The sequence below is a fragment of the Peromyscus leucopus genome, chromosome 1 (genome assembly GCF_004664715.2).
Source record: "Peromyscus leucopus breed LL Stock chromosome 1, UCI_PerLeu_2.1, whole genome shotgun sequence".
Classification (NCBI taxonomy): domain Eukaryota; kingdom Metazoa; phylum Chordata; class Mammalia; order Rodentia; family Cricetidae; genus Peromyscus; species Peromyscus leucopus.
Window position 1 is genome coordinate 164,291,031 of NC_051063.1, and position 136,577 is coordinate 164,427,607.

Here is a 136,577-nt window from a genome sequence, read left to right on the forward strand (position 1 = left end):
AAGTGAGTACCAGGACAGCCAGGGCTACACAGAGAAACCCTGTCTTGGGGAAAACAAACAAATAAACAAAAACAAGGCTGAGGGGTCCTGAGGAATACCACCAAAGGTGGAGGCACACATGCAGACATTCAGACAAAACCCAAAGTAAAATTAAAATGGAAATTAAAAAGTAAAGAGAGGACTGGAGCTGGAGCTCAGAGGTGGGACCCTTGTCTGGTAGTGTGGGGCCCTGGGTTCCAACCCCAGCCACACAAGGAGGAAGAAAGTGAGGGGAGGGGCTAAGTTAATAAATGCCTATAACGTGACTCGGCACACAGAAGACAGAGTAAATGTTTAGCCTTACACTCATTCCAAACATAATTGCAGAAGGCCAAGATTATTCATGGATAAGAAAACCCAAAGTTTAAAAAAAATGCAACTGGGCAGATGTGCTAATGCACACCTGTAATGGGAGTGCAAGGTCATTCTCAACTACACAGTGAGTTCCCAGCCAGACTTGTCCACAGGACACTGTGTCTAAAAATAAAATAAAATAAAAAGCCTGCGAGGTTGGCTCAGCAGGTAAAGGCACTGGCCATCATGTTCAATTCATGGACCCATGTGGTGGAAACAGAGAACCAACTTCCTTACAAATACACATACAAGTAAATAACAAAAGCAACATTTAAAAAAAGATGTTTAGGGGTTGGGGATTTAGCTCAGTGGCAGAGCGCTTGCCTAGCAAGCACAAAGCCCTGGGTTCGATCCTCAGCTCAGGAAAAAAAAAAGAAAAAAAAAGATGTTTATTCATGTATTTATACACACACACACACACACACACACACACACACACACACACACACACACACACACACGCTGTCTCCTTGTACACCAGAAGAAGGAATCTGATCTCAATACAGATGGTTGGGAGCCACCATGTGGTTGCTGGGAATTGAACTCAGGACCTCTGGAAGAACAGCCAGTGCTCTTAACCTCTGAGCCACCTCTCCAAGCCCCAAATCAATATTTTTTTAAAGGGACGGAGAGATGGCTCAGTAGTTAAGAGCATCTGCTGCCAAGAAAGAAAAAGAAAGGAGAAAGAAATGAGGCTGAGGACTGTAACCAGGAGCTCAGGCCAACAACACCAGGTCTACTGTGCTGTGCCACACCTGACTGGGGGCAGGCACAGGGAACAGGTGTGGCCTCAGCCTTCTGCGGCCCCAGTTCCCGGCACACTTCCTCTTGGCCCAGTCAGATCCACCTCCCAACCTTCCCAATTGCCCTCAATTGGGCATCTGAGGCCCCACCCACTGCAGTAAAGACACGGAGCTGTGTTTAAATTTTATTGTTCACAGTGAAGATAAGGCCTGGGACTGAAAAACTAAGTCATAAAGTTCTACACTGGGAGACCCCATGGAGGAAGGCACTGAGGGAACCATCCCGACTCTCCATGGAACCTTCCTCTCTCAGGATCAGGAAGGTGCTCAGAGCTTGGAGAAGGTGACACTTTTTGTGTCCTTCTTCTCCATGGCTGCCTGGACCGACTTGATGATGTCCTGGGTCTGCAGCATGCTCATGTTCCAGGTGGCCTGAATCAGGGTGTGGGAGAGACCGGCAGGGCACCAATCAGAGGAGGGCATGCCTGTGCAGATTCCCTAGCTGATGGCTCTGGACCAGGGAGGGCCATGATTGGTGTAGGCAGGCCTTACCATGTAGTCAAGGCTCTCGTCCACAGAATGGTCTCGGGAGTAGATTAGGTTGATTTTTGACCCCTGCACAGCCACGGGGCTCTTGCTGGAAATCTCAGCTGCCAGGGCAAAGGCTGCATTCAACATGACGTCCTTATCTGGGAACACGCGGCTGCCAGGGAAGGAACAGGTAAGAGGGACCTTCTCCCTCTCCCCTGTGGACGGCCAGGTGGCCTCAGAGAAAAGGGGAAACCCCAAACCATGGGCTCAGCCACAGGGTGATGCTCAGAGGAAGAAACAGCCGCTCTGAGAAAGGCCATTTGGACTCTGTGGTGAGGATACAGGAGACCATGGAGCCCCACCCTGGCCTGGACGGCCCTGTGTCCCTCCCTGCCACCAGCCAGTCGGGGGCCTACCTGACCAGTCCACTGTCCAGCGCCTCGTCAGCCATCATCTTCCGGGCGGTGAAGGTCAGCTCATTGACCAGGCTGCATAAGGGGGAGGGAGATCAGGAGCCGCTGTCATCCCGGCTCTGACCCCTCCTCTCCGGGTCACTGTCACCCCTCTCACCTCTGGTTCCCGATGACCTTGGGCAGCCGCTGCAGGGTTCCCACATCGGCAGCCAGACCGATATCCACCTCCTAGAGGGAAAGAGTTATCAGTGTTTGCTCTGCGTCTGCTACTGTTTCCACACAAGCTCAGTGCACCACCATCCACTGCCTGCAGAGGACTCAGCACCCTCCAGCTCAGACACTCTCAAGATGCCATTGCTACCTGGCCCCCCAGCTTGCTCACAAGGCCCTTTCCAGAACCCTGGGCTCTAGCCCGCCTCCTCCCCTCCCGGCACAGACGGTCATACTGCCGTCTGTGCATAGACCGCTAGCTCACTGATGGAAGTGCCCAGGATGACATCCTCTACAGCCGAGCCTGCGTCCGCTTTCAGTGCTGGGCAGTGCCAACTCAGAGCTTTTTTTCCACTCGCGCCCTCTACCACTGAGCTACATACACCCACGGCACCCCCACCCCCACCCCCAACCTTCTGACACGGTCTCCCTGGGTAGCTCAGGTTGGTCTGTGTGACGGCTGGGCTCGTGTTTACTGTCAACCTGACAGAACCTAGAGATCAGCTCTGACGTGCTATCTTTTTTTGTTGTTGTTTTGTTTTTAGAGACAGGGTTTCTCTGTGTAGCCCTGGCTGTCCCGGAACTCCCTCTGTAGACCAGGCTGGCCTCAAACTCCGGCCTCTGCCTTCAGTGCTGGGATTAAAGGCGTGTGCCATACATACATACATACATACATACATACATACATACACACACACACACACACACACACACACACACACACACACACACACCCAGCATGAGGGCGGTGAGGGCGGTGCATTAATTGACTGCATTAACTGATGCAGTCACTGTGGGCGGGACCCTGGCCTGGGGGGTCTGGGCACCAGCATGCACTGCTCTCTTTTGACGGCACTGGTAATGTGACAGCTGTGGCAAGCTCTCGTTGCCTTGACTTCCCCGCCACGATGGACTGTACCTGGAACTGTGGGCTAAGATAAACCCCTTCTCTGTGAACTGCTTTTCCATTTTATTGCAGCAACAGGAAAAGAAAGCATGGCAACCCTCCACTCACTCTACAGCCCAGGCTGCCTCAGTCTCTGAGGCTGAGGCTTACAGGTGTGCCTCTCCATGCCCCGCCTCATAAGGTGTGGTTCTTACACCTTCTTCCAGGAAGCCCTCAGGACCAGCTGCCTTGTGCACTGTCCCTGCTTGGGGGGGGGGGGGTGGCATTCTGTGGCTACCCTAGCACCACAAGGGTTCCGGGAGGGAAGAGCTCAGGAAGTGCCTCACCTTGACCTGGAAGAAAGCATCCTGGGCACAGTAGCGAATGTCACAGGCAGAGATGAGGTCCACACCTGGAAGGAAAAGGCCAGGGACAGTGAATAATGACAGGAACCAAGTCCTCCTCCCCAAACACGGGAACACAGCTGGGGACCAGGTCTACTGGCAACAGCTGGCTGAGGTCACTGGGTGGGGGTGGGGGTGGGGGGTGCAGAGGGTTAGCAGCCTCACCTAGTGGTGGCCAGCCGCTACAGACTCACCCGCACCAACGCAGCCTCCGTGAATGGCAGCAATCACTGGCTTGGGGCACTAGAATGGAAAACGAGGGTTGGCGCCAACTCTGGCAGAGGCAGGGTAGGCAGGAGGGATGCCACCCAACCCTGAGTCACCTTCTCAATGACGGTGAAGGTCTTCTGGTATCTGCTGATGAGGTCACGGAGGTACCAGGCCATGCGCGCCACATCATCTCCTGGGGGCTGCAGGAGGCTTGCCATGTCCACGACGTCAATGCCTGGTGAGAAGGCATGAGGGGTTACTTAGCTTCCACGGCCCCGCTTACTACCCCGGCCAGGGCTCAGAACCCAGGAGCTGTGGGTCCAGACACAAACATCTCCACAACAGAGAAAGAAGCTCACGAAGGTCTGGGGTACCAGGGAGTTCCTGTAGGACACCAGAAATCTACTTGTTGGTTTGTTTTGCTTAAGACAAGGTTTCTCTGTGCAGCTCAGGCTGACCTCGATTTAGAGTCTCCAAGTTTCAGCTTCCCCACTGCTGGGAATGTTGGTGTTCCCAAGAAAGACATTGTCCATGACCAGTAAACTATTCCTACACAGCTAGGGGGAGCCTGGGAGCCCCGTCTTCCAGCCCACGCAGAAAAAATAAGCAGTCCTTGCTGGTTTGTGGTCGTGGAAGAGCACTTGCCTATTACTCGCCAGTGAGGTGGAGGGCATGGCCCTGTGCTAAAGTATTGGCTAAGAATTCACAAGTGAAGACCTGGGGGTGTGGCTCAGTGCTGGAGCACCGGCCTAGAATGCAGAAGTCTTGGGTTCATCCTCAATGTTTTAAAAACCAATCCAAAAGCCGGGGCGGTGGTGGTGCACGCCTTTAATCCCAGCACTCAGGAGGCAGAGCCAGGCATTCTCTGAGAGTTCCAGGCCAGCCTGGGCTACAGAGCGAGATCCAGGACAGGCTCCAAAGCTACACAGAGAAACCCTGTCTCGGGGGGAAAAAGTCCAAATAAAGACAAAATCCTTCAACCGCATGCCTGAAGCCCAGCACTTGGGAAGCAGAGGTAGAAGGGATTGCTTTAAGTTCGAGGCCAGCCTGGTCTACATACTGAGTTCCAGGACAGCCTGGGCTACAGAGTGCAAAACAGTCTCAAAATAAATAAACTAAATAAACCAGAGAGCGGCAGAGATTCCTCAGGGTTAAGAACGCTTGTCACAGACATCGCAGCAAGGCCGCCTCCTCGGTCACGGCCACTCCGAGCTGCATCATGCCACCCAAGGAGGAGAAGAAAGATGCCAGAAAGTGGCCAAAGGAAGACGAAGAAGACACAGCAAACAAGTCTGGTGGCAAGGCCAAAACGAAGTGGTCCAAAGGCAGCGGTCAAGATAGGCTCAACAACCTAATCCTGTTGGATGAAGCTCCATACGGCAAAGTCTGTGCTCTCAAGAGACTGAAGAGCGGCCGTTCCTTGGCCAGCGCAGCCCTCCAGGAGCTACTCGGTGAAAGACTTAGCAAGCTGGTCTCAGAGCACAGAGTCCAAGTCATTTCTACCCAAAACACAAAGGTGGAGATGCCCGGCTGCTGGCGAAGATGCAGGTACAGGTTCAAACAGCTGTACATTTGGAAAATAAAACTTTATTAAAAAACAAAGAAAAAAGAGCACCTGTTGCTCTTTTGGGGGTGGGCTTTGGGAGGTCCAGTTCCCAGCATTGATGTAGTCGCTCACAACCATCTGTAACTTCTTTTGGGGGGAGGGAAGCTCGAGACAGGGTTTCTCTGTGTAACAGCTCTGGCTGTCCTGGATCTCGCTCTGTAGACCAGGCTGGCCTCGAACTCAGAGATCCGCCTGGCTCTGCCTCCCGAGTGCTGGGATTAAAGGCGTGCACCACCGCCCGGCACCCCCAGCTATTTTATTTTATGTGTATGGGTGTTTTGCCTGCATGTGTGTCTGTGCACCAGGCACATGCCTGAGGCCAATGGAGGGCAGAATGGGGTATCAGATCCTGGAACTGGAGTTAAGGGTGGTTCTGAGCCACCACAGGGGCTCTGGGAGTCAAACCCCAGGACCCTGCAGGAGCAGCCGCTGCTCTTCACCACTGAACGGTGCGGCCCGTGCTGTCAGTTCCTTTGTTTTTATCTTTTTCGCCACCAGTGTATCCAGGCGCTTGGGGCAGGGCTAGGTATGCAGTAGGTGCTCAGTTACTGGATAATTCAGACATCACCACAATCCTTGGTCTCATGTGGAGACAGACAAGTAAATAAGAAAGTGCATTTTCAATTCAGACATGACTACACAAGCCTGTAATCCCAGTACTCCATGAGGGTGAAGCTGGGGCAGTCTCGGGTTTAAGGTCGTTTGAGCTGCTAATGAAACCCTGTCTGAAAAAGGGCCGGGCAGGAGTGATAGCTCCTTGGGTAAAGTGCTAGCTACAAAAGCATGAGTAAGGGGGTTGCTCCCCAGAACCCCTGTGAAAACCGGGTGGGCACAGCAGCCACCTGTAATTGTATAATTTGTTTTTAAGATTTATTTATTATTCTGCCAGCATGTGTCCCTGCAGGCCAGAAGAGGGCACCAGATCTCATTATGGATGGTTGGGAGCCACCATGTGGTTACTGGGAATTGAACTCAGGACCTCTGGAAGGGCAGCCAGTGCTCTTAACCACTGAACCATCTCTCCAGCTCCTATTGTTTAATATTTTGTTTGTGTTCTGACAGTTAAAGCTTGCCTGAAGATCAGAGGGTAGAGCTAGCCACTAGTTAACCATAGAGGCCAGGCCGTGTTGATACAAACCTTTAATCCTTGCACTTGGGAGTAAGAAACAGGAGGATCAGGAGTTCAAGGCCACCATGGGCTACACGAGATTGAACCAATCTAAAAGAGAAACAGAGCCTGGAGGTGGTAGTGCATGCCTTTGATCCCAGCACCTGAGAGGTGGAGACAGTCATATAAGGTGGGTAGAGACAGGAACGAGTGCCCATTCAGTCTGAGGATTCATAGAGACAGGAGGGCTCCCCATTCAGCTTCAGGATTTGCAGAGGTAAGAAGTTACTGGTGGCTGCTCGGCTGCTCGGCTGCTCTGATCTTTCAGCTTTCACTCTAATATCTCACTCTGGGTTTTTATTTAATAAGACTAAGTAGGATCACAATTCAACCTGTAATCTCAGCTTGGGCTCAAGAGTAAGGGGACCCCTGGAGCAAGCTGGCTAGTCAGACTAGCTTGCCTGCCAAACTCCAGACTCAGGGAGACACAAGCGCAATGTATAAGGTTGAGAGCAATCAAGAGGGACATTGGACATCAACCTCATGCTAGTGCCTTCATACATGTACACACACATGCAAAAATATAAAAAATCCCCCCCCAAAAAAAATAATAAATAAGAGGTGGGCGGGACAGCAGGTTAAAGGCAGGAGGATCAGAAATTCAAGGTCAGCCTGGCCTATACAGTGAGACCTCATCACAAAGAACCAACTAGAAATTTAAGGAATGGAAAAAAAAAAACAAAAACCCAAAAACCTGAAGTTAAAAAAATCACTGGGTGTGTTTCACAGCAGAACGGAGATGCCAGAAAAAGCCATGGTAATAAATGGAGAAGGATCCAAAGAGGAGAAAGGTCAGTAGAGTGACTTCTATATCAGTACTGTGTGCTCAGTTATTGCAAAAGCCTGTGACTATGATAACACACTTGGCTGACACCAATATAGGCTCTCAGAGGTCCACAGCCTTGTTCAAGGTCACAGGTCCACTATGGGAATTCTGTCATGTTCTGTTGTACTAATTTCTATATTTGAATTTGTGGGGAGGGAATTCTGGGTTTTATGCCAGCCCCTGAGTACATTCACATGTGAATATTTTAAAATAGACTTTAAAAAAATAGCTGGTCATGCCGGGCGGTGGTGGCGCATGCCTTTAATCCCAGCACTCGGGAGGCAGAGCCAGGCGGATCTCTGTGAGTTCGAGGCCAGCCTGGGCTACCAAGTGAGTTCCAGGAAAGGCGCAAAGCTACACAGAGAAACCCTGTCTCGAAAAACAAAAAACAAAAAACAAAAAAAAAAAAAAAAATCAAAACCCTAGTTGAGAACCACAGCAGGGCCAGCAAGACGGCTCAGTGAGTAAAGGTGTTTGCAAGCAAGCCTGACCAGTGACCAGCTGAGTTCCATCCTGGGGAAGGAGAGAATCAGCTCCCCAAAGCTGTCATCTGACTTGTTTAGTCACAAGTCTCACACACACACACACACACACACACACACACACACACGTGTTTTTTTTCCCCTAGACAGGGTTTCTCTGTGTAGCTCTGGCTGTCCTGGAACTCTCTCCGTAGACCAGGCTGGTCTCGAACTCTGAGATCCGCCAGCCTCTACAGAGTGCTGATACTAATGGTGTGCGCCACCAGCTGATTTTTTTTTTTTTTTTTGGTTTTTCGAGACAGGGTTTCTTTGTGTGTAGCTTTGCGCCTTTCCTGGAACTCGCTTTGGAGACCAGGCTGGCCTCGAACTCACAGAGATCCGCCTGCCTCTGCCTCCCTAGTGCTGGGATTAAAGGCGTGCACCACCACCGCCCGGCTGATTTTTTTTTTTAATTAAGCACTGCAGAAAAAAAGGAGTTCAAAGTACTGATCAGGTATGGTGTCATGCATGTTTATAATCCCAGCATTCAACATTCAGGAAGCTGAGGCAGGAGAATTACTTAAAGTTCTAGACCAGCCTAGTCTAAATAGAGAGTTCTAGGCCAGCCACAGCTACTTAGGGGGAGGGAAATAAAAAACGCAAAAAGCAAGGGTGAACAAACAAACTCAGCAAAGAAAGCAAAGGAAAAGGCAGCATGGCGGGCGGCTTTACCAGCAGCAGGCAGGAGGGCCAGCAGGGCGAGTCCTACCTGAAGTGAACATCTTTCCTGCACCAGAGATTACAACAGCCCGACAGTCGGAGTCTTCTGATATCTTCTGGAAGCATTCCACCATCTCCCTGCAGAGGAGCAAGAAGCGAAGGGCTGTATCTGGAGTGAGGCGCCCCTGCGCCCCTGCGCCCCTGCGCCTGCCCACCCCTGCCCACCCCTGCCTCCTCTCAGCCTGCATCTGCAGACCTCCAGAAAGCCCGGTTCATGGCATTCCTCTTCTCTGGCCGGCTGAGCTGTACGTGGAGAACATGCTTCTGGGCCGATGTCACTTGAATCGATTCATAATTGTGGTCTGAAGATACCTCAGGGGCTCTCTTGAGGGCCTCTTGTGCAGAAGAGCTCAGAGAGCGAAGGCTGACGTTGCCGTACAGCTGGGTAGTACCTCTCAGCTCTGGGGAGAGATCGGAAGGGCCTTGGAGATGCCAGGACGGGGACGCGTTAACAGCACACACCTAAGTGACGCCACACAAGTCCCTCAGCGACCCTGGCCTGACCAGACACAGCTTTTAAGGTCAGGGTGTGCTTCGGAGTGGCTTCGGTCTGAGACTAGAGTTAAGACCCAAGCTTGCGGACAGAGAATGCAGATCGGAAGACAGGCCTAAAAGTTATCATTTCATGCAACTACACCGGGGCTCCGGCCTCTATAACAGGACTACACAGCAACAGGTGCCCACAGATTAAGGGGTAACTCACGCTGCATCAGCAGGCTGCGCAGAGTGCTGGAAACAGTCATCATCCCTGCAGCCCTCTCACCCGACGCTCTGGAGCTGCAGCGACGCTCTACGGGAGAAAACAAAGGGGGCGGGCACAAATGTCCGCCATGTCGGTCAAGGGCATCAAAGCCACCGCAGCCGTCGCCCTCTAGTAGTGAGGCCCGCCTAGTTCGCCATCTTTAGTAAGGGCAACCGTAAACAGCACTCCCTCCTGGCTCATGTGCCGAGGACGTTACATAAAAGTCCGACCTTTGGCCCAGTGGGAAGCTGGCCTGAGAAAGTGTTTGGCTGCTGGAAAATTCTGTGTAAAGTTCATCGCAGCGCTGTGTTATAACAAGAAAACTGCAGACAACTGAGATAGTCAAAGACATAATGGCAGCAGCCTAGAAATCTACAGTCCTTGCCTGGATATGGTAACAAAAAAGTTGCTAGGATACAGGCAGGCTAGAATTAAGCAGTTTTAATTCCCTTACCGCCAGAAAGTGGTACAACTTCCCGCGGGCCTTGGGAAGCGGGCTCCTGGACCAAGGAAGTCACTGGTTCGTGGTTTCTGGACTCTTGCTGGTGCTTAGGCAGGAGTAAAGGGCTCTAAAGCCCACTTCCCTTTGTTCTGTGGTCCCAGGGGAGCATGGGCCAGCACTCCACCACTGGACAATCCCTAGCCTCTCCTTTTTATATATAGGGTCTATATACACCTGGGGCTGGCCTGGAACTTGCAAGGATCCTCCTTCTGCCTCCTGAAAAGGAGTGGTATGCACCAACATATCAGCAATTCGACTCTAAAAAGAACCCAAAAAAAGCTCAGTGTGGTGGCTTGCGTCTTTAATCCTAGCACTTAACGGGCAGAAGCAGGTGGATCTCTGTGAGTTCAAGGCCAGCCTAGTCTACATAGCAAGTTCCAGGACAGCTAGAACTACGTGGATAGACCCTGTCTCAAAATAAAATAAATGTCTTTTTTTTCTTTCTGTTTTTTTTTGTTGTTGTTGTTTTGTTTTGTTTTGTTTTTCTTTTCTTTCTTTCTTTGTTTTTGTTTTTGTTGAACTCACATAGATCTGCCTGCCTCTGCCTCCCATGTGCTGGGATTAAAGGTGTGAGCCACAACACCCTGCCTGCTATACTATTAAAACACACACACACACACACACACACACACACACACACACACACACACGAAAAAGTACTGAGAAAGCATTACCCAAGAGCATAAACTACTGTGTAAGTGTGCTCCTTAGGGGGATGTTTACCAAGAGGGTGAACAGATGTCTCTGGGCCAGTGGGATATTTCCTTCTTCATGAATGTGTGCTACCCAGATTTACAATGAGATAGGCAGGCTTTTTTCAAGAGAAAGATGTAGCAGCTATCAGGAGTGATATGTTTTACTTTCTATTCAATAGAAAACTGAAAGTCCTATGCAGATACCAACATGGGAGAGAAAAGGACACCCTAATTTCAGCTAAGAAACAGCACAAAGAGATTGTTGTCTTTATCAAAAAAAAAAAAAAAAAAAAAAGACCAGAACTTTAGGTCCAGAAACCCTGGGAGAAATGGCTAACTGTGGTGCCTATTAGCATACCAAGGCACACACTGGTTAAGTCTGTACCTGTGACTCCTCAGCATCCCCTACCCCGAAGTCTTGGGTTTCTCTTCTCCCAGCTTCTCATTCCTATATAACCTTGCCATTTTGGCCATGTGACCTCTTTGCCCCACCCCCACCCCATTGCTGGCTCCAGTCTGCTGGCCATGTTCAGTCTACTGCTCTCTCTCTACTCTGGACTCTTCTAGATGCCTCTGGCTGTTCTCTCTCTCACATCTAGAATAAAAACCTCTTCAACCATACCATGGAGTGGTCATGTCCTCATTTCATTCGGTGAAATGTGTATCATTTAATGTAACCAGCATAAAAAGGAAATAATTGTGGAGTGTGTATACACCTATAGGTCAAATTGCCAACAGAAAATGAACTGGGATAGTAGATGGTGATAAAACTCATTAATTGCCTTGATTACCTACAGCAAACTCAGGTAGATTTAGTACTTCCCATCTGATACCATGTGGCTGTAGATGGCTATTTAGCTGGAGTGCCCAAATTATCAAGGACACATCCTTGTCACCTCTGCCACCAGTGTGGCCTGCTCCTCCTGAGGCCATCTTCAGAGGTTTCCGTCCGAGTCCCAGGACCATCCACCACACACTCAACAGTGGGCACCCCTTCTCTCCAGTGTTGTTTGCTTCAGGATGAAGGCCAGGTTAGTTAGCAAGAGGGGCCTGGAAACTACTTCCAGGACCAGGTTAAAGAAACCCTGACACCTCTGAACAATGATACTCTGCTCGGGCCAAGGTACCACTGTCACTTGTCAGAACTTTCTTCTTGCCAAACACTTGAGCAGGTTAAGGCACTTCCCACCAAGCCCAGTGACTTTTACTTGACCCCAAGGCTTACCTGACGTCTGAGCACTAGAAATGTAAAATACTTGCTTATGCAGGGAGAGAATCCATTTTTGCTTTCTTCTATTTTGTCTTCTCTCAACACAAATGCAGGTGTGTTTAGGTGTGGGTTAAACCCATTCTGTGGGTCTTCCTAAGAAATCCTGCAACACTGTTCTCATTGTGCCGGTATCATGTCCCAGACTAGCCTCAAGTCACCCTATTGGAGTCCTGGGTGGTTGCTCCATTTTTTTTAAAGACAGTGTTTCTTTGTGTATCCCTGGCTGTACTGGAACTCACCCTGTAGACCAGGTTGGCTTTGCTGGGCATTAATGGCCTGCACTGCCACAACCCACGTAAGTTTTTAATTACTGATTTCTCCTTCCACCTGAGATTGAACTGAGCTAGGTCAGGCTTGCCAGCAAGCATCTTTAGCCAGAGCCATCCACTCGTGTCTAATTTCATTTTTTGTTTTTGTTTTTCTCTCACAGAGAGACAGGGTTTCTCTGTGTAGCTTTGCGCCTTTCCTGGAACTCACTCTGTAGACCAGGCTGGCCTTGAACTCACAGAGATCCACCTGTCTCTGCCTCCCAGGAGTGCTGGGATTAAAGGTGTGAGCCACCACCGCCCGGTTCACTTTTTCAATGAATACCCACAACTAAAATGAACTTGCTTGGGCTTCAAGATTGTCACTGCTTTAATTCCAGTTTATTGTCCGTTCTGTTCTGTCCATCCTGAGCCCACCACTCTTCAGAAACTGGGTGGGATAGAGGAAAGCAGACACCCCACCCTGCAGCCCCAGCTGCACTTTTATTTTCCAAACCATTTTATTGAAATGTGCCAAGATACATGGGCAGCACAAATGTATGAACAGGGGAAAAAAAAATCACACATACAGTTATCTTAAAAAGTGAAGGTTAATCTTGGGAGATACCAGTTCCCCTCCCCCCCTCCAGAGTTCCAGAATTTCCATTGTGGTTAAGCGTCTACTGACCTAGCATTTAAAAAGGAAACAAAAACTGCAAAAATAAATCAAAACAGAACAAAACCAGAGAAAACCAACAGCATAAAGGAACGACGTTTCCCGCTCGGACGTGCTCTTGCCGGCATCTAATTAGGAGGCGTGCTGCGCGGTGGAGAAGCACAACTTCAGAGTGTACGGGTACGGGCCGTCTGCACAAGAGGACAGCGGTCAGCGGGGCTCGCCTCCCGGCCAGTTATCCCCGCCCATCCACCCGCCTGCACCCACACCCCCTCTTCTGCAGGTCAATTACAGGGATCTAAATCGTCACCATCGGGCAGGCCGACTAACTCCCAAGCTCTCAGGTGGGTGGAACCAAGCAGCCTGGCTGGCCTCCCAGGAGAATGTCATCAGACTGCTCTCCTGGTGACCAAATCCCATCTGCCTGTGTCTGCGACAAAGGCAGTCTCTAGGGTCCTATCTTGCGGGCAGGAAGGCTCAGGCACGCAGCCAGACAAGCCACCAGGGGTATTCTGTAGGACACACAGACACTCACTTGGGTTTTTCATCTGGTAATGGTTCAGGAAGCCCAAGGTCTCCAGGGCATCGCTCTTAGAGTCCCACTCCAGCAGCCCAGAGGAGCTGCGCTCACCTGGAAAAAAGCAGGAGACAGCCGCAAGTTTAGGCTGAGCCAGCAGAGCTAAGTCTCCTCCCACCACCACCCAGAGGCAGAGGCCGGGAAGAACGTGGCACAGGGACTCACTTTTGCCTGAAAATACTTTCACAGAGGTTGGCCGCTTCACTCCCAGCTCATCGCAGATCTGGGGCAGAAAGATAATAAAAGAATTCAGAAACCAAGGCCTGCCTATTCGAGCCTTCGCCAGAGCAGGTCCAGCAGTATGTGGTGTTCTCTGAAGACAGCGTGGGTCACAAACTGAGGCGCCCTACCGTCCTGTAACTTGAAGTTAGAAACCCCTCCCGTGAGGCAGCACAAGGGGGAAGTGCTTGCTTCTCCAACTCCCATCCTGGCAGCCCCCAGGCATGCGTGACATTAAATGAGTGGCCCCTCTTGCCCTACTTCCCTGACAAACTTCACCCTCTAGAGTCATCTAGACACCCCAGGCCTGATGACCCGTGTTGACTCCACTCTTGGTAAATCACCAGTCACCACTCTTGTTCAAGATGTCAAAGGGCACAGTGTACAGAACTGTACCGTGCATGCTTCTGCTCTCACCTGCCCCAGCTAGGAGCAGGGGACCCTGTCTGTTTTGGTCTTTTCTGTGTCCCCAAACCCAGGGACCAGTGAGTGGCATTGGGAGTCTGATGCTTACTTATAGAGCAGAATGAGCCCAACTCAAGGACAGGCAGTGCCACACCACCTACCTCAAAGAAGTTCTCCTCAGTCACCTCCAGTGGAGCATTGAAGAAGTGCAGTACATTGCTAGGGTGCTGGATGCGGTTCTTCGCTGCCTGCTCTGGGGTCGAGAACCGATTGTTCCTTGACTCGCTGAAGTCTTTGTAACTGCAGGACCCGTCTTCTAGCCCGTATGACTGGCCGGGCATGATGGCTGGTTGCTTGGAAACACTACGGAGAGAAAGGCACGTCTTTGCTCCACACTCAATTGTCCTCCAGGGCCTGCCCGACACTGCGGGTGCACAGCTGAGGTGGGGTACCCCACTTTTCCAGAGCTTCACAAGGAAGCAGAAAAGATGGTTCCTGCACCCACACCCATCCCTAGCTGTCCAACAAGCACCCTGAGCTCAGTCAGATCTTGGACTCCACCTCGTCCCCCCCCAACCTGCCCCCGCCTGGGGTACCAGCACCTACCAGACGTTCATCTTCTGCCCAAACATGAAGTTGTTATTAAGGTGAGTAATGGCTCGGTCCACAGCGTAGCCATCAGCCATCTCCACCATGGCGGCCCCCGGCTTGCTTTTCATGAATTTCACCTTAGGGAAAAACAGTGAGATTAGCACCAGTGTCCCGCTCCCAGAGTCCTCTCCCCTGTCAAGTCAGAAGCTAACTCCTGCTCTGGCCTCCCTTTCCTCACACGTGAATGGGAAACAACTACCCCAATGCAGGCCTAGTTTCGGCATGAGCTCGATCAAAGTAGGCAGCCGAGCACAGGTAGTGCTTTCCCACTCGAGAGCTGCCCCGAGGAAAACAGGATGCACAATGAGAACTCAAGCCATCTGCACGTCTTCACTATGGCATGTTATACATCCAGTCACAGTATCAAAAGAAAAAAATTTAAGTGCTGGGGATGGAATCCTGGGCCTCTTAAGCACTTTACTCTGAGCCCTAAGCCATCTTACAGAGACTACTACAGTACATACTGGACAGAAAGAAGGCAGGCTCTGAAGCCAGGCTATCTAGCCAAGTCTTGCTTCCATGTAGAGTATTTAACCTGTTCCTTTCTGATTTAAGAATTACAGTGGGGGGGGGGGAACCCCACACAAACAACTACATAGGAAGCAGCAATCCTCCAAGCTTTACTGTGTTTTTGAGATGGTCTCATCTGTGGCCCAGTCTCCTGAGTGCTAGGGTCCCAGTGTGCATCATCACAGCAGACTGCTATTACTCTTATTAGCTGGACCAAGCCCAGGACTACACTCTTGGACGAGGTTGACCAGCAAGAAAGAAGCCACGAGCTGCCAGGTGGTGTCACCTTTCAGCAGAGAATGCAGAAGGCCCAAGTGGTCAGTCCAGAGGCAATGTTGACCTCACCGTCTCTACCGTGTGTAGATTCTTAGGACTCCTGACTCCCTGGTGCCCCTGTGCACTAAGTCTTAGTACTTTAAGACACAGGTAACTCAAACTCGTGAAGCAGGCTGTCTGCACTGTAGGAGTCACTACACAGGATGCACCTCACTGTTCTTCCCTCTGCTCCCCTCCATCTGAGGCTTGAGGCCTCCTTCAGTTCTTCAAGGAAAGCAACTCACCTTCTCCACATTGCCATACAAGCAGAAGACATTGAAGACTCGATCACAGTTCATCTTAGATTGATCCAAGCCATAGACCATGAGCACAGGGCTGTCAGCGTGGGGGCCATAGTCGGGTGGTGGGGGAGGGGGTGGGGGATGACCATACTGGGGGCCATAGCGACTTGGGCCCCGACGGTGACCCCCCACAGGTGGGCCCATCCTTCTCCCTTCGTAGTGAGGTGGGGGGGGCCCGTAGCCCTCATCATGGTAATGGCTGTGGTACCCACCATGGGGCCCTCCTGGGGGGTGGGAAGGAAAGAGAGGGAGGACGGGTGAGAATTTTCGCGGCGGACGACGGGCAGGGGCACATGAGCCACGGGAGTCCACGGAGGGGAACCCCCTGCCCTCACCATATTCTGCGGGATGATCTCCCAGGAGAGGGGGCTGCCGCTGGCGTTTGTTGGGATTACTGCCAGGGTCACCTGTAGATGGAAACGAGAGTTAGGAATAGAACTCAAGAAAGACTCCCCCACTCCTAACTAGATGCCCACCCCAAGGCCTCGGAGCTCCTGTGAGCATGGCTGCAGAACCCTTTCCGTACAAGGGCTGTCAGGGCCTCTGTCCGATGACCTGGGGTCGGGGCATGAAGCCCAGGTTCTCAGGAGGTGGGACCCACTCCCCTGCCTCCTTTGGCTACTAAGGAGACCAGCTTCTGGGCTTACTTGCTTTCCCTTGCCCTGGTTTATAGACGGGAACAGGCAGGGACGAGACCAGCTCCCAGGCTGTCTAGGGGACTACAGTGTGGGTGTATTATGAAGGGAAGAGCAGTTTTATAAATTAATGCCCAATGAAGCGAGAAAGATTAAGGGCAACAAATAAGTAACCCAAGATGGACGGAAACGAAGTGACACAGCCCAGAAGCCCCTAAGTTCAGGGCGCACAAGGCCTCACTCCAGGCCTCATCTTCATCCCCCTGGCCCGCCCCCCTCCACATCCCCCCAGCCCGAGAGGGACAGTAGATCTGACAAGCAGGGCACCAGCACAATCAATTTCAAAGAGCAGTTAGGTACAAGGCATCAACATTCTCAGACCCAACGATGGCGCAGAGCCCTCCCTCCCGGCCCACCTGTAGTTCTTAACCATTAGTTCAGCGCTTAAGTGACAGACACTGGTAAGCACTTGACAGACATCACAGCTTCTCCAGTTCCTCACAACAACCCTATGAGGTAGGCACTCATTTCCCAGCCCCATCTTACAGTAAGAGATTAGAGCAGTTACTTGGTCACTGAGCAGTTAAGACACTCTTGCAGATCAGAGGCTGAGCTAGGACCTCAGCCCAGGTCTGGGTGGCACCAAGGCCCAGAGCATGAAACCGCTGCTCTTTCCTACCACCCTGCCTGGGTTTGTTTTTTAACAGTCATTACAAAGATGGAAAAAGGCTACTTACAGCAGAAGTACAGAGTACAATGTCCATTTGTCACAAAAAAACAAATCTGTATTTTTCTCTTACCAGTGGACGCTTCAACAGTGAGTTAGCACAGTTCTGAAAGATGGCGTCCCATCAAACATACACTGCGACCCTGCATCACATGGTTTCACAGTCATAAATACAAGTCACGGTACACATCCGCTACATTTTTCTTTAAGATCGTTTTAAAGTCAATGTTCTGATTAAATCAAAATTGGCTCACAGATGCTCTGTCCTCAGAAGATACCCGAAAATGGACATAAGGTGTATGGAGTGGGTAGTGTCCCTCCGTGTGGTCAGCTCCTCACTGTGTGCTGCAGTGCGGTGCTCCTGGCTGTGGAGCGCTCCATGTACGTGTCCTGGTATGCAGTGTGCCAGTGGCCCCACTATGCTCGCGTCTGGCCTTGGTTGCGCCCGGTTACCCACCAGCAGGTAACTGTGTGCCTCTGAGCTGTTTTTGATCTTAGGTCTGTTTTGGTTTTTTGATTTTTTTTGTTGTTGTGGTTAAATTTTTTTTTTATTTCTGATCTCCAGTTGGTGCAGACTGTGTTGGCAGCCGGTGACTGCAGGAAAAAAAATCAAAACACAAAAGAAAAAACAAGGCCCTCCCCAAATCAAAGGACTTAAAAACCAAAACCCACATGGCGAGGAATGGAGAGAGGATCCTATTGTCTTGGAGGCCCATGGAATCTACTTCAGTCTATGAATCGAATCGTTCTCCGAAAAGAGCACCGCTGGCTGGCTGGGTGAGCTCTGTTCTGTGTTTCCTACTTCTGTGTACATTCTTGGGTTCGAGTTTGCTTGGATTTTGACTTTTAATGTTTAATAAAAAGCAGTGTCTGCTGCCATGTTGCGTCTCTTTCTTTGTCTCTGTCTGCCTCTGTCTCTGTGCTTGTAGCTGTTCCTTGGAGCGCGGTGTGGTGTTCTTGATGTAGTGAGCTCAATCTGCGGCTGTTTCTGGGGACGTGGTGGAGGCTGCATGTTCTGTTCTCCAGGAAGAACTAGTGGTTTTGTGCCCTGTGTGTTGGTGCGCAATGTGCAGAGGCAGAGCCGCTGAAGTGTGGTTCCCGAGGGGGTGGCGAAGCACCGCCCTCACTCCAGGTTACCTCATCAGCCCTCGGTTTTTTGGGCCCCAGGCTTGGGGGCAGCCAAAGCTGAGAGGCATCAAAAGCAATGCACAGCCAGCCCCTGCTACTAGCCCCTGCCGGTCTGCACATCTTCTATTTGTGTTCCTTGGAGAAGCAATGGTTGGTTGCCATGTTCTGTCAGCAGTCATGTAATGCCATTGCTCGCTCTGGTACATTCACTTGGTCATAATTTGCCTCTGACCTTTGGAGGGAGCAGCCAGGCCCAGAGGGACAATTCTGAGGGTCCTTGGGAGAGTCTAGCCCACCCTGTTGCCCACTGGCTCTCAGCTGCAAAGCAAGCAAGACAGGCCCACCTACAAGTGTAGGGGTGAGTCTCTGGCCTCCCAGTCAGCCACCAGCCTCCTCCCACAGCCCAAGGCCTAGTTCGACGTATCAGACCAAGAGGTGGTTGATCTTGTTGATTTTCAGAGGGGTGATGCTGTTTTTCAAAGACAATCCTTCCCCTCTCCCACCTACCAAAGGTAAATCATTCTTGACAACACTAGAAAGGGGGTTGTCCCTGTGGATCCCTGAAGAGATGCCGAGTCCCCTCTACAGCGCAGATCAGTAATGTCTGTCCTGGTCTCATCCAAGTGTCTGACCTCTACAAGGTCTACTTGCTTGAAGGCTCTGCTCCAAACCCTTCCTCCTGAACCCTTACCATCAGCCCCTCAGACAGCAGAGAGGGTCTCTGCTCACCCTCCAGGGAACAGAGACACGAGCAACCCTAACCAGGCTCTAGAATGAAGGCAGCAAAATCCTATAGAGCTGCTACCGATCTCTGCCTCCTTGCCATGCCTCCTCCTCACAGACGCCCTGTCCCGACCCTGCCCAAGCCTCAGCCTCAATTCTGCCCCTTCAGCAGCCTCAGGAGGCAGAACTGACCCAAGGGCCTTCCCGTGCCCACAGGGAGCCCAATGGCATTACATAACCCTGAGCCCAGGTCTATGAAGTGCACTAGCCGAGTGAAGAGGCAAGGCGGTGTGTTTAGAACAAAGTAGCCATCAGGATTACCTTGTCCACTGAGGTTGGGGTTTGTGTAGTCCCAAGTATCTTGATCATTCTTGAACACATTTAAACGGGTAGGCTGCAAGAACAAGACAAAGTTTGAGACTGGCCATGCCTCATCTCACCAGGTAACTAACATCATCAGGTCGTCACTCCCGAGACTCACCTTTGCGTACTCAATCTTCAGAGTGCAACAGCCAGAATAGATGTCAGCCCCATTAAGTGAGGCCTTGGCCCGCTGGGCACTTTGCACAGAATCAAATGTGAGAGAACTTAAGGAAGCTATCAACGTGGAGCTTTGGAAAAGTCGTTACATTGCTGGATAGAGCAAAGACAGACAGCACTCAAGATGGTAAGCACCACCTAGAGCCTCAGGCACAGGCAAGAGCCAGAGACACACCAAGGACTACCTCAGAAAGCAGCCACTGGCCAGGGCTCTCTGGGGTCTGCACTCTCGTTTTTTTTTTCTTTCTCTGTGTAGCCCTGGCTGTCCTGGATCTTGCTCTCTAGACCAGGCCTGCCTCTGCCTCCCGAGTGCTGGGATTAAAGGCGTGCACCACCACCGCCCGGCTGTGATCTGCACTCTTATCCCAGCCACCAAGAGATGGCAGCAACAGCTTCTGAAGCTGTCCCATCTGATCTCGAAAATCTACACCTGCCTGCTTTAAAGGCAGCTTCTCACTGCATCCTAGCCAAGGGGGCCTAAAACCATCTTCATCAAAACCCCCTCTCCCCTCGTAAGGCATTCTGCAGGGCTTGAGCCTTCTGATTATCTAAGCCCCATCGACACAGAATACCAACCACCACCCACCTCACGGAAGACGACTAGATACAGCCGAGTGCTCCCACCTGTGCAGTATGCATGAAGCACTGGGCTCAATACTGGGGGTGGGGTCAACACACCACCTGAATAAAACAGAACCCTCTTGAGAGGGTTCCTTTAAGATTTGCAGTGGCCGGGCGGTGGTGGCGCACGCCTTTAATCCCAGCACTCAGGAGGCAGAGGCAGGCGGATCTCTGTGAGTTCGAGGCCAGCCTGGACTACCAAGTGAGTTCCAGGAAAAGGCGCAAAGCTACACAGAGAAACCCTGTCTCGAAAAACCAAAAAAAAAAAAAAAAAAAAGATTTGCAGTGTATGGCTCCCTGATCAGACCTCCACATAACTGTCTCTGCAAAGGCATTTGGTATGTGGCATGAATTCTCTCTGCCAAGCCCTAAGGGGTCCCCCAGATCAGAGAACACCAGTTTCCCAGAAAAGGATATTCCACCATAGCCTGGACTCCATTCTTCCGAAAAATGACAATTCTCTGGACAGGACCACAAGGATTACAGATAGTGTAAAGAACATCCTATAAAAGCAACAAGAGGCAAGATTAGGGGCCTTGGCATGTCATGCTAGCTCAGGGGTGGAATTGAGACTAGAGGGGAAAGGATCTCAGAGCAGCCTAGAGGAATGCCTTCAGCACACACCGTGGTTATGGAGTAGATGGGGTTCAGGATAGTAAACAGGAGCACACTGTTGACGCTCCGGGAGTCATCAGAGTCGCCAGGGCGAGAGATCTTCTGGCTGGTGGAGTAATTGACAAAAGCAGGGTGCCCAGCAATGTAGATCTGGTTGTCGGCTGCGTAGTTCACTGCATTACAAGCCCCCAGCACATCTTCAAACTCTACCAGCGCCTGTCTCTTCTTTGGCATCACCACCACATAGCTGCAGAGAAAAGGTAGATTTCAGTCTTCTTGCTCTCTGTGAACTGATTCCTGCTCTTCTGAACTCTAACCCCAATACATCAAGTGATAGACAGTCATCTCCTGACCCCTCTTCCTGTTTCAGAAGAGACCAGAGTGCTAATCACCGCTGCCCAGGCAACCCTGTGGGAGAAGGAATTAGACAGCTTCATCCACATTAGTTCACAGTAACGCTAAGGAGACCTAACCCCTGGCTTCAGAAGATGATGTTGTACCTGATGGGTCCAAATTCCTGCAGGGCTTCCACAAGGTCAGCTTCCACCACACCATCAATCAGGCCCCTGATGTGGACAACTGGGGAGGCAGGGGTTTTGTGGGGGTCATCGTAGTTCTCCTGAAAAGGATGGGCACACCGTGAGTGAGAAGAGGGACCTGATCCAAAGCCATCAATTGAGAAACGCCTTTGAGTGGCTAGCCATCTGCCCACTGGCTTTAGTTTCTTTTCTTTCTTTTTTTTGGTTTGGTTTTTCAAGACAGGGTTTCTCTGTGTAGCTTTGGTGTCTTTCCTAGAACTCACTCTGTAGACCAGGCTGGTCTTGAACTCAGAGATCCACTGCCTCACAGGTGCTGGGATTAAAGGCGTGCGCCACCGCTGCCTGGCTGGCTTTAGTTTCTAAGGAAGGCTGGAGACTCACATTTGGCCTTCTTCCTGGAATCTGTCTGTCTCTCCTCAATCACCGTACACCAGGAAGAGTGGCTTGGAAAGGGGCCACACCCTCGGTTAGAGCTCCAACAGCTGCCTGCTAGGCTCAAGAACACTCTGCATGTGCTCTAACTTCTCCGCGCTTTCTCTGGCCAGGCAAGCTGTGGTCATTTAGTGACTGTTCCCCACAAGTCACCTTCATGTCCAGTCAGGGTAAGACACATGGCTTCTAGGACAACATGCCCTTCCTTACACTGACTAGGCCAAACTAAAGAGAACAGGGCCAAGATCTTCCACACTGAACTGCTATCCCAACCTGTCAGATCTATCTACCACAGCTCCTCCTCAGGGGATGTATCTTTCCACACACACCCAAGCTTCCTTCTGGGGCTCTGGGCCCAGGTTCTTGTCTGAAGATCACTGGCCGAAGTCCATCAACACTAGTGGGTTCTTTTTCCAGTAGGGAACCACACAAGACACACTCGTCCTGGCAGTTTCAAGCTAAGGTTTGTCTCCCAGAGCCCCAAGTTTGTTTAATCCTAGCCTTCCTGTCTGTGAGGGAGTCTACAAAGCTACCCATCTCAGAGGAACAGCAACTAATGTGAGAGATCTTTCACTTTAAATTACTGGGGATGGGGACAAGATACCACACTGCCCATGAGATGCTCAGAGAACTCTCTGGAATCAATACTCCTTCAACCTCATGGGCTCCAGCAGTCTAACTAAAATGTCTTCCAAAACAGGAGGAAATCTAACATCCTAATGAGGCTAAGTGAGTAAACGCTCACAGCAGAACAGCAGCTGAACAAGAGGGCATTGTTTGTTCGAGAAGGAGTCTCACTATAAAGCTCTGTCAGGCCTGGAACTCACTATGCTGAACAGGCTGGCCTCAAACTCAAGAGATTCGCCCGTTTCTGCTTCTAGAGCACTGCGATTTAAGGCCAGCGCACCATGTCCGGTAGGAGGAGGACTTTTAGAACACTTTTTAAAAGAGTGCGGACTGCAGCCCCACAGAGATCAGAACTGTGACTTTTAGGAGAAGACTGAGTAGGCAAAAATGCCTTCGTGCATGGCCACAGGACCAAAGTATTTTAGTTTATGAATGCCCGTCTCCAGGAAACCGAAAGCAAACTGAATGATGAGTTCTAAGCTCCGCTCACCGCCAGTTAATCTACCTTTCACAAACTCCCTCCCGTCTTACAACGCACACAGCATCAGAGGTCAAATAGTCTAGTCTGGCGGGGCGTTGGAGTCTCAACAAGTCAACTTCTGTAAGACGCGACCGTGATTCGGACTTCGAAGGGGCAGAATTGGCGACCCCACCGCCCACCCAGTTCCCGCTCACAAGATCTGGTTGCAGAAGCGCGCTTGCGCATGGGGACACAGACTAAAAAAAAAAAAAAACGATAAAGGGAGAAAGGGAAAAAAAAAAGTCCCGGCCGCGTGCCTGGGCCCCCCACATGCCAGACCGCGGCGCCTGCGCACTGCGCCGCCCGCAGAGGCAGCCGCTTCCTCCGCCCCCTCAAGCCCCGCTACGGGTTGCGCGCACGCGCAAGCGACTGTCCTCGCGCAAACCCCGCCGTTTGCCCAACGCCTGCCCCTCCCCCACCCCGCCAAAAGCGCGAGGGCTGCAGCGCGTGCGCAGAGGTCCCCCGCAAAAATAAATAGCTTTAAAGTAAGAAATTTCCCCTTTCCTTCCGGGAGTCTAAAGCCCTGGCCTCACCCCGCCGCCGCCGCCCGCCGCCCCGGATCCGCCGCCGCCGCCGCCTCCGTGCTGGTCGCCGGCGTTTTCAGTCTTCATCCGTTTAGGGGCTCGGCCTCCCTCGTTGCCGCCGCCGTAATAGCGACCACCGCCGCCTCCGCCGCCCGCCGCCGCCATCTTCACCATCGCTCCCGCCCGCCTCAGCTGCTCGTCCGGCTGCTGCCTCTGCTCGAGCCGCCGACGCCGCTTCTCCGCCCGGGGCAGCAGCCTCCGCGACATGGCGGCGCAGAACCCGCCTCCCCCCGCCTCTCATTGGGGGAGGGACACGCCCGTCACTCGCCGCCCCCACCCGATAGGGGGAGCCACTGGCCCTGTCGTGGGGGGAGGGGAAGGCCCCACACGATTCCTGCCTATTGGATAGAGCCCATGCCGTTCTATTGGAAAGCCCGCCCTCGTCCGTCAATCGCACTTCTTATAGGTGAACGTTTCCTGCCAGTCACTCCGTTAAGCCCCGCCTTCTCAAAATAAAATTCGATTTGATAGGCCGGATTTTTGGCATCGCTCCGCCTTCCCACAGACAGCAAATGGAAGCGGCTCCCCGAAGGTCCGCCTCCTTCCCACTCTCATTGGTTTCCTCGCTTATCGATCACTCTGAAATCCTTGCGTCTCCCAGTCACAACGATTACCTTCCCGCGCCACTCCGCTGGGATACAAGAAAGGCCTTCCCTTCTGTGTTCCTGCAGTGGTTCCCGCAGGTGCCCATCTTGTACGTCACCACTCGATTGGTCAATGGAGAGTGGAAAGAAAACCCTCTTACCAGATGGTATGGGGCGACTGATAGTCTCTGATTGGTGAAAAAGGGGAGCCCGTAGGCGCTCTCTGGCGCAATCTAGGAACGGGCCGAGGACGCATGCGCTACCGTACTTTTCGGGGCCTCAGGAGGAGAGGTGACTCTATGGAAGCGACTGCTGGACTACCCGGACGATAGTTTGCTTGCCTGCTGTTTGCAAGCTCCGGAAATCTAGAGCAAGACAGCAATTTGCAGCTATCACCCCATTAGTACGTTTCCACTTCACCTTTATCCTATCCAAAGCTAGAGGGTTGTTATTCTTTGGAAAAGAACCTCCAAATCTGAGCACTTCTAACTATAAAAACTCGTTGCCAACTGACTTCGGACCCTGCCGAGCGGCATCATTCCACTTTAAATTCAGTCACAATAGATCTCTCAGTTTAACTCGATTCGCACGTGGCCACAGCACCGCGTCCTTGGCATTGCTTTGTAGCCCAGACTGGCTCCTTGGAGACTGCCCTGAAGGGATGGGTCTTCCTCCTAGGGTCCTGAGAAGCCCGAGAGCGGTAACGCGGCCCAGAGCCCACTGGGGAGCGGACAGGGAAGGTTACTGCCCGAGGATCCTGACCATGGTCTCGTCCACAGGCGTTATGGGGACAATAAAGAGTCAAACAGGCTGTGGAACGCTTGCCTAGCACAGACAAGGCGCAAGTTTACACACCACCACCACGACACACACACAAAATCTGAAGGTCGTGAAAGATTCACAGGACGCCCCAAACGTGCTGGGGCACCTTTCCACGAAAGTCTTACGGTCGTGGAAGATTCACAGGACGCCCCAAGCGTGCTGGGGTACCTTTCCACCAGGTCAGTGGGATCCCCAAAGCCGGGATCCTCCTAGGACTAAGTTTAAAATGTAAGGCCACACGGACTGGAACCCCGTTTGTTTGGAGAAGTGAAGTTTTGAGCACGGCGTGGTGGTTGCAAGCCTATGATTCCAGTGCTCTGGAGTCAGAGGCAGGATTGCCTTGAGTTCAGGGCTACCCTGGGCTCTAATTTAAAAAAGGAAAAGTTTGGAGGCATCAGATGATCTAAACGAACCTCCATCCTATTCACTGGACAGACACTCCGAAGCTGGCACTCCCAACGTGGGGTGCGCCGCGGCGCAGCAGGTGACGCGCGGCGGCGGGGCGGGCCGCTCCCGCGGAAGGGCGGGGTCCCGCGGCGACGTCAGAGGTGGCGGTGGGGGAGGGGAGCGGGCGGTCGCCTCCCCGCCCCCGCGCCCGGCCCGGACGCCCCTCGCCGGGGCGCGTCGACGGCACTCGACTAAGACCCTGTACCGTGCGGGCCGCTGGCGGACCTCGCGCGCCCGGGGCAGCGGCTGGCGCCCGTGCCGGCTGCTCCCGCAACCCGTCCCCCGCCCTCCCGCCGGCGCGGCGACGTGCGTCCCGCCGGTCCCCCCGCGGCCCTCCCCGACCCCGCGGCCCTGTCCCCTACCAGCTCGGCGGCGAGCCTGGCCGGCCGTCCGGGATCGAAAAGAGCAGACACTGGGAAGTTTTGGGGGAGGGAGGGGCGGGCCTTAAAGGGACCACGACCTCTTTTCACTGGGGGAGTGGGGGAACCGAGGAGCTACCGAAGCTGGAACGGAATGGGAAGAACGTTGGGCCGCTGCGTTCGTTCTGGCTCCGCGTTCCCGCTCACCCTCAGTCCCACTCTCCACCTTAACCAGGAAAAAAAAGTCCCCCAGTTGCTTGGGGTTCACGTGGCAGTTTTCCCCATTTGCTGAGTGTTTTGGAGGAAAATGTAGACGTGTATGTTGTACAAATGAGTAAGCAAGGCTCAGAGCACCCAAGGTGCCACAGCTAAGTGTCTGACATCGAAACTATTGCAGGGTGATGTCTGTGTGCTTATCAGAGAGCACTAGAGAATGGTGGAGAACAGCACAGGCTAGACCCACGGCCGGGTTCAGCTACCCAGCGGGAGACAGAGAATCTCGAGTTTAAGGACAACTTGGGCTATCTATCTAGACCACACCGACATACCAGCAGGTCATCTGACTCTCCCAGCCCTTGTAAAAATCCCCACCTACCCAAATCTGCCGATTCTCTGCCTGCCGAGATCAGAAGAGGGTTGTCTTCGGATTCCCGGGGACAGGAATAACTGACAGCTGTGAACGGACATGTGGGTGCTGGGAATTGAACCTCGGCTCCTCTTCAGAAGCAACCAGTGCTCTTAACGGCTGAGCCAACTCAACAGTCGTGTTCTACGTCTTTGCTCCTTTTCATCTAATGGCCTTTGACTCCATCTCAATCCATCCCGTAAGCCCACACACACAGTTTTAATCATGGCTCATGCATAATCCCTGAAAGAAACCGTTGTGTCGACAACAACCGTCCTGTCTCAGAGACTCCTCGTTTTCATTCCCAAGGTTATAGCCGAAGAAAGAAGTGATTAACGTGTGCCAGACAGGTGGAGACGGGAACACTGGAACATGTTGCTGCAAGGCTACCTGAAGCAGGAAGGGTTATGAAAGGAACCTGCTTGCTGCTGGCCTACTAAATTAGCTAATCCTCGCTAGGGGTACAAGGACAAAGCAAGCTAAGCTAATGAGGTCACTGCTAGATGTGGTCCAACCTTTAAACTCTCCCTCCTAGCCAGAAATTCAGTGGTGCCAACATCTACCTATAATCACAGTTCTAGGGAAACTGAGTACAAGGTCATCCTCTGCTCCTAGTGGATTGGGGACAAACCTGGGCTGCATGAGATCCTATCTTCTCAAGAAACAAGAACATTTTTTTTTTTAATTAAAGTAATTGCAGCCAGCCAGTCTGGCCAGATGGATTAGTAAAGCTGCTTTGGTGCACAAGCCAGATGACCTAAATTGATCCCCAGAACCCAGTAAAAGTGGAAGGACAGAACTGACTCACAAAGTTGTCCCCTGCCTGCCACACATGTACCATGGCAACCAACCCCCCACACACACACACACATCATGCACACACAATAGTAAATAAAAGTGATAACATAAAACCCCTCTTCCGGGGCTGGGGCTATAGCTCAGCAGTCGACAGCTTGCCAGAGTCCTCCAGGGAGAGGCCAGGAGGCACAGCTCAGGGCAGAGCTTCTGCCCAACAGATACAGCACAGTGAGCATGCTCCATACATAGGACTGCACTATACAAGTCAATAAATACTTCAGGAGTGAGAGATGGCTGAGCACATAAGAGCACTCACTGGCCGCCTTTCTAGAGGCCCCGGGTTCAGCTCCCAACACTCACGTGGTAACTCACAATCATCCATAACTCCAGTTCCAGGGGAGTCTGTGCACTCTTCCGGCCTCCTCGGGCACCAGGCACACATGTCATATGCAGACATTCGTGTAGACAAAACGCCCAAATGCATACAGTAATAAAACGTGAAAATACATTAAAATCCCTCTTCCTTCAGTAACGGGCAGAAGAGCCGCAAACAGATTCCACCTACCTTGCTCTCAAGTTTGTCTTCCCGTTATTTTTTGTTTTGTTTGTGTAAGGGTGTCTCATTATGTATGTTTCCATGGCTGACATAGAATTCTCTGTGTAGATAGACTGGTTTTGAACTTACTACCTCTGCCTCCTGAATTCTGGGAGCAAAGCCGTGTGCCACCATGTGCAGCTTCCCTGGGTTTTTTTTTTTTTTTTTTAATTATTGTTATTGATATAGGTGCTTTGCCTGCATGTCTGTGCACCACATGGATGCTTAGTGCCCTCAGAAGCCGGAAGAGGGCACTGAGTAGGTCCCTGGAACTGGAGTTAGCAGACAACTGGGGGCTGTCTTAGTGGGTGCTGGGAATCAAACCTGGGTCCTTTCGGTGAGCAGTCAGTGCTCTGTTTGTTTGGTTGGTTGGTTTGGTTTATTTCATGACAGAATCTCCCTATGTACCTCTGGCTGTCCTGGAACTCACTTGGTAGCCCAGGCTGGCCTCAAACTCAGAGATCCGCCTGGCTCTGCCTCCCCAGTGCTGGGATTAAAGGCGTGCGCCACCACCGCCCAGCTTGCAGCCAGTGCTCTTAACTTCAAAGTCATCTCTCCAGCTACTTCCCTTTTTGAAATGGTCTCATTTTAGTTTTGGCTGGCCTCGAGTTCTATAGCTAACTACGGTGGCCTCAACTCAGAGATCTTCTTGCCTCTGCCTCCCATGTGGATTAAAGCCATGGGCCACCATGCCCAGCTTCCCTGTTTATTTCCACGATGCCTTTGGGGAAAACACCCAATTGGTCTGTAGACCAGGGCTTCTTCTGGTTCCTTTTTATCCCCAAAGTTTTCCTTCTTTTTTTGTATTTAAATTTTTTCTTTATGTATTTGTTATGTACTGTGTGTATCTGTGTCGCTGCATGGTTTAGGTACAGCACATCTGTACAGCTGCCCTCAGACTCCAGAAGCTGTTGAATGCCCTGGAACTAGAGTTACAGGTGGCTGTGACAAGGTCTTACTGTAGAGCTCTTGCTGGGCTTGACCTCGTGTCAATCCTGACCTTGCCTCCTCCACCACGCCTAGCTTTCCCTAGGAAATTTCTATTTCTCTAACTCTAGGTAAATAGGTGTATAAAATATGTGACCATGACAGGCGTGGTGGTGCGTGCCTTTAATCGCAGAACTCGGGAGGCAGAGCCAGGCTGATCTCTATTCAAGATCCCTGGTCTATAGGGTGAATTCCAAGTTGGCCAGGGAAACAGAGAGAGAGAGACCCAGTCTCAGAAAACCAAAAAGAAAGGAAAAAGAAAAAAAGGAAGGAAGTTGCAGCCACCGCGTGTTCAGAAACTTTATTGTTGCCAACTTTGAGCCAACCCCACATTCAGTTCTGCACCCCCAATATGGGCTTGATAGGCATTTCTGCATATGCCAGCCACAGCCTTCCCAGCACAGCTAGCCTGAGGTGTCACAGGTCCTGCTCACCTACTGTCATGGTTAATATCGCCATCTTGACTGGATCTAGAATCTCCCAGGAAACAAACTCCGGCATGTCTTGAGGGATTGTGTTCATCCCAAAGATGGGAGGAGAAAGACCACTGACTTAAATCATCATGACCAAACTAATTAAAGCAAGTAATTACTTCAAGTCAGCTTTTTTATTCATGTACACAGGCTGCCTCTCTCCGTAAGGTGGGGTTTGAGAGGTCAGCCTTGGAGGTGAAGGAGACAAGGCTTTTATAACTCAGGGGAAGGGGGATTTGGCAAGCCAAATAGGTGGGGTTACAGGACTAGAACATCATAACAAGTTAGTCCTAACAACCTCCCGAAACAAAGACATGGTTGCTAGGTGGGCATGACAAGGTAGTCATAACAACAGGTAGTCACAGGGGTTCATATAGCCTTTTAAAACAAAGATAGGGTTGCAAGATGAAGATGGTTATAAACAACTTTTTGAAACAAACACATGGTTGGCATTCCTGGAGCAGGAGTGCAGAACCATTTGTAGTTAAGGTGGGGCACAGCCCAATCTTTGAGAAACAGACATTTAATCATAAATAGGAACAAACCTAGTTTGTCTTTACTATAAGGTAGCTCTTAAGCCTAAGATGGAGGCAGGCTGGTTCTTCAGTTACCTAGATCAGGGTAGCCTCTGGACGTGCCTGGGAAGGATTCTCCAAATTAGGTTAATTTAGGTGGGAAGAACCACTTTAATTTTTGGTGGCACCATTCATTCCATGACAGGTGTCTCGGACTTTATAAAAAGGAGAAAGTTCCTGAGCACAAGCACTCATGACTGTGCTCATCCCTGATTGGTGATGCGAGGGGACCAGTCAGCCTTCTGCCCGGGCTGCCAGGCCTTCCCCTCCCCATCAAATGATCCCCTCAAACTGAACTGTCAGGCAGAAGAAACCCTTCCTTCTTTAAATTACTTTTTATCATAGCAATGAGAAAAGTAACTAACACAACAAATAATTATTTCCTCCCACGTGGAGCAATTTGTTAATTTCTGACCCCTGTCTAGAACCTGGGCTGTTTGGGGGCTGGGTAAGCACAGTCATGCATTGTATAAAGACACAGTGTTCCACCGCAATGGATGACACATAACACCAGGGCCCCCTAAGATTATATTGCCTGAAATGTCTTGTTGAACCAGAAAACATAGATGTGTTCAGAAAACATCCAATCAGCATATGAGCAAACCTGAAAGATGCCTCCACTGGCCAGATCTTGAACAACCAGGGAATCAAACTAAACCAGGAGGAAGAAGAGATGGCTGTGGTGGTGTGTACCTGCAATCCCAGTACTGAGAGGCTGAGGCAGGAGAATCATGAGTCCCAGGTAACCCTGGGATACATAGTGAGACCTGGTCTAAAAAAACAAAGTAAAGTCTGGGGAGGTAGCTCAGCAATTAAGAGGACCTGAGTTCAATTCCTAGGACCCACAAGCATGTGTAACTCCAGTCTCAGAGAATTCAACACCCTCTTCTGGCTTCTGTGGACACTAGGCACACAAATGGTACACAGACATACATGCAGGCAAAACACCCATCCACCTAACATAATTTATTTCAAAATATAAATGTAAACATACATATATATATGAGTGTGTGCATGTGTGTGGGAGGCACAGAGGTTCTTGTGCTCACAGATAAGCACTAGGGGAACCAAGAATATTAAAGGTCTCTTCAAAAGGAGAGGGTTTCTATCTCAGCCCAGAAGGCTGGGAACAGATGTGGTTAATAGCCTGGTGACCCTGATGCTATCTGTGTGGCTGAGACCGCACCAGCTCCTCCTCTCAGACCCATGATAATCGTGAGCCTGTCAGTCTGTAGAACCCCATCTTCATGCTGTCACCTGTAGTCAGGCTACTGACCCCATCTTTAGGGAAGATGTCACATGTGCCTTACAAAGAGTTTTGTTGTGGTCACACCTTTTTAGGTTTTTGGTTTTGTTTTGTTTTGTTTTTCTGAGACAGGGTTTCTCTGTGTAGTTTTGGTGCCTGTCCTGAAACTCACTCTGTAGATCAGGCTGGCCTTGAACTCACAGAGATTCACCTGCCTCTGCCTCCCGAGTGCTGGGATTAAAGGTGTGCACCACCACCGCCCGGCTGTAGTCACATCTTAAACTTTATTATGCACACAGGATTGAGTTATTATCACCAAGAAAATTTTCACCAAATTGTGCTGTGCTTAAATATGCCTTTAAAGACTGACTTGGGGTCAGACATTCAAAGTTTGAACCAACACCAGCTGGCTACTTATTCATGCTGAACTGAACTACTTTCTTACCTGTCTCAGATCATTACTGTTGGTCATGGCGTGCACATGTCCATGTGTGTGTCCATGCGCCGCATCTGCGCGCACGTGTGCCCTCCCACCCCCCACCCATTTCTCCCCCTGTGGAGCAAGTAATTCTGTCTCAGACACCAGCTAGTTTCTGTCTAACTGGATTCAGTTCCGACACTACTCTGATACTGTCTACTTGGGTACAGTGTCAGGGCACAGAGATTAAGGGCTCAATCCCAAGACTGCTTCCCCACAGTCGGTGACAAGCCACACATGTGGCTTCTGGGCTTCTGGTGGATTACCTATGCTACCACTTCAACCTGCAATGGCCCCTATTAGTTCCTGTCCTAGAGCCCTTGAGCTCTGGCTGGTGGACGTTACTTGGGGAGGCTGTGGAGGCTGAGGCCTTCCTGAAGGAAATGGGCCCCTGGGGGCGGGCTTCTGAAAGTCAGACTTCGCCCAGGTTCCTATCTAGCTACCTGCTCCCTGGTCCAAGATGTGTGAGCAGCCTCCACTACACACTTGCCCCTCCAAGAACTGAGTGGCTCCTCCATGCCTTCTGGTCACGCTGGGGTGGACCGCTCCACAGTCCTGAGCCCAAATCCATCCTTCCTTCTTTAAGCCGGACCTGTTGGATATTTTAGCTAGAGCGACACAAAAATGGCGAGTACGGGCTAGAAACCAGGGGTCCCGTCTGTTCTCTTTCCCTCTCCGCTGCTGCGACAAAGCATTCCAGTAAAGCAACTAGGCGGAAAGGGTCCATTCACCAGGTCATCGTCCATCACGAGGGACGCCAGAGCAGGAACTCAGGCAGAGACCGTGGAAGATTACTGCCGCCTGGCTCGCTTGGGCTCTTGCTTAGCCGGCTTTGTTAGAGCGCCCTGGACCACCTGCCTAGGGAATGGTGGCCTCCTGACAAAATAATCCCGTAGTCGCTCCCACAGACTGATCTAATCTCACCTCAGGTGAGACCCCCTTCTCAGGGGATCTGGGTTGTGTCAAACTGACAGTTAAAGCTATCAGAATACTACCACCACCTTCCAAGCCGGTTAAATTTGCTAACCAACTGTGGCTTCCACACTCTCTGTGTGGTATAGTTGGCCATTTGGGGTGTGTGTGTATGTGTGTTGTGTGTGTTATTGATGATTGACCCTAATGCAAGGCACCCGCCAGGCAAGTGGACGGCCGCTGAGCCTCCGCCCCCCAGGAAGTTGGGCTGTTTGGAGGCTCTCCCAGCCCTGTCCTTTTGAGGTTTTATGGAGGCCACACAGGCAGGATTGCTAACAGATGGGGTGGGTAAACCCAGAAAAACCTGTTGGTTCAGATTCTCCCGGCCTCCCCAGCAGCATTCCTTTCTCCAGGGCAAAGGACAGGATGTGTGGGGGCGCAGGGTTAAGTTCTCCCAGTGAGAATTGACTCCAAACGCTCAGGGAATAAGGAAAAAAATTCTTTAGTAGTCCAAAACCAGCCACAAACAGACATTAGTAAGGAATTACATAAGATTTAGACTTTAACATTCCACACACACCACTGTTCATCTGTACATGTCCTTAAGGTCCCAGCCCCAAGTTACGCCGAACAATTATTATTATTATTTTTTTTAAAGATTTATTTACTTATTATGTATACAGCATGTATGACTGCAGGCCAAAAAAGGGCACCAGATCTCATTACAGATGGTTGTGAGCCACCATGTGGTTGCTGGGAATTGAACTCAGAACCTCTGGAAGAGCAGCAGTCAGTGCTCTTAACCTCTGAGCCGTCTCTCCAGCCCCCAACGCCGAACAATTAAACAGGGACAAGAGAGTGTAAACCTGGCCATTTTCAGCAATTGGGAAATTTACACAGCAAAGTTATGGTCACAATTACTTTCAAAATATACCAGTATCGTTCTTTTTGGGTTGGCTAATATTACCCAAGGCCATCCTGCCTACCCGGCAGAATCATTACCTCATCCTGATAAGAGAACCAGGACTTAATGGCAGACTAGAACTCAGTGGTGGCTGCTGGCCAGTGCCATCCCTTTGAACTGCCAGGTCGAGGTGTGTGCTTTGATGTGGGAATGGAGTCTAATAGAGAGCAATCTTAGAGGACAAATCTCAACAGGAACATTTTCTCAGCAAGCCCAAACTGCAATTATGTCCGAGGTATGACATCCCCTACAGTCTGACAAGTCTGATCAGTCAAAGGACTTATCTCCCAGCCATATTAGGGGCAGCCCTGCTGTGAGTCAATCCGACCTTGTGCGACTTAGAATTTCCTAAGCAAGTCTATTGGTGAGTCCTTTGTAACCTCAATTTATTCCTCTCAGTTTCTCCTGACCATCCTGACCTACTACCAGGAAGTAAGTCAGGGTCATGATTCAGGAATTGTGGAGAAAAACATAAACACGCATATTCATGTTTGCTTTGTTTTGTTTGTTTTTATTGAGTCAGGGTTTTACTATGTGACCCCAAACTGCCCCTGCCTCAGCCTTTCCAGGTCTGGGATTACAGGTTTGTACCACCATGGCCGTTCTTTACGTTGTGCTGTCTGTCTGTCTCTCTCTGGTGTACATCTGTGTGCACATGTGTGTGCTGTGCAGGTTCACATTGGTATGTTCTGCAATAGTTTCTCTCCTTTATTTACATTTGTGTGTGTGTGTGTTTATGTATGTTCACCTGCTAGCCTCATGTGTGGGCACAGATGTGAAGGCATGAGAACCAGGAGCTGAGTCTCTCCTTCCACCACGTGGGCTCCAGGCTTCACACACAAGTCAGGCATGGCAACAGAGACCTTTACCCACTGGTTTTTGCTAGCACCACATTTAATTAATTATTTTTTGTGAGAGTGTTTTGCTTCCATGTATAAATGTGTACCACGTGTGTGCCTGGTGCCCATGGAGGTCAGAAGAGGGTGTAAGACTCCCTGGAACTGGAGTTACAGTTGTGAGCTGCTATGTGGGTGCTGGGAATTGAACTCAGGTCCTCTGCAAGAGCAGCAGAATGCTCTTAACCACTGAGCCATCTCTCTAGTTTTCACGTTGTTTTTTTTTTTTTTTCATTATTATTTTTATTTCATGTGCATTGATGTTTTGCCTGCATGTATGTCTGTGAGGGTACCATATCCCTTGCAACTGGAGTTACAGACAGTTATGAGCTGCCATGTGGGGGCTGGGTCCTCTGGAAGAACAACCAGTGCTCTTAACCACCGAGTCATCTCCCCAGGCCCCACATTGTTTTTTTTTTTTTTAAGATTTATTTATTTATTATGTATACAGCATGTATGACTGCAGGCCAGAAGAGGGCACCAGATCTCATAGATGGTTGTGAGCCACCATGTGGTTGCTGGGAATTGAACTCAGGACCTCTGGAAGAGCAGGCAGTACTCTTAACCTCTGAGCCATCTCTCCAGCCCCGAGATCCTGTCTTAAAAAACAACGGAGGGGCGGGGGGGGGGGGGGCCTGGAGAGATGGCTCAGAGGTTAAGATCACTGCCTGCTCTTCCAGAGGTCCTGAGTTCAATTCCCAGCAACCACATGGTGGCTCACAACCATCTGTAATGAGATCTGGTGCCCTCTTCTGGCCTGCAGGGATACATGCAGGCAGAACATCGTATACAAAATAAATGAATAAATAAATCTTAAAAAAAAATAATAAAATAAAAAAAAAAAGACAGGATCTCTCACTGAACCTAAAGCTTGCTGTGTTGACTAGACTGGCAGGCCAGTGACAGTCTCAGCCCCCCAATGTCTGTCTGTCTCTACCTCAGCATGGGGTGGGGGGTTACAGCACCTGTTGCTATACCAAGGACCTGCACTCTATCCACTGGGCCATTTCCCCAGTCTAGTTTGGTTTTTAAGACATGGTTTTTACTATGTAGCCCAGGCTAGCTTAGAACTTGAGGGAATCCTCCTGCCTCAGCTTTCTAAATAATGCAGTGGATGATAGGCATGCATCTTTAGAATTTTTTGTTTGGTTGGTTGGTTTTGTAAGACAAGGTTTCTCCATATAACAGTCCTGGCTGTCCTGGAACTTGCTCTGTAGACCAGGCTGGCCTCGAACTCACGGAGATCCACCTTCCTCTGCCTCCTGAGAGCCGAGATTGAAGATGTGCACCACCACCGCCCTGTGCATCTTTAGAAGTTTTAAATATTGATGTCCTGGCGGTTTGATGAGAAATGTTTGCTGGTGGAAGAATTCCCACATAGCTACACCTGGTTTGACTCTGGCGTGTTAGCGCCTAGCTTTGATCTGCCTTTTTGTGATTGTTACACACACACACACACACACACACACACACACACACACACACACGTCTCTGTGCCTTCTGTTTGAAGTCTTAGCTGAGAGTTTTCCTAGGGGATCAAAGCCTTGCAGACTTAGTAACAACAACCCAGAAAACTGTGGTATTATTACTGAGAATTTGCATTTGGTTCTCTGGGGGGCTCAGATCAAAGACTTTGGTATATGGAATTGACTTGTTAAAGGTGTGATGTGCATAACAATAAAGGGGCCTTTTGCTCGGCGAAAGCTCATCCTTGAGGTGCCTCTGTACGTCTTTCCACAGACCCACGTGAGCCTGCACCTACCCCCGGTATACAACAGTCCCCGTAGGCTCAGGTCTTTGAACACTTGGCTCCTGGTTGGTGGCACTGTTTGGGAAGGTTTTGGACGCTCTAGAAGGCGGAGTCTTGCTGGGGGAAGGACCTGAGGCTTTACAGCCCGACCCCTGCTTCCAGTTCTCCGTGCCTTCTGTGGGTGTTTGAAGATGTGATCTCCCAGCCTCCTTCTCTGGCTGCCCTGACGCCATGCCTCCCCCGCCATTCTGGAATCATCTAGAACCTTCAACTAAAATAAGTTCTTTCTTCCTCACATCACTTTTGGCCATGGTGTGTTATCACAAGCATCAGTGACGAATCCAGGTGCGGTCCACTTGATTTCTCTTTGGCTGCCTTCTCTTCTGCTACCATTTCATACATCGTTGTCCAATCTGTCTGCATGAAGATGTTCTCATTTCTGTGTGAGACCTGAGAACCACCCATTTCCCACCCCCACACAGTTCGCACACTCTGACACCAGATGTGTGGAGGTTTCCCACACATACATCAAGAAATTCCACAGCCAATAAAGATGGGTGTCCTATAATTTAACTCCATCCTGACATTACCTGGAGATAGTCTCAGATCCCACAGGTAGCAGGCCTGCTTCTGCAGGATAGCGCCCAGCTCTGCTGCCTCAGGGCCAGTCTTGAGTTTCAGGTTATAAACGCCACTTCTGGCCAATGGGCTTTTCGATTCCTGTGGGCTCTCCCTGGTGTTAATTGATTTGTTAGGAAGGTTCACATAACTCGGGGAAACACACAGATATGTTTATCAACTTAGTGTGTACATTCCCTAATTTACGATGCCTTCACTTACATTTTAAAAATAGTTAAAACTTGTATGTGTATGGGTGGTTGGCCTGCATGCACCACATGTGTGTCTGATAGTGTGGAGCCAGAAGAGGGTCTTAGACCCACTAGAACTGGAGTTACAGAGGGTTTGGGGCTGCCATGTGGGTGCTGGGAATTGAATCCTGGTTCTCTGGAAGAGCAGGCAGGACTCTTAATTGCTGAGACATCTCCCCAGTCTTCAGTTAACAGTGTGTGTGTGTTGCTGGTGATAAAACCTAGAACCTTAAACAAGCAAGACAAACAGGCCAAGCCATAGCTCCACAACGGTGAACGCTCAGGGAGCTGCTGTGCTGAGCCGCACCCGCAGTCCGTCACTGGAAACTCTAGGTGCGCACACTATTACTGAGTCCAGAAGGGCCTCAGGTAGCCCAGGCTGGCCTCAATCTCCTGGTCCTCCTACTTCTCCCTCCCAAGTGGTGAGATTACAGGCCTGCACCACCATTCCCAGAAAATAAATTTTTTACAAAAGTTTTATTTATTTATTATGTATACAGTATTCTGTCTCCATGTGTACTTGCAGGCCAGAAGAGCACCAGATCTCATTACAGATGGTTGGGAGCCACCATGTGGTTGCTGAGAATTGAACTCAGGACCTCTGGAAGAGCAGCCAGTGCTCTTAACTGCTGAACCATCTCTCCAGCCTCCCAGGAAATGCATTTTAAAAATGTATTATTGGCTGGGCGGTGGTGGCGCACACCTGTAATCCCAGCACTCAGGAAGCAGAGGCAGGCGGATATCTGTGAGTTCGAGGCCAGCCTGGTCTACAGAGCTAGTCCAAGACAGGCTCCAAAGCTACAGAGAAACCCTGCCTCAAAAAAAAAAAAAAAAAAAAAAAAAAAAGTATTATTACCATTATCACCTTGGTGTCTTAAGATAGCAGGAATTTATTTGCTCATAGTTCTGGGGGTCAGAGTTCTGACATCACTATCTCAGCCAGAAACCAGGATGTCATCAGGGCCATATGACCTCTGGAGCTCTGAGGGGAGAAGCCTTTGCTGGAGTTGCACAAGCTTGTTCATGGGGGTGGTGCATGCCTTTAATCCCAGCACTTGGGAGGCAGAGTCGGGCGGATCTCTGTGAGTTGAGGCCAGTCTGGGCTACAGAGAGAGTTCCAGGACAGCCAGGGCTACACAGAGAAACTGTCTTGAAAAGACAAAACAAAGCAAAAAACTATAATAATAATAATAATAATAATAATAATAATAATAATGGCTGCACAAACACTTTTGCCAAATAAGGTAACATTGATGGGTCCCAGAGATTAGGGTTTTCAAGGCTGGTGGGGAGTCTATCCCATTGTTTCTACTATATTTCAGTGCCACGGTCCTGAACATCTAATATGTTTCAATACCACAGTGTCCTCATGGTCTCGGCCTCAAGTAATCTTCCCACCCTATTCTCCAGAGTAGCTGAGGGCATAGGCTCATGACACCCCCATACCTCTGCCACCCTCTTAACGACTTAGGGCACAGAAGTATCCAGAATAAGCTCCCACCTCAGGTCCAGACAGGCTATCATTTTTATAAAGATCTCTTGACCTGGTGAAGTATCATAGATGTAGACATCTTTGGGGGACCGTGCCTTTATTCTACCTGCCCCAAGGGGGTTCAGGTGAGAGGGTTGTAGTTTTAGCACTGTTTGGGGGGGTTGTGTTTGCTGGAGGAGAGCCTCCTTGAGGCAGACCAGAGGGGGGGAGGAAGGAAAGGGGGGGTGCTTTGGCTATTAGGGAAGGGTTCGTATGAAGTAGGAACAGCCAGGGCAATAAGCTTCCCTTTCCCTGCCCCACCCTCCGGCTGTCCCAGGTGCCTCCAGCATCTTGCTTAGCAGAGGAGTGAGCCAGAAGCCCAGAAGTGACCGGGGTTTGAGGACTCCAATCATCACTGGTCCTCTACTGCCCAGGGCTCCTCAAAGGGCAGGTTGGCCTGTGGGGAGAGACGGAAGGACGGCTGTGTCAGAGGGGCAACGGATCCCACCTTCCCTCCTACCTGGATCCCGCACAGGTGGTCACCTGGGCTGTGGGCAGGGCTTGCTGGTGCAGCGTCCGCCTTCGGTGCCACTGGCGCAGGGAATCCCGGGCCTCCGAGCTGAGCCCCTGGGGTGCACGGCCAGAGTCGGGCTGGTAGTGAGCAATGTGGTAAAGAGCCCCGAACCACGTGGTAAGATAATAGCCAGCTAGGGGAGAGAAGGCGAGATCTCTGAATGCCCATCTCCCCTTCTGAGGCACAGGAAGATGGGGCTCACCGAGGGTGCCCCCTTCTCAGTGTCTGGGCATATTGGAGGTGGGAGCTCACCTTCTCCCCGCAGCTCCTCTGGATCCAAGAGCTCCATAAGAAACTCCACGTCCAGCTGTGTCTCCCCTATGTGTGGACTCCAGATCAGCTCCTCGGTCAGGGCGGGCAAAAAGGCGTCGGCCCCTAGGGGCTCTAGGAAGTCCGAGGACCGGTCGTGAGCTTGGTAGGGGTAGGCACACAACACCTTCCTTCGGGTCCCCAGGCCTGAGTGGGCACTGGCCTCCAGAATGGGCTACCCTTCCCTTGGATATGGGTACCCACCATTAACCCACTCGACCTCCAGAGGTTAATCTTTACCTTGATTCTCGCCACCGGCCAGGCCCGCGTAGACGTCGCTGCATACCGCCAGCAGCAGCGCCACCTTGCGGCGCGGGACGCAGGCGGCGTGCAGGTGCGCGAGGCGCGCGTGGATCCGGCTCCGCAAGGCTGGGGCAGGGTGCTGTCCCTCGGGCCCTGCCCCCGCCCTCAAGACTATTTGGCGCCGGCGCAGTAGCCGCAGTTCCTGGGCTCTGAGAGTTCGGAGTTTGGTCCACAGGGCCGGCTTCAGGGGCTCCAGAACTGCCCGACAGAGGGCCACTTCCACAGCGGAGCCTGCGGGGTGTGTGGCATGTGAGGACAATGCCATCGTGACCCACTCTGATCCCTACTCACCCGGTCTCCTGCTCCGGGCCACCTACAAGTGTGGATGGAAGTAGGGGCGTGGGGGTGTGTGATTGCTCCAATGGGAGAGTCTAGCCGGCAATGCATGTGTTAAGTGGAGCTATGATGCAGTAGTTATATGAAGTAAGGGTGTGTTTGCCCGTGGGGAATGAGAAGTTGGATGTGAACACATACTGGACCGAGTCATGGCATCCCCAAACCCTTGGGAAGTTCCCCTCCAGTTCTCATTACCAAGATCTTCGTCCCCAGGGACCCTAGGTTCCCTGCTCCCAAAGACAGCTCTGACGTCGGGGTCCTTTGCCAGGTAATTCTGGAGATCAGTGAGGAGCTGGCGTATATCCTGAAGCAGCTCCGTGGCCGGGTCCCCGGGCCTGTAGGGATTTCCAGAATTTGAGGTGAGCCGTGCCCGAAGGCAACGGCACTGCCTGGCTACATAGCTGCTCCGGGCCCTGGCCAGAGCACGGATGTGGTCAGTGAGCAGGTCCTCGCGGCCTTCCTCTCCATCTTTGTGCTTGTCACTGCCCACTTCCTCCTGCTCTTCCACCACACTAACTAGAGCAGGCCTAGGAAAGGACACTTCCGCTCCAGGACGGTACTCTGCCACTTCAAGGTGGTGAGTGTCTGGTCCAAGATGGTGCACTTCCTGTCCAGTGTGGTGCACTTCCGGCTTCAGTGGGTCTTCCACCCAGGAGACCCGATGTGGGGTGGGCTTCCTAGGGTCTGAATGTGAGAAGTAGGTTGGGTCCCTTGTTACAGCGGCATCCATCCCCTCCTCCCTCAGGGTACCCAGGCCCCGCCCAGCTAACCTGGACTGTGTTTCTGGTCAGTCTCTGGCTCTGTTTGCTGTGGAGCTTGCTCTGTCCCCCAGCCTCCATGCGTCTCCAGGTAGAGCTGGTTTACTACAGACAGCACCCTCCCTGAGGTGTTGACCCGGATGCAGCCAAGTCGCACAGGATCTGAGAGCCAGCAGAAGAGACAAGGTGTCCCAGATGTGCAGGGGGGCAACCAGGAGGCGTCATCGCCAGCCTTGCTCACCCAGGACCAGGAATGCAGTCCCAGCTCCTCCCAGGTCCTCAAGCTCTGTCAGGACCCGGAGATGGTCTCATCCCTACTGCTAGAGAGGCTATTGCTTCTTCTTCCTCCTCCTCCTCCTCCTCCTCTTCCTCCTCCTCCATTTTCTTCTTCTTGTTTTCCAGACAGGGTTTCTCTGTGTAGCCCTGGCTGTCCTGGATCTCACTCTGTAGACCAGGCTGGCCTCGAACTCACAGAGACCCACTTGCCTCTGCCTCCCCAGCGAGCGCTGGGATTAAAGGTGTGCACCACCACCGCCCGGCCCACCACAGCTTCTTTTCATACTTGCCCCAAGCCCAGCTTCACCTCTCTCAAACCCAGTTATCTGATCCTAACTTAGATCCAGTCTCTCTGGACCAAAGAGACCAGCAAGTTGACCCCTCCCTCCCCTGGAGCAGTGTGCCTCACCTGTGTCCTTGTCTCCAGGCCCTACAGGTGGAGTGGGCAAGAGCAGTGTCCTTGGCAAAACGTCCCTGAGGAAAAAGGGAGACCTCAGTCTGGATGGGGTATCTCAGGGAAGGGCCCCCATTGCCACACCACCAGGGCACCTGTACCTGCTGGCTGACAGGAAGGCCAGGAGATGGGGAAAGTCTGGCATGCAGAGGTTGGAGGATTCCAGGGACACACCTGGGAAGAGACGAGAAAGCAAAGTTGCAGGGTGGCCACTGGCCTCCTCCACCCTAGCCCTGCGGCCCAGCCTCCCCCCACCCTCACCTCTCGGCATGGATCTCTATTCTTATACTCCTCCCTCACAGAAGGAAAGTTTTCCACCCCTGGGAGTTGACATCTCCTCTCCTGACGTTGCATCCCCGCTCTGACACCAAATGGAAGTCATCAAAAATTTCTTCACCATTTTTTGTTTTGTTGGAGCGGGGTCTCACTGTAGCCTTGGCTGGTTTGGAACTCACTGTATAGACCAGGTTGGCCTCAAAACTTGTAGCAATCTTTCTGCCTGAGATTATAGTCCTGAGCCACCATGCCGGGCTTACATTTCTTAATTTTGTTCTATTTTATTTTATTTTTAGACAGGGTCTTGATATGTAACCCAAGCCATTTCTGACCTTGATATTTAGCCAAAGCTAGACTTGAACTTTTTTTTTTTTTTTAATTTAAATTTCTGCCTGGCAGTGGTGGCGCACGCCTTTGATCCCAGCACTGGGGAGGCGGAGCCAGGCAGATCTCTGTGAGTTCGAGGCCAGCCTAGTCTACAGAGTAAGATCCAGGACAGGCACCAAAAACTGCAGGGAGAAACCCTGCCTCAGAAAAAAAAAAAAAAAAGAAAAGAAAGGGGGAAAAAAAGAAAATTTTAATTTCTATTTTTAAATTTATTTCTATATGTGGGTGTTTTGCACACACGTGTACTACATGCATGCAGTGCCCACAGAGGCCAGAAGAGGGCATTGGATTCCTGGGACTGGTGTTACAGGTGGGTTTGAAACGTCTGACATGAGAACCTCTGGAAGAGCAGGCAGTCCTCTTAACCAGGACCCATCTCTCCAGCCCCAGACCTTGCATTCTTGATACCTTTTTACAGAAGCTCTCACGGCTGCAGCCTGTGTCAACCAACCACTCAAGGAGGGAGGCTGATGCAGGAAGAACAAGAGCAACACGCTGCGGCTGGGTTAGCAGGAGCAGAGAAGAGAGCCCCAGGTCTGAGCAGGGAGGGAGGGAGGGCCAGAAGCAAGTGAGAGCAAGCTGCATCACACGGCACTCTGGCTCATGGTGACCTCCTAACTCTGTATCTGAGGATGTTACCAAGGCTCTCCAGGGGTTGGGGAAGGGATGGACAACATGTAGTCTATGTGTGAGAACACCTGTTGGCTGTGCTCAGCGTGGATTGTAAGGAAAGGGTAGCCACAAAGGCACCCGAGAGAAGGCCATTGCAACAGCCTTGGCAAGAAGAAATGGGCCAGCTCAGACTAAGTGATGGGTGCAGGTGGTACTGGGAGAGTCAAGAGATATTGTGGATCAAAGCTGAGAGTTCTTGATGCATTTGCAGTGTGGACTGGAAACCGAGGAATAGGTAGGTACCTCACCTCCAGCAAACTTGTGGATTGGATAGGTGTTGACGTCTCCTGATGAAGGCCCTGTCTTCAGCATCAGGACCTGGCTAGGATCTTGTCCTATGACCAGGAAGCTCTGGAGAGGGGGGGAGGGCAAGAATCAGCTTGAGGCAGGTATGTGCAATGCTTCCTTTTGCCTGCTTGGGGTCACTTCCCTTTAGAGCAGCGGTTCTCAGCCTTCCCAGTGCGGCGACCCTTAATACACTTCCTCACGTTGTGGTGACCCCAACCATGAAATTATTTTTGTTGCTACTTCATAACTGTAATTTTGCTACTGTTATGAATTATAAATATCTGATACACAGGATATCTGATATGGGTCCTCCTGAAGGGGACGTGACCCACATGTTGAGAACCATTGACTGCTTTAGGGAAACCTCTATTCCTAGTTCCTGTGGATGGGACCCTAGGGGGTGGGGCCAGATCTAGAACTAGCCAATAGGGTGGGCTACTGCCTGACCACTGTTTGGTTCAAGGATGGGCAACTGCCTAAGCGTGACTAATGAACATCTGCCATGGGATTTTTCCTGGAGATCTTTGAGTTTTGTTGTTTATTTATTTTGTCTGTGGGCTCTCTCTCTCTCTCTCTCTCTCTCTCTCTCTCTCTCACTCACTCACTCAGGATTGAACCAAGGTTCTTTGCTGAACTACACGCCCAGTATTGTTTTCTTTTCTTCCCTTTTTCCTCCAAAAGGGTCTCACTACATAGCCCAGGTTAGCCTCAAACTCATAACCCCCCTCCTTCAGTCTCCCCAGTACTGGGATTACAGGCTTATCCCACACACTTAGCTTGAGGGAATTCTTTGGAAAAAGTGGGGAGTTCTTGTGGGGGGGGTGCTTAAACCCAGGGACATTTGCTCACTATGCAAGGATGCTGCCAGCCACTGAGCCCCACCCCTGATGCCAAATGCGTTTGACCCGGGGTTTCTGAAGCGGGCAGGACATGGTGCTGACAGTCCTCTTTACCGTTACAGGGAGGGGCAGCTGTGGTCTGCCAAACCCTGTCAGCTGTCCTTTCCAAATTTATCCTGTATTCCCTGGAGAATTTATTTATTTATTCAGTTATATATTGACAAGGACCCAATGTCGTCCAGGCTGGCTTTGAACTCCTGATCCTCCTGCATCAGACTTCTTAATGGTAAGATGACAGGCACGTGCCACCAGGCACAAACCTGTGGAATGTCTCATCCAAGGCATTAGTATTCTGAGCTATAGGAAATAATAATGGTGGACATCTGGGCTTGGTGGTGCAGCACTCTGGAGGCTGAGGCAGGAGGATGGTGGGTTCAAGAGTAACCAGGTTCCATAGTGACATAGAGGTACTCAGTGCTGGCTTGGCTGTTTGGTATAACTCCTAGGTGATCTTTTTTTTTTAAAAAAAAAAAAAAGATTTATTTATTTATTATGTATACAGTGTTCCGCCTGCATGCCAGAAGAGGGCCCTGGATCTAATTATAGATGGTAAGAGGGCACTAGATCTCTTGTGGATCATTGGATCAGGCAAGATCTCTGAGCCAGATATAAAACAGAATTAAATTATTAGCCCTTGCCCTAGCTGGAGCAGCCTTGAGTCTTGTTTTCCTCTGTGCCAGAAGCCAGAGCATGGTTCACTGATGCCTGGCAACATGAGGATTGTCCAGCTGGGACCTGGCTAGGATCTTGTCCTATGACCAGGAAGCTCTGGAGAGGAGGGGTGAGGACAAGAATCAGCTTGATGCAGGTATGTGAGCCACCACGTGGTTGCTGGGAATTGAACTCAGGACCTCTGGAAGAGCAGCCGGTGCTCTTAACCTCTGAGTCTTCTCTCCAGCCCCCTCCCAGGTGATCTTTAAAGCTCGGCTGCCCGGCCCTTGCCATGTGTTCTGCGTCAGGTCAAAGGCACAAAAGCACCTGGCCCCTCTCTTCTTCCTGCCTGGGATGCACATAGCGTGGACCTGGGCCACACCCCAGGTAAGACGAGGAAAGCTCGGAGGGTTGTACAACAGCCAACCCTGATGTCACTGGGCTGCAAAACTCCGGCTGCCAGGTGCCTTGCTGTTGGAAAGACAAACAGCTGTTTGGTGACGCCTATAGGACAGGCCAGGAGATAAACTCAGTTGGTAGAGTGCCTGCCCTGAATGCATGAAGCACTGGGTTAAATCCCCAGCACTGCATATGCTGGGTGTGGTCTCTCTTACACACACACACACACACACACACACACACACACACACACACACACGCACACACACGCACACACACACACACACACACACCTGTAATCTTAGTATTCAGGGGATGAGAAGTCAAGAGGATCAGAAATTCAAGGTCAGCTAGTGCTACATAGTGAGTTGGGGACCAGCCTGGGCTACAGAAACCTTTTCCTAAGTTTTGGGTTAGTCCAGTTTGCATTGTGTCGGTCTCCTACCTGATACAAGTTGACAATAGGGATGGTCAGAAGTGACCCCCAGCCGTGAGTACTCACCCCCAGTGGCCACAGCTCCAAAAAGGCCTTGGCATGCTGAGCATCCAGCTCTGGGACCTGCCACACCCTCTGTGTCCTCTGCAGTCGAAGAAGTGGCTCTGGGGTACTGAGGACCCCAAGTGAGTTCTTGCCTGCTCCATCTGTTAGTGGCCAAGCCAACCTGGGATGTACAGGTTCCGGGAGGTCAAGGGTCATAGTAGAATCTGGCCATTGACATGGGGTCCAAGAGGGAGGAATAGCCCAGGGACAAAAAGTTAAAGATGGATCTGGGGACATTGGGTATCCTCACCTGTCCCTTTCAGTAGGGGCTGCAGACACCATGTCCTCCGGCTGGACAATCCTCATGTTGCCAGGTACCAGTAAGCCATGCTCTGGCCTCTGGCACGGAGGAAGAGAAGACTCAAGGCTGCTCCAGCTAGGGCAAGGGCTAATAATTTAATTCTATTATTTCTGGCTCAGAGACCTTGCCTGATCAGAATGGACCTCAGAGGTCCCCAGCTATGCCAAAAGCCATTCTTTGTTTTGTTTTTCAAGAAAAGGTTTCTTTGTTTTCTCTGTAAAGCCCCTCTGTCCCAGAACTAGCTCTGTAGACCAGGCTGGCCCCAAACTCATGGCAATCTTTGTACTTCAAGCTCTGAGATTATAGGCCTGAGCCACTATGCCTGGCTGGGGTGGCCATGCAATGCAATTCTTTAGTTGCTGGGTGGCAGGCAACTCTGGGGACCCCAGGAGAAAGGCCTGTGTATCTCGGGGGTGGAGGGCAGCATTCCCAACAGGAACTTACAGAACAGAAGGGGATATTCCAAGATCTTCACTGAGGTATTTGCAACCATACAAGTGCGTACGATCTGGATAACCGCCACAGTTAAACCCAGAGCCTAGAAAAGTTCTTGGCTCACAGCAGAGCACTCTATGCAGATGCAATGTGACACACATTTCCTCCTTTTCCAGCCTTCAGAGGAGGCCTAGCAGACCCTCCCCCACATTCAGTTTTTGGTTTTTTCTTTTTTGGAAACAGGGTTTCACTATGTAGCCCTGGCTGTCTCTATATAGACCAGGCTGGCCTCAGACTCATAGAGATCCACCTTCCTCTGCCTCCCGAGTGCTGGGATTAGAGGCATGCACCACCATACCCAGCCTTGATTAGGAAAAAAAAAAATTCTAAACATATAGAAAAGTTGAAAGAATATTCTAGAGCCTGCCATACGCCCAATATCTGGATTCTCCATGAAAATCTTGCTCTTATTTATCTCACATCTGAGCTATCCATTTATCTGTCAAACCTTAACTTTTTGTTTTGTTTTTCAAGATAGTTTCTCCGTGTAACCCTGGATGTCCTAGAACTCACTCTGTAGACCACCAGGATACCCTCGAACTCACAGAGATCTGTCCACCTCTGCCTCCCAAATGCTGGGATTAAAGGTGTGTGCCACCATTGCCTGGCCCAACCTTAATTTTTCTTTCCTCTTTTTGAGACACGGCCTCATGTAGCCCAGGCTTGTCTCATACTTGTGCATTGTAGTAGAGGCTAGCCTCTTACTCTTGATCTTCCCCACCTCCACTTCCCATGTTCTGGGATCACAGGCATGTGCCAACTATACCCAAGAAAGGAACCCTATAAGGGATTCTCAACTCAGGGTGATCCCTTTTGAATATTTCCCCCCAGCAGTCTCAGGAGTAGGGGGTAGCCCCATTCATCCATCTATCTTTCCATCATTCCTCCATCCCCATCCCCCCCATCTTTCCATCTGAATTATTCAGCCTGGGCCCAGCATTAGGTGACTGGCTTGGGAGGAGGGCTGGTAAGTGGGATAGCCCTTTTATGAAGTGGGCTAGCCCTTTTGAGAAGGTTCCATTTCTGTTAGGTTGTTGTATGCAAGCCAGATAATTAACAGCTATATAAATCAATTAGCTGCTGAGTGGCAGCTTCAGGTGTCAGGGGGCAGGGGCAGGCACACGTCAGGGATAAGCAGGGAAGAGAGGTGGAGAGGGAAGGCGGTGCTCCTCCCCTCCAGGACCCTTGGGAGGAGATCCAGACATGGCGGTGCTGGGCAGGGTTGGATGGAGGCAGCTGTGGGTGCAGAACCAGATGCTGGGTCCCTGGGGGCCCTACCTGTTCCGAGGGGAGCCTGAGCAGCAGGAAGCGAAAGTGCTCTCTGGAGAGGAAGCCCGCATGCAGGGGAAGAGGCGGGGCTGGGGGCATCTGAAATCACCTTCCTCTCTCTTTCCGGGGACCAGTCTTAAGGGCTCCTCTTTTGGAGGAGTGGACCTCTGACAGGCTGAGAGCCAGGGTGAAAAGTCACCAGGCCACCCTCTCCAGGGGGCATCCTCTGGCCCCACACACCATCCCTCCTAAGATCCTGGAGCCATAGGTCGTCAGGTGCTGTCTTTATGGCCCCCTTCCCCTCCCCCAGATACCGCAGGTACCCACTAAAAGAAGCAGAGGCCACACAGCTCATGGTTAGTTGCTTTGTTCTGGTTTTTAATTTGTTTCCAATAAGCAAGTCTCCTGCTCATCCCCCACTGGCTGGCAAGAGGGTCCCTAGGAAAGGGAGGCCAGCACCCACTTTGTCTGTTGGAGGCAGAGAATTGGGGGGCCTTCAGGCTTAGAGACCCCACAGATTCTAACCCCTGGGTGCAGTTCTACATCACCACAGAAGTCCAGCCCTTCTGTGGGGTAGGTTAATTTGATTTAGACACGGCCCCCTGAGAAGAATGGAGAAATGCCTTGTTCTGGCAGTTAGCAGTTTGGGGGTAACCTGATCTCTGGGAGTTGTTAGAAGTTAGGGGAGGTCTCTTCCTGCCCTCGGTGGTTAGAGGCTGTGGGATGGGCTGTGCAGCCCTCAGCCCTCAGGGATATTAGAATTTTCTGGGATTGAGTTGGGGCCCCTGGTTTGAAGAAAGTGGTTAAGAGAATGAAGGATCCACTGAACGAACCCACAGCAGCTCGTGTTAGAGGGGCCAGAGCTGGCTGGGGCTCCTCTGTCCTGCTCGGGAGGCAGTGGTCAGGGGCGCTTCTCTTTCTCTTCGGTCCTGGCCGCCTCCTTGGCTGGAGGTGGGGACTTTCTAGGGGAGGTGCCAGTGCTGGGGTTCGGGGCCTGTGACCCTGACTGAGCATCTATGCTGGCATGCTCCCTCCGGACAAGGTCTTCCAGTTCCTTCTGCAGGGGGCAAAGTTCATACAAGTCAGAGGTTACCATAACACCCTATAGGGCTGGGCTCAGGGTGGGCTGAGGTGACCTAGCTCCTCACCTTCCATCCGAGGAGGTCAGCGAGGGCCAGGCAGCCTTGGTCACAGTCACCTAGCCAGGCCACATCCCTGCAGTGTGAGCAGGAGTTAGAGAACAGGCTGAGGCCTGGCCAGGCTTCTGTCTTCTCTCCCTCCTCAGCTTGCTCTTCCCAAGCTCCTTCCGGCCCCCCAGGCCCAGACCTCACCTGTAAGCTTTCTTGGAGTCAAAATCCATGCCGCCTCCCAAGCCCATCATCATGCCCAGGAAGGGATCTGTCTGTGGGGAGAGAATGGCTAAGAGCCCAGCCCTGGAGCCACCAGACTGGCTTGTATTTATTTTCCAGACAGGGTCTCTCTGTGTAGCCCTGGCTGTCCCGGCACTCGCTTTGTAGCCCAGGCTGGCCTCGAACTGACAGAGATTTGCCTGCCTCTGCCTCCTGAGTGCTGGGATTAAAGGCGTGCGCCACCACCACCCGGCTTATTTTTATTTCTTAAGTGTATGTAGTAAGTATGTGTGTGTCTGTGTCTGTGGGGGTGTGTGTGTGTGAGATCCCCAGGAGCTGGAGTTAGAGGTAGTTGTGATATGGGTGCTGGGAGCTTCACTTGGGTTTCTGGAAGAACAGAAAGTGTTCTTAACCACTGAGCCATCTCTCCCGTCCAAAACCATTTTTTTTTCTGATAGTGCTGAGGCTTGAACCCAGGGCTCTGTGTATGCCAGGCAAACACTCTGCCACTGAGCCATATCCCCAACCCAAACATATTCCTTTTGAGACAAGGTTTCTCAGTTGGCCTGGAACTGGAAATTGGTGAGACTGTCTGTCCAGTGAGTCCAGGTATCCACCAATCGTGGCCTCTCCAGCATGGGACTGCAAACGCATGCCACCATGCATTCCTGTGTCATGTCACGTGTCCTGTCCCCAGTGTCTCCTGTCAGCTGAGATTTGTCACAGACGTGTAATCAGAGTCTGTTTGGGAGGGTGTTACCATTTTACCTGAGATTTTTTCCAGAGCCTTCCATCCACAGACACCCCCCCCCCACACTTTTAGTATTGTCAGCAGTGGCTGGTGAGGGGGACATGGTGACATTTAAACTTCTAAGCAGTTGCCAGGTGGGGGCGCACGCCTTTAATCCCAGCACTCGGGAGGCAGAGCCAGGTGGATCTCTGTAAGTCTGAGGCCAGCCTGGTCTACAGAGTGAGATCCAGGATAGCCAAGGCTACACAGAGAAATCCTGTCGTGAAAAACAAACAAACAAACCACAAACAACAACAAAAAGCTCCTCCAAACAAATAACACAGCCAGGTGTGGTGGCACAGGCCTGTAACCCCAGAATTTGAAAGGCAGAGGCAAGAAGATTAGGGGTTCAAGGCCATCTGTAATTACACAGTTTGAGAGGACAGGCCACACGAGAGTCTGTCTCACTGTTTCAATAACTATCTCCAGAGTTCACACTGTGTCGCACCACACGTCAAGTAGACACACTTAGCATCTCCAGGAGGATGTGTGTGCTCCATGCAATCTACCACTTCATATGAGGGACCGGAGCATCTCCAGGAGGATGTGTGTGCTCCATGCAATCTACCACTTCATATGAGGGACCGGAGCGTCTCCACGAGGATGTCCATGAGGATGTGTGTGCTCCATGCAAACTATCTGCCACTTCCTATGAGGACTGGAGAGTCCCCAGATTGTGAGAAGGTACTAGAATGGTAATGGCTGGAGCCCTGTGGCACAGTCAGCCCTACACTGGTCTCCTGGGTCCCAGGAAGACTCAGGCTTCAGCAGGTTCAAGGTGTGGTTCTGTCATTTGCTCAGAGGAATCCAGAGTGACAGAGAGGCCTGCACGGTCAGGTTGGCCCAGGCTCTGACGCCCCTATTCTCCAGCCTGAACTGGCAAGTCTAAAGCACGATGCTCTCTAGGTGGGACACACTGAGACCTGTCTCACCCTCCTGCGGGAGGGGTGAACCCCCCCCCCCAGTGAGCAGAGAGGGAGGGAAGTTGAGACAGACTCACCTGGCCCGTCTTCTCCTTGTTGATGAGCAGGCGTGGGGTAGACAGTGGTGCCCTGGGAATGGGGAGCTGGATTCAGGATCTGCCCTTGTTCCCTGTCCCCAGCCGACCCCCAGTCCTGCCCCTCAACCTACTTGCTGATGAGGGAGGCGAAGGGCTGCACCTGCAGGGAGGTGCCCATGATGATGAGGAGGTCCACCTTCGAGAAGTCCTGTGGGGAGTAGCCGCAGGGACTTGGACCCCACTGCTCTGCCTTTGTGCCCACCTCCCTCCAGCTCGCAGCCCATGTGGGCCAAGCCCAGGGTGGACACTTACTGACTGCATGCAGGAGAAGAAGCGTGGCGGAAGATTCTCACCGAAGAACACGATATCTGAGGTAGAATCAGGGACAGGAGAGAGGACAGAGGAGACAGAGCTAGAACAGGCAGGAATCAACTGAGGCCTGAGGGGGCAGACCAATACCCACCCTCTGTAGGACAGGAGGGGTGGGCCATGCAGCAGAGGTGGCCAGAGGTGGGGTGAGGAGGACAGTGGGGGAGAGGGCCCCAGCTCCAGTCCCCCCACCCCAGGCCCTGAGGCTCACCAGGCTTCACCACACTCTGACATTTCTCGCACTTGGGGGTTGCTTCTGAGAAGATCTTCTCTGGGTGGGAAGAGGGGGGGAGGAAGAGGCGTGAGGCCTCCCAAGGCTGCAGCAGCCATCTTTCTTCTGTCCCTCCCTACTGTCAACATAAATGCACCCCAGGCAGGTGGCAGAGGTGCACACCACTAAACCTGCTTTTGGGAGAATTCAGGAGGAGGACTGTGAGTTCATGGCCAGCCTTGGCTACACAGCAAGACCATGTCTCAAAACCAAGACCTGGGGCAAGGAAGCAACTCAGTGTGTAAACGCATATGCTGCTGCCAAGCCTGATGACCTGAGTTCGAGCCCCGGAACCCACACGCTAAAAGGAGAGGAACAAGTCCTGCAGACTGTCCTCTGACACCCACAGGCATGCTGTGGTGTATATACCCACACACATACACATGCAAACACACAAATCTGACTGGGGGCGTGGCTCAGTGGTGGAGCCCCTGCCTAGAATCCCCCAGTGAGGGGCTGGGGGTGTGGCTCAGTGGTAGAGCCCCAGCCTAGAGTCCCCCAGTGAGGGGCTGGGGGTGTGGCTCAGTGGTAGAGCCCCTGCCTAGAATCCCCCAGTGAGGGGCTGGGGTGTGGCTCTGTGGTGGAGCCCCTGTCTAGAATCCCCCAGTGAGGGGCTGGGGTGTGGCTCTGTGGTGGAGCCCCTGTCTAGAATCACCCAGTGAGGGTCTGGGGTGTGGCTCAGTGGTAGAGCACTTGAGTCCAAGTCCCATCACCACAAAACAAACAGCACACCTCACCACTAAGGAATCTCCTGGGGGTCCTTCCGGCTTATTAGAGAAGTGCTCCCTTCTTAGAGAGCTGCCCCTTCATCTCCAGGCTTCCAGGGGGTGGCTCCAGCACCACTGCCTACAGCTAGTGAAGGAGAGGGTAAACACAGGAGCAAATCCACCTACCCCTGGGCTCCACCAGACCCCCATCTGTGGAATGGGGGTCAAGCCCTTCCACTCGGTCTTGAGGACAGTCCTATTTGCCCTGGGTCAGGAGAGGACATACAGATAATCGTGGGATGGAGCCAACCTCAAGCCCATCTGCGCCCCCCGCCTCTGTGACAGACTCCTCTAATACTACCCGTAGGGCAGTCACACTCCTTATTGTTCACGGAGCAGGGGCTCGAAAGCACGCCTGTCACTTGCAGCCTGCAGAACTGGAACTCAGCTGTCAGCCGCTCATCTAGCCGCGCACAGAGTGCGGCTTTAACCACCACCATGCAGGGTACTTCTGCACAAACACCACGCTGTTCTGTGGGGGTCGATGCAGCTCCACAGAGACATAAGGACGGGGTGATGTCCATTGTCCGGAACCCCCAGCTGTGCACACTCGGGCTGCTCGGCACCCTCAGCCCGGGGGCAGCTGGCTGGCGTTCTGTCAGAAAGGCCACAGCTGTCCTGATCTCAGGGGACACGAGGGCTTTGTGAAGTCAGCATAAAGAATATAGCTTCCCAGCACAGCCACACGGCAGCCCCAGGCTCGGCACAATGGCTGCCAGAAGCAGGCTGGGGCTGGCACTGAGGGCGGGGGACTGGCCGTGTCCCTGTCCTTCCATGGACGGGGACAGCGGCAGTGGCGAGGCCGCCGTGAGTTCTTCCACACTCATCACTGACCGGCACTGCGCCCGGCTGCTCTCTACACATTCCTCTCGCACTGTCTACTATGGGAGTCCGGGCTACATGGAACTTAGAAAATTTATTGTTTTTTCTTATTTTTATTTTTTCTCATGTAGCCCAGCCTGCACTGGAACTTGCTATGTAGCCAAGGCTAGCCCTGAACTCCTGATCCTCCTGCCTCTATCTCCCAAACAATAGATATACCATGGCGCCTGGTATAGCACCTACAATTTAAATCAACAAAAATTTAATGAAATTAGAGACCCCGTCTTTAAAAAATAAAAAGAAAGAAAGAAAAGAAAAAGAAAAATTAAAATGTCCTGGGTCAGCAAGGTGGTTCAGAAGGTAAGGTGCCATCTTCAAGCCTGGCAGCTTGAGTTCGATTCCTGGGACCCACATGGTAGCAGAGAACTGGTTCTTTGGTTCACTAGGCTGGTTTCTAGTGCTCAGTGGACACTGGAGCATCGGGCACCATACTGGACACAGAGAGCCCCCTCGCTCCATGCTGACCTCAGAACACAGCGGTGTTTGCCTTCACGGAAGGACTCTCATGTAAAATGGTGAAACACCTCAGAGGTCACAGAGCCGGTGCTCATGACTTCAGTGGCTCTGTGGCCACTGTGAGTGAGTCGTAGTTCGTGTGTATGACAGCCTGGCAGAGAGGTGGTGAGGGAGCCATGACTTGTCACCACCTTGACTCCTTGGGGCGTCTACAGCTGCTGTAAAGAGCAAGAGAGCTGAGTGTGGTGGTACATGCCTGCAATCTCAGCACTAGGGAAACTGAGGCAGAAGTGCAAGTTCAAGGCTAGCCTGGGCTACACAGGGAAACCTAGTCTCAAAGGAAACCAACCAACTCACCGACTAACCAGCAAGAGTGAAAAAGTGAACAGGTCCACACTGGTGCCAAAGCACGTGGAGACCTGGCTATGGCACGGGCAAGGAGTGGGAGGCTTGGCCTCATGGTGATCCCAGGCTCACCTTTCATCCAGCTCAGCGTGTATTCTTGGCGGCAGCTGGAGCTGACGCAGTGGGAGGTGTAGAAGGTGCCGTGGGCCTCCACCAGGTCCTCGGGCTCCAGCCCCGCCACTCGCTCCAGAGTGTCTATGTTCTGGAGCGGGAGACAGAGGGAGGGCAGGACAGTCAGCCCTCGTGGGCTCCGAGGAGTGGGACTGCAGGGGACAGGGGTGCGGGGAGGATGTGTGTGCCAAGTGCCCACTCTTCCGGGGGCCACCGAAGGGTTAACAGCCAGGACTACAGGGCTGCCTAGGCTCAAAGGTCTATGCAGCCAGGTCCATGCCATCATCAGCCCCACGGGACATCATTCTGTAACCTGGGTCATTGTTTCTATTTTTCAGAGACAAAATAACTGTTCCTGGGGTGGGGGTGGGGGGCACCTGCACAGCTTGTGCCCAACAGCTCTGGCCAGGCATTAATATAATAAAATGAATCAAGCCGGGAGTGAAGGTGGCTGCTTGATCCCTGACTTGTAGACTGAGGCAGGAGGACTGCTGTAAGTTTAAACCAGCCAGGGCTACATGGGAAGACCCTGCCTCAAAAACTGAAATAAGGTCGGGCATAGTGGAGCACACCTTTAATCCCAGCACTCGGGAGGCAGAGGCAGGCGGATCTCTGAGTTCAAGGCCAGCCTGGTCTACAGAGCGAGTTCCAGGACAGCCAGGGCTGCACAGAGAAACCCTGTCTTGAAAAACAAAACAACAACAACAAAACTGAAATAAACAATAAATAAAGCCAGGCATGGTGGATCATGCCAATAATCCCAGATTGCTACAAGCTTGAGGCTAGCCTACACTACACAGTGAGTCCCAGCCTGGGCGGCAAGAGTGAGCCGCTTGAAAAACCCCAGTAAAGGGCTGACAAGATGCCTCAGCAGGTGATGGCACCCGCCACCAACCTGCCAACCTGATTCTGACCCCTGGAAACCACATGGTAGGAGGAAATACCTCCCCACGTTGTCCTCTGAACTCTACACACACACTAAGTAAATGTAATAATTTTTTAAATTAATAAATAAAAGAATGCCTTATTTATTTCTTTGGGAGGAGTTATGTTTTTTGAGACCCTTCCTCTAGAGTGCTGGGATTACAGGGATTCACCACGACACCCGGCCTCACGTCACAGACCCCGCCTCAGAGCTGTAAATGACTCAGTCTAGAGAGCCATTACACATATGCAGTCTAGAGAGCCATTACACATATGCAGTCTAGAGAGCCATTACACATATGCAAAGTCTAGAGAGCCATTACACATATGCAAAGTCTAGAGAGCCATTACACATATGCAAAGTCTAGAGAGCCATTACACATATGCAAAGTCTAGAGAGCCATTACACATATGCAAAGTCTAGAGAGCCATTACACATATGCAAAGTCTAGAGAGTCATTACACATATGCAAAGTCTAGAGAGTCATTACACATATGCAAAGTCTAGAGAGCCATTACACATATGCAAAGTCTAGAGAGCCATTACACATATGCAAAGTCTAGAGAGTCATTACACATATGCAAAGTCTAGAGAGTCATTACACATATTCACAGGGCTAAACAAGGGTCTAGGGAACTACCACATCCTGTATCTGCGGGAGACATGGTTCAGGATCATAGGAGATGCCTGAAACCTCAGACTGGGTTGGCTCCTATCCACACAGATGTGCCTATGTCCTGATGAACCGGTTGTGAGTTGAAGTTGCCTCAGATACATCTACCCTACTGCACATCACAGCTAAGTGACCCAGGACCTGCCTGGGTAAGTCTGCACGGTTTCCCCTCGTGATGACGTGGCAGGACAGCTGCCTCTACCCAATGCCAACAGAGCAAAGCTGGGCTGGCGCAAGTCTGTAACCTCAGCTACAGGCGGAGGTGAGGCGGAAGGATGGCAAGGTCAAGGCCTGCCTGGGCTCATGGCTCAGCAGTAAAACATTTGCCTAGAATCCCCCAGTGAGGGACTGGGGTGTGGCTCAGTGGTAGAGCCCCTGCCTAGAATCCCCCAGTGAGGGGCTGGGGTGTGGCTCAGTGGTAGAGCCCCTGCCTAGAATCCCCCAGTGAGGGACTGGGGCGTGGCTCAGTGGCAGAGCAATCCTCCCTGCCCCCCGGCCGGCCCCCCCCCCCCGCCCCCTTCCCCCATGCATGCAGGAAGCCCTGGGGCCTAGCATCACTGCACACACCACCCCCACCCCAGACCCATGGGGGAAAAAAAGGAAAAAAGATTAACCTTCAGCTTGTAAAAAGCATGGGGCTGCTGTGTAGTGTGCGTAGAAGGGGCCCAGAAAAGGGGCTGAGTGGGAAAAGGAGCTTGAAGAGAACCTCTGTATTGTGAATTTCAACATTCAATTAGAAAGATCTGCAGCCGTCACTCTGTGGGGACCACAGTGGCTTGAGTGATCACGACAACTGTCTGAATGTGTGAATGGGTTCCTGTGTCCTGAGCTGGAAATAGCAGCACACAGCATCAGAGATGCTGCGTTGGCACAACGCAGAAGCAAAGCTGCTGTGCTTGAGAAGGCGGGTCAGTGACTCAAAAAACAGTGACAGAGGAGGAGGAGGAGGAGGAGGGCCGAGTGCCCAAGAGAAAGACGGCACAGAGTGGGCAGGTGAACATTCTTTTCCACAGCGAGATGTTTTACATAAGTCACTCAAAAATCCCTGTGTGGGGGCTGGAGGGATGGCTCAGCAGTTGAGAGTGCTGCTTGTTCTCACGGAAGACCCAGGCTGGGTTCCCAGCACCTACACAGCAGCTCACACCACCTGTTAACGCCCTCTCCTGGCCACTGTGGGCACTGCATGCACATGATACACAGACACACATAAAATAAAAATAAACCCTCTTAAAAGTGTATGTGTGTTGCCGGGTGTTGGTGGCGCACGCCTTTAATCCCAGCACTTGGGAGGCAGAGCCAGGCAGATCTCTGTGAGTTTGAGGCCAGCCTGGGCTACCAAGTGAGCTCCAGGAAAGGCGCAAAGCTACACAGAGAAACCCTGTCTCGAAAAACCAAAAAAAAAAAAAAAAAAGTGTATGTGTGGTGGCCTGGGCAGGGGTCTCCACGACGGGTAAGGTGACCTGCTGACGTCCCACGCAACCCAAGTCAGAAGCTCATTTTTTAATAAAAGGGGGACCTGCAGGGCCCTTGCCCCCGTTTTGGGTAACTGTTGCTTGCTGACCTTGACCTTGATATCCTCCCAATGCTAATTCCCTGTCAGGTTCCACCCTCCTGAATGCTTAAGGGAAGTTCCTTGTCTGTGTATCCTGAATAATGGGCATTAAGAGCTTAGATGCAAGATTGTAAAACATCAGTAGTGAACTTCTGCCCTATGGGGTTCTCCCATTGTGCTGTAAGCCTGTATGTAAGACCTCCTACCCCCTTCAAGAAATGACATTTGACATTTAAAATTAAAAAATATATATATAATTGAATGAATACTGCAAATGTAATCTATGAATACCACAAATGTGATTAATATCATGAGTGTAAGTAATGAATATCATAAGTGTAATTTAAAAAATTAAAAAAAAAAGTGTATGTGTGGGGTCAGTGAGATGGGTCAGCAGATAATCTGATGATCTGAGTTCTACCCCTGGAACCCATGTGACAGAAGGAGAGAGTTGACTGCAAGTTGTCCTGGGACCTCCAAACTTTTTATGTGCCATGCCTGCACATGTGTGTGCATACTTGGAAACACACACACACCCACACACACACACACACACACACACACACCAACTAAATTAAAGCTTAAAAAAATACTGCAGGTAGTGGGGTGGTGGTGGCGCACGCCTTTAATCCCAGCACTCAGGAGGCAGAGCCAGGCGGATCTCTGAGTTCGAGGCCAGCCTGGGCTACAGAGAGAGTTCCAGGAAAGGCGCAAAGCTACACAGAGAAACCCGGTCTCAAAAAAAAAAACAAAACAAAATATATACAAATAAAATAAAAACTGCAGGTAGTTGTCAGATACCTGCACATTTCACACTGAGCACGCCTGTGCTGGCCTTCTGGTGAAATCTGAACATGCCAGCACTCAGGGCACTTGGCAGCTGTCACTCCCAGCTGGCTTTGTCGGAGGCCTCAGTTTTTCACTCCGTCTGCTGAGTCAATACCCATCTGCTGCTTCTCCAGCTATTGCCTCTCTGCTCAGCCCAGGTCCATGTCCAACCGCCCCCCACCCTCTACGTAGCTCTCTCCCAGGGTCTCAAGGCAGAATGCCATCTCCCAGACACCTCCCTTCCAACAGTCTCAGGAAAGCACAGGAGGTACTCAGACGAGGAACACCCCAGCATCCAGGCTTCATCTTCTAACGAGATGCCTAGTCTTCCTGCTGTTCTTCCTCAATGGCCCTCACCAAAGGTCCGTCTCCCATCCACTTTGGCTGGACAAACATGGCAGCTTCCTGTCTGCTCTCTGTGGCTCCCTGTCCCTGTCCCCACACACACCCATAGTGAGCTCTGCCTGAAGATTCCTTCCCTCTCAGTTCTCAGGGCTTTGCTTCAATGCCACCCTCTGGGTGAGGCTTCCATGCCTACTCTGTGCACACCAGCATCCGCTCACACAGACCTGACTGGCCTCCTGTGTAACTCAGAGGCCTGGTTCCATCTGACACCCGAGGTCTGTGACTCGCCCCTCCTTCATGTGTCACACATGAGAGTGTGACAGGGGGGCAGTGCTCAGCACCGGGTGGACATCTGCTGTCACCGAAGCTAGCAAACAAACGCATGCAGGGAGTGTGGGGCTTTAAGGAGGCTGTCAGCATCAGGCCTGGGCCCTGTTCTGTGTCAGCATCAGGCCTGGGCCCTGTTCTGTGTCAGCATCAGGCCTGGGCCTGTTCTGTGTCAGCATCAGGCCTGGGCCCTGTTCTGTGTCAGCATCAGGCCTGGGCCTGTTCTGTGTCAGCATCAGGCCTGGGCCCTGTTCTGTGTCAGCATCAGGCCTGGGCCCTGTTCTGTGTCAGCATCAGGCCTGGGCCCTGTTCTGTGTCAGCATCAGGCCTGGGCCCTGTTCTGTGTCAGCATCAGGCCTGGGCCCTGTTCTGTGTCAGCATCAGGCCTGGGCCCTGTTCTGTGTCAGCATCAGGCCTGGGCCCTGTTCTGTGTCAGCATCAGGCCTGGGCCCTGTTCTGTGTCAGCATCAGGCCTGGGCCCTGTTCTGTGAATGGGGCTGAATCGGGAGTGTCCTGGGCTTGGGCAGCACCTGAGGGCTGAGCTGTCCCTTCCCCAACTAGGGCCTCCAGCCATCTGGCCCCAAAAGAATTCATCCTCCCCCTGGTGGCCATTTCTGACTTTGCAGGTACCTCATCAGATTGCCTGAAGAAAACAATACCTCTTTGTATTCAAGCATTAACTCTTCTGTAAGTTTTGGAGTTCTGTTTTTCCTTTTTAATTTTTTTTGGCGGGGATGGGGGTAAGGTTTGGCTCTGGAACAAATCTGGCCTTGAATTCACTATGTAGCCTAGGCTGGCCTTGAACTCATGATGTTGGGCTTGAACTCAGCATGCCAAGTGCTGGAATTACAGGTGTGTGCTACCATGCTCAGCCAGCTTGTGTTCTGAGGTGTAATTTATAGCACATATGTAGACTGCCGCAGAGCAGTTTGAACGTCAACACATGGATGAGACAGAGGTAGAGGCACACACTTTTTCTTCCTTCTGGCTACCAGCAGCTTGAGCACCCTTCCGAATACTCCGGTGTGGCCACAGCGTCCTATTAGCCACTGTGTTCAAGGCCAGGCTCGGAACTATGCAAGTCATAAAAAGCACACCTTTTTTTTTTTTGCACGTTAGAAAACTGTCCCAGTTTGCGGACTTGGCATGGCTGGCTGTGGGATGGACGGTGTCCCCTCAGACAGAATCCTTTTGCAGTATGCATGGGGTGACCTGATGGGAATGGACTGTCACTTCACAATAGACCTCAGACGGCCTGAAGCTGTTTTGGCTTTTTTATTGAAAAATTCTTTTAAAAAATTCTTTTATGTATTAGTTTATATTTTAATGAATTAATTGACTGATCAATTAATTTAGAGACGAGGCCTCACATCCCGAAGGCTGGCCTCAAACTCACTTTGTAGCCAAGGATGACCTTGAATTTCTGCTCCTTCTGTCTCCATGTCCATAAGTACCAACTTGCCCAGTTTCTGGCCCATTTTTATAAAGGGGAAACTGAGGCTAAGAAGAGTGGCTCACTGAAGATGACTCACTACAGTTAGCTAAGCGCTGGCCCTGTGCCTGCCTGTGTGACCCCGGCTCTGACTGAGGGCTCCAAGACCCACCCAGCCGACGACGCACCAGCACACACACCCCCACCCCCCGGTCCACCCACCTGCGTGTAGCAGCGCAGCAGCATCCCTTTCTCCTTCAGCAGGCGGATGAAGTAGTGGCAGATGGTCGGCTGGAGGAGAGTAACAACACTGATGGCCATGTCCACGGGTCGTCCATGGGCCAGGGACGACGCCAATCACACACCTATTCTATCCCGGGGCCATCCCTGCCCAGTGAGGATGAGCACGGCACTCTCCCTGTCACCGATGACGAGGAGACCATCCGAGGCAGAGTGGTGGCTTGCTGGCATCGCCAATCGGAGAACTGCACAGTTAGGGTCATAGCCAGGCTCCGGCCTCAGCCCTCTCTGAGACTCTCAGCAGCTTTGTCTCACAGGTGGGGAAACTGAGGCTCAGAACCACAAAGTAAAGAGGTGAGGGCCAGAAAGGAGGCCGGGCCGGGCAGGCGGCAATCCATTCCTCCTCCTCTCCTTTAATTTCTTAAAATTGTTTAGTATTTATTCAGTTTGTTTTTCAAGACAGGTGTTTTGCTTTGTTTTGTATAGGCTTGGCTGTCCCAAAACCAGCTCTGTAGCCCAGGCTGCCCTCGAACTCAGAGATCCGCCTGCCTCTGTCTCCCGAGTGCTGGGATTAAAGGCGTGCAACACCACCAGCTGGCCCAGGGATTTAAAAAATCGATTTCTTTCTTTTATGTGCATTGATTGGTGTTTTGCCTGCATGTGTCGGTGGGAAGGTGTCGGACTTTCTGGAACTGGAGTTCCAGACAGCTGTAAATTGCCATGTGGATGCTCCAGGCCACCAAGCACTTGGACTAAGGGTGTGCACCACCACACCAGGCCTTCCTCTCTTTTAGGAAATATTTTATCATTTTTAGTTACTGGGGGGGGTCTGCGTGGGTATATGCAGGTGAGTCCCAGTGCCCACTGAGGGGTCGGACTCCCTGGAGCTGGGGTCCCACATGGGTGCTGGTTCTCTACAAGAGCACATGCTCTTAAACACATCTCTCCATCTCTCCCACCTTTTTAGGTTTTTAATCTTTTTTTTCTTTTACTTTTGAGACAAGGTCTATGTGGTCTAGGCTGACCTTGCATTTGAAAGTTTCCCATCTCTGCCTCCCAAATGCTACAGTTACAGGCATGCACTACCACATCTGGCCAGAATTTATGCCCCTCCCCCTAAATAGTATTTATTTATTTCCATATTTATATGGGAGGGGTGCACTTGCCACAATGCATATGTGGAAGTCAGAGAATAACATGTGGGAGTCAGTTCTCTCCTTCAGTCATGTCGGTTCCGGGGATTGAACTCAGGTCGTCAGGGTTGGTGGCAAGCACCTTTACCCACTGAGCCACCTTGCTGGTTCCAGAGCCTGGATTCTTAATAATCATACAACGCTGGTCTATAAGGATCCTCCTTCCCACATCTGCTTGTCCCAATCTCCCCTGCAGAAAAAGACCTCACCTTGAACTGCCCGGGGTAGAGCTCCTTGGCAAGGGCAAAGAAGGGTTCTGGATGTTTCTGTAGGAGATAGAAGCAGAGGGCCACATGCCAGGTAAGGTAAGGCCTGGAGGTAGGAACTGCCCCCTTATCTCATCTCAGCTGCGTACCTTGAAGTAACTGATCTCAAAGATGGCTTCCGGGTAAGGAAGGCGGTACTTCTCCAGGTTCGCATAGAGGCCAGTGGATGGGGAGCGGAAGTCAGGGATACCCGCAGCTAGGGAGGAGCACTCAGTTAGAGGTTCTAGCCCCATATAAGCACAAACCCTCCCAGGGCTCCCACACCCCGGAGTGGCTGGAAGGAGGGCACTTACATGTGGAGATTCCGGCTCCCACCAAACAGATGACCCTGCGACCTGGAAGAGAGAGTTTCTATCGTGTGACAGGGTTTCTCCTCCCACTCATATTGCAGGTGGGGAGGACCGTGTTGGCAGCCCCACATTACGGGGAACACAGCCAACCAGAAGGGACAGCAGAGGAGTGGAGGACAGTAGGTGAAGTCTGGGGAGAATGCTGCAGCCCGCTCAGCACTACAGAGCTGGCTAGTCTGAGGCTCCAGTTCCATCCTGAGAACTGAAAATCAACCCAAACCAAACCCTGGTGACAGCTTACCTTCAGGACACAATAGTGTGTGACTTAAAAATTATTTTTAAATAATTTTCTTTTTTTGAGACAAAGTCTCAATGTGTAGCCCTGACTGGCTTAGCACTGGCTATGTAGATCAGGCTGGCCCTGAACTTACAGAGATTTGCCTGCCTCTGCCTCCCAAACGCTGTGATTAAAACTGCATGCCATCATAGCTGGCTTTAAATCTCTCTCTCTCTTTAAAATCTGAGGTAAGGAGCCGGCATGTGGGTGCACACTGCCGTCCCAGCACCGGGGAGGCAGAGGCAGGCAGATCTCTGTGAGACCCTGGTTTACACAGTGAGTTCCAGCAGCCAGGGCCAGGAAGGGAGACCCTGTCTCCAGTACAAGACGAGCAACAGAAAGAGGAGGGCTGCACAGAAGGCTGAGGTTGGGAGCACCTGCTGCTTTCCCAGGGGACCCGAGTGCAGTGCCCCGCACCCAGGTCAGGCAGTGCCCCGCACCCACTAACTCCAGCTCCATGGCAGCCTCTGGCCCTTGAGGGCACCGTACACACATCCCTTGGGTGTTGGGGCTATGGTGTGTGCCAGCGCGCCTGCTGTTATTTTCTTTGGTTTTGAGACAGTGTCTCCCTATCTAGGCAGGTAGTCTGGAATCCTGAGCCTCCTGCTTCAGCCTCCCAGGCGCTGGGATGATAGGCTTCACTTTCAGATGACCCATTTCCAGCATGTTCTACTCTTTCCTTCACACTGCTGTGCTCACACAGAAGCCACCAGTGAGTCTGCCCCTTGGAGTCAGCTGCACTAAATAACCTCTTTTTTGTTTGTTTGCTTTTGGTTTTTGGACAGGATCTCATGTATTTCAGGCAAGCTTTAAATTCACTATGCAGCCAAGGATGACCTTGAACTTCTGATTCCCCTGCTTCCATCTCCAAGTGCTGGGATTACAGGCATGCACCACCATGCCCAGATTTTCTTTTCTCTCTCAGAGACAGGGTCTCACTATGAGCCTGGCTGTCTTTGAACACAGTGACCTACCTGCCTCTGCCTCCTGAGCATTAGGATGAAAGATGCATGCCACCATGTCTGGCCATGCCCCGTTTCTGTGTGCGGTGTAGGGGATCGAACCCAGGGCTCTGTGCATGCTAAACAAGCACTCTACCAACTCAGCCACATCTCTAGCCCCTCAACTGGATTAAACTTCCTCAGACCCATGGTTTGTATTCTTTTTTTGTTTTGGTTTTCAAGTGAGATTTTTCACTGTGTAGCCCTGACTGTCCTGGAACTCACTCTGTAGACCAGGCTGGCCTCGAACTCAGAGATCCGCCTGCCTCTACCTCTCAAGAGCTGGCATTAAAGGGGTGCACCACCACCACCCGGCTGGTTTGTATTCTTATGAGGGTTTTGCTCCCAGTTTTTAATAGTTCTTAGAAAAGAAGATGGCAATGGTGGTGCACGCCTTTAACCCCAGCACTCGGGAGGCAGAGCCAGGAGGATCTCTGTGAGTTCAAGGGCAGCCTGGGCTACAGAGTGAGTTCCAGGACAGCCAGGGCTACACAGAGAAATCCTGACTGGAAAAACAAAGAAGAAAGGAAGATGGGCCTGAAACGGTCGAATCCATTCACAAGCACACGGCTGGCCGGACATAGCCTTGTCGCTGCCTCAGCTGCTGGCTGGCAGGAAGCCCAGCGACACAGAGCCCTGGCATCTGTCTGTCAGCTGATGGACAGACACAAGTGTGCTGTCCCATGAATTGGGCCCCCCCTGGGGTGTTCTGTTTAAGGGACAACAAGTGTGAACAAAGGTCAAAGCCTGCCACAGGGGCTGGTGGGATGGCTCAAAGGGTAGAGGCACTTGCCTGCTGCAGGCCTGAGTTTGATTCTGAGAAACGTCATGGTGGAACGAGAACTCCTGAACACGGTCCTCTGCCAAGCACACACATGCACCTACACTAATACACACACCACACACACACACACACACACACACACACACACACATACACATACACATACACTTACAATGTTTAAACTGGGCGTGGTGGTGCACGCCTTTAATCCCAGCACTTGGGAGGCAGAGGCAGGTGGAACTCTGTGAGTTCGAGGACAGCCTGGTCTACAGAGTGAGTTCCAGGACAGCCAGGGCTACACAGAGAAACCCTGTCTCTAAAAACAACAAAACAAAACAAAAAAAAAAAAAGCCACAGCCTAGGCCTAGCCACAGCTTTTTTAGGACGTCACTGGCCCTGGTCTGGTTGGAGGTCATGGGCACTGAGATTCAAGGGGCCTGATACTCCTGTGTGTGGCAATACGTGTCTGTAATACCTGGGAGACTGAGATAGCCCCATGTCAAAGCTAGCCACAGCTATAGAGCAAACCCTTGCTTCAAGGGCCTTGGTATCAAGTCCTGACTGTGACACTCCCCAGATGTCACACCAAGTCACAACCTTTCTGTGCCTTGGTTTCCTCTTCAGTTCAGCTTACTTCTAGAAGGACCTCCTGGCTCTTCTGAGATAATCAGTACAAGGATGCTTGAGAAGTCCTCAGGCCAGAGCCTGGCACACAGCCAAGGCCTGGTTAATCACTATTTATCCTAAGTCCCTCTCCCTACAGGCCAGTGACGCTCAGACCTGAGTGGAAGAAGATGGAAGGACAAAGGGCCCCTAGCCACCTGCTGGGGTTCTCTCTGCAGGCGGCTGCCCAGCCTGTGGCAAGAGAGGGAGGCTCAGCCGCCAAGCCTGGCTGCCAAGGAGGGAGATGAGCAGCTGGTCGAAGGGGAAACCGGAGAAGGTGGCCTCAACAAAGGGCTGTTCAGGACCCTCAAAGCGCCATTGTTCCCACTGAGGACCGAGAGGGCCTGGTTTCCCAGACTTCGGTGACTCACCCTCAACAAGAAATACAAATTTCACAGTGACCCAGCTAGGTGGCTTCTAAACAGCACATCTGAGACAGGCTTCCTGTAATAATATCATAGCAAGCACATCCACAGCTCTCAAGGGATAGGGTCCTGTTCTAATCATTTACCTCTTTTGAGAGAGAGAGAGAGAGAGAGAGAGAGAGAGAGGGGTGTGTCTGTGGTATTTCTCAGGAGCCATTCTCCTGGTTTGTTTGTTTGTTTGGTTGGTTGGTTTTTCACACATTTATTTGCGTGTGTGCCCCAGCAAATGTGTGGAAATCAGAGCACACCCTCTGAGAGTCATTTCTCTTCTACCATGTGGGTCCCAGGGACCAGCTGAGGTTGTCAGCTTCGGTGGTAAGCGCCTTTCCTTGCAAGGCCATCTTGCAGATCCGATTATGCTTTTTAAGGCAAGGTCTCTCCCTGGGACCTGGGTTTGGCTTGGCTCCTCTTGCTTCTGTCTCCCCAGCCCTGGGCTTACAAGCACTGAGCTCCTATGTGGGTGCTGGGGATTACACCCAGGTCCTCATGCTGGTGTGGCTGCACTCTGTGGACTGAGGTATCTCTCTCCTAACTCTCTACTTCTCTCTTTTTTAGGAAGCCCAGGCTAACTTCGGATGCAGACCCTCCTGCCCCAGCTTCCTGAGTAGCTGGACTGCAGGTGTGCCAGCCCGTTGGGCACATTCACACCTGCTAACTTCCTTAGCCTCACCCTGGGTCACCCCAGAGGGATCATCACTTCTAGTCTCGGCCTGGTGGTGCTGGTCTACATTCGCAGCTAATCTGGGAGGCTGAGAGGGGAGGATCAACCTTCAGGGACTGTAGAGTGAATTCATACCCATTCAAACTTCAACGGTAAAAAGAGGCCTGGGCTGCAGCCCGATGGTAGAGCGCTTGCCTGGCATGTGGGAGCCCTGGGTTCCATCCTCAGTACCTACTTGTTCCACCCCTCAAAAAATAAGCAATGACTCAGGCCGCCAATCAGACAGGGAACTCAGAGGAGGCGGAGTTCAGGGCAGTCATTTGACTCAGCCTGGGCCAGTGTGGCCTGGCTCTCTGTGAAAAAGTGCCCTCTGGAGTAGCTCTGGTCTCCTGTGTGGACACACACACGGACACACACACACACAGGCACAGACAAACTTGTCAGACTTGTGGGGCTTGAGAACAACGTCCAAGCACCTCACTCCATCACATTTAATGCTTAGAGTCTGCGTGCTCCTTTTTGGGCTAGGCTCTTGTCTGTCTGTCTTTCCTTCCTTCCTTTTCTTCCTTTCTTCCTTCTCTTCTCCTCTCTCTCTCTCTCTCTCTCTCTCTCTCTCTCTCTCTCTCTCTCTCTCTCTCTCTCTTTCAGTCAACACTCTTATTATGTAGCTCAGGCTGCCCTCAAATTCATGATCCTCTTGCCTAAATTTCCTGAAGAGCTGAGTTTCTTTTTAAGTGTACGAGTGTTTGGCCTGCATGAGTGTTTGTGTACCAGGTACATAATCGACACCATGGTGGCTATAAGCAAATCCCCCGGAACTGGAGTTACAGATGGGTGGGAGCCACCAGGTGGGGCCTGAGAATCCACCCAGGTCTTTTGGGAAAGCAGCCAGTGCTCTTAACTAGTAAGCCATCTCTACATGTCAAGAGTTGGGCGTCCTCCAATTTTTTATTTTAGAAAAGCTGTCATGTAGCTCAGGTTAGCCTCAAATGCACAATATAGCCGGAGCTAACCTTGAAAAGCTGATCCTTTTATACCTGCTCAGAGTTGAGACCACAGGTGTGTATCTCCATACTCAGCAGCTTTTCTTGCTTCCCATACCTGACAAATCTGCAGTCCCTGTGGGCCAGGGGTGGGAGAAGTGGCCAGGCAGTGGGGGACTCACAGCGCTCGCTCTGCATGTAGCGGGTCACTCCTTCGAGGCTCAGCTCGTCCAGCAGGCGCTCCTTCTGGGAGCCCAGGCCCAGGGTCTGGGAGAATAAATTCCGCAGGAAGTCCACTGACCAACAACAAGAGAGAAGGTGCCAGGTGGGCATCGAGCCAGGGCCCCAGGCCTTGCCCAACCATGCAATCTACAATCCTCCCCCCAGCAAAGTCCCAGTGTCCCCCACAACCAGCAGCCTCCAGTACCAAGGCCATTATTACATGCTTTAGGTATCACTCCTATTAGCTGCCCTACAGCCCCAGACCCAGACCACCTCCCAGCCCTCCTCCAGGAAGGCACTTACTCTCTGCCGCTCCGCCAGAAGCTCCTCCCTCAGTGTCCGAGTCTGAATCCTGGAAGGGGCAGGTGGGGTGGCCAAGCCCAAGAAGTGGGGTTAGGGAGAAAGGGAGGGGAAGGGATGGGGTGCCACCTGGTTCCCTGGTTCAAAGAGGTCGGGCTCTGACTGGGAGGTGGCCTGAAGAAGTAGAGGGCCAGTAGAGGGCTCTAGGAGAGGTTGCCTATAGGAGGGGACCTAGGTCTCCTCATGTGACTGACTTCCTAGGCCTTATCTTTTTTTGAAATGGGATCTCTCTAGCTGGCCTAGAACTGGCTATGTAGACCATGCTGACCCAGAACTCCCAGAGATCCACCTGCCTCTGCCTCCTGGGCTTACAGGCATGGCCCACCATGCTTGCTCCCATCTTTTTTCTCTGGACAGGGTCTCACTATATGTCCCTAACTGGCCTAGAACTCACTATGTAGACTACGATGCCCTTGAACTCAGAGGCCCACCTGCCTCTGCCTCTTTCTGCATTAAAGGCATGTGCCACCATACCTAGCTTGCTTTCTGAAACAGGGTTTTATGTAGCCCAGGCTGGCCTCAAAGTTGCCATGAAGTCCACAGACCTTGAACTTCTAATCCTTTTGTCTCCACCTCCCCAATCCTGGGATTACAGGTGTCACGTTGGAGCTCATGTCCGACATTCTAACTAGCTTGACAAGACACTAGGGCCCGAAGCCAAGGCTTCCTGAACACTAGGCAGCCACCACGGCCGGGGCTAGACCTCGAGCGCGTGGGCCTCAACTTGTACATGCAGCTCAGAGTTTGCTGTGAGGCTGAGCATGAATCCCTCGGCATCTCGGCTGCTCCTCTCCACTTCCCTGGGCTGCTGCCACAGCTATGCTTCAGCCTAGGCACCGGTGCTTCTCTGTCCCCAGATGTGAGCCTCTCAAGGGGGCCCCACTTTGCTCCAACCATGTTCCAGAGTGGCCTTAGCATCTTCGGGAGCCAGCTCCTGCTCCCAGTCCCCACGCCAAGTGGCCTCACTGTCCCTTAGTTGACTTCCCTACCGCACCCTGCCCTTATGCCAATTTCCAGTGTTCCCACTCAGCACCCCCACCCCGATCTCCCTCCACTGACCCCCTCGCCCCACCCCAGAGCTCTACCAAGTTCAGCCTGTTCTCTCTCCTGGGGTCCTGCTCTGGCTTCCTTGACTCAGTTTCCATTTCTGATCCTCCTATTCCCCATGGTAGCCTATTTAGGGCCGTCCACCCCTCTTTTCTTTAAAGCCCCCTGAATCACAAACATCTACCGTGTGCCATAATATCAGCCAAACCAAGGGTAGGGACTTTATCTACGGTCACCACTTAATGCCCAGCCTAGGTAACAGGACTTCTAGAACCTTCTGCCACTAAATACATGCAGCCTGGGTGCTAGGCCAGGGTCTGACCTACTCAATCAACTAACTGCTCAAAAGTCTCAGGCCACCCCTTCCCTCCTCTGCCCCCAAACCTCCTTTCCAAATTAGTTTTTAAAAAGATTCTTTCATTGTTACTGCTGTTTTGAGACAGGGTCCTACTAGCCCAGGTTGGCTCCAATCTGTTATGTATCTGAGAGTGACCGGAACTCCTGGCCCACCTACTTTCTTTATTTCTTAGGTGCTGGAATTATAGGGATGTGTCACCACCACGACCGAGTCTAAAATGATTCTTTCCTGATGTTTTAAAATTACACAAGCTGGCTGGGCAGTGGTGGTACACACCTTTAATCCCAGCACTTGGGAGGCAGAGGCAGGCAGATCTCTGTGAGTTCGAGGCCAGCCTGGGCTACACAATGAGTTCCAGGAAAGGAAAGGCACAAAGCTATACAGAGAAACCCTGTCTCAAAAAAAAAAAAAAAAAAATACACAAGCTGGCAAGAGGGTCACCAGGGAAAGGTGCTTGCCACTAAGCCTGACAATCTGAGTTTGATTCCAGGTCCCACATGGTGGAAGGAGGGGACAAATGTCCTCAGATTACCACACATCACTGTGGCATGTGCATTCTACCCACAAAACAAACAAATAAAGTTTAAAAATTAAAAAAGAGATTATACAAGCTTTTTTTTTTTTTTTTTGGAGACAGGTCTTACTTTCTCACCCAAGCTAGCTTCCAACTCATAATCCTGCATTTTCAGCCTCCTGAGACTTCCCACAATGAACAAATGCCAAGCAACATCAAATAATGATTAAACAGAAGTAACTCCAGCTGTATGTGCTGCATGAGTTTTTACTCATTGATATTACAGAAACGGGTCATGTCAGAGCACAGTACTAAACATTGTTTCACAGACCCACCTTATTCTTTTTTTTAGATTTAATTCTGTGTAGATGTGTATGTTTGTGCATGTGTGTGCAAGCCCTCATTGAGTCAGATCCCCTGGAACTGGAGTTGGAGTCACTTGTGAGTTGCCTGATGCGGGTTCTTGGAATGGAACTCAGGTCCTCTGGAACAGCGGTATACATTCTTAACCACCAGGCCATCTTTCCAGCCCCCACCTCATTCTTTATTGTGGCTCCATAGTAACACATTGTATGATGAACCATAGTTCATTGACTCCCTCTCCTGATGGCCACTGGGGCTATTTCTAGTGTTGCTCTGTCTGGATAAGGCTGCAATTGACACCCCCACATCATCTTTGCCTCTGAGAACCCCTTCTGACTGAAACCTTTGGTCTGGCATTAAGTCTTATTTTGGAAGCCAGACAAGAAAGATACTAGAGACCCACAGCAGGGTTGGCACAGCTCTGCTGGGCATTTATGGGTGTACTGTTGACCACAGCTTCTGTACCTGTCTCCCTTTGAAGAGTGATCTCATATCGATGGGCATGCTGGCATTCAGTGCTTGTAAGCACTGTCTAGTACAATGGTTCTCAACCTACGGGTCATGATCCTTCAGGGTTTGAACAACCCTTCCACATGGGTCGAATATCAGATATGCTGCATATCAGATATTTACATTACAATTCATAACAGTAGCAAAATGACAGTTATAAAGTAGCAATGAAAATAATTTTAGAGTTGGGGGTTACCACAGCATGAGAGACTGTATTAAAGAGTCGCAGCATTAGGAAGACTGAGAACCACTGGTCTAGTACATGAGGACAACCCGGTCTCTGGAGGCTCTAGAGGCATTGGCAGGGTCTTCAAACATCTTTCAGATGTTCATCTACCTCTCCACTGGACTCACAGCATCTTTCCCTACAGGTTCCAAGCCCTTCCCTGTCCCTCTACCCAAGGACACTGCATCAAGTTCCTCATCTGTAAAGTGTCCATGAAGGGCCTGATGCTCACTCACCAGGAGGCTGGAGAGAGTAAATGGGGTCGTGCACACCAAAGTACAGGCAGAGCATCAATAAAGGACTACCCCAGCAACCATTACTGAAAACGTTTACTCCTCCTCCTTGCCCTTCAGGTCTTCACACTCTGCATGAAACACCATATCTGGTCTTATTTAAGAAAAGTCGAAATCACTTCACTTATGACACTGTGACTAAATCTTGGTCTTGTTCCTAGATAGACTTGTGAGTTCCTCCAAGGAAAAGTTTGGCTAGAACCTTCTATAATCTTCTCTTCCCACAAAGTTTTCTGTGCACTCCTGGAGTGCCTCCCCCCAGACAGAGTCTCACTACATGGCCCAGCTGCCTGTCATTCTCCATCTTCCTACCCCAGCCTCTCAGGCACTGGGATTACAGATGTATGACATCACACCCAGCTTCTGTGCTACTTTTAAAATCAACCCTATAAGGTCATGTCCCCCACCCCATGAGACCTGTGAGTTTGAGGATCAAACTGGAAAACTGTCCCTTTCAGGCCCAGCACAAATGAGGTTCAGAAGGGATTGAGGAAGGGGGGTGGGTAACAGTCAGCAAAGAGGACCACATGGAAGGGCCACCAACCGGTGGTTGAGGCTGTTCATTTTTCCTTGACAGTCCTCAGAAGCCACCGTTCCCCAGGAGGCTGTACTAATCCCCACACGGAGTTAGGGATCAGGACCACAAGCCAAGGGCCCTCGGGTAAAAGTCTCCCCTTGCCACCTCCCCCAGTGTGGAATGTGGACCACATCCATCTCTCTCCTTCCCTCCACCCTTTCCTTCCCCCATCTCACCTGAGCCTCCTGCACCTTCCCTGCCTGGGTCTCCAGAGGGTCAGAGGCTGGGGAGGAGGGGGAGCAGACGTGGTTACAGTGGGGGGAATAGTTAAGGGGATGAAGGGTTCACAGTGGTGGAGGGCAACAAGAGGACCCACCAACCTAATCATCCTGGAGTCAGGGATGGTAGTAAAACTGTCAGAGATGGGGGAAGGCATAGTTTAGAGTGAAAGGCTGTGTGAGGTGGAAAGGCCGAGGAGGGGAACGTTGAGGAGGAGAAAGCAGGCGAAACAGGACTGAAGGAAGGTTTCAGAATTAGGCAGGGCATGGTAGCGTGTGTGTCAGCGGGGAGCGTGAGGGAGGGCGAAGTTTTTCAGGAGATACGAGTAGGGATACTTCTGCTGAGAGTTGAGTATGGGAGAGGAGATGCAGTGGAGGTGGGAGGTTTAGGAGAGGCACAGGAACCGAAGGAATGAGATAGAAAGGGGCAGGAGGGGTCCCCGAACATCCCATAGTTGCCCCTAACACCAGACAACCTTAGCAACCAGGATCGTGGCAACTTTGGTCCTTAGCAACGAGGGTCCTCAGCAACCAAAGTGCGAGAAACGCGATCATTAAGAACTTGGCAAACGGACCCTTAAAATCTCACAGCCCAGAAACCCACCAACCTAGCAATATCGACCACTTAGCAATGGCCCTCCAAATCCCACTCCCTTCACGTAGCCCCTTTCTCCCACCCCACCGAACCTGCCCTCGGGCCCCGGGGCCTGCAGCCCAAAGCCAGGCCCCGGCGCGGCCCGACCCTCCCATCTGGGCCCCCGACTCACGGTCCGGCTCGGCCATGGGAGCGGGGTGGGGGCCCTCGGAGCTGTCACCGACTGCTCTGTCCCGTGACGGCACCGGAAACAAGAGGGGACCGAGAAAGGATACAGAACTACAACTCCCAGCAGCCAACGCAGTCCCGCAACCGCTTTCGTACAATACACCTCTCATGGCATAGAACTACAAATCCCAAAAGGCATGGCGCTTGTAGCCATATTGATAAAGGGCGTCTGGAAAAAGTGGGGAAACTCAGCGAGCCGGTGTCCACCTCATTATTCTGATTGGTTCTGGTGCTGCACAGGGGCGGGATGTAGCTATTTAACGCATTTTGATTGGGTAGAAGAGGGGGCGTGTTGGGGAATTCCCAGCAGGGCGGAAGCACTGGAGATCACGGCAGAGCCCAGCGACAGGCGGGCGACTACAGGGGGCCACCCGAGGTGGCTGGGACCATGGCCGGGGTCGCGTGCTTGGGGAAAACTGCGGACGCCGATGAATGGTGCGACAGCGGCCTAGGCTCTCTAGGTCCGGACGCAGCGGCTCCCGGAGGACCAGGGCTGGGCGCAGAGCTGGGCCCCGAGCTGTCGTGGGCGCCCCTGGTCTTTGGCTACGTCACTGAGGATGGGGACACGTGAGTAAACCTTAAATTACCAAACGGAGCCCTGGGATCCTACCTGGGGTACCCTATGATTCCTGTGACTTCTTCTCGTTCCTAACGCTGACTTCCGATGCTGGACTTCCTGACCCATAACTCCCAAATACTAAGTTGTGAGAAGACTGGTCTGTCTTCACCCACAGTCAAGAATCTCACCTCTCTTGAACTCTAAATTTTTGCTCCTGGAATCCACATCGTACCTACTGATCCCCAAACTGGATCTGAGCCTTTCCGACCGGGTCCCCAAACCTTTGTTAGCACTCTAGCTCCCACACCTGCTGACCTCTTGCTTCCAAATTCTGCAATTAAGAAACTGAGGCCGGTCGGTGGTAGCACAAATCTTTAATCCCAGCCCCCGGGAGGCAGAGGCAGGTGGATCTCTGTGAGTTCAAGGCCAGCCTGGTCTACAGAGTGAGTTCCGGGCCAGCTAGAGCTACATAAAATTCAGAATCTCATTTCCACGAGGATAGCTTCATCTGTTAACCAAATGTTTCTCCCACACTACCACCTTCCAGTCCTGTTTTTAGTTTGAGCTGAGTTTGTGATTACGTTTGTAATCCAGCACTCAATGGGCCAAGACAAGAGGATCTCTAGTCTTGAGGACAGCCTGGGAGAACCTGGAAAAGGAGGAAAGGGAGATTGAAAAATAATTTTTAAAAGCAGGAAATTTTGACTAGTAGCTAAGTTGGGGAGAAGGGACAGCTGTGGTGAAGGTCTATGTAAGGGATTGTACCCGGGATTTTTTTGTCCTTTGTGCTTATTGAGTATGCCCAGTGACTCAGTGTCTGACCCATGAGGGGAACACAATAAACGCGAATCTTAAAAAACCAGGTGTAGTTCCCTTAATTTTCTTATTTTTCGCTTTCTATTTTATTGGTCCCTGTTCCTTTATTATTTTATTCTAATTACTTTGGATTTAAGTTTTGTAATTTTCTTTTTCCCCCTTCCTTTTTTTTTTTTTTTTTTTGTTTTTCGAGACAGGGTTTCTCTGTGCAGCTTTGCGCCTTTCCTGGAGCTCACTTGGTAGCCCAGGCTGGCCTCGAACTCACAGAGATCCTCCTGGCTCTGCCTCCCGAGTGCTGGGATTAAAGGCGTGCGCCACCAACGCCCGGCCTTTTGTTTTTTTTTTAAGACAGGGTTTCTCTGAATAGTTTTGGTGCCTGTCCTGGAACTCGCTCAGTAGACCAGGCCTGGCCTCGAACTCACAGAGCTCTGCCTGCCTCTGCCTCCCAAGTGCTGGGATTAAAGGCGTGCGCCACCACCACCTGGCTAGCCTTAAACTCTTGATCTTCCTGCCTGGGATTCTAGGCATGATGATGCATGCCTGGCTTCTGCTTTGCTGGGGATTGATTGTGAACACTAAGCAAGCACTCCACCAAGGGATCTACTCCCCAGCTCACCTCTTCTCTTTCTTTCTTTCTTTCTTTTTTAATGTATTTATTTCTATTTTATGTACATTGGTGTTTTTTGCCATGGGTGTCAGGTCCCCTGAAACTGGAGTTATAGACAGTTATGAGTGGCCATGTGGGTGCTGGGAATTGAACCTGGGTCCTCTGGAAGAGCAGCCAGTGCTCTTAACCACTGAGCCATCTCTCCAGCCCCCCTTTCTCTTTTCTAATGTGCATTGAGTACTATAAATATTCCCTCCAGAGAACTTCTGATATATTGTATTTTTGTTTTCACTTAATTGAATATATTTTCTAATTTCTCTTTTGATTTCTCCTTTGGCCAGTAGATTATGAAGAAGCATGTTCATTTTCCACCCTTGGAGGAATTTCCAGATGTCTTTCTGTTGCCAATTTTGAATTTCATTTCACTGTGGGCAGAGAATATTCTTTGCTTGATTTGAAGTCTCTAGTTTTTCTCTTTCAGTGCTGGGCATCAAACCCAGACCTGAGTGCTAGGCAAGTGCTGTCAGGAATTGTGTCCCCATGGGAATTCATTTTGATTTACTGAGACTCATTTTTTTTCCCCCCAGAATATGTTATTTGTGCACTTATAAAGAATATATAAAATGGGATTGGAGAGATGGCTCACTAGTTAAGAGCAATAGCTGCTCTTTTAGAGGACCCACCCAGGTTCCATTCCCAGCACCCACATGGCAACTAATAACTATCTAGAACTCCAGTTCCCGGGGTCTGCTGCCCTCTTCCGGCCTCTGTTAGCTCCTGAGTGCACATCATCCACATCCATACATTCAGGGACACATACACTAAATAAATAAATAATCCGTGATTTAGAGGTAATGTTGGTTAGCAGTGTTGTTCAAAGCTGAGTGTGTAATTCCAGCTACAAAGAAGACTGAGGCAGGAGGATTCTGAAGTTCAGGACCTGCCTAGGAACAGAGTGAATTCAAGTCCGTCCCGAGGAACACTAACGGCAAAGCTCTGTCTCAAAACAACAGGAACAAAGGCTGAGGATGTAGCTCAGTGGTAGCGTGCTTCCCTGCATGCACGGTGCCTTAGGTTCAGTCCACTGCTGCAAAAACAAAGCAGCAAGAACCGCAAACCTGCTCTTCCAGTCTACTGTCTTTGCTGATATTTCCATTTCCTCGAACAATCAGTGACAGCGACCTATGGAAATCTCCAAGTCTATGGATTTGTCTACTGCTTCTCATTCTGTTAGCTTTTGCTTTATGTAATTGAAGGTCTGTTATTAGAGCCAGTGTGTGTGTGTGTGTGTGTGTGTGTGTGTGTGTAAGCCATTGGCCCATGGTCACTGTCTACCTCCATTGTTCCTCACTTTCATTATTATCATGTGAGACAAGGTTTCACAGTGTAGCCCTGGCTGACCTGGAACTCACCGTGTGGACCAGACTGGCCTGGAATTCACAGAGATCCACCTGCCTCTGCCTCTTTCACAATGCCACCATGCCCAGCCTATTTTTGGTGACAGAATCTCACTATTTAGTATTTGACCATGCTGGTCTAGAACCCACCATGGAGCCCAGTCTGGGCTTGAAATAACAATCCTCCTGCCTCAGCTTCCTCAAGTGCAGGAATTTGAGCTATTATAGCTGGCTAAGTTCCTTATAAACACTGGCGAAACCAAGTTGGTGGCTGGGCCTACTTTTCACAGGCTTGCCAGCCCAGCTACTCAGGAGGCTGAAGCGGGAGGAACTTGACCTCAAGGTCAGCCTGGGCAATTTATGAAGACCCTTGTCTTATCTCAGAACACCAACCATCCAGACAAACAAAGTTGCTGGATTAACTCCTGTCCCTGGCTCTCCGGGACACTGAAGTGTTTCCAACTGTGGCCACAGTCTGTAGCACACAGTAGACACTCCATGTTCCTTGACCCCTGCCTTCTGTCCCCAGGGCCCTGCACTTGGCCGTGATACATCGGCATGAGCCCTTCCTGGATTTCCTCTTGGGCTTCTCCGCCGGCACTGAGTACCTGGACCTGCAGAATGACCTAGGCCAAGTAAGCCACTGGGGACGGTTGCTCGAGGGAGCTGGGTCCAGGATTGTCAGAATGGCCCTAACCCCTGTCCTCTGTCCCTGTAGACAGCCCTGCACCTAGCAGCCATCCTGGGGGAGGCATCCACGGTAGAGAAGTTGTATGCAGCTGGCGCAGGAGTGTTGGTGGCTGAGAGAGGGGGCCACACCGCGCTGCACTTGGCCTGCCGGGTGAGGGCCCACACGTGCGCATGCGTCCTGCTCCAGCCCCGCCCCAGATGCCCAAGGGATGCCTCAGATATCTACCTCACTCAGAACCAGGACCAAACCCCAGACACCAGCCACACCCCTGTTGCTGTGAACCCCCAAACCAACCCAGAGAACGAAGAGGAGCCGAGTGATGAAGACTGGAAGCTGCAGCTAGAAGCTGAAAACTATGAGGGTGAGGGAAGGACGCGAGCTCCTGGCCAAAGCCAGGGAACCAAGCTGCTGGCTCTTACCCAACTTGAAACCCAGCTGCTGGCTGCGGATATCTAAATCGATGGAGTGCTTATCTGGCATACACGGAGCCCTGGGTTTGATCCCCGGCATAAACTAGGCATGTTCAGGGTCATCTTTGGTGCTATCTAGCTAATTTGAGGCCAGTCTAGGTTCAGGAAAGCCTGTCTCAAACACCCACCCACCTCAGGGCATGGCTATGTGTGCCTATAATCCCAGTCCTTGGGTGATAGAAGCCAGAAGCCGAAACATCATGAGGTCAGATTCAGCCTGTGCTACATAGTGAGCCTCTGTTTCAAAAAAAAAAAAACAAAAAACAAAGCAAAATCATCCCCAGACTCCAGGAATCCCAGCATTGGGTCCAAGGACCTTCACTCCGCCTCAGGGGTATTAAGAATTAGACATACAGGGCTCCTCTTCCCCTGGTCATCAAACCACTTGAGGTCCAGACCTGCCACCCCCAGATCCTGAAATGCCAGGATACAGTGGTTGAGCCTGGACTACCCATCTGCAAGGTGCCTTCCCTCCAGAACTGTTCCCAAGTCTAAGTCACTAGCCCAGCCTGCCCAGGATGAGAGGATCCATCCCATGCTCCCAGCCATGGGCAGAGGGTGCGGAGGTTACCCTCCTCAGTCAGGCCTCGTGGGAAAAGAACCTGGCTTCTGCATAAATGGGCTGAGGTCACCTGGTAGCCAGTGTCCCAGGTCCTTTGTGGGATCTCTATTGTTATTATCCTTGTTTGTTTTCTTTATGATCCTGGGGATGGAACTCAAGAGCTGTACATCCTAGTCCAGCCTCTGTTCTTTGTGAAGGAAGACCAAAGACTTGGTTCTGTTGGTCCACAGATTAAGTGCTCTCATTCAGAGTCCCCAGGCTCGTAGATCCCAGACCCTGCACCATCAGGCTTACCCCCTGCTGACACTTAGGCATGTGGAATTCAGCAGCCAGCCTCCAAACCCGCTGTCCTTAGCTCACATGGCTCTTCTTAGGGTCGTGACCAAGCTGAGGCTCCTTAGCCTCTCATCCGACACCAATTGCTCTATCCCCAGGCCACACCCCACTCCATGTAGCTGTCATCCACAAAGATGTGGAGATGGTCCGGCTGCTCAGGAATGCTGGAGCTGACCTCAATAAACCGGTGAGCCACGGTGGTGGGCCCGTGTGGGGGAAGGCACGGTCCCCTCTTGGGTCTCACTGACTGCTCTGGCACATCCACAGGAGCCCACGTGTGGCCGGACCCCTCTGCACCTGGCAGTAGAGGCCCAGGCAGCCAGCGTGCTGGAGCTTCTCCTGAAGGCCGGTGCTGACCCCACCGCCCGCATGTATGGGGGCCGCACGCCACTTGGCAGTGCCCTGCTCCGGCCCAACCCCATCCTTGCCCGCCTCCTCCGTGCACATGGAGCCCCTGAACCCGAGGATGAGGATGATAAGCTTGGCCCTTGCAGCAGCAGCAGCAGCAGCAGCAGCGACAGTGACAGCGACAGCAGAGATGAGGGCGTGAGTCGGGAGCGGGTACCCCAGCTGGAGGGCGTGAGTCGGGAGCGGGTACCCCAGCTGGAGGGCGTGAGTCGGGAGCGGGTACCCCAGCTGGAGGGCGTGAGTCGGGAGCGGGTACCCCAACTGGAGGGCGTGAGTCGGGAGCGGGTACCCCAACTGGAGGGCGTGAGTCGGCAGCGGGTACCCCAACTGGAGGGCGTTGAGTCGGGAGCGGGTACCCCAACTGGAGGGCGTGAGTCGGGAGCGGGTACCCCAACTGGAGGGCGTGAGTCGGGAGCGGGTACCCCAGCTGGAGGGCGTGAGTCGGGAGCGGGTACCCCAGCTGGAGGGTCAGGGTCAACCAGCAATGAGAAAGCTGGGCGGATGCTGTCAGGGAACTCAGACAAGGGCCACAGGAGATGGGGGAACTGCCGTAGACTTGGGCAGTGGTGGCAGCGGTGGCTGAACAGCCAAGGCAATCTGTCATGGTGGCACACATTAGCCTGGAATCCCGGAATTCAGGAGGCAGAGGCAGTGGGTGTCTGGGTTTGAGGCCAGCAAGGGCTGCATAGTGAGACTCTGTCTGTCAAAAAGAACAACAACAAAGACGAGCTAAGTTAGACTTCCTCCAGAGGTGGGCATGAACACAGGCAGTGAGGGTCTGAACACGGGAGGTAACTTTGGGAGCAGGAGATGCAGGACTTGGGCTGTAGGTAGGTGGCCTCGGTCAGAGTGGCCGGAACACTGATGGTAGGGAAAGACCTCAGCCGCGGGGAGGGAGCCCTAGTGAAGAACCCAGACAACAGCATCCCCCTGGGGAGGGGCTGGCAGAACAGGAAGAGGTGGGTGAGGCAGAGGGGAGAAAGCCAAGTCAGGTGGCTGTGATACCTGAGCCACGGGGGCTGGGACCACAGGGTAGTGGTGGAGGAGGGGGTGCTGGGCCGTGGCCTCCAGCGTGGCGCATTGAGAGTGAGAATATTAAAGGCGGGGTAAAGGGGACACAGGTGTCACATGAGACATCATTAGGTGCTGTGGCCTGGGCAGTGGGCAGTGTGGCAGCTACCTGACCCCTGTGCTGTCCCTCTCTGTCCCCAGGATGAATATGATGACATCGTGGTCCACAGTGGCAGGAGCCAAAACCAGCTACCTCCCTCCCCGGCACCCAAACCTCTTCCTGATGACCCCAACCCTGCCTGACTTAAGTTCTAATATTAATATAATTCCCAGTTTAATAAAAACTTCCGACCTGACAGCCAGAGCCCAGATTGATGGTGCTTCCCTGCTTACTTCAGCCCTGTCCCTCCAAAGCCAAGATTGCGCCGGGGGTTTGCTTTGTGCTTTATTCACTCAGAGGGATGGGGGGGGGGGGCTGAGTCAGTCTGAACCCTGCCCCCTCCGACTTCTCTCAGGCACACCAGTCCCTGCCAGCCGGAAGTGGAGCAGGATGCCGCGTGGATTGGGGGCTCTGAGGTCAACTGTCTGAGCCTTAGGGGGTATGGGAAAGGAGGAGAGTGGCGAGGGGTCAGCCTTCCCTCCCAAGTGCCTCTCCCAGCATGGCGGTGGCCTCCTTCAGCTGCTCCTTCATGCGCTCCAGCCGTTCCACATCATCTTCCTGGGGAGATCAGAAATCCAGTTACCACTCTGTGACCGCTCTGAGTCCGACCTGCCACTTCATACCCCGAAGTCCCTTCCTAGCTGTCTGTCATGGGTCAGTGATGGCCACCATCTTTGTTCCTACCTGGCCAGCATGGAGGCCCACATCTCCTGCCACACTGACCTCTTGGTCCTTCTGCTTCCACGTTCTGAGTGCTGGGATTACAGATGTATCATCACAGCTGTATTATGGAGTGCTTGGAATTGAACCCAGGGCCTGTGCATGCTAGATATATATTCTACCATGGACCTATATCTGGCCCTGGGTGACCCATCTGAGGTGGTGGCCATTTTGATTGCTGTTCCCAATTAAGGTTCTAATTGTAATTCATTTAAAAGAAAACCTTTTTGAACTGTTAAACCATCTCTCCAGCCCATAATTGAAAAAGAAAAAAAAAAAACAAGTTTATACATTTATTTATTGTGGATGTGGATGTGCACATGTGTACCACAGCGTGTGTGGAGAGGTCAGAGGACAACTTGTGGGAGGCAGTCCTCTCCATCTTCCATGGGGGATCTAGGGATTGAACTCAGGTCCCCAGGCTTGGCAGCAAGTGCCTTTACCCACTGAGCCATCTTGCTGGCCTGTGGGACATAGTCAGCTTTGCATGACTTAGCCAACAGTGTCTGTCACTAGCCTAGTGAACCAGGAGAGTAGCTGCTAGCTTCAGTGGGAGCCGACTTACTGGTAGACTGGCAATGGTTGCTTACCCTGATGCTCTGGGTAATTAGTGGTGTCTTCCTGGTCACTGTCCTTGCTTGGGTGATGCTACCAAGTCCTGGTGCATACTTGGTCACTCTGACCCATCTTCCTTGTGGCCCAGCACTGGGAGGTGTTGGAAGAGACCCCTTGGGTGGCCTTGGAGTGCCCCCCCACTCACCTCCTGCTCTGACGCCTCTTCCTCTGACGCCTCTTCCTCCTGTTTGGCCTTGGTGCCTGGCTGCTCCGGGTGGTGATGATGGCTGGAGGACCCTTCACGCCTTCCTGCCCCGGCCATCTCAGCCCCCTGCCACAGATGGTGGCCTCCGCCCAGCAGCTGCATGCCCTTCTCCTCTGCCTGAAACTGGGCCGTCTCCTCATTGCTGGCCTTCTCAGCCACCCGCTTCTGGGGGCCCCTGGCACTCTCTAACTGCTGCTCCCACATCCGCTCAAAGGTCTTCCCTGGCTGGCTCTTCTCTTCCTCCTCCTCCTCGTCCTGACGGAGCCGGCTGTGGAGCTGTGTGTGGATGGCCTGTTCCCGCACCTCAGACTCGCGGGTCCTCTCCGCTGCTTCCTCCTCCTCTTCCTTGTGCCTTGTCTCCTGGCTGGACCTCATCTCTCCAGCCTCCTGCCTGTTGAACTCCCCACCCAGCAACCTCTTCTCCTCAAGGGACACACAGCCACGGGGCTCTGTCTCGAATATCTCTGGCAGGAAAAGACAGGGTGCTCTTTGTGCATCCAACTGAGAAATGGAGGCCCCTGAAGAGTCCCGGGTCCTCCCCGACATCATGAAGGGAACTGCTTGGCACTGGGAGGGGGCATCACTGGCTGCAGATGTTCACTGCTCCAGTCCTTACGCTGCAGCTGCAGGGAACTTCAAGGGAGCAAGGCTTTTCATGTGTGTGTGGGGGGGGGTAAGTAGTACCACACTAGCCCAGACCTGGGAACTCTCCCACCGTGCACTGCGGGCCATAGGAGAGCAGGGAGGATGTTGGGAGTCTGAGGGGGACTAAGGCGTCCCTACCTTTGTGGAGCAGAACTGTGCAGGGGCCTCTCTGGGCCTGGCCCAGGGTCAGCACCTCCATGACCACCTCTGCTAGACAGCGGGTTAGCTGGGGGCAAGGAAGAAAGGTCAGAGGGAGGCCAAGGGCAAGGGAGCTGGGAAAACAGAGTGGCTACCGGATCAAAAAAAAGAGGTGGGCAGAGGGGACCCAATGGGATGGGGAGGGCAAAGAAGGTTTCCTCTCTCACCTCCTCCTTGGAGGGTCTGGGCGCCAGGGGAGCCGAGGAGGCTGTGGAGGGAGGAAACAGCCACTGTCCGTGGTACTGATCCCAACTCCCCAGAACCTCAGTCCACCAGCCACACCTGCCACATGTGTGTAATCTCCCCTGCCCATCTACAGCCCGACCCCAGGGGTACTGCCCTGCCACCGAACCCCTCTGTGGACTCTGGACTCACCAGCCCCCAGCAGCAGGGCCAACAGCGGCAGCAGCGCTGTGGAGGTGGGTACCCAGCGCAGCATGGTGGGAGTCGGGACCTGGGACCTCTCCGCTGAGTGGCCAGCCAGTGCCAGAGCCTTATAACCCAGGTGCAGTGGCCCCAGCAGGGGGAGGAAATGACATCATCCCCTCCCCAGCTTAGGGAGAGAGGACAGCTGTGGGATGCTCCAGGACCCTCAATTATTCATGGGATCCCACACTCAAGCATGCACCCCTCCGGGCTTCTGGCCCAGGAGCACTGGGTGGGGGTGTGGGGGAAGGCTCTCCCCAGAGACTCACATGGGAACTGGGCAACTCTCCTTTTCTCGGCTTTCCTCATCTGGAAAGTGGATCCTCCTACATCTATTTCCTCGGAGGTGTGAGCTCCTGGCCAAGTCCCTGCCCCACCACCCACCAGCTGTGCAGTGCTGGGACGATTGCTTAAGCTCTGTTCTATTTAGGAAAGTTTTGGTGACAACCTACTCCAGAGTTTTTGGGTGAGAGTGAAATGTGAGGGGCTTGGGCAGTGCCCTGCACTGGGAACTTCACAGGGCTTCATGCCACCCAGTACTGTGTGTGACGTACGCACATGTGGAGGCTGGTGTCTTCCTGTTGCTCTCCTTTTATTTCTGAGATGGTCTCTTACTGAACCTGGAGCTAGGATTGACCAGCGGGCCAGCAAGCTCCTGGGATCCAACTGTCGGTCCACTTAGTGCTTGGGTTACAAGAGCGCACGGCTTTTATGTGGGTTCCAAGGATCGAACTCAGGTTGTCAGGCTAGCGTAGCTCTTTTCACATGAAGCCCTAACCGACCACCAAGAACATTTCCCCTTGCGTTTCTTTTTCTTTTTCAAGACAGGGTCTTGATATGTAGCTCAGGCTGGCCTCAAATTTGTGGCAATCCTCCTGTCTTAGCCTCTAAAATGCAGGGCTTACAAGTGTGAACCACGACAGATAAGTCCAGTAATCTATTTTTGTTTCTTCGAGACCGGGTCTTGCTAGAGACAGCCTGCACTAGCTGTGAAATCCTATTTTAAATTGCCGTTACGTGCGTGGCAGTGGGTAAGTACACACTTGAGTGCCTGTGGCCATGGAGTCCTTTGAAAGAGCAGCCGGTGAGAGCTCTTAACTGCTGAGCCATCTCTTCAGGTTTTTTGTTTGTTTGGTTGTTGTTTTTTGTTTTTCGAGACAGGGTGTCTGTGTAGCCCTGGCTGTCCTGGATCTCACTCTGTAGACCAGGCTGGCCTTGAACTCAGAGATCTGCCTGCCTCTGCCTCCTGAGTGCTGGGGTTAAAGGCGTGTGCCACCACTGCCCAGCTCAGCTCCTCATTTTAACACAGGGCCTCACTGTGTAACCCTGGCTGGCCTGGAACTTGCTATGTAGACAAGGCTAGCCTCAAATTCAGACAAATCTACCTCTCTCTGCCTCCCAGGTGCGAACATTAAAGGTGTGCACTACCATACCTGTAAGCCTTTAATTCTGGATCTTCCTGCCTCAGCTTCCCCATGCTGAGACCACAGATGTGTGTTAGCACACCAGACTCTAGGAATTCATATTCTGAGATAGGACCTGATATGATACATTCCAGGCTGGCTTAAATTTATGTATACCAGATTTGCCTCTGTTCCTGTGCTGGGAATATATATCTATATATAAATGCACAGTCAGTTCTATGCTAGGGAATTGAACCCAGGGATTTGTGCATGCTAGGCAAGCAATCTACCAACTCAGCCACACCAGAATCCCCCTGTAACTTTCACTGGGCACATACTGTATGTGGATCTACAGCAGTGAATCAACTGGCCAATGTCCAGCCCTGCTGGAACTGACACTTGAGAAGCTGGACAGTCAACATCTGCAGATAATGTCATGTGAATGAGTGAATGATGGCAGTGAATCCCACAGAGGAAAAAGTCATGGCACTCTTGTCCTTTACAATGATAGAGCCACAGGAGGACCCTGGGCAGGGAGGGCCACACCCCAACTCAGATGCTCCCAGGGAGCAGAGACAAGGAGTCTTTTGTGACTGTCCAGGTGGGAGACCAAAGTGGCCAGTTGAAGAATAGGGCTGAGGAAGGAGAGGGCAGCTGGCAGGTCTGGAACATTCTGAAGGCCAAACCTCAGGTTTGCTAACCCACCGAAGGTGGGAAAACACCGAGGATAGCCCAGTGTCGGCAAAGGGCTTGGAGTGCCTGTGAGGGGTGAGGTGAGCACAAAGGATTCTGGGGATCAGCTTCCATGAGTGTGACACTCTGGACAACACCGGAGTTGGGGACCATCGGCCACAGGATAAGGATAAAGCTGGTTCAGTCTGAGGGAGTCATCAGAGGATGCTGGCCTTCTTGTCCCAGAGGAGGAGAGGCCTTGGCATCCTTTCAGTCACCCTGGGGATCCCCAAGCCACCCAGCATGGGAGCAGTCACCTAGCACCTCTCTCGCTCACAGATCCAGAGACTCTGCTCTTGGGACCGTTTATTGTGGGTCTTCTGCTCAGTACCAAGGCGGGAAGGAGGAAGACGGGATGGCGTCCTCCAGCTTTCTCCAGCTAGCCGCCTTCTTATCACAGCGGAGACACGGCTCTGGCTGACAGCCCGGTGACAGGAGGGGCCACTGCCAATGATTCGGGGGCAGGGGAGGAGGAGTGGCAGGCCAGGAGTTCAGGGGGAGGCGACAAGTACCAGCCATCAGGGCTGGCTCCAGGGGAAAGGCTCTGCGCGTCTGGGGTCTCCGGAGTGCCAATCTCTAGAGCAGACGGTTGTCAGCTGTCAGCGGGCCGGCCAGGGAGCCTGGGCTTCTGGGGCTGGTTGGGGCCGATGTACTGGAGAGGCACATGGGTGGGGGCTGTGATGCGGTCAGTGCCAAGGTAGGGCTGGAGGACAGCGGGCACGAGGACGGAACCATCCTGGGGACGGAGCAGTTATGAGGATGCTAGCCTTCCTCCAGCTCTCCCTCAGCTGCTGGGGGAGTCTCAAATTCTCACCGCTCCCATCCATTGAGTACTGCCAGCTGAACCCAGGATCTGTCCCATGACAGGCAACTCTTAACCACTGAGCCACACCCCAGCCCCTCACTGGGGGATTCTAGGCAGGGGCTCTACTATTAAACCATGCCCTCAGCCCTGTTTTACTTTTAAACTGAGATAGTAAAGATCCCCAGACAGGTCTTGAACCTGAGATTCCAGGCTTGGGAACCTCTCACCTTTTGCTGATTGCTCTCCAGGAGGGCAATGAGGAGTCGGGGAACAGCACAAGCCGTGGCGTTCACCTGGGAGAAGGGTGTGCTCAGGGCCAGGCTCTGAGCCCGTCCTGGCCCTGGGGTGGGGCTGAGGTGCTGCAGAGGACGGGAAGGTGGAGATGCCGTGTGGGCCTCACCGTATGTGCAAACTGCAGCTCCCCGGTCTCCGTCTCAAACATGATGAACAGGCGGCGGCTCTGGAAGTCTGTGCAGTTGGAGGCGCTGGTGACCTGGAGCAGGGGTGATTGAGAGGCTGTCTTGGGGACAGGCCCATCCTCCAGCGTCTTACCGCACATCCCCACTAGCCCAGGGCTTTCACCTCTCCGTATCGGCCTCGGCCAGGCATCCAGGCCTCAATGTCAAACTTGCGATAGGCAGGAAGGCCCAGTTCCTGGGTGGGCATGTCCAGCACCCTGAGGCCAAGGTCGACAACAGGGTAAGTCAAAAGGATGGTCAGTGGAAGAGGAGGACATGGAGGAGGACGAAAAGGAGGGAAAGAAGGGATAAGAAGGCACAGAGGATGAGGAGAACCCAGCGCTGGGGAGGTGGTACCCAGAGGAGACAGAGGCAGAGGGTGGGAAGGAAGGCCAGCCATGCAGCAGCCTATGGGCTCCTCACCCAACCACTCCCTGGTCTAGAACAGCATCTCCAGTTTGGGAGATCTCTCTAACTGCCTTTTTCTTTTTGTATGGCTTTTTGAGGTAGGGTCTCATGTAGTCCAGGCTGCCCTAGAGTTCACTATACAGCCAAGAACGGCTTTGAACAGGTGCAGACCACAAGTGCTGGGATTGTAGGTGCGCACCTCTAGGCCTTGTGTTTGTGTGTGCTCACTGATGGCGCTAGACAGGCTGGGCAGAGAGCTCTGGGGATCCACTGGTCTCTGACTCTCCAGCACTGGCGTCACAGATGCACCCATTACCCCCAGGGGTATGTGGGTGCTGGAGATCAGAACTGAGGTTCTATGTTTGCACAGCAGGCACTTTTCTGTCTCCTTTGAAGTAGGGTCTCGAGTAGTCCAGGCTGGCCTCAAACTCACAGCAATCCTCCTGCCTCAGTCTCCCCAGTGCTAGGATTGTAAATATGAGCCTTTTCAGTTTTATTGACTTAGTTATTTTGAGACATGACCATACTCTATAGTTCAGGCTGGTCTTGAACTCATGGAAATCCTGCCACAGCCTCTTAAGGGCTGAGGTTACAGGCATGCGATGCCCCACCTGGTTGTATATTCTGTTTTTTTTTTTTTTTTTTTTTGCAATGAGTCACCTGGGGAAGAGGTGGCCTTCTTCAGCCCTCTGGAAAGCTGTGTGTCCTAAAGGATGAGCGGGCTTTTGATATCTGGTGCCTCCCTTTCACATCCTGCCTCACCTTGGAGGACAATGAGGTCTCTTGGACCTCACTCGAGGGATGAGGAACTGCCCCAGAGGGGTCAGGGAATAGCTTTACTGTGCAAGCTTTTCATACTCCTACAGAGCAAGATAATGCAGACAGACTATACCGTCCAGAGGCCTCACCCAGGGAGAAGGAGGCAGGTGGCAGGACAGCGGGTCACCCCCCTCCCTTCTTCAACCCCACCAACCCCACCCAGCTCCGCACCGGAAATGCAAGCCCAGCTCAGTCAAGATCTCCACCTGCAGGGACAGGAACTCATCCAGCAGCTGCGAGCTCTGCTCCAGCCCAGGGGCCGTCACCCCAAACATCTCCACCTGGGACAGGGCAGGGGCACCGGGTCAGGAGGTCCTGGGTGGTGGTGGTGACCTGTGCTTGGCCAGCTGGGTCTGCGCCACTCACTTTAGTGAAGTGATGGACTCGGTACAGTCCCCAGGGCTCCTTCCCGGTGTCTGTCTCGGCCCGGTAGCAGGTGCTGGCACAAACCATCCTAGTAGGAGCATGTGAGGTTGGGTCAGGGAGGGTAGGAGACATTACCAACGGGGGCTAGGATTAAAGAAACTGGGCATCACCTGACTGGCAGGTCCCTGAAAGCTACAGAATGGTCCATGAAGTATCCTGGGAGGAGAAAGAGGAAGGATGAGGTTAGCCAGGGTCACGCCATCTCCCACAGAAGTCGGAGTGAAATTTTGTCAGGGCGCACGGCTGGATAGTCACTGTACTTTGAGCAGTCAACAACCTCCACAACTGTATGCGTTAGCTCCAGGGTTGTGATCTGTCACCTGCAGGGAGTTATCCCTCCACCACCCAGGCCGATGCTCACCTGCCAGCCCCACCTCTGCCGTCCCAGCCAGGTTGAGATCTTCGAAGCGGGAGGGGTCAATATTGTAAATTTGGGATGGGCTGGCGTTTGGTGTCATTCCACAGCCTTCCTGGGGGAAGGTTGCAGGGGTCAGGTAACCTTGGCCTTCCCCGTACTGGGGTCACGACCCCAGCGGTTCCTCTGGAAATGCTCCCTCTCCCCTGCCCTCCATGATGGCTGACTTCCATGACCCAGCCCAGGGCAGTCTCCTCAGGGAGAGAGGGCCTGTCACCCAGGCCTCACTCACAAACACAGCTCCTCGCAGAAGGTCTGGAACCGTCATGGGAGTGAAGCCCTGGGGAGAGGAGAGGGCATAAGAGAGGCACATAAACCTAAGACAGTGGCTGCACCGCCATTCCAGTCACCCCACAGCAGAGGCCTGAGCCCCGCGACCCTGTTATCGGGTTCTCCTGCTACAAGCACCCTGCTTTCCTTGCAGCTCATCCAGAGGGCAGCTGGAGATACCACTGAATCTAACGTGAAATCTAACACGTCCCTTCCCTGCTTGAAGCCTCCCACGGCCCCCAGTGCCCACAGAACACCTTTTATCCCAGAACTTAGGAGGCAGAGAGGCAGATCTCTGAGTTTGAGGCCAAACTGGTCTACACATGGAGCTCCAGGCCATCAGCTAAGGTTAAATAGTGAGACCCTGTCTCAAAGAAGAAAGAAAACCTGAAAGCCTGTGATGCCCCCACCATGGCCAGCAATTCATGGACTCCTTGCCTTAGTGGACACCGCTCTCCAAATGCCCCCGATGCTGCAGCAGGAAGTGAGGGGTGGCGATTACAAGCGCAGGCTCCTGGCCAAGCTCTGAGACCTTATACTAGTTACCTCCTCCTCAAGCCTCAATTTTCCCATCTCAAGAGGGGCATAATAATAGCACCCACTAGCACAGATGACTTAGAAATTAATGTGTTGATAACACACACTGATGCTGGGGACTGCGACACACCACGCCCGGGTGTTTTTTGACACAGTTTCACTATGTTGCCTAGGTCAGTCTTAAAGTTTTGATCCTCCTGCCTCAGCTTCCCCAGTGCTGGATAAAGTGTGTATATGATTCAGGGAATGGAACCCAGGGCCTTCTACATGCCAGGCGAGTGCTCTACCAGTTAACTGAGCTACATTCCTATAGCTTAATCACTCGGAGCTTGGCACCCATTCCACCCTGTCCGGGTTGTCCTCAGGTAGCCATACCCTGCTGATGAGCTTGCTGAGGGTAAAGTTGACCAGGCCATGCTGTAAGAGGGCCCCAGCCCCGCGCAGGTAATAGGACCGGTGGCCAGACACGTGAGACAGGCGCCTAGAGACAGACAGGCAGAAAAACTAGCAGTGCCCATGGGCCAGGGTGGGTGGGGAGAGGACTCGGGTACCCAGGGGGCAGAGGCACAGATGCTAGGCGGACCTGGCATCAAATATTCATCTTGCGCAGGCCCAGCCCTGGCATTCCACCTTGTACCCTAAGGCTGCAGGACAGAGCTGGCTACCAGCTGTTAGTGTGGGGTGATGGGGTAAGAGGGGGTGAGGCCCAGGGGTTCGGGGGTGGGGGCTCACTTCTGCCGGATAATGTCGAGTCTCTCGCCAATTTCCAGGTGGCCTCGGGGTCGGAAGGAGAAAACTGGTTGTACATAAAAAGCAATGGGGTAAGAAAGGAAGAAAGATGAATTGGAGAGGGGGATTAGAGAGCGAGGAGGAGGGGAGGGGGGACCATGGGGGAAGGGAAGTAGGGTAAGACAAGGAGAAGGAGAGAAGAGTGAGCGAGAGGTGAGGGAAGGAGAGAGCACACAGAAAGAGAGACAGGAGCTGGGAAGAAAAGCCCCAGAGTGGGGACCAAAGCAAAGCAGTGAGAGAAGAGACACGGCCAGACACACTGTACCCACGCCAGGGGGCACCCAGTCAAAGTCCAAGTCAGGTGGGCTGCTCCAGCCGTGCCCCAAGGCCCGCCCTGACCCAAGACCACCCATGCCCCACCCCCAGCCTGGGGTCCAGGGACACTGGATTTGGGCCCTGGGGTGAGACTCACCTGGCTTCTCTCCCACCACACGGAGCACCCTAGCCTGGCTCTCATCCCCAACAGGCTGCAAGAAGAGGAGCGCGTCAGAGGAAGGCGGCCGCTCGGATGCCGGCCCCCTGCCGCTCGAACGGCCTTTACCGTGTCTGGGTGGGTCTGGTTGGGCAGCCTCAGAGCCTGTAAGTAGAACTGCTCTTCCAACTGGGTCTCTCTGGGGTACAACGGCGTGAGCTGTTTCCGGATTTCCCGGCCACGGGCCCGCAGGCCCTGATATTGGGGGTCCTGGACATGGCAGAGAGGGTTAGCCTTGGGGAGGGTCAGGGACCCCACCACCAGCCTGACTCATCCTTGCTGGCAGGACACCATGTAGACGCAGCCTGAGTTTCCGCTCAGTCGGCAAGTTCATGCACACAAGGTTCAGGCCTGCCCAAACGGAACTTCTCTTGCTTTGGCTGTGAGGAGCCAGGAACCAAGCTGAGCTACCCATAATCAGCAGAGGATTCTAGAGGGACCTATCAGGAAGGTGGCGTGGCTCTGGCTTCCTCTGCCACAAAAGAACAAAGCCGGGCTCAGAATAAACCTAGTAATGGAGCCAAGGAGCCGGCTGAAGCCAGTTTTATTTATACAAAGAGACATGCCGCTTTTGTTTTTAATGTCTGAGTGTGCCAGAGAGCAAATTTGGGTCCTCTGTAGAGCAGCACGCACTTATGGTCACTGAGTCATCTCTCCAGCCCCAATGGAAGCTGTTCTTTTTTTTTTAAATTCTATTTATTTATATTTTATGTATGATTCCCCTGCACGCCAGAAGAGGGCACCAGATCTCATTATAGATGGTTGTGAGCCACCATGTGGTTGTTGGGAATGGGACTCAGGACCTCTGGAAGAGCAGACAGTGCTCTTAACTGCTGAGCCCCTCTCCACGCCCGGAAGCTGTTGTTCTTTTCATCTGACCTCCTGACCCTGTCTGAATTACGCTGTCATGGTAGTGGAAGAACTGTAACCGACATGGAACCCTACCTTCTGCACTTGGTCACTGTCTTGGTTGGCCTGGTGGAGAAGAGGAAAGGGGAAGGTGATTAGGTAATGAACTTGGGGATGCAGAGCAGAGACAGAAGAGGTCACAGTTCAAACAGGACCAATGCATCTGAATCTGTCAGTGCTGGCTGGGTCCCTCCACCACTCTGCCTCAGTTTCTCTACTGGTAAGGCCAGTGGTGGTAACACAATACAACAGTAATGACACCCACCAGTGAGACACCTGCTCCCTCCTCCTGGGCTCTGTGGGGGAAGACAGGCTTACCTCTTTATTTCAGTTATGTCTTTGTGCATCTGGGTTTAAACCTAGAGCCGTGTAGACAACATTCTACCACTCAGCTACACTCCTGGCCCTGTTGTTTTTATTTTTTATTTATGAATCTCTGTGTGTGTCTGTACGGTACATGTGTGGATGCCCTTGGAGTCCAGGTATCAGAACTTCTGGTGCTGCAATTATAGGTTGTTGTGAGCCACCTGACGTGGGTGATGAGAACCAAACTCAGACCCTCTGCAAGAATCTCGAGGCCATCACTCCGGCTCAGGTTTTTTTTTAAATGAGGAATCCGAAGGGCGGTCTGGCCTGGAACCTGATAGGCAGCTGCTAAGGAAGACACTGAACTCCTGGGCCTCCGCCTGAGGGCAGGATGGCAGCTGTGTGCCACCACACCCTTGGTGACTTCTACTAAGCCATCCGAGCTAGTGGCACTGGTTGTCACGCTTTGTAGATGTTGGATTGTGACCCTATGGGGTGCTGTAACTGAATGGTGGGGTTGCAAAAAAATTTGGTAGTAGTAAGGGTTTCTTTCTGTATGCACAATGATGGAAATTAATTACAAATCAAACATGTAACAAATATGAGTGTTTCTCGCAAAAGGGGGCTGGTGAGTGGGAAAAGGCTAAGAAGCCAGGTCTAAGCCAGGCCCTCCCCTTCCCACAGGCCTGATTCAGTCCCTCTCTAGGAAAGCCTTCAGTTCAGGACCGCCCTGGGGCTGGCCCTAAACTAGCAACAGTGACTCTATGTGTCCTGATGACTCTTGTGAGGGTGGGCGTCCGAGCCCTGGCAACAAGAGGGGAGTCTACTTAGGGAATGGTCTCTTTGCTCCTGGAAGAGATCTTGAGACAGAAAAGCTCAATTTTCGTCTCTGACGCGGTGGTAGCCATCTTGGAACTGGGATGGGGTCCAATCTATGTGTTCAAGTTGGGCACACAGAGGAAAAGAATCTGGCTGGGGATGCTGAGGAGAGCTAATTCATCAGCCTTCATGGCATCAGGACTAGGTGGCTTGTTTAACTAGGTAACAACTCTCTACATGATCCAAGCCCCTTGAATTGGATTTCCTGTCACTCGCAGCCAGAGGCCTCCAGCCGGCCCTGGCCCACAGAGGCCCCACGCTCCCATGCTCACCAGCAGGGCCCGCACCGCCTCTGTCACAGCCGCCTTCTCTGCCTCCAGGCTCCGGATCTGCTCCCGCAGCTGCCTCAACTCCTGCCACGTGGAGATCTGTGGGAGGATACCCCGAGAGGGAAGTGAACTGCTGGCCACCTGGATGGCAGCAGGTGAGGTCCAGCGTCCCCTCCCATTAGTGCCTCAGCACCCAGAAGCCCAGGTGGGCACAGCTGTCCTGAACCAATGCCTTTCCCAGCTCACCCTGCAGCCACTTCTGCTGGTGTGATCAAGACCAACCAAGGGACAAGCGTGGACGTGCGACTCTTATTATTATTTTTGATTTTGTGAGCCAGTGTATTGAAATACAGCTCAGGGTAGCCTTGAACTTGTAATCATCCTGTCCTTCTCCGAGGGGTGGGACTATAGAGGTGCCAGCATGCTAGGCTAAGTCACTTCTTGAAGGTGACTAAACTTTCTTTTTTCTTTCTTGTTTATTTATTTTGTGTGTGGCCACAGCATGGAAGTGAGAAGACACTTTATAGGAGTTGGTTCTCTCCTTCCACTGCGTGGATCCCAGGGACTGAACTCAGGCTGTTGGTTTGGTAGTAAGTACCTTTATCTGCTGAGCATCTCTCCTGGCTCTTCTTTAAATACAAGATCCCTGGCTAGCCTGGAACTCCCTCTGTAGACCAGGCTGGTCTCAAACTCACAGACATCCGCCTGCCTCTGCCTCCTCCAGGTTACTGGGATTAAAAGTGTGCACTGGCCAAGCAGTGGTGGTGCAAGCCTTTAATCTCAACACTCGGGAGGCAGAGGCAGGCGGATCTCTGTGAATTTGAGGCCAGCCTGGTCTAAGAATAGGTTCCAGGACAGGCTCCAAAGCTACACAGAGAAACGCTGTCTCGAAAAATCAAAAAAAAAAAAAAAAAAAAAAAAAAAAAACCCAAAAAAAACAAAAACAAAAAAGTGTGTACCAACATGCCCAGAGATTGTTGTTGTTGTTGTTATTATTATTATTAAGCATTTGCCCAGAGATTGTAGTTGTTATTATTATTAAGCATTTACATTAATTTCTTGTGTTTGTACTTGTATGGAGGTCAGAAGACAACACTCTCAGGAGCTGGTTTTCTCCTACCATCTGGGAATAGAACTCAGGTTGTCAGGCTTGGCAGCAAGTGTCCTTACTGGCTGGGCCATCTCGCCCACAGAAACTTAAATGAGGCCAAAGTGTCCATGATTTACAGTGCCCGGTGAGAGGGTGTGTTGGTTTCAAGGAGAAATGTCTCCCACAGGCTCCAGCTGCTAGGCATCTGGTCAGTGCCGGTGATGTTCGGGGAGGCTTAGGAGATGCGGTCTGGCCGGAGGAAATAGGTCGGTCACTGGAGATGGGCTCTGAGAGCTTAAAACCTGCCCTACATCTAGTTTGTTCTCTCTGCTTCAGGCTGGTGGTTATAGGTGTGAGCCAGGCTGCGAGCATGCCTTTGAGCCCAGAGAGCCAGGAGGATCTCTGCGAGTTTGAGGCCAGCCTGGTCTACAGAGCGAGATCCAGGTCAGGCACCAAAACTACACAGAGAAACCCTGTTTAATAAAAAAAAAAGTGAGCTCTCAGTTTACTGCCCCCCCCCCCGCTGCCATTCTGTCCCCGCTAACCCAAATACATTCTTCCATAAGTTGGTTTCCTCATGGTGTTTCAGCACAGCAACAGAAAAGAAACTAATATAGAAGGGTTCAGGACAGAGTTGTGAAGACTTGACGATGCATTACATTCAGAACTCTCTACTGACATGTGACCCCCAATTCTAGTTCCCTATAAGGTAGCATTACGTAAGCACTAACGCTTTTTATCATTCGCGCCTAGTCTCAACATCTGGATCGTAAGTGTTGCTTAAATATCTGCTCAGCAGGTGTTTATTCATTCAACCCTATTTATCAGTTTGCTATGAGGGCAGGATGCTGTCTCGAAGAGTCCCTCCCCCATCTGATTCGCACCTCACCCCTCAGTTTTCTCTGTGGCCTTAGGGCGAGCCTGGCATCAAGTTCGAGCACAGAAGACAATGGTATTTAAGTTCCAGGAGTAGAGCAGATACCAAGTGGCCAATTACGAAATATATACAAAAGGTCGTGCAGGCCACAAAAGGCATCCGTGACGTTCAGTGGGGCCTTAGTTCTCAGTGGGCCACTGGCACGTAAGTGGGTGCCATGCACAAGGCACTGCCTAACGTGGGAAGGAACCCAAATTCCTGTAAGTGGTTCCTCCCATTCCTGGAATGCACAGGGCAAACCCAGTTCGGCGAGCAGCCAGCTCCCGCCGCCGGCGCAGGCGCACTCACAATCGCAGGCAGGTCGGCCGGCCGCAGCTCCCCCTTGCGGAGCTCCAGGGCGCGCGCCGTTGCTTCTGGGCATGCGCACACCGACTCCATGTCCAAGTAAGGCAGCTCGCTGTAGCCCTCACGTGCGTGTTCATACAGGAGGTTCCGCACTCGCTTCTCTGTAGCGAAGCTCCTCCTTGGGCTCTGGGGGCACACGCAGCGTCCTCGGGACCGGAGCCCCTGGCGAGCCAGGAAAGGCCGCAGGAACCGAGCCATGGACGCAGCCATCTTGGACTGGAGACAAGGAGTCACTCACCAGGGGACGAGCCAATCAGACGCGGAAAGAGATGTCCCGCCCAGGCTTCAGGAACCCTTCCAATGGGGAAAATCGAACCAAGATAGATCCTGTCATTATCCAATTGTCGCCTTTGTCCCGCCCCTTTCGTGGCGCAGGGAAGACGTGGCCAATCACTAAAGAGAATCCCCGGAAGGGGCTGGTGATAGGATTTAGCGTGTCTACGACCCTGCTGGGTTGGGGAGGTGGGTGTAGTTGTCTGTTCTCCAAACGTCTCTCTCTTCCCTCCTCACTTTCCCCGTCCGGTATCGGGGCGAGGGCGATTGCGTCCCTGGGGGCCTGCTCAGAGGGAGGCTGAATTTGCGGGGAGGGGGGGCACTTTCTGTTGTGGTTGGCCCTGGAGAGGAGACGTGGGACTCCCAACCTCCGTTCTGAGCATCTTATGTCCTAACGCAGGGACGCACAGAAGGCGAGATGTCCTGGCCTGGCCTTCTCCGTGGCCTCACCGCGTCCCTCCGTCGTGGTAAGTGAGCGTGGGCCGCAGGGACGAGGCTGGATGAGAGCTACTCACCGGGACTTGTGTGGCTTCTGCCAGATCTCGGGTGGTGTCGGCTTTAAACACGGTGCTTTTTTTGTTTTGGAGACAGGGTTTCACTGTAGTCCAGGCTAGCCTCTACTTCGCTTTGTAGGCAGGATGGCCTTGAACTCCTGATCGATCACCCGCTTCAGCTTTCCAGTTATTAACAGGGATTTTCTACCACGCCCCCGGCTCAAGGGACAAGAAGTGGGAAGCTCCTGTGTCCAGCAGAGTTTAAGTCAATCGTTGTCATGGCTCCCTCACACAGATAGTGGTGAATCCTTAAGATTGTATTGGCTAATGATACTCTGTCTTAGTTTCTGTAAGTACACTCTGATGTTCATGCAACAATACCAATGAATGTTCGTTTCTCAGCATGTCTCCCTGGTTAGGTGTCTCAGCAAGTATTAATTGATGACCTCCTATGGGTGAGAAATCCAAGCCAGGGATTTTAGTCATTCATTCAAGATGTGCCTCCCACAGGAGGGGAACTTTTATGTTTTTAGACATACCCCAGACATCAAATGTTGTGCAGTGTCCTGAGGGATTTCATTCACCTGAATATTTACTATCTAACCTGATCTACATAGAGAGTTCCAGGACAGGCAGAGCCACATAGTGAGGATCTGTGTTTGTTTGTTTGTTTGTTTGTTTGTTTTTTAAGTGTTCAGTTTTGTGTGTGTAAGGTTTGCCTGTATATGTCTGTGCATCTGTGCATCATGTTTGTGCAGGGCATCAGATCCTCTGGAACTGGAGTTACAGATGATTGTGAGATGTCATGTGGGTGCTAGAAATTGAACCAGGGTCCTCTGTAAGAGTAGTCAGTGCTCTTAACCACGAAGCTACCTCTCTAGCTCCACAAATAAATCTTATTGGTCTGCCTTGAAAACATCTCCTCCAGTATTTCCACCTGCCTCTCCTTATATTACATTGCAGCTGCAGTGGTCTGTTTGGTTTTTTGTTGTTTTTTTTTTTTAAGGTACCTAGGCTGGAGCAGTTTGAACAAGGAACCAACGGGGAGTGGGAGGTAATGGTGGGTTAGGTGGAGTCTTTGAGAAGGCTTGGCTTTGCCAGCATGCTCAGCTTATGGAAAAGATTTAAAATATATAAGAACATAATTATGGGTATGGCAATAAAGGTTAGCTGTTGTTAGCATTATTCCTAAATACCTCTACTTATTTATGTGTATGAGTGTCTTACCTGCATGAATACTTGTACCACCTAGGAGGCCAAAAGAGGCCATTGGATCCCTGGAACTGTTGCTAGCCACCATGTGGTGCCGAGTATTGAACCTGGGTCCTCTATAAGAACAACCTGTGCTCTTAACCACTGAGGCATCTTTCCAGCCCCGGTATGAATGTGTTTGCCTGCATGTATGTAAGTGCATTACAGGCGTGTGTCAGATCTGGAACTAGAGTTACAAATGGTTGTGAGCTACCACCATGGGTGCTGGGAATCAAACCCCTATCCACAAGAGCAACAAGTGCTTCCAACCACTGAGCCAGCTGTCTGTCCCCACAGATACCTCTAGACATGAGCAGTTATGACCTTGTAAAGGGCTCAGATCCCTCCCTAGAATATGGAAACCATGTAGACCCTGTTGTGTCTCTACAGGTCTGGCCCTAGGTCCCCAACTCTGGGCCACACGTTCTATGGCCACCCTGAACCAGATGCACCGCTTAGGCCGCCCGAAGGAAGCCCCCAAGCGTCTGGGTCCCACAGAGGGCCGGCCACAGCTGAAGGGTGTGGTGTTACGCACATTCATCAGAAAGCCGAAGAAGCCCAACTCTGCCAACCGCAAGTGCTGCCGAGTACGCCTCAGCACGGGCAAAGAGGCCGTCTGCTTCATCCCTGGGGAGGGCCACACCCTGCAGGAGCACCATGTGGTCCTGGTGGAGGGCGGTCGCACCCAAGACCTGCCTGGGGTCAAACTCAAAGTTGTGAGGGGCAAGTATGACTGTGGCCACGTGCAAAAGAAGAAGTGACCATAATTCACAGTGGTCAGGCACTGGGTCCTCGGAAACCAGTTCTTCCTGTTCCAGGGACGGCTAGTCTTGGGCGCAACTCTCACTTGGCCTCATCAGGACTGCTACTGACCTGCAAGAGTTCTGGTGAATTGGGAGGAAGCTCCCCTCTGCCCGTTCCCTTGGCCTCCATGTTCAGTGTGCTCAGGTGGGACCTCATGCTGGGCTGGGAGTTGTAATAAATGCATCTGCAGGTTGTGACGTCACCCATGGTGCTGTGTCTGTCCCCGGCTGTGATGGCAAATGCTGATCTCTGCACCTGAGTTCCCTGACGGAGGAACTGTTCTAGGTGCTGAAGATGATTAATCAGATGCTCCACATGCTCGCACGTGTGTGTGGTGGTGACGGTGTGGGTTCTTGCAGCACCGAGAGGGGTGGAGGCCCATCCCAGATGTGGCCATCTGCCAAGTAATAGGGGTTATATATGCCTCGGTTGCTGATTCTTGCCTATGTGCTGTTATTTATTTTTTATTTTACCAATCTGTATGTATGTGGGTGCTTGTGGGGGCCCTTCTGGAGCTGGTTACAGGAGATTGTGAGCTGCTGATGCCGGTACTGGGATCCAACTGGGGTCGTCCTCTGGAGGCTGGAGAAACAGACAGCAAGTGCTCTTAACCACTGAGCCATCTTCCTAGCCCCTGGGAGTCCCTGCCTCTGGCCTTCAGTTTCCTGCCTTAGGTAGTGGCATCAATTGTAATGTGGCCTTTTATGATCACAGGTTTTAAGCTGTAGTAGTTATGCTTACATTATTGGACTCTGGAGTTCAACTGATCCCAGCCCTGCATAAACACACACACACACACACACACACACACACACACACACACACACACACACACACACACACACGGTTCCTGCCTGGTGACCTGGGGCAAGGCATTCTAATGTAACCTGGACTACATGGCATTTACTGATAAGAACCATGGCAAAGTGGACTCCATGGCTCACACCTGTAGTCCCAGTACTTGGGAGGTGGAAGCAAGAGGATCACGAGTTCAAATCTGTCCTTGGTGACAGCAGATTGGGGGGCAGCTACATGAGACCCTGTCTTAAATAGAAGGCCATTGGAGAAAGGACCTTTAAGAACTGCCTGGAGCCAAGTGTGGTGGTGGCTCACACCTGTAACCCCAGTACTCTAGAGGCCGAGATAGGAAGGTGCTTTGAGTTTGAGACCAGTCTGGGCTATGGAGGGAGAGTCTTATCTAAACCGGCCTGGGTCCTTGCCTTCAAAACATAGCACGGACACAGCCTCTTGATGGTCTCTGATTGTGCACACGTGGCCACATGTACTTCTGGGTCGGGGCTGGAGGCAGACAGGAGCACAGCTTGCAGACGGACACCTTCCGCAGTCTCATTTTCTTGACGGAGGCTGAGTCTATATCCCAGGCCAGCTTGGAACTCCCTGTGCAGCAGCTGAAGATGCCCTTGAATGATCCTTCCTCCACCTCCTGAGTGCTGGGGTTACAGGCGTGAATCATCATGCCCAGTTTTATGTGGTGCTGGGGATGGACACATGGGGCCTTTGCATGCTGGGCAGGTGTTCCACTGTGACCTCTGCCTCAGCACCAGTTTTTGTTTGTCTTTAAGATTAAAAATTTGGGGGGTGTGTGTGTGTGAGTGCATGCAGCTGCCCTTGGAGTCCAGATGTGTTGACTCCCCTGGGAGCTGGAGTTACAGTAAGCTGCCTGGTGCAGCACTGGAGACCAAACTTGGTTCTCCTGTAAGAGCAGTTTGTGCTCCTGACCTCTGAGCCACCTGCCAGCCCCTTTAACACCTCTTTAATATTATTTAAATATTTATTTATAATCTATGTGCGTTGGTGTTTTGCCTGCATGTATGTCTGTATGAGGGCATTGGATCCCTGGAGTCACAGACAGTTGTGAGCTACCATGTGGGTCCTGGGAATCGAACCCAGGTCCTTTGGAAGAACAGCAGTGCTCTTAACCACTGAGCCATCTCTGTAGCCCCTCAACACGTTTTATTGGGGAGTTTGGGGAGAATTTAGAGCAGGTGTTAGGGGTGCCAGGCAACTCGGCAGGAGGGGAGAGTGCAGGGGAGAGGAGGGTGTTACCTGGCATGGGGTGGGGGTGGGGGTGTCTCTGAGGAACTGATGAGAAATGCTGCCAGCCTAGAAAGATGCCCTGCTGCTGCGGGGCAGTGAAGACAGACGTTGTCCCCAGGTGGATGGGTACAGGGGGCCCTCAGCTGGATCTGTGACTCCTCAGAGCATCATGGCTGCAAGGATGAATGCCCGAACTGACCTCCTTTCCCTGCCAGCCATCAACCCATCCCCCAAGTGTGCAGGTGAGACAGTGCCCAGAGCTGGAGAGCCGGCTCGGTGAGTGAAGAGGCTGCCAACAAGCCTGAAGACCTGAACTTGACCCCCATCCACATGGTGAAAGGAAAGAACCCACTCCTGCAAGGTGTACTCTGAGCTCCCCACATCCGGTTCTCGACCCCTTTGAGGTCAAATGGCCCTTCACAGGGGTTGCCGAAGTCCATTGGAAAACACAGATGTTTATATTACAGTTCATTACAGTAGCAAAATGACAGTTATGAAGTAGCAACAAAATCATTTTATGGTTGGGGTCACCACAGCATGAGGAGCTGTATTAAAGGGTCACAGCATTAGGAAGGCTGAGAACCACTGGTCTATACAAACTGAAGAAATCATTGTGAATGTCTCTTTCAACCCATCTGTAACTCCAGTTCCTTCTGTGGATTCCCACACTCACATGTACATATTCACACACTGACACACAATTAAAATAAATGTTTTTTAAAAAGTCACTGTCTCCTTATAAGTCGCTTTCTCCTTTCGTTATATTCTGAGCTTGGTCTATTGGATGTTTTGTTTTTTGACGTGGTCTCACAGCTCAGGCTGGCCTGGAACTCAGTACATAGCTGAGGGTGACTTTGAACTCATGATCCTCCTACCTCTCCCGAGAGTGCTGGGATCAGAAGTGTGTGCTATCAGGTCTGGCTTGGCCTGTTTTTGTTTGGACACAGTTTACCCACTGGCATCCATACATGAAGCAGTTCTCGGGCTCAGTAACCTAGAGATGCCTGTCACGGTAAGGTGGTCCCTGCTTGAGGAGAGAAGGAAGCTACAGACAAGCTGGTTAGGTCCCTGGTGTGTCACAGCAGGAGGGCCGTGATGCTGAGACAGCAAGTGTGGAGGGGAGCCACACAGGGTCCCCCTTTTTTGTTCAGCTGGGGCGGGCTGCAGAGCCACCTCTGACTAACATCCGGGAGAAGGCAGTACGTCCTGGAAGTCCTGAAGCGCTGGTCAGCTAGGACAGACGGATCCTGAGGCGCACACTGGAGTGGGTCACAAGGGCACCGTAGTGTCCCACCCAGGAACGCGTGTCTCTCCCATACTGCTCAAAAGACACATATCGGATGCCTTTGCCAAAGTCAGTGAAGACATGCGAGACCTGTGGGAAAGGGGTGACAGGCTGAGGCTGCTGGGCCCCTCTTCCTCCATCTCAGCAGACTCTTGAGCACCCAGAGGGTACCTGGCTCTACTCTAGGTGCTGGGGGCTAGATGCTGAAGACTGGTGTCGGGGAGACCAGTGGGCATGCTCCAGGAGGGAGGCAGGTATGAACATGGAGGAGGAGGTGAAAAGTGACCAGGAAGAGGCTTCATGGAGGTGATACTGGAGGAGAGATGAGGACTGGGAGCCACATGAGGTTCTGGAGAAAGTGTTGCAGACGATCGATCATTTGTCGGTGCAGAGACCGTGAGCTAAGAGAGGCTGCCGCAGACTGAGAGGAGAAGCAGGAGGTGGGCTAGGCAGGTGTGAGGCCATGTGGGGCTCTGTGGGACATAATGAGCCACAGACTTTGGCACCCTCCCCCAGTGTGGTCTTCCCATTTGTGACTGATTGATTGAGAGGGGTTCTATATAGCCCTGGCTAGTCTCAGACTCAGAGATCCACCTGCCTCTGCTTCTCAAGTGCTGGAACTAAAGGCGTGCACCGCCACTTATTTATGTTGAGACAGGGTTTCAGGTAGCCCAGGCTGGCCTTGAACTCACTAAACCTGAAGAAGTCCTTGAACTCCTGATCCTCCTGCCTCAGCCTCTCAAGTGCTGTAATTTGAAGTGCCTGGCTCCTGCGTGCTTTGGGGACTTAAGGCCAGTCACCCTCTCTGTGGCTCAATTTCTCAACCCTAGGATAGTAACAGGGCAAGGACTTTGGTTCGTGCATTACAGCACCTTAAACAGTACCTTGAACACAGTAGGTGCTCAATAAATGCTCTAATAAAATGATTAATCAGTAAGCCTCTTAGAGCAGGGTCGAGACGTACTGTAGTTAAGGGATTGATAATTGGCAGTTGTTACCACAGACCCCATCAATGAAGCGGGAAACCCAGCAAGGTGATTGTTGGGCGCAGGCCTTGGAGCTAGTGGGCACTTACTTGTCGGCAGCTGCTCTCAGTCCACTGAAGTACTGGGTTGGGTGAGGCCGAGAACTTGACCACTTCATTTTCATATTCATCCAGCAGGCGGACCCGCAGCCTGTAGACACAGCCGCAGTTCTCACGGGCGCCCCACCTGCCAGGTGGTAGTGCGTTTTCAGGTCCCTGCCACCCAGCCAGCTCCCCGGGGTGGGAGGAGGGAGGCTGAGGGCTGAGCTTTCCTGCAGCTGAAGCAAGGTCCTATCCACTTGCACAGCCATTAGTGCGTTTGGGCACTTTAGAAGATGGGCCCCAGTGGGGGGGCGGAGCCAAGACGTGGGGGCGGAGCCAAGCCTGAGAAAAGGGCCGGGAAGACTGTGTTGCTACTTTGAGCGGGTGGAACTACAGTGCTCTAGGGAGGAGCCACGCCCAGGCAGGAAGAGTGGACTTGGAGAAGAAACCAGAGGCCAAGAAAAGAGACCAAATGCCTCCAGCTAGGGTTCTTAGGCCAGTGTTGCCAACTCGTCAGAAGCCTTGACTAGCCACAAGATTTTAGGGCCGGCGCTGAGTGGAATGATAGCATGGAGCCAGTCCGTGGGCTCGTGCGCGCAACCCATGCCTGCCTGCTTGGGAAGAGGGAGAAAAGGAGTGCAGGAACGGGCCTGGGATGCAACAGGGCTCCTCCCTCCTAGTTCTGCAGCTCTGTCTCCCAGGAAAGGGAGCCCAACCCTGTGGCTGATGGGGCGAGACTGAGCTATCCCTCCAGCCCACTCTAGTTAGCATCGCTGTGGCTCGTGCGTCCCACCAGGCTCCGCTCACCAGTCAGCTATGCAGATCTCAATCTGGGCACTGTCCAGTAGCTCCTGCCATACTCCCTCCATCAACAGGTCCACCAGCTGCCTCTTGAAGCACCATCTGGGAGGGAGATGCCAGGGCTGAGACACAGTCTAAAACCACTTCCTCCACGAAGTCTGTCCTGATCACCCTGCTTTTCAGGACAGGAAGGTGTGTGGTGGACGATGCGTCTCCCGTCACACTATCCCCTCCCCCATTTCCACCTTGCCCCGCCCCCAGGAGGCTGATCTTCACGCTAGTCTCCTTACCCCTGATGTTGGCGGGGCCAGGATATGTATATAAATAGGTCCACACACTAGACAACTGAGCAGGGAGTTCTGGGGCCTCCCAAGATTCTGGGACCCAAAAGATAACACAGAAGCTTGTTAGTGGAACAAGTTGTGTCAGCACAAACTTAGGTATGCGTGAGAACGTCGGAAATGATAGAGGAAGTGGGCATGGTGGTGTGGGGCCTGTACTGCCAGTACGTAGGAAGTGGAGCAGGAGGATCAGGAATTCAAGGCCAGCCTCACCTACACAAAGTTCAAAGTCAGCCTGGTCTATATGAGACCCTGTCTCAGGAGAAAAAAAAAAATCAGAAATTCTGGAGCCAGATTATCTGGGTTCAAATTCTAACTCTACTGTTTATTTAGTATATATTTCTTTACTTTGAGACAGGATCTCACTATGTGGACCTGACTGTCCTGGAACTTATGTAGACCAGGCTGACCTCAAACTCACAGAGATCCGCCTGCCTCTGCCTTGGGAGTGCTGGGATAAGGGTGTACGTCATTATTCCCAGACCACCAATTTATTAGATATTAGCTCTCCTCTGTGCTTTAGTTTGTCATAAGCTGAGGAAAGAAAAACACCCATGTTGATGGACTTAACAGACTGTAAAAGTGAGACCATGGCCCAGTGGAAGAGTGCTTTGCCTATCATTCCTGGAGACCTGGATTTCCTTCCTAGTATCACAAAGACCACCACCACCACAACCAAAACAAAGACAAGTCAGATGTGATGTGGTAGCACACGCTTGGAATCTCGGCATGCTGGAGGTCAGAGGTTCAACGTTATCCTCTGCTACAAATCAAGTTAGAGGCCACTCTGGCCTACCTAAGACCCTATCTCCAAACCAGGGCTAGGGAGACAGCTCAGTCGGTAAAATGCTTGCCTCGCGTGAAGACCTGAATTCCATCCCCAACAACCACGTAAGACACCAGAGTGCCATCACCAGGGGCTCTGGCGCCCTCTTCTGGTCTCTTTGGGCACCTGCACTCACTAGCACAGCACACCTCTCCACATATACACAGGAAGGAGGGAAGGGGAGAGTGACAAGCAGCCTGAAGTAGGTCCCTCCCCCTCTTTGGACCCTCACTCTAGGCACCAGGGGCCACTCACTCAAAAGAAGTCACAAAGCAGGTCTGGGAAGGAGCGCCTGACACCACTGTCAAATTCTTTTCCACGGCCCAGCCGTTCCCTCCGTGCTCCACTTCCCAGCCTCTGAAGCCCTCTGTAGAAAACAACGGGGCAGAATATAAAGCATTCGCCTGCCCCTCGAGGGGCGGGGGCCTCGCAGTTTGCCCTGTCCATAACCCCCCCCCCGGTACATTTCAAATCTGGGGCGTCTTACTAAACCCATCCTCCAAGTTCCTGTATCCTGGCCCCACCGACCCGGCCACCCAACCAGCTTCTGCTTTCAGCTTTCTGACCCACTGAGTCTCAGAGCCCCATCTTTCTGCGCACGCCTCCAGCCTTCTGCCTTGCCCCGCCCGCCCTCTCAGGTTGGCGCACTCTGATACGCTTAGTGCTTTATGCAAACCCCTCCTTCCACCCGCACCCAATCCGCTTTGCCTTAGCCCGCCTCAGGCCCCGCCCTCTAGGCCACGCCCTCCAACCGGGACTCCTCCCCTAGTTGTCCTTCAGTCCCGCCCCCTGCCTGGGTCCCCTCGGCTTTAGGTCCCGCCTTCTAAGCGTTAGAACTCGCTCTCTAGGGGTAGGCCCCGCCCACAGCCAGAAGGCCCCGCCCCCGGTGTTAGGCCCTGCCCCCGGGACCCACGCTCTCCGCAGGAGTTGAAGATGAGGTTGCGACCCAGCGGTGCGCGCAGGCAGAAACGGGCCAGAGCGCAGAACGGGAACTCGTCCTGATGGTCATCGTCGGCGGGGCAGCGCTGGGCCAAGGCGTAGAGGGCTCTGCCCTCCGCACTGCGGTCGCGGGCCAGCTGCAGCAGCCACACGCTCGAGCCATCCACCACGTCGCGCCAGGCTCGGCACACGGGCCGGCAGCGCGTCACTAACGCGCGGGGAGGCACGTGGCTCAGCACCTGCACCAGCAGCTCCGGGGGCAGCGTGGCCAGAGTCACGCGCGGAGCTTCGGGCACCTGCCGTCGCGAGGGTCGGGCTCCCATGTCCGGCCACCGGCGTCCTCTGGGTGCCGAGGGGTTGGCGGCTCAGCCTCCCTGGGTAACGAGGTTCAGGATGCCTGGCTGCAGACAAGATAGAGCAAATCCGTTCGCCTGGGGCCAAAGACACCTCCAAATCTAACCCAGTCCCAGCGGGGTGTGGTGGAACATGCCTGTAATCACAGCACTTTGGAGGCAGAGGCAGGAGGATTGCCATGAATTCGAGGCCAGCCCGTCTCACATAGTGAAACCTGTTAAAAACAGCAAAGCTCTGTGTGCAGTCTACTTGGGCCGTGGAATTCACTGTGTATTTCCAGCAAAGTCACTTCTGAACATCTTTTCTAGAATCCGGTTCTCCTCTTATGCCCCTTCCAAACCACTAGTGTCCTTGCTCCTTCGAGCTGTGTCCAGGCCATTCGGCCTCTCCTCTCCCGAAGTCCCCACCTGCAGATCTCAGTTGGGGGCCACTGCTCCCTTTTTGTCCTTCACTGTCTCCAGCGTCTCGGAGTTCCACCAGCCTTCCAGCCCACTGTGGTCTCCAATTGTGGCCCTACTGCCCTCCACTGCCCTCAGCCCCTCGATCTTTACCCAGCTTCAGCTCCACGGCCGATTTAAGGGTCTCACATGCACTCCTGACCCTTTGGCTTCCGCGCCTAGTGATGTCTGAACTCCAACTCCGAGTCCCCTGAGCCTGCACCCACAGGAAACACACAGTCTTCCTTGGCAGCCTCACTTCTCCGTGAGGCTGACCCCTGTCACCCTTCCAGCGGTGTTCACTATCAGCTCCCTCTCTCTCCCTTCCTCCTTCCCTTTCTCTTCCCTGTGGAGCCCATACTGTTGTCCTCTAGACCAGGATCCCTCTCCACCCGCCAAGTGACCATACCACTTTTGTAAAGTTCCTCCGTCTCGGTTAAACAGTGACAATTCCCCAAACTGAAGTTAGATGGTCCCTAGAACCAGAGTGACTTGTTTCCCTAAATTCCTTTTGTTTCTTTTGTGGGTTTTTTGTTTGGTTTTGGTTGTGATAGGATCTCACTATGTCGTCCTGGCTGGCCTGGAATTCCCCATGTAGACCAGACTGGCCTTGAACTCACAGAGATCTACTTGCGTCTGCTGGGATTCAAGGTGTGTGCCACCATGCCTGGTTCTTTTTCTAGATTTTTGACTTCCCTGCCCCATTGACATCCCACTCCACCCCTGATGGCTGGCCCTGAGATAATTTTTCAGATCACCTGGTTATTTCTAACTGACTCTCACTGGTTAGCCATAGCAATGGCTAACAGCAGATCAAAAGGGAAAACTTTTAGTCCACTTACCCTGTTTTCTAACTGTTTAACTACTCCAGCCTGGAAGTGTACTAGGAGCTACCTGTTTCCTGAACTAGAGACTCCGCTCCATAGGCCTTTTCTTGAATACAGCCTTCCTTTGTGCAGAGCCTTGCAGCCTCCCCTATCTCTGTTCACATCCCCAACTCCCAATGCCGGGTTGTAATTCCGGGCTCTGTGCGCGCTGGCCGGTCACTCCATCACTGGGCTGCACTTCAGCTCCCCACTGCTGAGTTCTAGGTGGTGCCTCTACAATTGATCCAGGCCACATCTGGCTCCTCTTGATAGTAAAAACTGCCCTGGAGCCACACTTGGCTGTGCACGGTGGTGCGTGCCTGTAACCCCAGAATTCAGGGGTGGGAAGCAGGACATCCTAAGTCCTAGATCAGCCTGAACTATGTAGTGAAAATCTCAAAACTCCAAGGGCTAACAACAAAAGGTCCACATGCACTACTACTGTGGTTTCCGCCTGCAATATCTCTTGAATCTTTCATTCTCCTTCCTTTCTTTTGCTTTTTCAAGACAGGGTTTCTCTGCGTAGTTTTGGTGCCTGTCTCTGTAGACCAGGCTGGCCTCGAACTCACAGAGATCCACCTGGCTCTGCCTCCCGAGTGCATGTGCACCACCGCCCGGCTCTTTTGCTTTTTTTGAGACAGGATTTCCTGTAGTCCAGGCTGGTCTCAAACTTACTATGTAGGTAAGACTGACCTTGAACTCCTAATCGAGCGGCCTTCACCTCCCACATGCTGGCATTACAGGTGTGTGTCACCATGCCCAGCTGGTGAACTGTTTCTAAGCACCCTGAAATGTCAAGGTCATCAATGACTGTCGTGGTGCAAAGCTACTAGTTACTACTCTGCTGGCCCGTCAGTGATAGTTCACTGCTGTCACCTCCCTCAAAGGAACGTCTCCTCATTCTCGTCTTCGACCTAGGTCCTTCGTTACCCGCCTGTCAGAGATGACCTTTGAACCTTAGTTCTCAGGGACTCTCAGCATCTTCTGGCTCTGTGCTTCCTTCCTCACACACAGTCAGGTAGGGGAAGCAGCTGGGTCAGGTGTTGCCCTGGGCAGCTCAGAACACTCCACAACTCCAGGTTTTCAAGCTAAGGGAGGAATCCTCCCCCGGGGTCACAAGGTCCCACACTATCTGCCATGTCTTTCTGATCTCATCTCCCTCCCTCCGCCTCAGCTACACAGGCCTCCGCACCTCAGGGCCTTTGATGTGGCTGTCCCCTCTACTAGAAGCATGATGCTTACATTTGTTTTTGTTGTTGTTGTTGTTAGTTCTTTGAGATGAGGTTTCTCCATGTAGTTTTGGTGCCTGTCCTGGATCTCACTCTGTAGCCCAGGCTGACCTGGAACTCACAGAGATCCGCCTGCCTCTGCCTCCCGAGTGCTGGGATTAAAGGTGTGCACAACTGCCACCAGGCGATGCTTACATTTGTCCTTCAGGTCTTTGCTCAAAAGTCTCCACATATCTTCTTATAATTTTAGGGCCTCATCACCAAACCTAACCCCTCTTCCCTTTTCCTTAACTTTTCTCTTTAAAAAAATGTATTTTTCTTGCCAATTGTGGTGGCATACACCTTTAATCCCAGTGCTCTTGAGGAAGAGGCAGACAGAGCTCTGTGATTTGAGCCAGCCTGGTCTACATAGTAAGTTCCAGGCCAGCCAGAAACCTGGTCTCAAGAAGAGAAGGAGGAGGAAGAAGAAAGAAAGACAGACAATTGGGGCTGGACCGATGGATCAGTGGTCAAGAGCACTGGCTGCTCTTGCAGAGGACTGGCTGAATTCCCTAGCACCTACGTGGTGGCTCACAACTGCTGTAACTCCAGTTCCAGGGGATCTCATGCCCTCTCCTAGCCTGAGGGCACCAGGCATACACGTGGCACACAGGCATACATGCAGGCAAAACATCGATACAATAAGATAAATAAATGTTAAAAGAAAAAAAAAGTACAAGTAGATAAAAATATAAATGAAGGGTTGAGGTCATTCCAATAAGGACTATGATGGTACTTCCTATCTCACACGGGGCTCCATAATTCTGCTAGTCATAAGGCATGGCATTGCCAAGGGATTTTCCAGGTGGCATTCTAAAAATGTCTCTGCTGAAGTCGAGTTCCTTCTCTGGAGTCCTAGAGTATTGCTAAGTGGTTAACAACTGGCTGGTGGAGTGGGCAGACTGAGGTTGACAGTCTTGGCTGCTGTCTGGAGTGTGAATCACACACACCTCCACTGCCCAGGTGAGGTCCCCAAGCTGTGAGGTTGGGGAGGGCTTTACGAAGTTTATAGACTTGAGCCAGTGCCAGCCTGCTCCACCACATCCCTGCCGGGTCAGCTGCTGACATTTCAGCTGCTATGAGGGCAGGGGGCTGGAGAGACCACAGGGAGGCGTGGCCTAGACAGGCCAGCTGTTCCAGCCCAGCTGTCTTAGTGTTCCCAACACAGGTACCCGTGAAGAAGCCCTCGGGTGATAGCAATTACATGAGACCCCTGAGTGTGGGCCAGCTGCCTGAGCCCAGTTAGTTCCCAGAGCACCGAAAGAACACAAAATCACTGTTCACGCAACCATCCATCTTTGTTCTTCTGAGACAAGGCAACTACATTCTCCCACTCTCTCCTTCCTCTCTCTCTCTCCTCTCTCTCTCGGGTGTGTATGTGTGTCTCACTATGTAGCCATGGCTGACCTGTACTTGCTCTGTACACCAGGCTTCGGCTTCCCTTGAACTCAGAGACCTGCCTGTCTCTGCCTTGGGAGTGCTGGGATCAAAGGTGTGCACCACCACACTTGTCTTTTTAAAAGTTATCTTTTTTTTTTTTTTTTAAATAAATTACATTATTGTGTGGGGACTGGAGAGATGGATCAGCAGTTAAGAGCACTGGCTGCTCTTCCAGAGGTCATGAGTTCAATTCCCAGCACCCACATGGCCGCTAACAACTGTCTGTAACTACAAGATCTGACACCCTCTCACAGACATACATGCAGGCAGACCACAAATGCACACAAAATAAAAATAAATAAATTAGCCAGGCGGTGGTGGCGCACACCTTTAATCCCAGCACTCGGGAGGCAGAGGCAGGAAGATCTTTGTGAGTTCGAGGTCAACCTGGTCTACAGAGAGAGACCCAGGAAGGAAAAACCAATAATAATAATAATAATAATAATAATAATATAAAATTAAATAAACAAATTATAAAAAAATCATTAAAAATTACATTTGTGTGTGTGTGCGTGTGTGTTCCACTGCTGTATGTGGAGGCCAGAAGACAACTTTGTGGTCAGTTCTCTTCTCCCACCACGTGGGTCTGGGGGACTGAACTCAGGTAGTCATGCATGTTGCTAAGCACCCTTACCCACTGAGTCTTCTCACCAGCCCTCCAGTTTTCTAGTATTTGGTGGTAGTTCTTATTTTTGCTGATGTTGTTATACAGGGGCTTACTCTAGTGCAAGCTGGCCTAGAATATGCGGTGGTCCTCCCACCCCAGCCCTGCCGGGATTCCAGCAGTAAGCTACTGGAGAACCTGCCAATTACCTATTTATTGAATTGAAGTTGGGCCCTTCAGTACTTTCTCCTCTGCCGACTGCCACGGGTCTCCAGTAGGGGGCGCAGGAGGAGCGTGGCAGGCGGCAGGGTCGGCCTCCCGCTTTCAGGCTTCTCGGTGGCATGGACCTGCAAGCTGCCCTGTCTCCGGCATCCACCGGGCTCCTGCCACCACCTCACCCCAGACACTTCCCGTAAGCGGTTTGTCTGGCATCCTACAGGACGTGCACTTCTGGCAAATTCCATCCCAGCCTGGGGCTGCTGTCTTTATTCTCTCTTTTCATTTAAGATTTTATTTTTAACGTTTGTTTATTTAGCGCATGTTGTGTGTGTGTGTGTGAGTATGATCACGGCACACATGTGGCCATCAGAGAGCTGTCTGTAAGAGTCAGCAGTTCTGTCCTGCTGAGTGGTTTCTGAGGATAAATTCAGGTTGTCGGGCTTGGTGGCAGGTGCCCCTCCCCCACCCCAGGTATCTCAGTGCCCCCCTCCCACCTCCACGTTTTTTTTGTGTTTTTGAAATGGGGTTCAGACAGTCAAAGCTCTTTCATCTCTGAAGTGGTGGGATTACAGTTGTACGACATCACACTCAATCCTGTGCACACTCATTCTTCTCTCCCTCCCTCCTTCCCACCCTCTCTTTCTTCCTTTCTTCCCCCATGTCTGAGCAATGATCTCCTTATGTTGCTCAGGCTAGCCTTGAACTACTGTGCTTAAATTATCCTGTTGACTCAATCTCCAGGTGGCTGAGACTACAGACATGCACTCAGGCACACACAAATAAAATAAATATTAAAAAAGACAAAATTTTCAAAAAATAGTTTATGTTTATAAATGTTTTGCCTGCATGAATGTAATAACTGTACCACATTCGTGCCTGGTACCTGAGGAAGAGAGGGCACTGGATCCCCTAGAACTGGAGTTAAGGATGATTATGAAGCACCATGTGGGTGCTGGGAATTGAACCCAGGTCCTAGTCAAGAGCAGTAAGTGCTATTAACTACCAAGCCATCTTTCCAGTTCCCAAAGTGATGTTTTGTTTTGTTTTAATTTATTTGTTTTTTATTTGCATTGGTATTTTGCTTGCATGTATGTCTGGGTGAGGGTATCATATCTTGGAGTTACAGACAGTTGTTAGCTGCTACGTGGGAATTGAACCCAGGTCCTCTGGTAGAGTTGTCAATGCTCTTAACAACTGAGCCACCTCTCCAGCTCCAAAGCGATGTTTTAATTGTGTGTGTGCCCGTGTAAGCAGAGGACAGCTGGCAGGGGCTGGTTCTCTCTTTCTGCCTCATGGGCTCTAGGGATCAAACTCAGGTCCCCACGCTTGGTGGCAACGACCTTTACACACTGAGCCATTAAAAACAAAACAAAAGCTAGGCGGTGGTGACGCATGCCTTTAGTCCCATCACTCAGGGAGGCAGAGCTGGGCAGATCTCTGTGAGTTCAAGGCTAGCCTGGTCTACAGATCGAGATCCAGAACAGGCACCAGAACTACACAGAGAAACCCTGTCTTGAAAAAAAACAAAACAAAACCAAAAACAAACAAACAAAAGAACAAACAGCATTTCTCTATGTAGTCCTGGCCTGTCCTGGAACTCACTCTGTAGACAAGGCTGACCTCAAACTCACAGAGATCTGCCTGCCTCTGCCTCCTGAGTGCTAGGCATGCGCCACCACTGCCTGGCCGCTGTTACACTTAATAGCTGAGTCATCAACATTTGTGTTTCCAGTGACTATGTGGTTCCAGGATCCTGGTTAGTCTCTGATTGACATGTCTATCACATATTCCCAAACCTGGCTTCCTCCTCCAGGACTCATCCACATTGCTGGGTGCATCCGTCAGTGCTGAGTAATATACCAGCGACCAAATGAACCGAAGTCTGTTGATCCACTCACCATGATGGAGACTTACTTGAGCTGTTTCCCACGTGGAGCTGTTATGAATGGAGCTGATGTGAGTGTTCATGTATGAAGGTCCGTGTGCACACAGGCTGCATTTCTCTTGAATAAATACCTAGGAATGGAATTATTGGGTCATAGGGTAAGTATGCATTTCACTGCACGGTAAAATGATTAAGGGGCCTGGAGAGATGGCTCAGTGACTAAGAGCACTAGCTGTTCTTTCAGAGGATCTGGGTTCAATTTCCAGCACCCATATGGCAATTCACAACCATCTGTAACTCCATTCCAGGGGATCTGATACTCTTTTTCTGGCCTCTACAGGTGGTGCATGTACACACATGAAACTAAACACCCATACACTTAAAACTAACATTAATTAAACTTAAACAAACATTAATTAAAAAAATATATACTCTGAGCCAGGTGTGGTGGTGCACGCCTTTTATCCCAGCACTGGGGAGGCAGAGGCAGGCAGATCTCTGTGAGTTTGAGGCCAGCCTGGTCTAACAAAGAGAGTTCCAGGACAGCTAGGGCTGTTACACAGAGAAAACCTGTCTCAAAAAAACAAAATAAATCAATACACAAACAAACAAACGGTGTGTGTGTGTGCCTACCAGTGAGGGGCTGGGGCGTGGCTCAGTGGTAGAGCCCCTACCTAGAATCCCCAGTGAGGGGCTGGGGTGTGGCTCAGTGGTGGAGCCCCTGCCTAGAATCCCCCAGTGAGGGGCTGGGGTGTGGCTCAGTGGTAGAGGCCCTGCCTAGAATCCCCCAGTGAGGGGCTGGGGTGTGGCTCAGTGGTAGAGCCCCTGCCTAGAATCCCCCAGTGAGGGGCTGGGGGTGTGGCTCAGTGGTAGAGCCCCTGCCTAGAATCCCCCAGTGAGGGCTGAGGTGTGACTCAGTGGTAGAGGCCCTGCCTAGAATCCCCCAGTGAGGGGCTGGGATGTGGCTCAGTGGTAGAGGCCCTGCCTAGAATCCCCCAGTGAGGGCTGAGGTGTGACTCAGTGGTGGAGCCCCTGCCTAGAATCCCCCAGTGAGGGGCTGGGATGTGGCTCAGTGGTAGAGGCCCTGCCTAGAATCCCCCAGTGAGGGGCTGGGGTTTGGCTCAGTGGTGGAGCCCCTGCCTAGAATCCCCCAGTGAGGGGCTGGGATGTGGCTCAGTGGTAGAGCCCCTGCCTAGAATCCCCCAGTGAGGGGCTGGGGTGTGGCTCAGTGGTAGAGGCCCTGCCTAGAATCCCCCAGTGAGGGGCTGGGGGTGTGGCTCAGTGGTAGAGCCCCTGCCTAGAATCCCCCAGTGAGGGGCTGGGGTGTGACTCAGTGGTAGAGCCCCTGCCTAGAATCCCCCAGTGAGGGGCTGGGGTGTGGCTCAGTGGTAGAGCCCCTGCCTAGAATCCCCCAGTGAGGGCTGAGGTGTGACTCAGTGGTAGAGGCCCTGCCTAGAATCCCCCAGTGAGGGGCTGGGGTGTGGCTCAGTGGTAGGGTGCTAGCCCAGCATGCCCACAGCGGTGGATTCATAAACAGCACCAGAAGGAAATAAAGAAATAAAAGGAGAGATCAAAGCTATTAGTGATAAAAAGAAGATTAAGATGGCTGTAAATTTATTTATAAGAGCCACAAAATGAAGGGAAGGAGACATAAGGAAATTTAATCAGTTAACAGCCGCAAGCCAAACCAACAGAAAAGTATTCTGTATTAAAACCATTTGTTGTTTGTGTGTTGTGTGAGCATGCTGTGGTGCGGGTGTGAGGCTGTATGACAACTGTGGCCGTCCTTCCTTCTCTCCTGGTGGATTGTGGGTTCTGGGGACCTCACTTAACCCTTTACCTGCTGAGCCATTTCTCTAACTCTATTCTGCATTCTGGTGTTTTTTTTTTTTGAGTTTCCGGCTGACCTGGAACTCACTCTGTAGACCAGGCTGGCCTCCAACTCTGAGATCCATCTGCCTCTGCTTCCTGAGTGCCATGATTAAAAGCGTGCACCAGGAAATAACACTTTTTAAAAATATATTTTATTTTATGTGTATGGGTGTCTCCGCATGTATGTCTGGGCACCATGTGAATGCAGTGTCCTTGGAGGCCAAAAGAGGGTGGTGTCGGGACTGTTATTACAGCTGGTTGTGAGCCACCACGTAGGAGCTGGAAGTTGAACCCAGGTCCTCTGGAAGAGCAGCCAGTGTTCCAACAGCTTTCTCCAGCCCCACGGAACCTTTAGAAAACACAGCCTTGCTGAAGGAAGAGCCTCACTGTGGGTGGGCTGTGGGGTTTTACAGCTTGTCCCACTTCCTGTGCTCTCTGTTTCCTGTGTGTAGATGAAATGTGACCAGCTTCCTGCCTTTGTCAACCCCGCCTTCCCACCCCACCCCACCACCACCACCACCACCCCGGTCACCATGTCTTGCCTGCCATCATGGCATATCTCTCCCTCTGGCACCCTGAAGTAAAATGCACCCTCCCTTCCTTCTGTTGCTCTTAGTCATGGTGTTTATCGAAACCACAGAAAAGTAACTAAATGCACCCACGAAATCAATCAATCAATCAATAGAATGTAAAAAAGAAAAAATTTGCCGGGTGGTGGTGGCGGCGGTGGTGGCGCACGCCTTTAATCCCAGCACTCGGGAGGCAGAGAGGCAGGCGGATCTCTGAGAGTTCGAGGTCAGCCTGGTCTACAAAGTGAGTTCCAGGAAAGGCTCAAAGCTACACAGAGAAACCCTGTCTCGAAAAACCAAAAAAAAAAAGAAAAAAGAAAAAATTTAAAAGGATGAATTTAGATCATTTTCTCACTGTCAGCTCATACTCACAATTACTTATCTAGACATTTAATTCAAGACATAAAACTAGAGCTGGACATGGCGGCCCACACCTACAATCCCAACAGTCTAGAGGCAAGAGGACCGTGCATTCAAGGTCATCCTTGGTTATATAGTTAGTTAGAGGCCAGCCTGTTTCATAAGTAAATAAATAAACTTTAAAAATAAAGACTGTCTGGCTCCAGGAGGCGTGTGTTGGAGACCGTGGGTACCTAATACCCGCTGCTCCTAACAGCTGTGGACAGAGCAAATGTGCCGGACAAATAGCTCGCTGCGGTGGTGAATGTCTCACTGTGATCATGGCCAGTGCCAGAATGTGGGCCCCCTATGGCAGCCTTGATGCAGGACCAGAGGAATGTGGGCGGGGCTGACACAGAGGGCGTGTCTTACAGAATGTGGGCCCCCTATGGCAGCCTTGTTGCAGGACCAGAGGAATGTGGGCGGGGCTGACACAGAGGGCGTGTCTTACAGTCCCACTGAGTCTCTGGCTGAACTCAGAAAATGCTCAGTTCAAAGAAAAATCTAGATTTCCAAGTGACCAAGTGTGACTCTGTCTAAAAAAGAAAGGGAGGGAGGGAGGAAAAGACACGGGGGTTGACAGAGTGCTGGCCTAGCAGTCACAAAGCTTCTGGAACCGATCCCCAGCATTTCATAAAGCAGATAGTCACTGCACACCTATAACCCTAGCGCTCAGAACTAGGAGGGTCAGAAGTTCAAGGTCATCGTTGGCTACATAGCAAAGGCGAACCCTGGGCTGCCCCAGATCAAGTTCTAACAGAAAGAAAAAAACCTGTATTTAGAAAACAGGTGGAGCTGAGGCTGCAGCTCAGTGTTTGCCTCCCGTGCATGCCTGAGGTCCCTTGTTTAACCTGCAGCGTGGGGGGGGGGGGGAGAGAGAGAGAGAGAGAGAGAGAGAGAGACAGAGAGAGAGACACAGAGAGAGAGAGAGAGAGACAGAGAGAGAGAGAGAGAGAGAGCTCAGAGAGGGCCCGTGGTAGTTAAGAAAATTTCTTTGGGGCTGGAGAGATGGCTCAGCGGTTAAGAGCACTGGCTGCTCTTCCAGAGGCCCCGGGTCCAATTCCCAGAACTTACATAGCCCCTCACAACCGTCTGTAACTCCAGTTCTAGGGGATCTGACACCCTCACACAGACATACATGCAAGTAAAATACCAATGCACATAAAATAAAAATGAATAAATTCAGAAAAAAATATCTCTTCATTAAGAGGAGCCATGTTCCACACACACACAGGTCCTGGTGCATGAGTGCCTGTACCACAAACAAACACACACACACACACACACACACACACACAGGTCCTGGTACATGGGTGACTCCAGAGTGAGTGCCTGTACCACACACACACACACACACACACACACACACACACACACACACAAGTCTGGCGCCATGTCTAGAGAACACAGTGACTGTCCTTTACCAAACCCTGCTGACTGCACATCTACTTTACTCCAGGTTTCTGGGAAGTGTTTGGGAACTCAGAGCACCACAGGAGGGAGATGCTGTTCTCCACCAAGGGAAACTGAGGTTTTAGAAGGCAGAAGACATACTTAAGTTCCCTCAAGCAGTGAACTACAGAGCGAGGGCAGAGCACAAAACCACAGGAAGTTCACAGGTCCAATGGATGGGTTGTTTTCTTTTCTCTTTCTTTTCATTTTGAGACAAACAGGGTCTGTCAATAGTCGGAGCCCTTCTGAACTCACTGTGTAGACCAGGCTGGCCTCAAACAGATCCACCTGCCTCTGCCTCCCAAGCACTGGAATTGAAATCGTTTGCCACCAAGTCTGGCTCTGTTTTCATTTTGAGACAAGATCTTACCGTGTAGCCCAGGCTGACCTTGAGCTCATGACACACACACCCATACCCTCCAAGTGCTAAGATCACAGGCATGCACCACACCTGGTCTCTGATCTGATGTGTTTTGATGGAGGATTCTAAAATCAAGGCAGCATGTATTTGGCAGGCTTTGTAAAAGGCCATCACAGAAACAGAATTGGGGGGGGGGCAGTTTGATCAGTTAAAATCCAGTTTCATCTGCTTTCCTTCTGCAGGAAATAGAGAACTTCTGTTTTTCTTTTTTCTTTTGTTTGTTTGTTTTTCTCTGTGTAGCCCTGGCTATAATGGAACTCGCTCTGTAGACCAGGTGGGCCTCGAACTCAGAGATCCACCTGCCTCTGCCTCCCCAGTGCTGGGATTAAAGGCGTGTGTCACCGCCAGTGAGAGAGGACTTCTTCAACGCTGACTCAGGTCGACCTGTTTCAGGAATTTGTCCTTTAGCAGCTTCCCCAATGTTTCCATTTGCTTACGTGGCCTCTGGCAGGAATGGCTGCAGACGCCTCCCATTACGTCACTCAGTAGCTAGGATGTGAAACCTGGTGCTCAGGACTCCAGAGTCTGTGCCACGGGACCAATTCCACATTGTTTTATATCTAATCTTGCTTCGTTCTTCCCTATTTAAAAATATACTGGTGTGGGCTGGAGAGATGGCTCAGCGGTTAAGAGCACTGGCTGCTCTTCCCAAGGACCCAGGTTCAATTCCCAGCACCCACATGGCAGCTCATAACTGTCCTGGAACTCCAGGGGACATTCACACCAACACACATAAAATAAAGTTAACTAAATTATTTTTAAAAAATACATTGGTGTGCGTGCGTGCGTGCGCGTGTGTGTGTGTGTATGTGTGTGTATGTGTGTGTGCTCGTGCTTGTGTGCACACAAGCTCCCTTTCTACTATGTGGGGGCCCAGGGATTGAACCCAGGTCATCTGGTTTGGCAAAGAAGAACTATCCTGCCTGCGTCTTAGGCCTAAGAGCCACTTTATAGTAAAGACAAACTAGGTTCGTTCCTGTTTATGACTAAACCTCTGTTTCTCAAAGATTGGGCTATGCCCCACCTTAACTCAAATGGTTCTGCACTCCTGCTCCAGGAATGGCAATCATGTCTTTGTTTCAAAAGGTTGTTTATAACCATCTTGAAACCCTACTCTTGCTTGAATAGGTTATATGACCCCCTCTGACTACCTGCTGCTATGACTGCCTTGTCTTGACTGTGACTGCCTTGTTCTATGACACCTTGTCATGACTGTGACACCTTGTCATGACTGTGACTGTCTTTCCTGACTGTGACACCTTGTCCTGACTGTGACACCTTGTCATGACTGTGACACCTTGTCCTGACTGTGACACCTTGTCCTGACTGTGACTGTCTTGTCCTGACTGTGACACCTTGTCATGACTGTGACTGTCTTTCCTGACTGTGACACCTTGTCCTGACTGTGACGCCTTGTCATGACTGTGACGCCTTGTCCTGACTGTGACACCTTGTCCTGACTGTGACTGTCTTGTCATGACTGTGACTGCCTTGTTCTGACTGTGACACCTTGTCATGACTGTGACTGCCTTGTTCTATGACACCTTGTCATGACTGTGACTGTCTTGTCATGACTGTGACACCTTGTCATGACTGTGACACCTTGTCATGACTATGACACCTTGTCATGACTATGACACCTTGTCATGACTGTGACTGCCTTGTCCTGACTGTGACTGCCTTGTTCTGACTGTGACTGTCTTGTTCTATGACACCTTGTCCTGACTGTGACCGCCTTGTCCTGACTGTGACACCTTGTCCTGACTGTGACACCTTGTCCTGACTGTGACACCTTGTCATGACTGTGACACCTTGTCATGACTGTGACACCTTGTCATGACTGTGACACCTTGTCATGACTGTGTCTTTGTTTCGAGAGGCCATTAGGACTAACTTGTTTGTCCTGCTCCTGTAACCCCAACTATTTTGTCCACCAAATCCCCCTTTGGGAACCTCCCACCCCTGAGCTGTAAAAGCCTTGTCTTCTTCACGTCCAGTGCTGACCTCTCAAACCTGCCTTATTGAGAGGCAGCCCCTGCACATGAAGAAGAAAAGATTGCTTTAGCGGGGCGGTGGTGGCAAACGCTTTAATCCCAGCACTCAGGAGGCAGAGGTAGGTGGATTTCTGAGTCTGAGGCCAGCCTGGTCTACATATGAGGTTCCAGGATAGCCAGGGCTACACAGGGAAACCTTACCTGGAAAAAAACAAACCAAAACAAAAAAAAAAAAGCTTGCTTTAATTAATTTGGCCATGATAATTTGGGTTGGTATTCTCCTCCTCCCATCTTTGGGATGAACAGCAGCAAGCATCATTACCCACTGAACTACTTATCACCCAACCCTCTTCCAAAATTTTAGAGCATACTCATATAGAAAAGTTGAGCTGAGCATGGTGACATGCTGTTCTAGTAAATATGTCCTCTTTATTTATCTTTATTGTGTTGAGGTTTGAACCTAGGTTCTCCCTGATGTGAGGCTAGCACTCTACCACCAAGCCACGTCCCCTGCCCCTCACTGGGGGATTCTAGGCAGGGGCTCCACCACTGAGCCACACCCCCAGCCCCTCACTGGGGGACTCTAGGCAGGGGCTCTACCACTGAGCCACACCCCCAGCCCCTCACTGGGGGACTCTAGGCAGGGGCTCTACCACTGAGCCACACCCCAGCCCCTCACTGAGGGATTCTAGGCAGGGGTTCTACCACTGAGCCACACCCCAGCCCCTCACTGGGGGATTCTAGGCAGGTGCTCTACCACTGAGCTACACCCCCAGCCCCTCACTGGGGGATTCTAGGCAGGGCTCTACCACTGAGCCATACCCCAGCCCCTCACTGGGGGATTCTAGGCAGGGCTCTACCACTGAGCCACACCCCAGCCCCTCACTGGAGGATTCTAGGCAGGGGCTCTACTTCAGATCCACTCTTCCAGTCCAGAAATACAAATTTTTTTAATTTATTTATTTTTATTTTATGTGCATTGGTGTTTTGTCTACATGTATGTCTGTGTGAGGGTCTCAGGTCCCCTAGAAGTGGAGCTATAGACAGTTGTGAGCTGCCATGTAGGTGCTGGGAATTGAACCCGGATCCCCTGGAAGAGCAGCCAATGCTCTTAAACACTGAGCCATCTCTCCAGCCCCCAGAAATACAATTTTTTTTGTTTTGTTTTGTTTTGTTGTTTGTTTGTTTTTGTTTTTTCGAGACAGGGTTTCTCTGTGTAGCTTTGCGCCTTTCCTGGGACTCACTTGGTAGCCCAGGCTGGCCTCGAACTCACAGAGATCTGCCTGGCTCTGCCTCCCGAGTGCTGGGATTAAAGGCATGTGCCACCACCGCCTGGCCAGAAATACAATTTTTAAAAATTAGTAAAGTAGCCAGACGATAGTGGCGCAGGTCTTTAATCCCAGCACTCGGGAGGCAGAGGCAGGCCGATCTCTGTGAGTTCGAGGCTAGCCTGGTCTACAGAGTGAGTTCCAGGAAAGGTGCAAAGCTACACAGAGAAACCCTGTCTCAAAAAACAAAAAAAGATCATGGTGGGGGTACATAGTAAGTTTTATGGGCTAACGGATGAGACCATATCTCAAAAAAACAAAACCCAAAACAAACAAAAAATATTTCTAATTAGCTACCCAAGAAGTACAACACAGAATAAGGTTAAAAAAAAACAAAAAACAAAAAAAGGCACACTGATCACAAATGAATTGTGTGCGTGCATGCACGTGTGTGTGTGTGTGTGTGTGTGTGTGAGAGAGAGAGAGAGAGAGAGAGAAGAGAGAGAGAGAGAGAGAGAGAGAGAGAGAGAGAGAGAAGAGAAGAGAAGAGAGAGAGGAGAGAGAGAGAGGTATGGAAGTCCTGGTGAAGCTCCTTTCTCATGCTCTCCACTGCTTTTGTTTAGGAGTTCACGGATCGGGCTAGCCTGGAAAGTTGTTAAGGTCCAGAGCCCCTCCTCTCCCAGGCGCCCTAGTGCTGGGATTACAGGTGTGTCCAGCTTCCCCTGGCTTTTTCTGTGGCTGCTGGGTATCTGAAGAAACTCAGGTCCCTGGGTTCGCCAGGCAAATGCTTTACAGATTCGGCCATCTCCCTAGATGCACAAATTAGCCGTATTTTGAAAAATAGCTTAATTGCAATTTAACTGGCTGCCTAGGAGGTGGGTGCTCCCTTGAAGAACGCTTTATCTTCATACAAACTCTCTCTGTCCTTCCAGTTGGTTTTTTTGTTGCTTTTTCTCACAGGATATGTAGACAACTTATCTTAGTTAGGTTTTCTATTATTGGGATGAAACGCTATGACCAAAAGCAATTTGGGGAGGAAAGGGTTTCTCTGTAGCTTACAGCTTATAGGCCTTCATCCAGGTAAGTCAGGACAGGAACCTGGAGGCAGGAGCTGATGCAGAGGCCCTGGAGGGTGCTGCTTACTGGCTTGCTCAGCCTGCTTTCCTACAGAACCCAGGACCACCAGCCTAGGCACAGCACCACCCACAGTGGGCTGGGTGCTCTCCCAACAACCACTAATTAAGAAAATGCACCACGGGCCAGACTGAGAGGGGTGTTTTTCAGTTGTGGTACCCTCTTCCCAAATTACGCTACCCTGTGTCAATGCGACATAAAACTAACCAGCGCAAAATCATTGTTCAAAGTCAGGTTTGTGATAGTTTAGGTTTTCAATATAGGGAGTTGAATAAGCTGGGGGAGGGGGGGAGCCCAACCATTGCAAAAGTAACTCGCAGAACAGATTTTAAATTGGGAGGAGTAGCCACAGCTGAAAGGCATCAATCATGTAGCTAAATCAGGAAACAGCTCTGAGACTGAAGCACAGATTCTGAGAGGGGGCTGCCAGCCGGAATGATCCAGACTCCTCTCAGGGGCTGCTATGAGAACACCGTTGGTCTGGTCTGGGAGGGATTTTGTTGTTGTTGGATATTTTGGGATGGCATGGATAGAGATGCAAGAATGGGTATTGAAAGATCCGTTTCTTTCTTTTTAAATTTAAATAAAAAAAAACCAGGTGTTATGGTTGCGTATGTGTTTGATGTGTATGTGTGTTGGGTGTGGAGGTCAGAGACAACATGTGTGAGTCTTCAGTTCTGAGTCTTGAGGGTCATCATCAGGATTGATACCAGGCACTTTGATCTGCGTAGCCACCTTCAGCCAGTAGACCCATTTCCATAAAAAGAGAGCATGTACGAAACTTGGGAATGAAGCTCATTACTTTGTATGCTCTTCTTTTTCTTCTATTTTGTTTGTTTGTTTTTGTGTTTTGGAGACAGGGTTTCTCTGTGTAGCCCCGGATGTCCTGGATCTCACTCTGTAGACCAGGCTGGCCTTGAACTCACAGAGATCCGTCTGCCTTTGCCTCCCGAGTGCTGGGATTAAAGGCGTCGCCACTACTGCTCGGCGTATTCTATTTCAAAATATGAAAAGTCCAGTGGCGGTGGTGGCGCATACCTTCAATCCCAGCACTAGAGAGGCAGAGGCAAATGGATCTCTGTGAGTTCAAGGCCAGCCTGGTCTATAGAGTGAGTTCCAGGTCATCCAGGACTACACAGAGAAACCCTGTCTAAAAAAAAAAAAAACTTAAAAATGAAAACAAAAGAAAAAGAAGAACTAAAGACACACACAAAGTAAAGTCTTTTCATTGCGGCGTGTAGCTTTGTCACTTGCACGCGTACAGCTGAGTGTAACCGAGCCCTGTACGGCGGGAGAGTCTGCCCAGGGAAGTAGGGACTCCAGGAGACCCCGCCCCCGGCATGGCGCCAGGGAAGACTCCTCCATCCTCCGGATTGCCCCAGCTGCGGGGTGGACGTGACCCTTTGGTCCCAATCTCAGTCCCTACCTGTCCCTGCGCTCACCTGGTGGCCTGCTCCGAGGTGGCGGAGGAGATCCAGTCCCCGCCTGGCGCTGGGAGCAGTCGAAGGGTTCCCGGCGGTCCAGGGTGGCCCGGGACCTGGGATCCTGGCGGACCGTCTTCCCCGTGCTCGGGATCCCCGGCAGGAGGGGGCACACCGGGCAAGGTTCCAGTCCCAGGGAGCCCTGGCCAGGGCCGCCGAGCCACGTCCCTCCCGTCCCTCACGTGGCTCCCACCGTCCCGCTGCACCCCGGGCACCTCCCCTGCTCCCCGCCCCCGCCCCACTCCGGCCTCCCCAGCCCGCCTTTCCTAACGGGGAGGCCAGGGTACGGCCTCCCGTCGCTAGGAAACGGCTCAGCTGTGGCTCTGACCTCCTCCGGATTTGAAACCCGAGGATGAACGCCAAGCCAGGCTGGTCTCCTGTTGGCGCGGTTCTCAGAAGTCCGCTCCGTCCTCAGCAGAACCGCCCAGCACGCGGGCTGCGCCACATCCATCGCCGCCGCTCTGCTGTCAGCATTAGCGAACCCTCCCCGCCGTGAAGATCAGCATCCTCCAGGCCCGGACGTGACCACGATTTCTTTAATTTACACATATATTAATTAACTAATTTTTATCATCATCTCATTATGTAGACACGACTGTCCTGGAACTTGCTATGTAGATCAGGCTGGCCTGGAACTCACAGAAATCCACCTGCCTCTGCCTTTTGAGTGATAGACTCCAAGGGAGATACCGCTACCTCTCGGCTATTATTATTACTTTAGATTTATTGTTTATTTTTATTTTATGTGTATGAGCGTTTGACTCCCTGTGTCTGTGGGCACCACACGCATGCAGTGCCCACAGACAGAGGCGGTAAGGGGAGCCTTCAACCCTGGAGTTACAGATGGCTGTGAGCCGGCATCTGGGTCCTGTGTAAGAGCAGCCTGTGCCCTTAACCGCTGAGCCATCTCTCCAGCCTTTCCCGGTGTCTTTCTAAATCGTTTTCCTCCTTTTTATTATTTATTTATTTGTTTGTTTGTTTGTTTGTTTTTCCGAGACAGGGTTTCTCTGTGTAGCTTTGCGCCTTTCCTGGAGCTCACTTGGTAGCCCAGGCTGGCCTCGAACTCACAGAGATCCACTGAGCCATCTTGATGGCCCCGAATTGGCCTTCTTTCGATGGCTCAACAAAGCCCGGCTAACTCCACCTTCCTGCCTTTGTGTTAGCCAGTGATTATCCTTTCTTCTTCCTCTACAATCGTTTTCTTCCTCCTCCTCTTCTTTTCTCTTTTGAGACAGGGTCTCCAGTAACACAGACTGGCCTTGAACTTCCTATACAGGGAGTGATCCTCCTGCCTGCCCCTCCAACCAGGCAGTGTTGACATAACAGAGTGTCATCTGGTTGGAGCATGTTGAAAAATGAAGACATAAAAACAGCACTTCCCCATAGTGGTGGGCATGCAGTAACTCTCCGGGTCCTAGGAGCTCAGCACCGTAAAGTTCTCAGAGATCACCCTGGGGCACCCTGGTCCCAGGTGTCTACCAACCCCGTCCCTAGGAATCAGGGAGATATTAGCCAATACACTTCTGGGTGAGCCGAGCCTTGTTGCATTACTGACTTATCTTCAGGATTTCCATAAGTGCTTGGTGAAGGATCTTGTAACTTGGGTGTACTGATTGTGATGAGGATCACCCCACCCAGTGTGAGGGACACCCAAGCTGGTGTTTGCAGCTCTTTAAGTAGCCCCTTTTTTGTACAAACAATGTATTAGGAAGATGTTACTATGAAATACAATTGATGTTTGCTTTCTGTTTAATTTTATTCATTCCCCTATTGTTGTCTTGGGATGCTGTGGATGCCACCCATGACTTTGTAGAGAATTACTGCTTTTCTTTTTCTTTTAGATGTATGTGTATGCTGGGGCTGGAGAGATGGCTCGGTAGTTAATGGCACTGGTTGCTCTTCTGGAGGATCCATTCCCAGCATCCACACAACTGCCAAAAATCTTAGCTCTAACTCCAGTTCCAGAGATCTGTTGCCCTCTTCTGGACACAGTGGGTACTGCATGCTCATGGTGAACACACACACATACAGGTAATACACATAATATAAATCTAAAATAATTTTTTAAAAAATGTATGAGTATATGTGTGTGGTTCTGTGCATTTGGGTGCAGGTGCCCTCAGAGGTGTGGAGGCCCATAGTTTAAAGAAAGAAAAAGAAACATTGTCTTTCTTAGTTGCCAGAGTTCTACTCACAAGTATGAATTCTATCTATAAACCTAGGAAATTGTAACATCCACTTTCTAGGCTTGTTTGATTAATGTTCCGCCAAATCCAGTTTCAACAACTTTATGGCTCACTTAGAATGGAAGTTAATTAAATTCTCTAAATATTCTGCTTTTACAACTTTAAACCATTCAATTATCTTCAGAAGCGCATTAGAAGCACGCCCAGTGCTTGTAATAGACTGAACAGGCTGGGTCTTCAAACAGCCCAGTACCACAGACTCAGCTGGAAGCACTCCTTCATGCCCCTCAGTTCAGTGAAACATTTCAAGTCTGAAACAACAAATTACTAAATGACACAATAAATTTATGTTGGATACATTTGTCACACTTTTTTGTTTTGTTTTTTTCCAAACAGGGTTTCTCTGTTGTTTTTGGTGCCTGTCCTGGAGCTCACTCTGTAGCCCAGACTGGCCTCAAACTCACAGAGATCTGCCTGGCTCTGCCCCCCCCCCCCCAGTGCTGGGACTAAAGGTGTGCGCCGCCGCCGCTGCCACCACCGCTGCCACCGCCGCCGCCCGGCTGTCACATTTTTTTTTTTTTTTTAAGATTTATTTATTTATTATGTATACAGAGGAGGGTGCCAGATCTCATTACAGATGGCTGTGAGCCACCATGTGGGTGCTGGGGATTGAACTCAGGACCTCTGGAGGAGCAGTCAGTGCTCTTAACCTCTGAGCCATCTCTCCAGCCCTGTCACACTTTTTAAAGCAATTAGATGGGGCTGGAGAGATGGCTCAGCAGTTAACAGCATTTGCTGCTCTCACAGGAGACCCGAGTTCAGTTCCCAGCACTCACATCTGGTAGCTCACAGCTGCCTGTAACCCAGCTCCAGGAGACACCCTCTTCAGGCCTACAAGGGCACCCATGTGCACATGGTCTAAACACACACACACACAAATTAAAAATGATGAAAATAACTGGGTTTGGTAGTACACACCTTTAATACCAGCACTCAGGAGAGAGAGGCAAGTGGATTTCTGTGAATTCAAGGCCAGCCTGGTCTACATAGTGTGTTCTGGGCCAGCCAGAGTTGCATAGTGAGACTCTGAAAACAAAACAAAACAAAACAAAAAAACCTTAAAATACAAGTGTAAATGCTAACTACAATGATCCCCCTCCTGGTTCATTCTCTTCCTTTCTTCTTCTTCTCTCCTCTTCCCTCTTCCCCATCTCTTGCTCTCTCTTTCTCTTAAAATTTAATTAAAATGTAAGTACATAATTTCCCTCTCCGCCCATGTATCCTCTCCTCCTACTCTCTCCCAAATCCACGGGGCTTCTCTGATTTCACCATTGCTGTTATATGTCCCTATAAATGAATAAACATATAAATCCAACCCGCCCAGTCCCGCAGCGTGGCTGCAGGCCTATGTAACCAGAGCTGACCATGTGCTATTAAGAACCAATCAGGGACCATCCCTGGGGAAGGTTAATTCCCTCAGCAGTTGTTCACTGGCTGTGGCTCTTCATAGGGGTTTGGGCCTATGAGATTCCCTCTACTTCAGGATGTCAACTGGTGTTGGAATATTCAGACCTTGTTTAGGCAGCCATTCTGTTGAGATATCATGGTGTCACTTCTGTCACAGCTAGAAGACACAATGTCACAGCAGATGTCCGGCTCCTTTGACTATCACAGTCTTTCCGCTTCCTCTTCCAAGGCTCTGCCTGACCTTATGTGCAGGAGTTGTGTCGTGATTGTAACTATGGTGCCTGCACACCCTGTAATCAGCTGTTTTCTGCATCTGACTAGTAATGGCTTTCTGTCTGTCTCTGTCTTTTCCTCTTTTTCTTTTTTCTTTCTTTCCTTTCCATTTTTTTTTTTAAACAGGGTCTCACAATATATTTCTGATTGGCTTTGAACTCACAGAGATCCGCCTGCCTCTGCCTCCTGTGCTGGGATAAAAGGCGTGCACCACAATGCCTGTTTTTTCTGCCTTCCCCCCTTTCTTTGTGTAATTGGGTAGGCTGCAAACTGGAATCCTCTTGCCTTCAGCTCCTGAGTTCTGGGCTTGTAGCCACATGCTACCCTGCCTGACTACAATTTTTTTTTAAGTATTTTGAAAAACATCTATTTATTTATTTGTGTGTGTGTGTGTGTGTGTGTGTGTGTGTGTGTGTACATGTGCACATGCCATAGTATGCATGTGGTGGTCAGAAAACAACTTTTAGGATTCTATTCTCTCCTTTCACCATGTGGGTTCTGGGGATCAAACTCCGGTCATTAGCTGTGACAGCGAGTACCTTTACACACTGAGGCCTCTCACCAGCCCTGCCTGCTGATTCTTAGATGTTACCCAGAAGTGTTAATTCTGTGGGGTTGGACCCTTTCATTCCTCTGTTCACATGTAGCCTTCCTGGCTTGACGTGAAAAGATGCTTACCAAGACACGCGTTGAAAGGGCTGGGGGTGGGCTGGGGGTGGAGTCCAGTGTGCAGAGTGTCTTCCCAGCATCTGTGAAGCTTCAATTCCTGGGAGTGCAGAAACCCAAAGTGTGGTACACGCCTGTAATCTGAACATTCAGATGGTAGAGGCAGGAGGATCAGAAGGCCTGGCTCATTCTCAACTGCATAGCCAGCTCAAAGTCAGCCTCGGTGATGGGAGACCTTCATCCTCCTAGAATAAAAGAATCAAAGAAAACAATGCCACAGCTGGGCATGGCGGTGAACATCTGGGATCACAGCACTTAGGAAGAAGGAAAATTGCTAAGGGTTTGGCTAGCCTGGGCTACATAGTGAGACTCTGTCTCAAAGACAGACAGGCAGACAGGACACACGCTCACACCACACTGGAGATGAGAGGAATCACACAGTGTCTAGTGAGCGGGAATTAGCCATCCTCGCTATGACTGTGAGGGTGGATGCTTTGATATCCAGTTATGAGCCACCCACCCTGAGCCCTTTATCAGCAGTCACCCCAACACACTGTGTCACGGGCTGAAAGGGCCTGCACGCACCTCAGGTTCTGGGGTACTAGCACCTCATCTTTCCGACCAGTGACTAGTGTTGGATGCTGCTAGTGCAGCCCGCATTGGTGTGGGCAGGTGTGACCACCACTCAGCTCTCCTCTGCATTCCTGCCTAGCCAAAGCCCCTGCAGACAGCAAAATGACATGCAGTGTGCTGATGGTGTGGCTCAAGAGCCTTTTCTCCGGCTTTGCCCCTGGTATGGCTGAAATTGGAGATCATGATGGACAGGCAGGTCTTGGAGGGTCCCTTGGGGATGGTGGAGTTGTCCCCAGGATGGATCATTCTGCACCGTCACCAGAGTTCACAGTCTGAAACCCCCCAGCCCAACATTTTCTTTTATCCTTCCACCATGTGGATGAAATTTTGAGTCTGGCACATGCTTTATCAGCAGTCACTCTAACACAGGCAAACCCTCTACCACTGAACCACACCCCAGCCCCTCACTGGGGGATTCTAGGCAGGGGCTCTACCACTGAGCCACACCCCAGCCCCTCACTGGGGGATTCTAGGCAGGGGCTCTACCACTGAGCCACACCCCAGCCCCTCACTGGGGGATTCTAGGCAGGGGCTCCACAACTGAGCCACACCCCAGACCTCACTGGGGGACTCTAGGCAGGTAGTCAACCAATGAACTCTACCACAATCACTTTTTGGGGTGTGTGTGGGGAAAAGAGGTGTCACAATTCATGTACCCCAGGCTAGCTTCAAGATCTCTATATAGTAGAGGCCAGCTACAAGCTCCCAATCCTCCTGTCTCCATAACTCAAGTGCTGGAATTACAGGTGTGCACTGCTATGCCTGACCCCCCTCCATCACTTAAAAATATTTCATTGTTTGTTTTATCTTCTGTGTCTATGTGTGTGCATAGTGTATGTGTGTGCATCATGTGTATGTGTAAGTACCTGAGGAGGCCAGAAGAGGGCACCAGATCTCCTGGAACTAGGGTTATAAGAGGTTGTAAGCTGCTGTGGATATCGCTCTATATAAATAAAACACTGATGGCCAGTGACCAGACAGGAAGTATAGGTGGGACAAGGAGAGAGGAGAATTGGGGAAACAGGAAGAAGGAGGGAGAGACACTGCAGCCACCGCCAGGATAAGCAGCATGTAAAGACGCCGGTAAGCCACCAGCCACGTGGCAAGGTATAGATTTATAAAAATGGGTTAATTTAAGATAAAAGAACAGTTAGCAAGAAGCCTGCCACTGCCATACAGTTTATAAGTAATATAAGCGTCTGAGTGATTATTTTATACGTGGATTGTGGGACTGTGGGGCTTGGTGGAACCTGGAGAGAAGCCCTCCAGCAACAGTAAGCTGCCCAGTGTGAATGCTGGGAACTTAACCCAGGTCCTCTGAGAGCAAATGCTTTTAACAACACATAATCTCCTCTGCCTCTCCATCATTTAAAAGAAAAAGATTTGTATTTGTGTGTGTATTTGGAGGGGATGCCACCAAGTGTGCATGTGCCCATGAACACCAGAAGCAGGTATCACATCCCCTAGAGCTACAGTTACAGGTAATTGTGAGCCATCTGGTGTGGGTGTTGGGAACCAAACTTGTGTCCTCTGGAAAAGCATCAGGTGCTCTTACCCAGGGAGCTATCTCTCCAGGGCCCCCACCCATCACTTTAATATTCTCATCCAAACTTTTTTTTTGGGGGGGGCGCAGTTGAGACAGGGTTTCTCTGTGTTGCCCTGGCTGTCTTGGTACCCACTGTGTAAGACCAGGGTGGCCACATACTCACAGAGATCCACCTCCCTCTGCCTCCCCAGTGCTGGGATTAAAGGCGTGCACCACCACCCAGCCTCATCCATACTTTTTGCCTCTAAGGTTTAGGCGCAAAAGAGACAAAACCCACTTGGGTGGGAGGCACATTTCGCTAAGTTAAACAAAAACTCACACGGCATGAAGGGGTGGGCCACAAGAGACTGGATTTTCATCCATTTCGGAGTGCTGTGATGCCAGGCTGCGCTTGATCGCGCATCCCGCCAGCAGCCTCACTCCAGGGACAGTTGCACCTAGGAGTCAAAATGTCTTCCTAACGTGGCATCGTGGAGCAGGCTGAAGGAGGCCACTGTCACAAACCACAGCCAGTATACAAGACTACAGCAAGAGAAGTGAGAAAAGCCCCTCGGGGGCTCAGGACACAGTCTGTCAGGTGTGGCCCCGGTGTCACAGTCCCAACCCGCAGACCTGCAGATTTGGGCAAGATTGGCAAGTTAGGAAGCATGAGAAGAGCAAAGCTAGGTAGGTCCAGGAGCACACACGTGTAGTCCAAGCACGCGAAGGCTGAGGCTGGAGGATCAAAGCCAGCCTGGGCAACTGAGTAAGACTTCCTCTCAAAACACCAAGGGCTGAGGTTGTACATCAATGGTGGAGTCCTGGCTTAGAGTCCGCCTGTGAGACGCTGGCTGTTTAACAAAAGAACTCTTACCTAGAGTTCAGCAGACAGGGGCTGGGATCATGACTTAGAGCACTGGCCTAGAATCTCCCAGACAGGGGCTGGGAGCCTCGATCAGTGGTAGAGCCCCTGCCTAGAATCCCTCAGTGAGGGGCTGGGGTGTGGCTCAGTGGTAGAGCCCCTGCCTAGAATCCCCCAGTGAGGGGCTGGGGCATGGCTCAGTGGTAGAGGCCCTGCCTAGAATCCCCCAGTGAGGGGCTGGGGGTGTAGCTCAGTGGTAGAGGCCCTGCCTAGAATCCCCCAGTGAGAGGCTGGGGCATGGCTCAGTGGTAGAGGCCCTGCCTAGAATCCCCCAGTGAGGGGCTGGGGTGTGGCTCAGTGGTAGAGGCCCTGCCTAGAATCCCCCAGTGAGGGGCTGGGGTGGTGTGGCTCAGTGGTAGAGCCCCCGCCTAGAATCCCCAGTGAGGGGCTGGGGTGTGGCTCAGTGGTAGAACCCCTGCCTAGCATGAAGAGGTCTTAATTCTAACCCCCAGTACCTCCCCTGTACTTCACACAACGTCTTCACCTCCATATTATTGGGGGTAGACAGAAATGACTCCATTTTGTACCTGCAGCTTTTGCAGTGGTGTGAAAGTCTGACTGCGCCTCTGTCTGCTGTTGGAGGAACGTGTGACATAGAATTTACAGAGCTCAGGCTAACACTTTCCATTCTTTCCTTCCTTACTTTGGAAGGAGATGACAAAGGCCCAGAAATCCCAAAAAGAGCGTGGTGGATCAAAAACAGCATTGTTTGTTGAGGTGGGGTCTGGCTGTGCGGTCCAGGCTAGCCTAGAACTCCCCATCCATCTGCACCCTCAGCTAGCCCCGAGTGCTGGGATAGCATGTGGGCTCCACCTTGTAGCTCCCCCCGTGTCCCTGGTGGGAAAGAACCCCAATGTGCCAAGTGAGTTTCAGCTGAATTGAGTGTTTGCACTGCTTCTTCCTCAGACCAAAAAGAGACTTGGAGAGACGCGGTTTTAAACAGAGGGATTTGCTTGGAAGAGAACTGCATTCAAGATGCGTGGTGTGGGTCACATCCAGGAGTCCTCAGCATGGTTCAATCCGTTTCCAAGGAGCAAAGCCTCAGAGGGCAAAAAGGTCCTGTGCACACAGATAAGCACGGGAGAAGGCAGGGAAAGTTAGACACGTAGCTGGTCACTCTTTTCGAATGAAGAAGACATTTGGCTGTTCTCCAGGAACGCCGGGGGAAGTGCAGTTTACAGCCTGGTAAACCTTTGGTACCTGGTTTTCCAGAATTTTTTATGTTTTACTTATCCCAGACATTTCTCCCTAAAACCTTGAGCATTAATAAAACTCACCCTGTGAGAGATGTCATTTGTACTTTACAGCAGCCTAAGTGACTTCGATGTTCTCTTAGGGCCAGGCCACAACTGACACCGACAGGCATTGGTTTACCTGTCATTCTCCCTAGACCCTTATCTTGACCATTGTTTCTAAGTCAACAAGAACCATCTTAGGGATGAAGCCATGTGTATTTTGTAAAGAGCATCAATGTAAACATGTCCTAAGCTTTGTTACACTCACAGGGCCCAGTTAATTGTTATCTGAAAACTTTCCCCCCCAATATTGTGTTGTGTTTAATGTGGCAAAAATAACTGAGCTGATGTCAGACTCCAAGAGTCTTGGTCCAGCACCGGTCACCTAAATCATTCTTTCCTCACCCAGATCGGTTTTTTTTTTTCCCCTCCAGGTTGAAAAGCCTGCAAGGATCTCGCACACAAAGCCTTAGGTGGGGTTGAAGGGACTCGGGAGCCAAGTGCCAGCCTGCAGGCTGTGGCCACAGCCCCACCTTCTGCCGAAGCTGTGGAGTTTACATTAGCTGAGTTTACTGCAGCACACTAGCAACCAGAGGGATAAGAGATAGATTTTTTTTTTGTAATTAATTTATTTATTTTGTTTTTTTCGAGACAGGGTTCCTCTGTGTCATTTTGGAGCTTGTCCTGGATCTCGCTCTGTAGACCAGGCTGGCCTCGAACTCACAAAGATCCGCCTGGCACTGCCTCCCACATGCTGGGATTAAAGGTGTGCGCCACCACCGCCCAGCTAGATTTTTATTTTATATTTACAGGGGTTTTGCCTACACGCATGTCTGTGAATCATGGTCAGAAGAGGGCGTCAGACCTTCATATTTCTTAGAACTGGAGTTATGGAGACGTGTGGGTGCTGGGAACCAAATCCAGGTCCTTTGGAAGAGCAGCCAGTAATCTGGACTGCTGAGCCATCTCTCCAACCCTCTGAATTAAAAAACAAAAAAACTCCACCCCAACCCCCAGAAAACCACTTTGCAATGCACATCAGAGACCATCTGCTCAGAGGAAGCCGAGAAATGACATCGTGTGTAAAAACCACCTTTGTTTCTGCCCCCACTGCCGCCAGACCGTTGCCTTTTGAAAGGTAGAAAGCACATCTCCGTAAACGGGGCTTTTCCTACGATTGTGGTCTGGAGTGTCTGTGGGGCCAGCGAGACGCCCTCCATGTGAACACTCACTTTGGGAGTTGTGAAGAGCAATATGGAGCTAGCTAAGGAGTCAGGTAAAATCAGATGCCGACCTTCCCCTCCCAGGACGCTTGTTCTCCTGGCCCTTGAGTGCACTTTCTGTTTTTGTCTGAAAAAGCACTTGGCCTGTGCTGATCTCCACTCTGATGTTGTGTGTTAGACTTTATTGTTTTAGAGCCGTTTCGGGTTTGTCCTAAGTCCCCACCTACCCCAGCTGCCACACCACACTGTCCCCATCAGTGTGTCTCACCAGGATGCTGCCTTTAGTGCTGTTTGGGCCCACACTGATAGGAATTCCAACCACGCCCCATGGTCGTGCATGCCCAGCAGGACACTTAGTCGTCATCTCCGGGTCATACGTTTTACGTGACCCATGTCCCATGGTTACTCAGTCACGTAGTCGCTCTGACGTGACCGAGTGATCTCTGCACATGGGCCTGTGTGCGCAGATGCGCCCTGGCCTTTATAAGGCGGCACCATGTCTGTGTCCCCCCACCCCCTCTGCGCCTCTGTTTCTGCCAGGCCTGGCTTCCCCAATCCATCCCCTCTTCTCTCTAATAAAGTGCATTCTACCTCTGGTAAGCACGGCTCGTGACTCTTCCACCAAACAACCAGCGCCTTTAATCTTTCACCCACTGACACATCATTACCGACAAAGGCCATAGGTAATCAGGGTTCACTCCCCCGCACCAATGCTAGGGACTGAACCCAGCGACCACTGAGCCACATCCTAGGCAGGGGCTCTACCACTGAGCCACACCCCAGCCCCTCACTGGGGGATTCTAGGTAGGGGCTCTACCACTGAGCCACACCCCATCCCCTCACTTGGGAATTCTAGGCAGGGGCTCCACCACTGAGCCACACCCCAGCCCCTCACTGGGGAATTCTAGGCAGGGGCTCTACCACTGAACCACACCCCAGCCCCTCACTGGGGAATTCTAGGCAGGGGCTCTACCACTGAGTCACACCCCAGCCCCTCCCTGGGGGATTCTAGCCAGGGGCTCTACCACTGAGTCACACCCCAGCCCCTCCCTGGGGAATTCTAGGCAGGGGCTCTACCACTGAGTCACACCCCAGCCCCTCCCTGGGGAATTCTAGGCAGGGGCTCTACCACTGAGCCACACCCTAGGCTTTCACTGGGGCATTCTAGGCAGGGGCTCTAGGGCAAACGAAGTCAGAATTGTCCTCTGACCTCTGCATGCCCAATAAGGTAAATAAGATATTCTAAGTGTTTACCTGAGGTCAAGCTTTGTCTTATTTCACACACACACACACACACACACACACACACACACACACACTCAAAACTAGTTCAGGCTGGACCAACTTTTCCATTTTTCCACCCAAACATAATGAGAGTAAACTGAATAAAATTTGATTAGATTTGATGGTTAGGGGAGAACTTATCTCATTTTTCAGAGGGGTTTTCATGTAGCCGGATGCAGGTGGGAGTCCAAACCAGCTAGCTACATTTTTTTGGAGATGGGTATGTGAGCACAGTACATGCAGGTAAAGGAGACATGCTCCCAAATACATCATTAGAAAAAGAAGAGTGTGAATAGTCAGGCCAGGTAGAGTCCTAGGTCTCTAAGCTATTCCCTACGATTGCCAACCTCAGTCTGATTTGATGATGATGGAAAAAGAATATGCATTTAGTAGAAGTCAAATTTGGAGTTAAAGGGGCTGGAGAGGTGGCTCACTGGTTAAGAGCACTGGCTGTTCCTCCAGAGGACCTGAGTTCAATTCCCAGCACCCACATGGCAGCTCACAACTGTCTGTAACTCCACATGAACATACATGCAGGCAAAATACCAATCAACACTCATGAAATAAATTATTTAAAAAAAAATTGGAGTTAAAAATATTTTTTGTCATTTGTGACAGGGTCTCAGTATGTAGCCTTGGTGGACCTGAAACTCAGAGATCTACCTGTCTGTCTCTCACGTGCTAGGATTAAAGGCCTGTGTGTGGCACATGCCCAGCCTACGCTTGGAATGGTTATTTTTTATTATTTCCTGGGTCACAATGTAAGAAATATCAAATACCAGTCTTTTTCTATCAAGTACTACAGAACTTGTGTTTAGGATAAGGAATTCAAAAATGTGCCCCAACACCTTGTAAGACTTATGCTAATATTTTAATCTGCCACCCAGGGAAACTGTTGTTTACACAAAAGCTCACTGCTACATTCCAGGGATCTGGTGGTTAGATGTAGCGAATTTCTAAATGGTCTCATTAAATAAATATAGTGAAAGCCTTAGAGATCAGGGAAATAGGGAAAGACACAGCTAACCTCACCTCACCAACTCCGCAGCTTCCAAGGCGAGCTACTTCCTGTCTACCTACACCTATATGCCTTGCTGTTCTGCCATCTGATTTGCTCTCTCTTTCCAGCTACATCATTTCCTCTTCCTACCCAGCTCTGTCACTTCCTGTCTGTCTGTACAGACCTCCAGACCTCCATGGTTAACTAGTGTTGGAATTAAGGCGTGTGCCACCACACCTGGTTCTGTTTCCAGTGTAGTCTTGAACTCACAGAGATCCTGCCTGCCAAGTGATAGGATTAAGGACGTGTGCTACTGTTGCTGACTTCTTTGTTTACTTAAATGGCTTGCTCTTTCCTCTGATCTCCAGGCAAGCTTTACTTATTAAAGCACAAATAAAATATCACCAAGTCAGGTGACCCCTTTCTCCTTGGGGCAGATGCCTTTTCCACCGTTTTCTGTGCACTGATTCTTTGCAGACTAGCCAACTGAATTAAGACTGAGCGGGACTCAGCCAATGGGGAAAAGACACAGCCACCACCCAGATTAGAATAAAAACCAGACGTACTTCCTGGGTGTCGACCTCCGGAGCACACTCTTGGTCAAGAGTGACGGTTGCCTTGTCCAGCCACTTCAGCTGGAGATGTGCTCTCTTACTTTGTGACCCCAAACTTATTTCTAACAACTAGAGATCTCATGCTGGGTGGTGGGAACCGTGGGTCCTGAGTGAAACGTTTTGATATGTTTCAGATCTTTGTTTGTGAAGCAGGGTTTCACGTAGAGCAGACTAGCCCCAAACTCTCAAGGATGACCTTAGTTCTCATTCTCCTGTCTCTAAATGCTGGGATTATGTTCTCTAAATGCTCTTCCCCTCTGAGGTGTTCAGGGCTCCTGTAGATCCCACCTCACCTGAATTTTTGAATGGGTGCTGCCTCAGCCACACTCTCCAAAACACGTGCTCTTCAAATATCGCGATGAGGCTTTCTCCACAGCCTCGCTGTCCCTGTAAACCCACAGTAATCTAAAATATAATTCAGAGTGCATTGATTTCAATGTACCCATGTCACAACTCAGCGACCCGGGCCCTGTGCTGTAGACTGTAGTCATCCCCACAGACTGTGGCCCTGACCACTGTTAGGCAGGCAGGCAAGGTCCAAAGTGGCCGCCCAGAATGGCAGTGCTGGTGACAAAGTCCTGAACAGAAGGACTCTGACCAGTGAACAGGAGGATTATGATCGAGTAAAGAGAAACCTAAAGATGGGTTTACCAGGACCTCCCTTACTCTGCCTGCTCAAAGGTCTGCCCAAGGCAAGGGCATCCAGTTCCGGGTCAATCTAGAAGGGCCGGTATCAACTCAGAGATCCCACCCTCGCTTTCTCTCCTCCGCCACCCCACCCAGGAGGGAAACAGCCTTGGCAGTTTGCTCTCCAATAAACATGGAGTGATCTGGTTCGGTGATTCCTTGTGACCTCTCTTACAAGGGGCAGGTATTCTGGAAAGCTCCTTCATTTGGTTAAAGTTTGACAGCTCCTGAAGCTACAATAGTTTGGCTTCCAGAGCTAAGGTAACTCGTTCTTCCAGATTCTCTCTTGACCCACCCTCACAGCTGATGTAGAGACAGCCTGACTGACAACCCAGACTGTGGGTACTCATCAATTACAAGGTCCAGAACTTCCCCTTTCCTCTGAAACCCATAAGAAGGAAGCCAAAGTTAGCCACACAGGCCTGAACTGTCCTCAGAAGCCCATCAGGCTGCTCTCTGTCTGCGGCATTAACAACTTCTGTTAGAAATCTGAGGTTGGAGAGATGGATCAGAGGTAAAGAGCACTGGCATATGGCGGCTCACAACTGCTTCTAATTCCAGTTCTAGGAGATCTGATGTCCTCTTCTGGCCTCCACAGGTACTGCACACACAAGATGCACAGACTATTTGTAGACAAAACACTCATACACATAAAATAAA

The 136,577-nt window shown here is 51.6% G+C and overlaps 9 protein-coding genes and 1 pseudogene across 17 annotated transcripts; 3 read left to right on the forward strand and 7 right to left on the reverse strand.

Moving 5' to 3' along the window:
* Positions 1 to 1,309: 1,309 nt before the first annotated feature.
* On the reverse strand, positions 1,310 to 9,927 carry Ech1 (enoyl-CoA hydratase 1). The gene is made up of 11 exons (XM_028859242.2): positions 9,828 to 9,927; positions 9,335 to 9,421; positions 8,828 to 9,032; positions 8,621 to 8,709; positions 3,904 to 4,025; positions 3,775 to 3,823; positions 3,524 to 3,588; positions 2,238 to 2,308; positions 2,084 to 2,155; positions 1,689 to 1,839; positions 1,310 to 1,568 (listed from the first exon to the last, which is right to left on the reverse strand). The coding sequence occupies exons 2-11, from the start codon at positions 9,375 to 9,377 to the stop codon at positions 1,464 to 1,466; spliced, it is 972 nt and encodes a 323-aa protein (XP_028715075.1). The 5' UTR covers positions 9,378 to 9,421; positions 9,828 to 9,927; the 3' UTR covers positions 1,310 to 1,463.
* LOC114684701 lies at positions 4,842 to 5,411 on the forward strand (annotated as a pseudogene).
* Positions 9,928 to 12,582: 2,655 nt separating the features above from the next.
* On the reverse strand, positions 12,583 to 25,742 carry Hnrnpl (heterogeneous nuclear ribonucleoprotein L). 4 transcript variants are annotated; one of them, XM_028859223.2, is made up of 13 exons: positions 23,381 to 23,653; positions 21,230 to 21,348; positions 20,739 to 20,976; positions 20,532 to 20,617; positions 19,435 to 19,531; positions 19,275 to 19,347; positions 16,076 to 16,147; positions 15,684 to 15,964; positions 14,569 to 14,690; positions 14,124 to 14,325; positions 13,504 to 13,561; positions 13,297 to 13,392; positions 12,588 to 12,952 (listed from the first exon to the last, which is right to left on the reverse strand). In XM_028859223.2, exons 1-13 carry the CDS (start codon positions 23,636 to 23,638, stop codon positions 12,894 to 12,896), a joined length of 1,761 nt encoding a protein of 586 aa, XP_028715056.1. In that variant the 5' UTR covers positions 23,639 to 23,653; the 3' UTR covers positions 12,588 to 12,893. The 4 variants fall into 4 exon arrangements, with proteins under 4 accessions (XP_028715055.1, XP_028715056.1, XP_028715057.1 ...); XM_028859224.2 differs by lacking the exon at positions 23,381 to 23,653 and adding an exon at positions 25,647 to 25,693 and having other exon boundaries at positions 12,683 to 12,952; XM_028859222.2 differs by having other exon boundaries at positions 12,583 to 12,952; positions 15,684 to 16,147; positions 23,381 to 23,638.
* A 12,622-nt stretch (positions 25,743 to 38,364) lies between these two features.
* On the reverse strand, positions 38,365 to 47,709 carry Rinl (Ras and Rab interactor like). Of its 2 annotated transcripts, XM_028859272.2 has the most exons (12): positions 47,480 to 47,709; positions 45,656 to 45,793; positions 45,367 to 45,526; positions 42,876 to 42,978; positions 41,394 to 41,466; positions 41,248 to 41,312; positions 40,575 to 40,724; positions 40,000 to 40,488; positions 39,406 to 39,699; positions 39,109 to 39,240; positions 38,826 to 38,989; positions 38,365 to 38,739 (listed from the first exon to the last, which is right to left on the reverse strand). In XM_028859272.2, exons 1-12 carry the CDS (start codon positions 47,539 to 47,541, stop codon positions 38,695 to 38,697), a joined length of 1,875 nt encoding a protein of 624 aa, XP_028715105.2. In that variant the 5' UTR covers positions 47,542 to 47,709; the 3' UTR covers positions 38,365 to 38,694. The 2 variants fall into 2 exon arrangements, with proteins under 2 accessions (XP_028715105.2, XP_037055552.1); XM_037199657.1 differs by lacking the exon at positions 45,656 to 45,793 and having other exon boundaries at positions 45,367 to 45,569; positions 47,480 to 47,514.
* A 117-nt stretch (positions 47,710 to 47,826) lies between these two features.
* Sirt2 (sirtuin 2) lies at positions 47,827 to 72,350 on the reverse strand. The gene is made up of 16 exons (XM_028859227.2): positions 72,251 to 72,350; positions 71,442 to 71,488; positions 67,321 to 67,369; positions 66,978 to 67,091; positions 61,945 to 61,986; positions 61,741 to 61,847; positions 61,595 to 61,651; positions 60,175 to 60,243; positions 53,832 to 53,961; positions 51,190 to 51,249; positions 50,922 to 50,977; positions 50,741 to 50,817; positions 50,610 to 50,661; positions 48,802 to 48,872; positions 48,619 to 48,685; positions 47,827 to 48,527 (listed from the first exon to the last, which is right to left on the reverse strand). Exons 1-16 carry the CDS (start codon positions 72,264 to 72,266, stop codon positions 48,372 to 48,374), a joined length of 1,170 nt encoding a protein of 389 aa, XP_028715060.1. The 5' UTR covers positions 72,267 to 72,350; the 3' UTR covers positions 47,827 to 48,371.
* A 127-nt stretch (positions 72,351 to 72,477) lies between these two features.
* Positions 72,478 to 79,527, forward strand: Nfkbib (NFKB inhibitor beta). The gene is made up of 6 exons (XM_028859249.2): positions 72,478 to 72,873; positions 76,215 to 76,320; positions 76,404 to 76,737; positions 77,843 to 77,931; positions 78,012 to 78,290; positions 79,365 to 79,527. The coding sequence occupies exons 1-6, from the start codon at positions 72,695 to 72,697 to the stop codon at positions 79,464 to 79,466; spliced, it is 1,089 nt and encodes a 362-aa protein (XP_028715082.1). The 5' UTR covers positions 72,478 to 72,694; the 3' UTR covers positions 79,467 to 79,527.
* A 68-nt stretch (positions 79,528 to 79,595) lies between these two features.
* On the reverse strand, positions 79,596 to 82,188 carry Ccer2 (coiled-coil glutamate rich protein 2). The gene is made up of 5 exons (XM_028859206.2): positions 82,082 to 82,188; positions 81,874 to 81,914; positions 81,647 to 81,734; positions 80,804 to 81,327; positions 79,596 to 79,881 (listed from the first exon to the last, which is right to left on the reverse strand). The coding sequence occupies exons 1-5, from the start codon at positions 82,143 to 82,145 to the stop codon at positions 79,792 to 79,794; spliced, it is 807 nt and encodes a 268-aa protein (XP_028715039.1). The 5' UTR covers positions 82,146 to 82,188; the 3' UTR covers positions 79,596 to 79,791.
* A 1,827-nt stretch (positions 82,189 to 84,015) lies between these two features.
* On the reverse strand, positions 84,016 to 94,711 carry Sars2 (seryl-tRNA synthetase 2, mitochondrial). 2 transcript variants are annotated; one of them, XM_037199689.1, is made up of 16 exons: positions 94,345 to 94,711; positions 92,033 to 92,128; positions 90,612 to 90,641; positions 89,736 to 89,876; positions 89,607 to 89,661; positions 89,138 to 89,201; positions 88,781 to 88,886; positions 87,831 to 87,878; positions 87,545 to 87,653; positions 87,294 to 87,339; positions 87,124 to 87,211; positions 86,929 to 87,038; positions 85,655 to 85,748; positions 85,473 to 85,565; positions 85,300 to 85,365; positions 84,016 to 84,919 (listed from the first exon to the last, which is right to left on the reverse strand). In XM_037199689.1, the coding sequence occupies exons 1-16, from the start codon at positions 94,609 to 94,611 to the stop codon at positions 84,860 to 84,862; spliced, it is 1,473 nt and encodes a 490-aa protein (XP_037055584.1). In that variant the 5' UTR covers positions 94,612 to 94,711; the 3' UTR covers positions 84,016 to 84,859. The 2 variants fall into 2 exon arrangements, with proteins under 2 accessions (XP_037055584.1, XP_028715064.1); XM_028859231.2 differs by having other exon boundaries at positions 84,016 to 85,003.
* A 60-nt stretch (positions 94,712 to 94,771) lies between these two features.
* On the forward strand, positions 94,772 to 97,425 carry Mrps12 (mitochondrial ribosomal protein S12). The gene is made up of 3 exons (XM_028859232.2): positions 94,772 to 94,863; positions 95,075 to 95,141; positions 96,810 to 97,425. The coding sequence occupies exons 2-3, from the start codon at positions 95,093 to 95,095 to the stop codon at positions 97,178 to 97,180; spliced, it is 420 nt and encodes a 139-aa protein (XP_028715065.1). The 5' UTR covers positions 94,772 to 94,863; positions 95,075 to 95,092; the 3' UTR covers positions 97,181 to 97,425.
* Positions 97,426 to 97,671: 246 nt separating this feature from the next.
* On the reverse strand, positions 97,672 to 122,416 carry Fbxo17 (F-box protein 17). Of its 4 annotated transcripts, none has more exons than XM_037199702.1 (7): positions 122,164 to 122,416; positions 111,642 to 111,743; positions 104,514 to 104,940; positions 103,856 to 103,967; positions 102,440 to 102,535; positions 101,642 to 101,777; positions 97,672 to 97,805 (listed from the first exon to the last, which is right to left on the reverse strand). In XM_037199702.1, the coding sequence occupies exons 3-7, from the start codon at positions 104,860 to 104,862 to the stop codon at positions 97,743 to 97,745; spliced, it is 756 nt and encodes a 251-aa protein (XP_037055597.1). In that variant the 5' UTR covers positions 104,863 to 104,940; positions 111,642 to 111,743; positions 122,164 to 122,416; the 3' UTR covers positions 97,672 to 97,742. The 4 variants fall into 4 exon arrangements, with proteins under 4 accessions (XP_037055597.1, XP_028715091.1, XP_028715088.1 ...); XM_028859258.2 differs by lacking the exon at positions 97,672 to 97,805 and adding an exon at positions 99,799 to 100,656 and having other exon boundaries at positions 101,642 to 101,741; XM_028859255.2 differs by lacking the exon at positions 97,672 to 97,805 and adding an exon at positions 99,799 to 100,656.
* Between the last annotated feature and the right edge of the window lie 14,161 nt (positions 122,417 to 136,577).

Excerpts from the sequence above, each read along its gene's own strand:
- Sars2 (XM_028859231.2), bottom strand. The coding sequence starts at position 94,611 with ATGGCTGCGTCCATGGCTCGGTTCCTGCGGCCTTTCCTGGCTCGCCAG. Across the intron at positions 92,129-94,344 it reads CGGCCGACCTGCCTGCGATT|ATCTCCACGTGGCAGGAGTT; the intron begins GTGAGTGCGCCT and ends ATCCTCCCACAG. Across the intron at positions 87,340-87,544 it reads GGCAGAGGTGGGGCTGGCAG|GATACTTCATGGACCATTCT; the intron begins GTGAGCATCGGC and ends TTCTCCTCCCAG.
- Hnrnpl (XM_028859222.2), bottom strand. The coding sequence starts at position 23,638 with ATGTCGCGGAGGCTGCTGCCCCGGGCGGAGAAGCGGCGTCGGCGGCTC. Across the intron at positions 21,349-23,380 it reads CGGCGGGCGGCGGCGGCGGG|GAGAACTACGATGACCCCCA; the intron begins GTGAGGCCAGGG and ends CATCCTTTTCAG. Across the intron at positions 12,953-13,296 it reads TTACCAGATGAAAAACCCAA|ACGGCCCGTACCCGTACACT; the intron begins GTGAGTGTCTGT and ends CCTCTTGTGCAG.
- Fbxo17 (XM_028859255.2), bottom strand. The coding sequence starts at position 104,862 with ATGGGAGCCCGACCCTCGCGACGGCAGGTGCCCGAAGCTCCGCGCGTG. Across the intron at positions 103,968-104,513 it reads CTTCAACTCCTGCGGAGAGC|AGGGCTTCAGAGGCTGGGAA; the intron begins GTGGGTCCCGGG and ends TGTTTTCTACAG. Across the intron at positions 102,536-103,855 it reads TGCTTTGTGACTTCTTTTGA|ATGGTGCTTCAAGAGGCAGC; the intron begins GTGAGTGGCCCC and ends TCTCCCTCCCAG.
- Rinl (XM_028859272.2), bottom strand. The coding sequence starts at position 47,541 with ATGCGGGCTTCCTCTCCAGAGAGCACTTTCGCTTCCTGCTGCTCAGGC. Across the intron at positions 41,313-41,393 it reads GCCTTCCTGTCAGCCAGCAG|GGACGTTTTGCCAAGGACAC; the intron begins GTACAGGTGCCC and ends CTTTTTCCTCAG. Across the intron at positions 39,241-39,405 it reads GGCCGGTGGCGAGAATCAAG|AGCCCCTAGGGGCCGACGCC; the intron begins GTAAAGATTAAC and ends CGGACTTCCTAG.
- Ccer2 (XM_028859206.2), bottom strand. The coding sequence starts at position 82,145 with ATGCTGCGCTGGGTACCCACCTCCACAGCGCTGCTGCCGCTGTTGGCC. Across the intron at positions 81,735-81,873 it reads CCAGACCCTCCAAGGAGGAG|CTAACCCGCTGTCTAGCAGA; the intron begins GTGAGAGAGGAA and ends CCTTGCCCCCAG. Across the intron at positions 79,882-80,803 it reads AAGAGGCGTCAGAGCAGGAG|GAAGATGATGTGGAACGGCT; the intron begins GTGAGTGGGGGG and ends TGATCTCCCCAG.
- Sirt2 (XM_028859227.2), bottom strand. Across the intron at positions 61,848-61,944 it reads GGGAGCCGGAATCTCCACAT|CTGCGGGTATCCCTGACTTC; the intron begins GTAAGTGCCCTC and ends GCTCCTCCCTAG. Across the intron at positions 48,528-48,618 it reads CTGACCTCCTCGGATGGAAG|AAGGAACTGGAAGACCTTGT; the intron begins GTGAGGAGCTAG and ends TGCCCCCTGCAG.
- Nfkbib (XM_028859249.2), top strand. The coding sequence starts at position 72,695 with ATGGCCGGGGTCGCGTGCTTGGGGAAAACTGCGGACGCCGATGAATGG. Across the intron at positions 72,874-76,214 it reads GTCACTGAGGATGGGGACAC|GGCCCTGCACTTGGCCGTGA; the intron begins GTGAGTAAACCT and ends TTCTGTCCCCAG. Across the intron at positions 76,321-76,403 it reads TGCAGAATGACCTAGGCCAA|ACAGCCCTGCACCTAGCAGC; the intron begins GTAAGCCACTGG and ends CTGTCCCTGTAG.
- Mrps12 (XM_028859232.2), top strand. The coding sequence starts at position 95,093 with ATGTCCTGGCCTGGCCTTCTCCGTGGCCTCACCGCGTCCCTCCGTCGT. Across the intron at positions 95,142-96,809 it reads CACCGCGTCCCTCCGTCGTG|GTCTGGCCCTAGGTCCCCAA; the intron begins GTAAGTGAGCGT and ends GTGTCTCTACAG.
- Ech1 (XM_028859242.2), bottom strand. The coding sequence starts at position 9,377 with ATGATGACTGTTTCCAGCACTCTGCGCAGCCTGCTGATGCAGC. Across the intron at positions 8,710-8,827 it reads ATGAACCGGGCTTTCTGGAG|GGAGATGGTGGAATGCTTCC; the intron begins GTCTGCAGATGC and ends GCTCCTCTGCAG. Across the intron at positions 3,824-3,903 it reads CCTTCACCGTCATTGAGAAG|TGCCCCAAGCCAGTGATTGC; the intron begins GTGACTCAGGGT and ends TTTCCATTCTAG.